Source organism: Populus trichocarpa, chromosome 3 (genome assembly GCF_000002775.5).
Source record: "Populus trichocarpa isolate Nisqually-1 chromosome 3, P.trichocarpa_v4.1, whole genome shotgun sequence".
Lineage (NCBI taxonomy): Eukaryota > Viridiplantae > Streptophyta > Magnoliopsida > Malpighiales > Salicaceae > Populus > Populus trichocarpa.
Genome location: NC_037287.2, coordinates 8,464,976 through 8,586,871, shown reverse-complemented (window position 1 = coordinate 8,586,871; position 121,896 = coordinate 8,464,976). Strand labels below are relative to the sequence as shown.

The window sequence follows — 121,896 nt, the reverse complement described above, 5'->3', positions numbered from 1 at the left end:
TGAATCGGAGTTCTATAACTCCAGATATAGTTAAAAATCTGAGGAGAGGTCAGACAGTAACAGTTCAAAAACGAGGCAGTAACAGTTGGACAATGATAGTCCAAATATAAAGAAAGGAATGATAACTAGGATTGGACAAAGAACGACAGTAATAATGAGTGAAATGAGAAAAACATAAAGTACTAAGAAATGACTGAAAGAAAGACTTATGGGTTGTTGATATGGTTATTATAAAACATTTCCTTGAGTGAGGAAAATTTATGAGATAAACCTGTGATTTGCAGGAGGGACCACAGGCGTGGTGCAACAGCAGTAGCAGGGGAGCACAAGTAGAGCTTCTATTGCAGGTAGGTGATTCACACCTATGCTTTCTAGTTAAATTCCATGATTTAATATATTATTGATGTGAAATGTGAATTACTGAATGTATGTGTATTCAAAGTGAAAAGTTGTTATGTGAATTGCCAAGTGATGAAATTATCACTGACAAAGAAAATATGAGAAGTGTGATTTGAGGCATAAACTAGCATACATTGAGTGTATGTTAGGATCCCGGGTAAGGGGATCACCCTGTATTATCTAGCATACATTGAGTGTATGTTAGGATCCCGGGTAAGGGAATCACCATGTATTGGCTAGCATACATTTAGTGTATGTTAGGATCCCGGGTAAGGGGATCACCACGTATTGGCTAACATACATTCAGTGTATGTTAAGATCCCGGGTAAGGGGATCACCATGTATTGGCCAGCATACATTTAGTGTATGTTAGGATCCCGGGTAAAGGGATCGCCTTACATCGACTCCTATGGGGTGGTGATGACGATACCAGTGAAATTGGTATCGGTAATGTGATAAGCAAAAGTAATCACGTTGATCTTATAAGGTCTGGAATGAAGGTTGATAGTGGCAGAGGGAACGGTTATTAATAGTTTGAATAAGGAAGAGATTTTAATAAAAAAAACTAGAAGGGAGAAGTAAATGAAATATGAATGCATGTTATCCTGTTGAAATTATTAGATATTCATATTGTTATATTTGTTGTGATATTCACCTTGCAATAATATGTATTTTGTTTCAGGATCATCGCATGCACGACAGGAGTAGATCCTAGCTTATGTTCCCTTCTTGAAATCTAGGTTTTAGGGAGTATACCCTTGTATTTTGTAAACATGAAAATGTTTGTATAACTTAATTTATATAATAAATGTTTAAACTTGATTGGATGAATTTAACGTTGTAGTTCATATAACCATATTTCATGTCTATGTATTTATATTTATTTAATTATCCATCCATAATGATATTTTGTTATATAATGCATATCATAAATATTATGGTTGATAGATGTGAGTATAATTGTGGAATTGAAACCCAGGATGATTGGGTCGGGAATTAAGTTATGAGATGCGAACTGTTAGAAGTGTAAATATGTTACATTTCGGTAACTTGGGACCTTCCAGTATAAGGGGGACTCCATCGAAATTCCGGTAGATGTTAATACGAAGACCATGAATATATATATATACAAAATAAAATAAAATTAACTACTATGTTTTTCTATTGACATAGGATTGTTGTTTTATCCCAGAAATGGAGGATGTTACATTTGGTATCAGAGCCGAGGACGGCTCATCTTAAGGTGGGGGGATTGTAAGATCTCACATCAGAAGCGAGCGTCCAGAGCCAGGGCCTTATAAGTGCATGCTCACCTTAACTAGTAAAACGCGTTTTGGGGTCATGCGTGGCTACTAAGAACAAACCCGTGAGGGGGACCTGGGTGGAAGCCCTGGACATGGGTGGATTAGGAGGCCCAAAGCGGACAATATCTTGCTAGTGAGATGGGGTGTTACATAGAACCTCCTCCACTTCACTGATCCCTTCTGTCATAACCCAATTTTGGGTCACTCCCAAATTTTGTTTTCCTTTTCAAAAAAAAAAAAAAAACCTGCACGGTGCCGTTTTGAACGGCACAGTGCAGCTTCTTCTCCCCTGCAAATGCAGAGACAGGGGAGAATGAGATTTTTGAAAACTTTTCCCGCTAACTTCTCCTTCTCTCTCCTCCCACTTGCCCACAAAACCTGGACACAAGCCACATCCCATACCCTGCCACCATTAATGCAAGCCATGACCGGCCACCTTACCCGGTGCCATGGCAGTGGTAAGGTGCCCCTCTCTTCCTGCGGCTATAAATACAGAGAAGGGAGAAGACAAAGGAGAGGGGGAGAAAAAAGGAAAAAAAGGAAACGAAGGGGGGGAGACGATTTTTTGAGAAAGAGAGGAACGAAGGGGGGCAAAATTTTGAAGAAGAAGAGAAGGGTAGACAAACAGAGAGGGGAAGACTTGAGCTGACGAGAGAATAGAAGGAAAGAACAGAAAAACAAAAGAATAGGGGAGAAGAACAGTAACTCATCTCTCTCTCTCTGGTTTCTCTCCCTCCACCATTGGAAGCTGCGCCACCGTCATTTTGCCTTGTCACCAGCAGCGTCGCCAACAGCAGCTGCCACCAGCAGCAACAGAGGAGAAACCGAAAGAGAAACAACAGTTTTTGGGGGAGACAAAGGAGAGAAAGCGAAAGCATACAGGGGGAAGAGAAGAACAGAGACTGGGCGTCACTGCACAGAGAAGAAGAAGGACCATTCCTCACCCCCGGGCTGGGCACCACCGCTGTGCTTTCTCTCCACCGTGACCTTCGGCCACCACCATCCAGCACCGCCATTCCGCCACCATCAGCGCTGCCAACGCCAGCAGAACCAGAGAGGGAGAAGAGGAACAGAACAGAACCGAGAGAAAGAAAACCAGGGGAGGAGAAGAACCACAGCGGGAAGAAGAAGAACCACCGCAGCAGCGTAGAACCCGCAGAGCCCTCCGCGAACCACCACCGGTCCTTTCTTCACCCCGACCTTGAGCCACCGTCAACGAAAAAGGAAGAAGAGACCTTGTTGACAGAGAGAACGAAAAACAGAGGAAGAAAACAGCACAGCGAAGCAGAGGAGAGAAGAAGAAAGACCGCCGCCTCAGCCACCGTGTACCACCACCGCTGCCCTTCACGGCGGCCAGATCACCGCCATCGCAGGTCAGCCTTCCTTCCCCCCTTCTTCTTCTTCTTCTTCTTCCCAGCTGTTCACTGCATGAACAGCGGGCGTGAATTAATTCACGCCTTCTGTTCATGCATGAACAGTGGGCGTGAATTATAATTCACGCCCACTGTTCATGCAGCCGTGGGCTTCGGCCCAGATATTGTTTTTTAGCCGGGTCTGGCCCAGTTCCAAAAACTTTCAAAAAATATATTTTCAGAAAAATTTGTGATTTCCCCGCGTATTTTTTACTAAATTTTTCTTAATACTGATTTGTATTTTTATATCGTAAAAATACAAATCCGGTATTAAAATACCCGGTTCTCGTCAAAACTTTAAAAAATATTTTGGTTTTTATGCATACGGCCAAATCTCTCAAAGCTCAAAAACTCATATTGTATTTTCATACAACAAATAAAACTTCAAAAAAAATTATGTTTTAGCATGCATTTTGGCTTTAATAACCAGTTTATTAAAGTCACGAGAATTTGGCCAATATTTCAAAAAAATCCAAAAAAATTATTTTGTTTTCTTTTAATATCCAGGATTACGAATTTATACGTAAAACGTACTCCTGATATTAAAAAGGTAGTTTTTACTTGACGATAGAATGGTTAGGTTTTACCCCATTAAGATAAGAACCTCCTTTTTTAGGAGGTCTTTTCTTGAATCTTAGACAACCAGGACCAACAATTAGAAAACGCGACCAAACCTTAGATTTTGATCAGACAAATAAAACAATGCAGCTTACCTTAGGTAGGGCGTATTTGGGGTGCTAATACCTTCCCTTTACGCAACCAGTCTCCGTACCCGATCTCTGAGACCAGTTAGGGTTCCTAGTGACCAAAATACTAGGTGGCGACTCCCATTCTCGTTTTTCACTGCTAAGAGACAAAGAATTCCTTGTCTCACCATATTTTCCAGATCCACACATCCATGGAGTGTGGAGGGCGATCGCCGCGACGCCGCACACGTGCGACAGAATGGCGACTCCGCTGGGGACCTTGTGGACTAAGCTTTGTTTTTGTCTGATCATCGTGTTTTATTGTTTGGTTTTGTGTTATTGGTAGTTTTCATTCTCATTTGCTCATACGCTTTAATTTTTGTACATATTTGTTCATGCATTGTATAAAATTATTTCATGCATCATTCACATTTGAGGGGAATTATACTGAAAAAACTTTAGGTTAAGTGGGGGACTAGCAGCTTACCTTACGACTTTTAGTCAAGGTTTAAGTTTGTGTAAACCCCAACTCTTCGCTGAGTGCTTAGACTGGTAATGATTGGTGCACATGCCATCCCATTACCTACTGAGCCCCTATATTGCCTTCATGAGGGTGATCACTGGGACAGCAAGAGACCCCGTTGAGACCAGGTAGAAAGCCACCCATCATGTAATGGCCCAAACCTATCCTTAGAGTATGAGCTCCCTAATACGCATCTACATACATCGTACATCGTAAATAACATACATACATGCATCAGGTTGAAATATAGGTCCCCAAAGAGTCTACAACACCCGACTTCGAGCGAGAAACATGGAAGATGAAGAGCGCGCTCACCATGACGCCCATTTTCAAGAAGAGTTGGAGTCTCTAAAGACAAGTGTGGCTCGCCTCACCAGCTTACTCGAGCAAATACTGAGAAATACCTCTGGTGAAGGTCCTTCTAACCGACCGGTCACCTTTAATCAGATTCCAATAATAGCTCAGCCCGAAGAAAGAATGAGTGAACATGGTCAAGAGCCTCCACACAATCCAACATTTGTGCAGTCAGCAACACCTGCACCAGCCCCTGTAGTCATGGATGCATTTGCTAACGAGTCCTGCAAGGCCAAGTCATCTGATAGCATTGATCAAGATAAGATGGAGGCGCTGGAAGCTAGACTCAGAGTAATTGAAGGGGTAGACTTATATGATCCGGTAAGGGCAGCGGAGATGTGTCTAGTCCCAAATGTGGTTGTCCCGAAGAAGTTTCGTGTTCCTGAGTTCATCAAATATAGTGGAACACAATGCCCCATGACTCATCTCAAGTCCTATTGCAATAAAATGGCAGAAGTAGTACATGATGAAAAACTACTGATGCACTTTTTTCAAGATAGCTTAAGTGGGGCAACATTAAGCTGGTACATGAGATTGGACAACACAAAGATCCGGATATGGAAAGATCTTGTTGAGGCTTTTGTCAAGCAATACAAGTACAACATGGACATTGCTCCTGATAGAACTAGCTTGTCCAATCTAGGGAATATGCTCAAAGATGGCGAGAATCAGCTGCTCAAGTCCATCCTCCACTTCTGGACAAAGAGATGGTCACTTTATTTGCCGACACACTTAAAGCGCCATATTACGAGCATGTGATGGGTAGTTCGGCTCAACAATTCACTGATGTTGTGGTAGTGTGCGAACGCATAGAGCAAGGTGTCAAGAGTGGTAGAATTTCTGCACCCATCGAGAAAAGAGGCTTTGAAAGGAAAGAGGTCAACCATGTTGAAGACGACTATAAGGGTAGGAAAAACTCATCCCAAAACTACCACACTCTATCTCAAATTGCCAACACCAAAAAACCCGAGCCCCAAAACTTTCAAGCCAAAAGTCAAATTGGAAATTACCAAAGGGTCCAAGAACAACTACCTCCATTACCGCTGCCCCTGGATGAAATGTACTAGAAGTTATTAAGCATCGGGCAAGTAGCTCCCGAACCTCTGACGCCGGTGCAACCACCTTACCCTAGTTGGTACAAACCAGAGCTCACTTGCGAATACCATGCTGGTATTGCTGGACATAGTATCCATACTTGCAACGCCTTCAAGAGAAAACTTTTGCAATTAATCAAGGCAGGGTGGATAGAATTGGAAGACACTTCTAATGTGAACACGAACCCTCTACCTAATCATGCTTGAGCGGTGGATCAGTAAAGGCATTAGAAGCAGAATGCTCAGAAAGCACCGATGGTCAAGGCAGGGTGCGGAAAAAGACATCATAAATTTTGAAGGACTTGAATTTCGATCACAGTTCTTTTGTCCCTATCGTCAATGAGACATCTACTAGAGCCGTGGTGGGGAGGCAAGCCTAAGAGAAGATTTACCAAATTGGAAGAATGAAGCCGACCCTATTATTTCCTTTTGTTTGATCATGTCTGTTTTAACTTGTTTCAGTCTTGTTGGTAACTTGGCTCATAATGCAACAAGACTTTCTTTGTCAAAAGAGCCTTCTTGTTAATAAGATCAAGTGTTTTCCTGTATTCAAGACATGTCTTCCTTTTTGTTGTTGTTTCACGTAAATAACACTCTAAGCACAATATTTACTCATAAAACCACTGCACCAAGAATCCTTCGGTGTGTTTTCCTTTTCTTCCAAAGAATTTTCGGGAATTCAAAGTTTAGTACAAAAATAGAAATCATGTTGGTGTTTGTCCAAAACAAACGAGTTCTGAAAATTCAAGTGATTCCTTAGAAAGGTAACCATACTCCGAGAAAACCTGAAAAGAAAAAGGAAAAAAAAAAACACAAAAAACACCATGAAGTGACTCCAAAGTTGAGTTTTATTTGAATGAATAATGAGAAATCATTTTGCATACTCGCATGAAAGCAAGGCTTACCGATCCTAAATGCATGCATTTGAGATGAATAAAGGCCATCTTTGATAATCCTTTCACAAGGCTGAAATATATCCTTTGCAGTCCCCTTTTGAGCCTGATAATGTTTTTTGGAAATAACCTTGACTAGGATCACACCCCACACTGGGGGGCAAGTGCGAGAGCATAGAAAAACCTCAACGATTGAAAGTGCCCAAACAATACTGGGGGCATAAAAGAAATTTCTCAATCATCAAAGCTGCCCACGCAAAGCTGGGGCATGATAAAGAAAATCCAAAAGATCCAAAAGATTTGAGCTTCTCATAAAAACAACTGAGGTGATTATGCTCAACCAAACAAAATGAAGAAAACAAAGAGAAAGAGCCCAAACCCGACACTGGGGGGCATGATAGACCATTTTGGAAGAACAATTTAAAAGACAAAAGGTCAGGTAACAAGCACGAGTGATCCTTAGTCTTGAAATCCCTTAAACACCTTTTGAGCTTGCAAATATCCCATTCTTCATAACCAATAGCCCAAGCCTACATTATGTGCCTAATCAAGCCCTTTCTGATCAAAAGCAAGCAATCTGGATCGGTAGGCAGTGCTTTCTCATGCGAACCAAATCATTATTCATGCAAATAAAATAAATGCTTTGAAAATCGGTTCTCAATAACCCACAAATTGAAATTTAAACCTTTTTACCAAACATATGTCATTTCATTTTTTTTCACCAAAATCAAAACAAAAAGTTTTCATCACTTCTGAAAACCCCTCTATAGGAATCACTTGAATTTCTTCAGAATAAGTTTGCTTTGAATCGATGTCAAAATGATTTTTGTGTCTGGAATAACTTTGAAATTCTAAAATTTCTGCATGAAAACAACTCCTTGTCAAACCTTCCTTCACATAGCCTCATCCCCGAACCCGAATTAAATACTTGGGGGTATGATCAAGCTGGGGGGCAATAAAAAAAAACTCGTGGTAGGGCTGGCTTCATGATTCCCTTTCTAAGAAAAATGCCGGGCAAAATTGGCAACCCTTGAGATAAAGGGTGGAGGACAAAGAAGTATGATGATATCAAGCCCTTCCCAGAGGTCAAGATCACAAGAGATGACTCGAGTAAGCGAGAGCGAAAAAGCCATCGAAGTTCACTACCAACACTCCAACTTTTGAGAAAAGAAAGACACCATGAAGAAATGGGGACCTATATTTCTCAGGTAAGTATACATGCATATCAATCATAATGCATTGCTTTCATCATTAACAGATTGGTGTTACACCACATTTCGAGTGCGCCTTTGAGCCCTCACACCTTCTCTTTTGAGTAGGCCTTTGTGCCCTCACTTCCTTTTGAGTGCGCCTTTGTGCCCTCACTCCCTTAGGTAGTGCGTTTTCTAACCCTATCTCCTTCCGAGTGCGCCTTCGAGCCACCATCTTTTGGGTAGTGCGTTTTATAACCCTACCTCATTTCGAGTGCGTCTTTGTGCCCTCACTTTCTTTTGAGTGCGCCTTTGAGCCCTCATTTCTCAGGTAGTGCGTTTTCTAACCCTACCACATTTCGAGTGCGCCTTTGAGCCCTCACTTCTCCGGGTAGTGCATTTTCTAACCCTGCCTCCTTCCGAGTGCGCCTTTGAGCCACCATCTCTTAGGTAGTGCGTTTTCTAACCCTACCTCCTTTCGAGTGCGCCTTTGAGCCCTCACCAACTTTTTCTGGGTAGGTCACCCATTACAATTCTACCACTTCTTCATGTTTTTTTATCTGGGTAGGTCACCCATTACAACACGACCATCCCTCCACTTGGGTAGGTCACCCATTACAACACGACCACTCTTTCTTTTTCTATTTCTAGGTAGGTCACCCATTACAATGCGACCAATTCTTCATGTTTTTTTATCTGGGTAGGTCACTCATTACAATGAGGCCATTCTTCCACCTGGGTAGGTCACCCATTACAACACGACCACTCTTTCTTTTTTCCATTTTTGGGTAGGTCACCCATTACAACTCGACCATTCTCCATGTTTTTATCTGGGTAGGTCACCCATTACAATGAGACCATTCCTCCACTTGGGTAGGTCACCCATTACAACTCGATCACTCTACCTTTTTCCTATTTTGGGTAGGTCACCCATTACAACTCGACCATTCTCCATCTTTTTATCTGGGTAGGTCACCCATTACAATGAGGTCATTCTTCCACCTGGGTAGGTCACCCATTACAACACGACCACTCTTCCTTTTTTCCATTTTTGGGTAGGTCACCCATTACAATGAGACCATTCTTCCATCTGGGTAGGTCACCCATTACAACACGACCACTCTTCCTTTTTTCCATTTTTGGGTCGGTCACCCATTACAATTCGACCAATTCTCCATGTTTTTTTATTTGGGCAAGTCGCCCGTGAAAATAGACCAGTGTGAGTGTGAGCGTGTGTGGGCAGGTCACCCGTGAAAATAGACCAGTGTGAGTGTGTGGGCGGGTCGCCCCTGAAAATAGACCACTTTGAGTACTTGGGCAGGTCGCCCGTGAAAATAGACCAGTGTGAGTGTGTGTGGGCTGGTCGCCCTTGAAAATAGACTACTGTGAGCGTGTGTGAGCAGGTTGCCCAAGATAATCAGATCATTTTATTTCCTTTTGTTTTCTTTACAAGCTTACTATGCAAAGGCTTTGCTCCGTAAGCATTGTAAAGAGGGGGGCAACTGTCATAACCCAATTTTGGGTCACTCCCAAATTTTGTTTTCCTTTTCTAAAAAAAAAAAAAAAAAAACCTGCACGGTGCCGTTTTGAACGGCACTGTGCAGCTTCTTCTCCCCTGCAAATGCAGAGACAAGGGAGAATAAGATTTTTGAAAACTTTTCCCGCTAACTTCTCCTTCTCTCTCCTCCCACTTGCCCACAAAACCTGGACACAAGCCACATCCCATACCCTGCCACCATTAATGCAAGCCATGACCGGCCACCTTACCCGGTGCCATGGCAGTGGTAAGGTGCCCCTCTCTTCCTGCGGCTATAAATACAGAGAAGGGAGAAGACAAAGGAGAGGGGGAGAAAAAAGGAAAAAAAGGAAACGGAGGGGGGAGACGATTTTTTGAGAAAGAGAGGAACGAAGGGGGGCAAAATTTTGGAGAAGAAGAGAAGGGTAGACAAACAGGGAGGGGAAGACTTGAGCTGACGAGAGAATAGAAGGAAAGAACAGAAAAACAAAAGAATAGGGGAGAAGAACAGTAACTCATCTCTCTCTCTCTGGTTTCTCTCCCTCCACCGTTGGAAGCTGCGCCACCGTCATTTTGCCTTGTCACCAGCAGCGTCGCCAACAGCAGCTGCCACCAGCAGCAACAGAGGAGAAACCGAAAGAGAAACAACAGTTTTTGGGGGAGACAAAGGAGAGAAAGCGAAAGCATACAGGGGGAAGAGAAGAACAGAGACTGGGCGTCACTGCACAGAGAAGAAGAAGGACCATTCCTCACCCCCGGGCTGGGCACCACCGCTGTGCTTTCTCTCCACCGTGACCTTCGGCCACCACCATCCAGCACCGCCATTCCGCCACCATCAACGCTGCCAACGCCAGCAGAACCAGAGAGGGAGAAGAGGAACAGAACAGAACCGAGAGAAAGAAAACCAGGGGAAGAGAAGAACCACAGCGGGAAGAAGAAGAACCACCGCAGCAGCCTAGAACCCGCAGAGCCCTCCGCGAACCACCACCGGTCCTTTCTTCACCCCGACCTTGAGCCACCGTCAACGAAAAAGGAAGAAGAGACCTTGTTGACAGAGGGAACAAAAAACAGAGGAAGAAAACAGCACAGCGAAGCAGAGGAGAGAAGAAGAAAGACCGCCGCCTCAGCCACCGTGTGCCACCACCGCTGCCCTTCACGGCGGCCAGATCACCGCCATCGCAGGTCAGCCTTCCTCCCCCCCTTCTTCTTCTTCTTCTTCTTCCCCGCTGTTCACTGCATGAACAGCGGGCGTGAATTAATTCACGCCTTCTGTTCATGCATGAACAGTGGGCGTGAATTATAATTCACGCCCACTGTTCATGCAGCCGTGGGCTTCGGCCCAGATATTTTTTTTTTAGCCGGGTCTGGCCCAGTTCCAAAAACTTTCAAAAAATATATTTTCAGAAAAATTTGTGATTTCCCCGCGTATTTTTTACTAAATTTTTCTTAATACTGATTTGTATTTTTATATCGTAAAAATACAAATCCGGTATTAAAATACCCGGTTCTCGTCAAAAATTTAAAAAATGTTTTGGTTTTTATGCATACGGCCAAATCTCTCAAAGCTCAAAAACTCATATTGTATTTTCATACAACAAATAAAACTTCAAAAAAAATTATGTTTTAGCATGCATTTTGGCTTTAATAACCAGTTTATTAAAGTCACGAGAATTTGGCTAATATTTCAAAAAAATCCAAAAAAATTATTTTGTTTTCTTTTAATATCCAAGATTACGAATTTATACGTAAAACGTACTCCTGATATTAAAAAGGTAGTTTTTACTTGACGATAGAATGGTTAGGTTTTACCCCATTAAGATAAGAACCTCCTTTTTTAGGAGGTCTTTTCTTGAATCTTAGACAACCAGGACCAACAATTAGAAAACGCGACCAAACCTTAGATTTTGATCAGACAAATAAAACAATGCAGTTTACCTTAGGTAAGGCGTATTTGGGGTGCTAATACCTTCCATTTACGCAACCAGTCTCCGTACCCGATCTCTGAGACCAGTTAGGGTTCCTAGTGACCAAAATACTAGGTGGCGACTCCCATTCTCGTTTTTCACTGCTAAGAGACAAAGAATTCCTTGTCTCACCATATTTTCCAGATCCACACATCCATGGAGTGTGGAGGGCGATCGTCGCGACGCCGCACACGTGCGACACCTTCATACATGTAGGAATTGAAAATTATCAAAACAACTAAACTAAGTAAGGTTAGTTGATAAATTCATGTGTTAACTTGACGGTTCATGTGTGGTTGTGGTAACATAAGGTCATATGCTTAAGCATTAATAGCGGCTGTATTTTCTTTTATGATATAACATTTAATTAAATAATCATGTTAAAATTTTTCAAGTTTGAATTGTTATACCGAGTTTTATAACATTATAAAAAAAACTCGTTAATTAGATATTATTTTTCTAATTTTTTTTATCCTGTCCATGACAATAATGCGATCATTAAACTAGCATACACTACATGGAAACCATCCCGTTTTCCTTCATGTGAATGGCAGTGCCTTCATTTTTTAGATATGGCAAGTATTGTGGGCTTATATACAGTGGATGCCCAGGAGAGAAGTCTTGTGATGGCCTTGATGCTTGTTGTCTGAAGCATAGTTTTGAAACCCGGCCTGGCGGATCGATCTAGGACCCAGCTAACCCGGGACTGGAACTGGGTCGGGTTGAAGAAAAAATAGGATAATAAAAAACCCGGTGTGACCCGGTCAAAAACCCGGTTACAAACCGTTGACTTTTGTTTTTTTTATTAAAACGACATCGTTTTGAATTTTTTTTAAAAAAATTGATCCGGTCAAAACCCGGAATCTAGACCTTGAACCGGGCCAGCCACCATGCCAGATCTGAAAACTATGTTATGAAGCATGATTCTTGTATCCAGGCAAAGAACAGCAAGTACTCTTCCCCTTAAAACATCTACATTATTTCCACCTTCTGTTTCCTTGATTATGATTTGTCTTCAACAATTTCTTTTTTTTTCCCTTCATCTTATCATAACTCTCTTGGCTTGCATATTGCAACAATTGTTTGGATTGGTGATTAGATTTTAGAATTTTATGATATAAACTCTTAATTAATTATAAAAAAGTAGCCTAATTAAATATAAAATAATAATAATAATTTTATATTTTGTATTGCTGAAAGGCATTTAAATATAAGATAAAAATATTGTATCGTTCATTATTTTATGTTTCTTCATATCTAAAAAACTTGTGAATGGAAATTGTGGAGAATCTATAAAATATATTTTCTAAATTCAGTATAAATTTCAAAATAAAAAACAAATTTCAAAATTTCAAATAAAAATATTATATTTGACTATAAATCCTTAATTTTATTTTTTTAATTATTTATAAAACAAATTCAAAACTGAATCGCTCTCTGATTGCTTCTAAAAAAAAAAAAAAAGACTAGTATATTATTTCAAGAGACGTACCAACACGCAATCTTTTAACCACTGGAGAGATAATAGATAGATTAGAAAAAAAATAATAAAATAAAAGGGACGAGTAGCAACAAAAAATCGATTTGTCCGGTTCGCTTGCGTATTGGGAGTCGTGCACTTTTTTTATATTTATTTTTTGTTTGTCGAGGTCAGATTTTTATGATCTGATAAATGCAACTTACCATTTTGCCACGTGGAGAAACTCTCATCGCCAATTGCATCAGTCCAAGGTACAAGAGAATTATGTGGCTAGTCCCTCCCTGGCAATAATAGCAAAGATCCTTTTGGCCCCACCAAACAATAGTCTTTAGCGGTCTTAATCAATCATCAGGATTTTTAAAAATAGATATTCTATTAAAATTATTATATATAAATATTTGTATACGAAATAAAAAATATATTATTTTAATTTTTATAAAATTAAAATTTAAAATGCAATTATAAATAAAATTTGATAAAAAATTATAAGTTATTTAACTAATCAAAAAAAAAATTTCCTTATGATTGGACAAAAAAATTAAGTTATTGCAATAAAAAACGGTCTCTAATGTATTTTTGATATTGTGATAATTTTTATAATTATAATTTGAAAAGGTAAGTTTTAAAAAAATTATAAATTATAGTTTTTTTAATTAATGTTCCAATAAAAAGTTTTCAGTAGAATTAATATAAAATTATGATCTATTTTGATCAATTAAACACTTTTAAAACTGTAATTGAAGTAAAATATAATTTTAATCATACCGTAACACACTTCTGAACGAATAGTTAATGAAGTAGTATGATATTTTACAGTATTCTTGTAAATTACAAACGTGAGAAAATTACTTCTGCAAGTATGTTCCCTAAACATAATTTAAGAGGTTTTATTTGTTTTGCATAAAATATTTTACAAGAAAATAATTTTTAATATTTTTTATGTGTTGTTTCTTGTAAAATATTTTATATAAAAACTAGTCAATGTAAAATATTTTATAATCAACCTTTAAATTTAGTTTATTTATTAGAAAATATTTTTAGCACGTGAAGTTTCGTAAAATAGTTCACAAATCTATTTACAATATCATCAAACTATTTCAACCACCATCTCTATCACATTGAAGAGTGTGTTTGCTATTATAACCTCACCACCATCACCACCGTAACCACCTAATCCAACTATTTCAATCATCACCTTCATCTTATCATCGCCATCTTCATTTCACCATTATCACCTCTCTCACCACAACCATGTCACTACCACCTTGCTATTGTCATCTCACTACCCCTTCTCACAACCATCATCATTTAAATATATTTTTCAAGTCAAATATTGAAAAATATTTTACATGAAAAATTTCACACTAAAAAAATAGACAATGTCTAAATTTGTTTCAATCATGTATTAATGTACTTTGGTATATTAAAATTAAGAATTTAAATTTACAATTTTTTAGCAATAGTTTATCATACGAGGGAAAATAATATTTTTTTCGCTTCTTTTTACCATTATGCCATTAAATGTGATCAATTAAATAGTCGGGGGGGTAAATTCAAGCGTAGTTTAAATATCAATCAATTGATGCTTAAAATCAACAATACCATCTAACTATAATATGCATACTAATAGGCTTGTGATGATTCTCAAATGATACAAGTAGTTTAGGAGCAAATATTATATATTAGATAATTAATTAATCTCTTAGTTCTAATAATTTGATATTTTTTTTTTAATCAAGGTAGATTATAGCTTGTATTTGGTGCTTGATAGGCTAAGGTTGTTAATAATTTATATTTGGAAAAGATCTTTTTTGTAGAGTTGGGGGCTCTCAGATGCTTAAATAGTTTTTTAGAGGAAGAAAATACAATGATATTTTAGAGAGATAAACTTTGAAAATATATATACTAAAAATATCAAAAATGAAGAGATTGTAAACCCTTTACTTTGATGGTTCATGGGATATTTATAGCCCTTAAACCTTATCTTTTTGTTGGAGTGAAAAGTCTAAAGAGTCATTCCATTCTTATTAATTATATATTGTGAGTTGTGTTCCACATATTTTATCGAGTTAAGAGATAAAAACATGGTGGGGCATGAGGGATTTCAATATACTTAATGATGTTGATGGAGTGCAAATTTTTTTAATTAAGTTTATTTGTTAAGTAATAATTCCTTTAAGATTTATGTAAAATATGTGGAGGTGTGACATTAAATAGGTGGATTTGGAGCGCTTGACCACGCCTGGGGTGTGATGAAAAAAAGTCTCGAGCTTGACTCTCGCGGGAGATGCATGTCAGCCCCCCTCATTGGCCCAACATCACTTACCACACCCAATAGCGCCTGAGTTGTTGAGTCTGACAGGCACCAAACCCAACAATATCTAGGTCAGACAATGTGTCTGGCCCAATACGCTAAATTTTTTAAAAAACTATACCTGTTTGTTTTTCTTGATTCGACATATTTTGAGAAAAAATATATATAAAAATCTTATGGATGAAACCTTGGTTTAATTTGAAAAAAAAAATCAAATTCATGATTGCGAATTGAAACAACATAGAAAAATTCAAAACAATTGAAATTGAAATTGAAATTGAAATGGACACGTAGTATGCTAATATTTATATTGGTCAGAGTAGCACAATATATAGATAATTACCACACGCCCTATTTTTCAATTTAAATACTTCTACGGCTCTAATTGAGGGAATGATTTTGCTATATTTAACTCCGAAGGATTAATTGTGATTTAACTTAAAAACAAATATGATAATTATGAGAAAAACTGATAAGTAATGTTATTTAAATTATGGAGAACTTCTGATACATTGTTATATATGACGCTTGTATAAATAATACTTTTATTTAAATTATGGAGTAACTTATAGTCTCTTCGCATACATTTTATTTATGGCATTTTCCTTATTACTTTTGGTTTTCACCAAAGATATCACTTCGTTTCGAGCAGAATAATTTTTTGTTAAAAAAACATAGGTCTTTTTAACTCTATTTTTAAAATATTTGGTGAAAGTATACTTGTGTTTACTTTTCAAAGTGTTTCTTACTTGGAAATACTTTAAAATAATATATAATTTTTATTTTAAAAAAATTATTTTTGATATCAGTGCATCAAAATAATCTGAAAATACCAAAAATATATTAATTTAAAGGAAAAAAATAAAAAAATTCTTATTTTTTTTTAAAAATACTTTTAAAACACAAAAAACAAACTGGGTTTTATGAAATTCAATTAAAAAAATATGTAAAAACTACTTTATAAAAACTACATGTTAAACTTTATTTTTAATAAACCCCATAATATAAAACAAAATTTAATTTATTACCAAATACGCAAAAAAAAATATAAGTTTCATAAAATTCAATTAAAAAAATATATAAAAACTGCTTTATAAAAACTACATTACAAACTTTATTTTTAATAATCCTCATAATATAAAACAAAATTTAATTTATTACCAAATATTACCACAAACATAAAAATTGATGAAAAACAACCCAGACTTTGTTTAGCCATCGATGAATGGACCGTGTACACTACTCATTCACGTGCAACCGCACTCATTGGCGCGTGCATACACACGCTATCATTTACGACTAATTTATCAACAACTCGCAAGGTGGGCTTCCTCATATATATATATATATATATCCTTGGGTCATGGGGGTATGATTCCATCAAGAACTTTTTGAGGTGAAATAAGGGTGGTGTCCAAATCCTCACGATGGGCTTAGGAGGATGAAATTGTTGATTGGATCATCTGAGGTGTGACGACTAGACTTGATGTGATTTTATTATGAATATATGTGTTTTGTTTTGCTTGTGTGATGATAGCTTGACACCAAAATTATGGGTATGATTCAAACCTTTTGACGTGCTCATTATTGCTCAATTTTGATTATTTTTTTAATGTAAAACCATATTTTTATTTACTCTTGATTATAAATTATTATATGTGTTGCGGTGTGTGTTTTTTTATTCATCGTAAGTTTAAAATTGTGCTAGTTTTGGTTTTCATGAAAAAAAAAATATTCCTTATTTTAAATTTGATTTCAAAGATACGCTTGTGTAAAGTGGTGTTAATTTTAGTTTTTTTTTTTAATAAAAAAAATCATGGATTTATGTAAAAAAAAACAATTAAATTCAAATTATCAATTTGTTAGGGTTTTATTCCTGAAATTCATGAAAATTGATTTTTACGGACAAGTTGTGATCTCAAAACTATATTTTTTGACTGCTTTGATGTTGGACATGATTTATTTGCATAAAAACTATTCAAAAACTAATCTTTCCAATGTTGTTATTTTGGTTTGAAACTAAAAAGGGCTTCGTGCACAATTTTGATTTTGATTTATTGTTTTATCAATTAATTTTTCTTATCAATGCAAAAGATCTTTTTGGACTTCTCTAGTGTTATCTCAAAAAGGGCTTCGTACAGTGTTTAGCACTGCAGTCGAAAAATACTTTTAAAAAAATTTGAATTTTTTTTTAAAATTAATATGTTTTTGATATTTTCAGATAATTTTAATATGCTGATGTCAAAAATAATTTATAAAAAAATAAACAAATATTATTATTTTAATTTGTTTTGGAATGAAAGACACTTTCAAAAGCAACCGATACCACACTTTCAAACACCCTCGTAACGACATGCATTTTTTTTATTTTTTAAATCCAAAAACTACTTTATTTTTATTTTTAGGATTGATTAGTTTTTGACCTAATAATAAACACATATAACTAGGTAAGGAAATCCCATGCATTGAGATAGCAGGTTGGATCATCAGCAAACACAGGAATGGGCGCTGAATCAATGGAATGTTTGCTTTCATCTGTCTTCCAGTCCATTGCTTATCAAATCTCAATCTCAGGTTGAGGTCGAAACAAGGGAGCAGATCAACCTGTGGACAATGGTGCCCTGAACCTCTCTTCCAACCATAAGAGGTGCAGCGTATGGGTACTTTGGCTTTTGGATAGCTTTGCATGAAAGTGTAACTAACAATTAGCAACTTATACTTCAAGTTGAATTTTATTCTCCTTTTGGTATAACCAACTTTAGGACTAGTTTAGGTATCCTAATTATCTTTGAATCTAGATGGTTACTTCTTTATCTCTTATTTACTTTTTTAATTTGCCTAAAGCGTATTGTGTGTGTAATTTTATGTGCATTTACAAATAAAATCTTTAATAAATTAACCTATCATCTAAATTAACAAGAACTAATTGAGGAGGGAAAATCACAAAGTACTGTTTATTGGAGTATTACTTTGTTTTTATTTTATTTTAATTTCATCATTTAATATTAAATTTATTGCGGACTGAGTTTTATAGTTTATTTTTGTTTACTTTCTATAAGGTTATCCTAGTCTCATGACCCGAGTCAAGAGTTCTACAGGTTAACTTTACCGAGTTGAGTTTTTTTTTGTTATTTTTTATGATTAAACTTTTTTCTCAATTTCATCATTCACCATTTAGGTTGACTGAGAGTTAAATTTTATAATTTGTTTCAGTTTACTTTATATGAGGTTATCATAGTATTATGACTCAAGTTAAGAGTTTGACGAGTTAAACCGGGTTGACTCAAGTTTTTTTTTTAATTTCATTATTTAATGTTGGATTGATTGAGAATTGATTTTTATAATTTTTTTTTGATTTGCTTTATATTGAGTTATCCTAATCTCATGATCTAGGTTTGACAGGTTAACTCTGGTTGATTCAGTTTTCTTGGCCTTTTTTTAATAGATTTTTTTTTCAATTTTATTATTAAATATTAGGTTGATTGAGAATTGAGCTTCCCCATATTTTTTTATTTTCTTTCTATGAGGTTATCTCGTTCTTATAACTTGACTTGCAAATTTTACATGTTAACTTGGATTGATCCTAGTCGATCCAATATGTTATTGATAATAGAATATATTGCACACATATCTAGCCTGCAATATCAGGAAAGAAAATAAAGTCAGAATTTCTGATAGAGATGGAAAGCAATTTTCTTTTCTTTGTAGGATAAAGCCAAACTATAAAAACCCCTCTAAGTAGCAACCAACACATGTTTTTTGATACCCTAAACACACCACAAGAGAGAGGAGGCAAAATCTAGAAGCAGAAGCAATCAGAACTGAAAGAAAAGAAGCTAAGGGCAATGACCCCTTCAAGATGTCCAGCTCTCTGATACTCTTGAGTGATGTTCATTGTATCAATTTTGTCTTTTTTTTAATTTAGTTATGAAGTAGTTCTTTATTCTAGGACCTTTTGATGTAGACTAACTATGATTATACGAATATTTCTTTGATTGAAGTAATTCAGTATTTGTTGAGTATTTCATTCTAAACTTAATGCTTGTGCACGTTTAATCACCATTTGCATGATCTGAGATTCAATTTGAAATTGAGAAGTGATAAATGTTTCAATCATTGTTTGAAATACAATGAAGAATCTATATGATAGAGATATGTATGGAACTTGTGTAATCATTTAAGGGTTTTATTTTTACTAATGAATTTTGACAAGTTTATAATTTTCACAGAGATGTAGGAAGTTTACTTGTTAAAATAATTCATTGATACTCAAGAAAAATTAGTGATTAAATTAGTAAAATCTGATTATCAACAATATAAAAAAATTTAGATATGATTAATTCAATTGAGAAATTCGCATAGGATTAGTCACGGTGAGGTCGGAAATCCTAGGATCCGTGAAACTTGATTTCAACACCATTTAATTATTTGTTTTAATTTTTTAAGTTCTGTAAACTCTTATTATCAAATCATCAAATAAATAGGGATTTAATAATTTTGATATTTATCGATAATTTTTGTAAATCTTCATGGGATAATACTCAACTCATTTACTTTATTACTTATTATGATTTATACACCTGCGATTTTGGCCTCAATCTTTTTTAAAAGGTTGTCTTATATTTTTTAGTCAAATTAAATTTTTTTCCCTAATTACCCAAGTTATATTTCGATTGAAGAAGTTATCTGGGTTGCATTAAATTAATTTATATATATATATTTTTTTTGAAAACTCATTAATAATATCTCAATTTTTTTTTTTTTAAATTAATCCCACCATAATATTGTCTGCTCCTACCTAAATCTATATACACGTAACTAAGTTATAGCGTGGGAAGCCACCTGGTTTGACTTCGAAGATTAGAGTGCAAAGAATCTTAAATTCTGAACAGGGAACTATAAGAACCTTGCAAGAAACAAGCACCCATGCCTAATCACGCCGTTCATGAAGAGAGAATTAATCCCTAGATTAATTAACTTTTCTAGAAAGGACACAAAGGTCATTCGGCAATCTACAGGTGATCCACGGATGAGACCCATAACAAGACATTGTAAGAATAACAACCATCTAACCATCTAGGTGGTGGCCCAGTGGTAAGAGCTTGGAACTAAGGGATTTGTTTCCTCTTAAGTCTCAGGTTCGAACCCTGTGGTCGCTCATATAATGGCCACTGGAGGCTTACATGGTCGTTAACTTCAGGGCCCGTGGGATTAGTCGAGGTGCGCGCAAGCTGGCCCGGACACCCACGATAATCAAAAAAAAAAAAAAAAAACAACCATCTAGGTGGTAGCCCAGTGGTAAGAGCTTGGGACCAAGAGGTTTGCTCATTCTGTGGTTTCAGGTTTAAGCCCTGTGGTTGCTCATATGATGGCCACTGGAGGCTTACATAGTCGTTAACTTCATGGCCCGTGGGATTAGTCGAGGTGCGCGCAAGCTGGCCCAAACACGGGCCCTGAAGTTATATATACATGTAACTAGCGTTCGATGAACAAAGAAGTTATAGCGGGGGAAGCCACCTGGTTTGACTTTGAAGATTAGAGTGCAAAGAATCTTAAATTCTGAACAGGGAACTATAAGAACCTTGCAAGAAACAAGCACCCATGCCTCATCACGCCGTTGATGAAGAGAAAAAAAAGAAATCATTTGGTGAAGACGATGTTCATCCTTAGATTAATTAACTTATTTAGAAAAAAAAAGAAAAGATTTGAAAACTCTGTTGCATAACGACACAAAGGTCACTCGCCAATCTACAGGTGATGCACGGATGACCCATAACAAGACATGCATGGTAAGAATAATATGGTTCCACCCATCATTATACATTGGGTATCATTTTCACAAAGCTTTTTTCTTTCTTGATCTTTCCTTTTATCACTTTTATAATGGTCTTGAAAGTATAAATATCAAATTAAGTATCAAAAACCTAGAAAAAAAAATCAAATGTTAAAAATATAAATCAAATATGTAAAAGAATGTAATCAAATTAGAAGATAAATAGGAGAAAATAAAATTTCAGTAGAAAATATTACAACCATGCAACCCATAGAAGATTGGAGGGGATGAATCTCTAATTAATGAAAATAACAACGAATATTCACGGATTAAATTCTACTATATTTATATTTTATTTATTACTTATTGCATAAACAACTTAAGTATTCATATCATATTCATCCGATTTTAAAAAACAATTACCATGATACCATTTATCATTCAATAAAAAATAAAAAATAATGTTGCGGGTGTACACGCATGTGTATTATATTATAAAATTATACACATTATCTATATATGTGTGTATGTGAATGCGATGTTAATATTGGAAGATACATATTATATTTAAAAATTATAAAGATTCTATATATACATAAAATATACACTTATATAATGCTAATGTATATATCTCAAATCTAGTTTAATGATATTTATATTATATTTATTATTTATAAGATAAAATAAATATAAAAAAATAAATGTATACGTTTAAATTGATTTGGGTAAATAAGTATCATCCTGAGGTTAACTTGACATCCATGGTAATAAAAGATAATGGAAATGTAGAGCTTGACATCTCTCTCACGGATCGCTTTCATGCCCCCCCATGTATCCCGTTTGATTTAAAAAAGTGAAAAATATCTCGAGGGCAGACTAGCCATATACAAAAGCACTCAAGAGTCAGGGCTCCCACTTCCTTCTTTTATGGTCCCTTGCACCTGCCCGTGAGGCCTTGACCGCACCACAACTTCCTTCTTTTTTCTCCTCTTCAGCTCCCACTTGGTGAGCCCATTCTCTGATTTCTGAACCATTTTTTTTTTTTGTCTTCTTTCTTACCCAACAGATTGAAAACCTTCCCTAGTTTATATGACCAACTGTTAAAAAGAAAAATCTGTCGGTAATAAATTTTTTTCTGTTTGTTTTCGAAAGTTTTTTTATATAGTAATTTTCTTTTTTTTAAAAGACAACGAGGGTTTGGTTTGTTAGGTTGTTGATATAAAATGATATTTATATCAATTCTCTACTCTTCTATCTGAGCAAATACAATTTCCTTCGGCCACCGTATCTCTCTATCTCTGTCTCTCTCTTATGCTTTCGTATTGAAAAACCAAAGATTTGGGTTTTGTAAGGGACCTAAAGAGAGGTAGAGAGAGGGAAACAAAGAGGGAGAGACATGGAAGCGGTGTTACAAACCAGAGGGCTTCTTTCACTACCACCAAACCCCAAAGGCAGAGTTTTGTATCCTTCACAGGGCTTAAAGCAGAGGCTTTTTGCTACAAAACCTAAAACCTTTTCTGGGTTTTCTTTGTCTTCAAATGGGGTTCCAAAATTTCCTACCTCTGTATCAAAACCAAATGGTTTCTTCCCAAAAGATAGAAACTTGCATATTTGCAGGGCTGAGGCTGCAGCTGCAGCTGATGGACAGCCTTTGTTTGGTGAAGAAACTGATAAACCAAAGTTTTTGGGTATTGAGCTTGCGACTTTCAAAAAAATTATCCCACTTGGGTTAATGTTCTTTTGTATTCTTTTTAACTACACAATCCTTAGAGACACTAAGGACGTGTTGGTTGTGACGGCCAAAGGTAGCAGTGCAGAAATCATACCATTTTTGAAAACTTGGGTGAATTTGCCTATGGCTATTGGGTTCATGTTATTGTATACAAAATTGGCTAATGTCTTGTCTAAGCAGGCTCTCTTTTATACTGTAATTCTTCCTTTTATTGCCTTTTTTGGGGCTTTTGGGTTTGTTTTGTATCCACTCAGTAGTTATATCCACCCAGAAGCATTTGCTGATAAACTTCTCAATGTACTTGGCCCAAGGTTTCTTGGTCCTCTTGCAATTATGAGGATTTGGACTTTTTGTTTGTTCTATGTCATGGCTGAATTGTGGGGGAGTGTGGTGGTATCAGTGCTGTTCTGGGGATTTGCTAATCAGGTAATCATCCTTCTTTTTGAAGTTTGTTTTGGATTCAAAGTTGTCTGCTTGATTGTTTGTAGCTGTGGTTATTTTTTTTGCTATATAAATTGTCTTAATGTTTCATTTCTTTTTTTTCCTCTAAAAACAAGAAAGGAAAAATCTACGTGTGACAGGTCACTAATATGTTACTTATGCTTTTTTTATAATAAATAGTTCTTTGGATTGTTATAAAGCTGCTCTGAAACGGAACAAAGTTGTTTAGTTTTGTTCTGAGTTTGAGTTGTAGTTTGCTTAAGGGCTTACATGTTTCACTCAATGATTTTTCCAATCGATTCATAAGTTCCCACTTCATTTCTGCTGCTTTGGTTTTTTCATCCAGAGCAAATATATGCCAAGTTTTTGCTTGGATAGTATTGCCTCAGCATCCGTGCCATGCTTAAAAGGAGATTCATGGGCTATGAAATTGAGATATCAAGGGCTGTGAGTGTAGTAGTTAGAGTGAAGTAAAATTGGTTTGGTTAATAAATTTTGTCGTTAAGAGTGAATAATCTATGCACTTTAAGTTCAGTCCTGGTTTCACAAAAAATTATAAGGCATCGAAAATTGTAAATGTGATTGTCTTGTTCTCAAAGTTTCCTTTCCTTTTCCCTATCTGAATGGCGTGTATATATTGATCAAAGCTTCCACTTAATGATGTTGTGTGTATTGTGCAGATCACTACTGTAGATGAAGCAAAACGGTTTTACCCTCTTTTTGGACTCGGGGCGAATGTTGCTCTGATTTTCTCAGGCCGAACAGTGAAGTACTTTTCAAATTTGAGGAAAAACTTGGGTCCTGGTGTTGATGGCTGGGCCGTCTCCCTCAAAGGAATGATGAGCATTGTGGTGCTGATGGGGCTTGCAATATGTTTGTGTTACTGGTGGGTGAATACTTTTGTTCCTCTACCAACCCGCAGTTTGAAGAAGAAGGTAATCTTCTGCAAGGACTCCATGAACCCTCAAAGCAATATGTTTGTACTGGTGGCTCGCAATATCTAAATTTTTATTATGAAATTGAACTATAGCATACCTGAAATAATTACTAGATTCTTTAATTTGGTACTGGATATTTTTTTCACCAGCTACTCTGCAATTCTTTTTAATATGGCACTCTTTAATTAAGGAACAGGTACTGAAATGTGATGAGACATCATATTACCAGCTACATACTTATCTAGATGGGCTTACATCTGTAATTTTGTTAGCAAGGACTCTTTTTCTTAAAAAATATTTATTCGAGGTGTTGGAAAGCTGTATTTTGTAGCTCTTATAAAACAAACAAAAAGGTCTCAGAACTTGAAGGTGCCTTGTATATAGAAATTGAAGGGTGTCATAACATCATTACAAATTATCTAAAGCCATCGTGCTGAAGAAAGAATACCTGTTTTGCGATTTTTTTCTCTATATCAATGAATGTACAACCACATCAAATTTATTACTTGGAGAGGGTCATTTTCATGTTCTGGTATAATATATATTCACTTGTTAACAAACGAGATTCAATTCATAGAGCATATACTTTGAAGACTCAGCGTAGTAATTTAATGGTATAACAAGGTTCCCTTTTTGAAAATCCATGTGCAGGAAAAGCCGAAGATGAGCACAATGGAGAGCTTGAAGTTCCTTGTGTCTTCTAGATATATTAGAGATCTTGCAACTTTGGTGGTTGCATATGGTATTAGCATCAACCTTGTTGAGGTTACCTGGAAATCAAAGCTAAAGGCGCAGGTAAACTTTATCTGATCCTGTCCTTGTCCTCTTCTCTCTGAGCTTATCGATTACTGATTCTCTTTCCCTCCCCTCTCTGCCATTCATTTTCGCAGTTTCCCAGCCCGAATGAGTACTCTGCCTTTATGGGTGACTTTTCAACAGCAACGGGAATAGCAACTTTCTCGATGATGCTTCTAAGTCAATTTATATTTGACAAATATGGATGGGGAGTTGCAGCCAAAATCACACCCACAGTCCTGCTTCTAACAGGAGTCGGTTTCTTCTCTCTGATCTTGTTTGGCGGTCCTCTTGCACCCACCCTCACACAGTTTGGGATGACTCCTCTTCTTGCTGCTGTATACGTGGGTGCTATGCAAAACATTTTCAGCAAGAGTGCAAAATACAGTTTGTTTGATCCATGCAAAGAAATGGCCTATATTCCGTTGGATGAGGACACCAAGGTTTGGATCTTTTGCTTGTTATAGATGCTTTTGTAGTTTAAACTGGCAATCTATTTCAATCATTCTGAGACAGTTTTGATGCAGGATATGGAATACTGAATTTAAAAATGGCTAGATGTTCAGTGCTAATTTTGCTTCTCCAATCTGTGCTGTAGGTTAAAGGGAAGGCAGCCATTGATGTTGTCTGCAATCCTTTGGGGAAGTCTGGAGGAGCTCTCATTCAACAGTTTATGATCTTAACCTTTGGGTCGCTTGCCAATTCAACTCCTTACCTCGGAGGAATACTTCTGGTAATCGTGTTTGCATGGTTAGGTGCAGCCAAGTCTCTTGATACCCAGTTTACTGCTCTGCGCCAGGAAGAAGAGCTCGAGAAGGAGATGGAAAGGGCGGCAGTGAAGATCCCTGTAGTGTCTCAAGAAGGTGGGAACGGCGCTCTTTCAAGTGGCACTGCACTCAATCCAACAACAGGTGACCCATCCAGCAGTTCATCTGAACCCTCATCTCCCCGTAACATCTAGTATATGTCTTCCATTCTCTGCCGAGGCATTCTGGAAGAATAAGGCGAACTCAATGAGAAAGCGCTTGTAGGTGAATTGATTTGTTGTAGGAATTTATTTTTAGAAGAAGAACAATCGATAAAGGGTAGCATGCATCTTGCTGTTCTTTAAGTCAACTTTCTCCTTGACAACAGTGTCCGTCCAGTTTTTTAGTCTCTGTTGCAGAATTGAAAATGAATAAATATTTATAGAAATCTGTTTTTTCACAATAATTTCACTTTGGGAATGAATCGATCATGGGGGCTTCATAATCACAATAATTTTGTGGTGCATGTCTAATAACAATCTGGATAATATCCAGAGGAGTTTTAATGGTGGACATGGCTGGTAGCCAAGTTCCAGTAATGGGTTTTAAAGTTAAAGTGAGTGAGATGTTAGCGAAAAAAGAGAAGAGAGGTTATGTGTGGGCTATTGAGTAGTTGATTTGAAAGGAACTACAGAAAAAAAAAAGTGGGCAAATAATTTGTTTGCTTTTTTATAAGAGATGAGATGAATTAAAGAATTGATTGGAATTGAAATTTTGGTTCAAAATTAGAGGCAAAAAAAAGAAAAGAAAGGCAAAGGTTAGAGAGATGGGTGCATGGAGAGGAGAAATGTGTTGGAGAAGTAAAGAAAGTGACAATAAAGAAAATCAAGCAAGACAAAGGCAAAAACTTAAACTAGGTATTGTTTTCTTTTTGTTAGTGAACTAGGAACTTAAATAATTTCCGAGTTTCTCATCTAAATCAAGAGTACTCACTTGGAAAAACATTGACTTTGTTGCAAAAGAAAAAATAATTATTAGAGTATAAATTGCGCACACTAGAGATGCCAAGGTTGCCAAGAAAAATGGGGAGAAGAACATGGAAAAAGGAGTTTGAATTCACATAATTTACTTTTACAAATTTAAAAAAAGAAAGACCTTTTGGTTTTTCCACCACAATGCTTGATGTTTTCTAAGATTTTCAAACAAATAAAAAAGATGCTTCTCCTAACCTTTTCTTATTAATGAATTATTTTTGGATAAAAATACTCTTAAATATTCAATTAATTACAAATATATCCAAAACACACACTTATATCTTAACCTTAATTTTTCACTCTCACTTCTCTTCTTGTTGTCATCTCACTGTGCTTCTATCATCCATAAAAAAAAAAGAAAATTTGGAGAAGCTATCATTGTTCACAAATGAAAAAGAACGAATTGAAGGTATGTTGAGCTTTTGCTTATCTTTTACTTGCTTGATGTGTTGCATTGTCTATTTTGTTAAGTAATTTTTTCTTGGATTCTAGGGTTGTAATTGTTTTTAGAGGAGATTGATTTTCAAGTATATGAACTTCATGATTTAGAATTTAAGGCATTCTAGTTGAGAATGATGTACATGATAAATGTTGATTTGTCATTGTCATTGTCATTGCAGATGTTAGAGGTTTTTAAGAAGGGAACAAAAAAAAAGTTATAGACCTGAAATTATTAGTGAAAAAAGTGTTAGAGAAATTTGGTTCATGAGGTTTGACTTACCAATTAATTTAAGACCCTTAAATAAATCAACTTGAGTATATGGACACTAACTTCTCTTTAGCTAGAACATGTATTTGTTGCTCAGCTAAAATGAGACTTTATTATATCTACCACTATAAGCTTTATAACACACTTTAAAGCTATTGATTCAGCAAAAACAAACAAGTATTGTCATATTTCAACCTGGCATCTAATTAATATCTCTGTCTTTTCTGATCCCATCCTCAGTTTCTTTTTCAATTATCGTAAAGTTCACGATACGATACTATGAATGAATAATTTATAGACCACACATCTTAAATATAATTTTTTTAATAATACATGCAGATAATTCCCAAATTAAGGTAAGAGTTGAATTTTTTCCTAAAATTTATTTTGGAAAGAACATAGTTCTAAAATTTAGATAGGAGTTGAGTGTGTGTATGTCTATTCTTATATCTAAACCCTAATTTTTGATTTCACTTGTCTTCTTTTTGTATTGTCACAACGCTTTTACAGTCCATAGAAGAAAAGAAATTGAAGAAACTGTTGTTGTTATTCTTCATAATTGAAAGAGAATAAATTGAAGGTACGCCCAGCTTCTTCTTATCTTTTACTTTTTAGGTATGTTGCATTCTCTATTTTGTTAAATTTCCTTTCCTTGGATTCTTGGGTTCTAATTATTTTTTTACGGGGATTGGCTTTCAAGTTTATTACCTTTAAAATTTAGAATTAGGGGCATTCGAGCTAAAGAATGATGTACTTGAAAAATACTGATTTGTCATTTTCATTGCAGTTATCACAGGTTTTTAAAAATAGAACAACCAAAAAGTTAAAGACCTGGAATTATTAATGAAAAAGGTGTCAGAGAAATGTGTTTTATGCGGTTTGACTTACCAGTTGATTTAAGATCCTAAAATGAGTCAACTTGAGTATATGAACACTAATTCCTCTTTAGTTAGAAAATGCATTTTTTCCTTCATCCACCATAAGACTTTATTATATCTACCACTCTAAGCTCTAAGACACGCTATAAAACCATTGATTCAACAAAACCAATCAAGGGTTGCTATATTTCAACTTGGCCTCTAACTAATATCCCTGCCTCTTCTGATCCCATCCTCAGTTTCTTTTCCAGTAATCATAAAGCTCACTTTTTAAAAGTTTATAATGCAATACTATAAATGAATAGTTTATAGACCATGCATCTTAAATACAATTCAATATAATATTTAAAGATAATTCCCAAATTCAGGTAGGAGCTGATTTTTTTCTAAAATTTATTTTAGAATGAAGATAGTTTTAAAATTTAGGTAAGAGTATATATATATATTAACCCTAAATTTTCAGTATATATATATATATATTAACCCTAAATTTTCTTTCTCTTTTTACTGTATTATCATTATGATTCAACCGTCAATACAAAAAAAGAAATTAAAGTTGTTGTTGCTATTCTTCATAATTAAAAGATAACAAAACGAAGGCATGTCTAAAATTTTCTTGTCTTTTACTTATTTTGTGTGTTGCATTTTCTATTTCGTTAAGTTGCCTTTTTTTGGATTCTAGGGTTTTAATTTGTTTTCATGGGGATTCACTTTCAAGTGTATTAAGTTTAAGATTTGGAATTAGGGGCATTCGAGTTGAGAATTATGTACTTGACTAATGCTAAATTTTCATTGTTATCGCAGTTATCATAAGTTTTTAAGAAGGGAACAACCATAAAGTTTTAGACCTAGAATTATTATTAAAAAAGGCATTGAAAAAATTTGATTCATAAGGTTTGACTCACCAATTGATTTAAGATCATAAATTGAGCCAACTTGATTATATAAACACTCATTTCTCTTTAATCAGAATATGTATTTATCGTTTGCTACCATGAGACTTTATTATATGTAGCATTCTAATCTCTATGACACACTTTAAAGCCATTGATTTAGCAAAACAAAACAAGGGTTGTTGTATTTGAACTTGACCTCTGACTAATATTTTTGCTTTTTCTCATCCCATCCCCAGTTTCTTTTCCAATTATCCTAAAGTTTAACCTTTAAAAGTTGATGATGTGATACTATAGATGAATAATTTGGAGACCATATATCTTAAATACAATTTAATATAATATGTGAAGATAATACTCAAATTCAAGTAGGAGTTGGATTTTTTCTTAAAATCTATTTTGGCAAGAAGTTAGTTTCAAATTTATGTAGGAGTTGAGTATGTGTTTATTATTATATCTTACCATATTCTCACTATGCTTCAGCATCAATAAAAGAAAATAAATTAAAGAAGCTGTTGTTGCTATTCTTCACAAATGAAAGAGAATGAATCGAAGATATGTCCAACTTGTTCTTATCTTTTACTTACTTTGTGTGTTGCATTATCTATTTTGCCAAGTTTTTTTTTCCTTGGATTCTAGGCTTTTAATTTGTTTTGTTAAGGATTTGCTTTTAGGTATATTAACTTTAAGATTTGGAATTAGGGGCATTCTAACCAAGAATGATGTACTTGAGGAATGTTGATTTGTCACTATCATAGTAGTTGTCATAGGTTTTTAAGAAGGGAAAAACCAAAAGTTATATACTTGGAATTATTACTGAAAAAGGCATTGGAGAAGTTTGATTTGTGAGGTTTGATTTACTCATTGATTCAAGACCCTAAAATGAGCTAACATGAGTATATGGACACTAATTCCTCTTTAATCAGAACATGTATTTGTCACTCGATCGCCATGAGACTTTATTATATCTACCACACCAAGCTCCATGACACATTTTAAAGCTATTGATTTAGCAAAACCAAACAAGTGTTGCTGTAAATAAACTTGGCCTCTAAAACTAATATCTCTATCTTTTCTTATCCCATCCTTAATTTCTTTTCCAATTATTCTAAAGTTCACCTTTTAAAAGTTTGATGAAATACAATGGATGGATAATTTATAGACCATACATCTTAAATACAACTTAATATAATATTTTAAGATAATTCCATAATCTGGGTAGAAGTTGAGTTTTTTCTAAAATTTATTTTGGTAAAAGATAGTTCTAAAATTTAGGTGGGAGTTGATTTATTCCTAAAGTCTATTGAAACAAAGATAATTCATAAATATAAATTTATGTTGGAGTTGAGTTGTACTAACCTAGAAGTTGTGGGCAAGAAGATAATGTGTTGCCTAACTAGATCAATTTATTAAATTATAATATTAAAAAGTGAAGAATATTTTTTATTTAGAAATCTATTGCGATCTTTGTAAAATATTTTAGGCATTTTCTTGTAATGATAATATCAATGGTTTCACATTGGGCTGAGCATTTTTGGTCGGTCCGGTTTTGGACCAAAATAAACAATCAAACCGAATTTTTTTAAAAGTTTTTGAACCGAACCGAAAACCGGTTCAAACTGATTAATTTCGGTTCGGTTCGGTTTTTCCCCTTCCAAACCAGTTCAAACCAAAATTATTCCAGTTGCAAACAAAATTTGTTCATAGTCCCAAAAAAATCCCTACGGTTTTTCTCATCATCTCCATTTTTTTTCTGCTATTGTGTAGCCACAAGTAGTGGGGAGCACAACCTAGAGGAGCCAAGCCCATGACCACCACTTTTCTAACATCAGCATTGTACAAGCATGATTACAGATCTCACTGTGTTGTCAAACCAGAGGCCGTGGACTTCTCTTTGTCCAATCATTCCTTTTGATAAAGTCCCCGAGCTTATTCTTACAAACAACCTTTTGTCCTAACTGCGCATTTGAAGCTTTTTCTATCAAAGAGCTTGGGCATCTTTCGATGAGTAGGTCCCGGAAAGAGAGTTAATGTGATACATCCCCATCACTCCGATGAGGGTACAATAGAGAAAAGAATGAGCTTTTGTTCAAAGCTGGAATCAGAATATCCTTCAGTAACTTTATGCATGCATCCCCATAAAACCTGTAACTTTAGGTTTACAGAGAGTAAAGGGAGGGGAGAAAAATCAAAGTGGAGAGATGCAGAAAGTAAAGGGAGGGGAGAGATATGCAGAGAGCAAAGGGAGGGGGGGTGGGGGGCGGCGACTGAATGTTACTTTAGAGTTAGAAAACATCCTATTTATACTTGCTTTTTTTTTTAAGTGCTAGCTGGTTGAACCGGTTCGGTTCGGTTCAATCGATTTCAGACTTCAGAAACCGAAACCGAACCGAACCGAACCAGAATTTTTTTTGTGAATTTTTAATCGGTTAATTCGGTTTTTTTTCGGTTTGGTTTTTTCGGTTATTTTTTTTTCCGGTTTTCTTGGTTTAATCGGTTTATCGGTTTTTTTGCTCACCCCTAGTTTCACACAAATTACAAAATAATTATATGAAATAGAATTTCTCAAAATCTAGAGAATTTTATAATTTTGTAAGCATGAAACTCTCTTTTATGGGTAAACAATATACAAAATAAAGGGAAAGTTATTCACGAGCAACTATAATTACCTCTTTTTTTAGAAAATAGCCTAATTAGTGTTGTTGGACTGCGCATCAGGTCTTCAATGATATATGTTTATTTGTCATTGCATGAATTTTTGAAGCTTGATGTCTCTATATGATCTTTTTGCAAGGCTAAATAATATTTTTTTGGAAATCATATCTCATGGATTGACTAATATAATTGCAAATTATATCCTTATAAAGCATATATTAAATCATGATTGATTATATATGTTTGTACACACATAATACAATCAGCATTTAATGCATGACATATTAACTATTTCTTGGGTTCAATAATATATATATATGTTGTACATAAATTGTTTGATTAAATATGATAGCTTGATCTTCTTCATTTTTTTTTTAATAATGTATGATGTTTAGATGGGGGACATAATAATGATCAAACAAGAGAAGATATGAAATGGTTTGAAAAGAATGAGGATGCCTTCTTAGACGAGGAGGAATTTCTTAAGCCAAGGGCTTTATGTCAGTACTGGAGGGGAAAAGTCTCTGGAAGTTCTAAAGAAAAATGTCAGAAATATGACTATGTTCATATCTACAAACGTGTTAAGAAGGAAAATAAGCTTGAAAAGTTTGATACTTCTTTGAAAATGTTGACATCTTCTTTAAGTGTTAGAGCTGAAAGAAATTTAGCTGAAGCAAAAAAATACAAAGAAAAGATAAATCAGGCTACGTACAAGCCCTTTGTTTGATCCATATTCAACTGCCGAGTGTATGAATGTATTGAAGAGTCTTGATGATGTATCTAATACTTACATCGAAGCTCTTGAAAAATTCAAAGATATGGATTTGAGAAGAATGTTTGTGAAAACATCTTTTATTAGATCCTTGGCTTAAGAGCTTGGAATAAGCTTATTAATTAGAGGTGAGTAAAAAAACTGAAAAACCGATTAAACTGAGAAAATAAAAAAAAAAATAACTTAAAAAACCGAACTGTGAAAAAAAACCGATTAAAATTTTGAAAAAACCGACCAGTTCGGTTTCGATTTTATAAGCATGAAACCGAAAAAACCGAACCGAACCGAACCCAAACTGCAAAAAACAAAAAAAAACCGAGCCAAACCGGAAAAACCGAGCCAAACCAGTTTGAACCGGTTTTTGTCCAAAAAAACCGAACCGAACCGAAACCAGTCGGTTTGAACCGGTTTTGGTTTTTTTTTTTAAATTCGGTTTGATTACTTTCTTTTGATAAAAATCGAATCGAACTGAAAATGATCACCCCTATTATTAATTATTAATGTTTAAGTTAGTTGTTTAGAATGTTTATAATACAATTGTAATGAGAATATTTTAGTTTTATGTTTAATTATGTGTTTGGTACATAAATTTGGATTTTGACCTATCATGTGTTTAATTTACTTGTTTAGAATGTTTATATTAAGTTTGTATTTGAAATATCTTAGTTTTATGTTTAATTATGTGCTTGTTATATAAGTTTGATTTTTAACTTGTGGTTATTTTATGTGTGTGTGATATTTTTAGGTCCTATAAGTAACCACTTGAGAGTTATTGAATTTCTTTATTTAACAAAGCAGGAGAAATGAGCTGAACATTTTCAACATTCACTTGGGACAATGCCTAATTATATTAAAAAGTGATAAGACCACTGGAGGTTTACATGGTCGTTATCTTCAGGGTCCGTCAGATTCGTCGAGGTGCGCGCAAGCTGGCCTGAACATCCACGTTAATAAAAATAAAAGTGATAAGAGCTTTGACTTCGATCTCTAAAATTAAAAAAATATCATGAAAAATAGATTTAACTTGAACATGATTTCTATTTTTTCCAAATTAAAAACAATATAATATAAACATATTTTCTAGTTTTTTAAGTTAGAAAAATGTTTTGAAACTTCAAGAAATTAACATGTTTTCTAATTTTCCATTGGAAAAAAAACTAGAAAATTAGAAGAAAACAGAAAAAAGAAAAAGGAAAATTATTTTTTGTTGTTCATAAAATAAAAATAGTGGTAGAAGGAAGAAAAAGCAAAAATTATAAAAGCATTTGGAATATTAAATTAATTATAATTACAATCCTTTAATTTTAGAATTGTTTTTCTGTTGACTAAATTTGTAACTTAATATGAAAAGTATTATTATCTATATAAATAATAGAATATAGAATGTAATAAAAAAACCAAAACAAAGTATTAACACATTTAGATATATATTTTTTCACTACAAATGATGTGTCTAGGATGGCAGTTCCACCATTATTTTATAAAGTTTTAATTTTTTTTGCTTTAAATTATTTTGATATAAAAAATAAATTTAAAAAAATAAAAAATATTTTTTAATATATTTCTTGAAATTACTATTAGTTACATTATCATCTTTAACATCTATATATGGTGCTGTTGGAGAACCTGAGCTTCCGTCATAGGCCATCAATATCGACCTTAACTATAATATGTCCTTTAAGTTTAGATATTGCTAATCAAATTAACAGAAATAAAGTGATAACTCTTTTCTGTGCTTTCTCGTGATCCGTATAGGATTCAACCCCTTATTTGGATGCTTCCGAGTATATGCATGAAGCTTCGAGTTGCTCACCTGCTCGGCAGCACTCGCTCTGATTACTTGGGAATTGAAGTCTTTTCGTAGATGACAACACACTACAGGCATCAACAGGATGCTCTTTCTGCAATTTGTTTCTCTCTCTCTCTCTCTCTCTCTCTCTCTATATATATATATATATATATATATAGAGAGAGAGAGAGAGAGGGGGGGGGGGGGGGGGGGGGGGGGGGGGGGGGGAGCAGTTTCAAGTATCTTTCAGCCTAGCCCATACATGTATGATATGGTGTTATTATAATTAATTTTATTCTCCGTAGAAGAGAATAAGCCAGGATGCGTCATAGGAAGGAATATTAGCATTGATGAGAATTTGTCTTCTCCTCTCCTTCTGTACTCTCTTCTTATCCTTCTTGCCCTTCATCCATCCATCCAAGCTCATAGCCTCCATAGAAAGAGAAACATCTTCATCTCTAAGTCTAGACCCTCGATTTATATCATCCCTATATATGTACGTACATTTATCCTCATTCACAGCAAAGATCAAGGGCCTTTCGTCCCTCTGCTTAATGTTTGCCCAGATTTTACGAGGGTAACATCAATTATTGCATCGGATATTTTTTCCACTTGCAGTATTACAAGAGATTATACTTTAGCATGAAAACCTCTTGTATAAACTAAGAGCTACCAACAGTATATATTAGTCCTTCTCAAAAATGCTTGACTACTCTTCCACCAAAATGAAGAAGGCCTCTTTCCCAGAATTTGTCCTTTTCTCAGGATCAAAGACATCCCATTTAGCCGCCGAACGCTGGTTCGACGATGCATGCATCCTTGATATGGACTATTTTGTTAAGACCCTAGCCGGAATTAAGGCTAAGGGTGTCCGTCCAGACCTTATTGGTTCAATCATAGCTCATTATGCATCAAAGTGGCTACCAGACCTCTCTGATGGTCACCATCCTAGTACAGACAAGGGAATTGCAAACTTTGCAGAATCCCCAGAGAGTGTCACAACTTCGTGGATGAAAAAGAGATTTTTCGTCGAAACCCTGGTAGGAATCCTGCCTCCGGAGAAGGATTCCATCCCATGTAACTTCCTCTTACGCCTTCTCCGGATTGCAAACATGGTCGGTGTGGAGCCTACATATAGAGCTGAGCTTGAAAAGATGATTTCATGGCAACTTGACCAAGCTTCACTGAAAGAGCTAATGATACCGTCGTTCAGTCACACTTGCGGGACATTGCTAGACGTCGAGCTAATAATTCGTCTAGTGGGGAGGTTTGTTAATTTAGATGAGGTTGCTAAAAGTGATGCTGCCTTAATTAAGGTAGCTAAGCTTGTTGATTCTTACTTAGCAGAAGCTGCTGTGGATTCTAATTTGAATTTAGCCGAGTTTGTTGCTCTTGCTGGTGCTCTCCCAAGTCATTCCCGCGCCACAGATGATGGTTTATACCGTGCCATTGATACTTATCTTAAAGTAAGTAGTCAGTAATGTTAATTAATTATTTTGTGTGTAATTTTCTTTTTTTTTCCTCCAGTTAATTAGTGCAAACGTACACTTGCTTGTACCTTTACCTAAGTCAGTGCCTCTGGACCAAGAAAGGCAAGCCTGTTTCACACGAGCCGATTAGTACATGGTTAGTCTCAGTTGGTAAGCAGGTTGTGGTCTAGGCAGAGTTTCTTGGTTCAATTAAGCTACATGAACAAAAAATATAAAAATGACTGCTGCTGTGTGGGGTTTCTGTCAGCAGCAGAAGATTCTTCATCAGAACAATTCAGTGGTGGGGTGGGGTGGGGTGGCGTTGTTGCAGAGCAGGAGCAACTTGACATGAAGGGTGGTGTCAGTGTTGAATTATATTGGCATTTGACATCTTTCTTTATGCATCATGAGATCAATATTAACAGCATCAATCAGAGTGTATAAGCATTCAATTCACTATTATGTTTTTTTCACATTGCCTGCATCTGAAATCTCCCTCGTTAATGGAGGGGGACTCGGTACTTGCTACAAGCTTGAGCCCTGCATGCCTATCCAAATAAAAGATGTATATTCTCTATACATTTTAGTCTAGAGAAATTATTTAGTTTCTAGTATTCTGTGACTGGAATATTTATGGATTGGTAATTTTGAAGTACCTTGAGGATGATAAATTAATGCTCTCTTCTGATCTCAGGCACATCCTGGAGTGTCAAAGCATGAAAGAAAGGTTCTTTTTAGATTAATTGATAGCCGGAAACTCTCCCAGGAAGCATCACTCCATGCTGCCCAGAATGAACGATTGCCCGTTCGTGCTGTGATCCAAGTCCTCTTCTCCGAGCATACCAAACTTAATCGACAAATGGATTGGAGCGGGTCATTTAGTGGAACTAGAAGCCCCTACATAGGGCTTGAGGCCCCGGCTAGGTGCCTTTCGAAACGTGAAATGAGCGTGCAACAAACAGAGGTAAGGAAGCTCAGAGAAGATGTGCATAGGCTACAAAGCCAATGCTATGCCATGCAAGCGCAAATGGAAAGGTCGTGGGAGAAAAAGAAAGGGTTTTTCAGGTGGAAGAAGCTTGGGAATGTCATGCCTTCAATGAAAAGTAATAATTTTAGTGTTGTTGAAAAGATTGAAGAGAGTAATGAAGGAGAAGGAGAGGTGGGTTGTGGGATACAAACTCCCGTGGACTTGAAGACAAAGCTAGTGAGAGGCAAAAATAAAGCTCCTCTCATGTGGAGAAAATCAACTTCTTGAAGGTGAAGGGATATGATCGATCGGCGTGCCCAGTCGGCCGGTTTCTATGTTAAGCCGAGTCTAAATCCAATTAATTAGCACTAATAGATTTTGGTTTTCAGGCGTTGTACAATATGCTCCTTGTTATTATAATTATGACTCCAGGAATAATAAAGTATGTATGGAATAAGATATCTCTTGCATTTTCATGTATAATCTCCCTGGTCTCAAGCTAAGAGATGGCTGTCCATTCCTTCCTTCTCAGGCCACTGGCCCTTTTTCTTTTTTGATTAAAAAACAAAGTTCTTCGACCACCGAGAGTTGTTAGCAATAATGTTAAATAACAAAAATCTTAATGCTATTGCACGAGAATTTGTAGTTAGAGATACCTTTGCTTGATGTTTTTTCGAATTCTATATAAAAAAATTATTTTATCTACCAATAGAAAGAAATATATTGTGACCTGCGATTTGCAGAGGTTAAATATTTTTATTTTTTATAAAAAAATTATACATGCAGGATTTTTTAACGTATTTTTATAATTTAAAAAATTTAAATGCAAATTAAAAAATTTATGCATGCATATAATCAAATAAACTGGAAACTATATATATGTACGCTAATAAATAAATTAATAAAACTTCATTAACGACACCTACAAATAAAATTTAAAAAATCGAGAGATAGATGTAGATTAAGATATTTAATCACACAAGACGAGATAATTACCCGATCATGTTTGCTAATTTTTGTTTATTAAAGCATTTTTTAATTTAATCAAATGATAATAGAAATAGATAAACATATTCGATTGATTGAATAAAAAAGAGAAAAAAAGAAATAATATGCAAGGTTACACATATTAGAAATATCACCTGAAAATGAATGTTTTTTTTTTTTTAAATATAGTTCATCTATACAAAAGATAAAAAAAAATCATATATAAATCAGAAAAATCTTTTCGAAAATTAAACGCGTATAAAAAAATCATTATTATTTAAAAGAGGCTCTCTAAACAAAATAAAAGAGAGAGATGTATTAATATAAATATAATTAACTTTTTAAAAAAATAAAAAAGAAGCATTAATTGAAATAAAAAAAATTAAAAAAAAAGGTCATACACTACTGGGCCTGGCCAGCCAGCCCATTTGGCCCATTTCATCAGGGCTTGCGCGACTGAGCTCTTTTTTTTAGAAACACCTGAGGCAGATGACATTTTGTTCGCCTAATTTTTTCTGAAAAAAAATCAGACGACTCATCGTTTGTTTTATCCAGATTCTAGCCACTGTGGTAGCTGAAAAATTATGCTCAAGGTTTTTTGACCTAAAAACTCGTTTATTGACCTGTTTTGACCAAAAAACACTTTAGAAATCATGATAAACTTATCAATGGCCTAAAAAACCCAAAAAATACCCAAAAAGCCAAACTCAACCTGAAACAAAAAATTAACCCGATCTCATAGATGTTTTTTCATGAACTTTCAAGGAAAAAAACACATAATATGAACTCTCCTGATTAAATTGAACAATTTGACACATATATCATCTATTTTGGTGGCCTAAATCGGTATTAATGATATGTTCTTTCTCTATTGCCGGAATCTAGCAATCTCTCTCCCTCTCAACCAGGAACAAAAAATAACAAAAATAATTTTTTTTACCAAAATAGAATTGAAAAAATGTTGAGAGACTAAAATTATATAATTTGTGTGATTGTTTAAGTTAGAGGACCAAAACATATCTTTTTTAAAATTTATGATACACAACTCATGTTTGTTGTGTTTTTTTATTTCAACCTTTTTTTTTTAATTCTATTTTTTTATAAGAATTTGAATTTGAATTTGAATTTGAAATTAATTGCTCTTTAATTAGGATTAAATTGACTAAATAAAAAATTTAAGAATTAAATTAAAATTTTGCACATAAAAGGATGAAAGGCATGGTGAAAACAACACACACTATAGGTAATCTTCGTGTCAGGAAATTTGATGATTCAATGGATTAGGCAGCCATAGACTTTAAAATGAGCCTCAGAAGTTATAATTGAAGTCAGTACTTTCTTCAACGGAAGGAGAATAATCCAAACAAAATATACTATCAGATTCAACAATAAAAAAATTGGAATACAAATAAGTAGGAGCTAACTGTAAAATCACTGGGGTTATTACAGTTTATCGTGAAGCTGCTAAACCTCAGCCAAAACCTTTTTCTTTCTTTCTTGCTTGCAAACAATGCTCTTTTGCAAAAATGGCTCTCTCTGCTAAAACCCCACGATTTCCTCTCCACCAACACCTTCAAAACCTTAACTCACACTTCCCCGGAACCCACAACTCCAACAAAACTTTTACCCTCTCTTTCAAACCCCAAAAGCCACACCTTTTCTCTTCTACACTAAACCGCCCTCAAAACTCACTCAACACCACAGCCACTACTTCAATTACCCCTCAAAACCCAACAAACTCACGCTTGCTTCAACTATGTCTTAGCGGGAACCTTGAACAAGCTCTGAAACACCTTGCTTCAATGCAAGAAGTTAAAATTCCCGTAGAAGAGGACTGCTTTGTTGCTTTGATAAGGTTATGTGAGAATAAGAGAGGATACAGTGAGGGTGAGTATGTGTGGAAAGCTGTGTTGAGTTCATTGGTGACCCTGTTGAGTGTTAGGCTTGGAAATGCGTTGTTGAGTATGTTTGTGAGGTTTGGTGATGTGGGTAATGCTTGGAATGTCTTTGGGAGGATGGGAGAGAGAGATTTGTTTTCATGGAATGTTTTGGTTGGTGGGTATACAAAAGCAGGGTTTTTTGATGAGGCTTTGTGTTTGTATCATAGGATCTTGTGGGCTGGAATTAGGCCTGATGTCTATACTTTCCCTTCTGTTTTGAGGAGTTGTGCTGGGGCAATGGATTTAGTGAGAGGGAGAGAGGTTCATGCTCATGTGGTTAGATTTGATTTTGACATGGATGTTGATGTTGTCAATGCTTTGATTACTATGTATGTAAAATGCGGGGATGTTGTTTCAGCGCGGATGTTGTTTGACAAAATGCCCACTAGGGATAGGATTTCTTGGAATGCAATGATTTCAGGGTATTTTGAGAACGATGAGTGTTTGGAAGGGTTGGAATTGTTTTTCAGGATGCGTGAGCTTTCAATTGATCCTGATTTGATGACCATGACGAGCGTGATATCTGCCTGTGAGCTTCTTGGCGATGAAAGATTAGGGACACAACTTCACAGTTATGTCGTGAGAACAGCCTATGATGGTAATATTTCAGTGTATAACTCTTTGATTCAAATGTACTTGAGTGTTGGGCATTGGAAAGAAGCAGAAAGCGTTTTTTCAGGAATGGAATGCAGAGATGTCGTGTCATGGACAACAATAATTTCTGGTTGTGTGGATAATTTGCTACCTGACAAGGCCTTGGAGACTTATAAAACCATGGAGATAACGGGCACCATGCCTGATGAGGTAACAATAGCCAGTGTTTTATCTGCTTGTGCTTCATTAGGGCAATTAGATATGGGCATGAAGCTTCATGAGCTTGCTGAGAGGACTGGGCACATATTGTATGTAGTTGTTGCGAACTCACTCATCGATATGTATTCAAAGTGCAAACGCATTGAAAAGGCTTTGGAAATCTTCCATCAAATTCCTGACAAGGATGTGATATCCTGGACTTCAGTAATTAATGGGCTTCGGATTAACAATCGGTGTTTTGAGGCTTTGATATTCTTTCGGAAAATGATATTGAAGTCAAAACCAAATTCTGTAACATTGATTTCTGCCCTCTCTGCATGTGCTAGAGTAGGAGCTTTGATGTGCGGAAAAGAGATTCATGCCCATGCATTAAAGGCTGGAATGGGTTTCGATGGATTTCTACCCAATGCAATTTTGGACTTGTATGTCAGATGTGGAAGGATGAGAACTGCATTAAACCAGTTTAACTTGAATGAAAAAGATGTCGGGGCTTGGAATATTTTGCTCACAGGATATGCTCAGAAAGGGAAAGGGGCTATGGTCATGGAGTTATTCAAAAGGATGGTGGAATCTGAAATAAATCCTGATGATGTTACATTCATTTCTCTACTATGTGCTTGCAGTAGATCTGGAATGGTAACTGAAGGTTTGGAGTACTTCCAGAGAATGAAAGTCAATTATCATATCACCCCGAATTTGAAACACTATGCCTGTGTGGTTGATTTACTTGGCCGTGCAGGGAAATTGAACGAAGCTCATGAATTTATAGAGAGAATGCCTATAAAGCCAGACCCAGCAATTTGGGGAGCCTTATTAAATGCCTGTAGGATCCACCGGCATGTTCTGCTAGGGGAGCTTGCTGCTCAGCACATTTTCAAGCAGGATGCTGAAAGTATTGGGTATTATATTCTCTTGTGTAATCTCTATGCTGACAGTGGTAAATGGGATGAAGTTGCAAAAGTTAGAAGGACAATGAAAGAGGAAGGGCTAATCGTTGATCCTGGGTGTAGTTGGGTGGAAGTAAAGGGAAAAGTTCACGCTTTCCTTAGTGGTGATAATTTCCACCCTCAAATGCAGGAAATAAATGTTGTTTTGGAGGGATTTTATGAGAAAATGAAGACATCTGGTTTCAATGGTCAAGAATGCAGTTCAATGGATGGAATTCAAACTTCAAAAGCTGACATATTTTGTGGGCACAGTGAGAGACAGGCCATTGCTTACAGCCTAATCAACTCTGCTCCTGGGATGCCTATATGGGTAACAAAGAATCTATATATGTGCCAAAGCTGTCATAGTACTGTCAAATTCATCTCCAAGATAGTTCGCAGAGAGATTTCTGTTAGGGATACTGAGCAGTTTCATCATTTCAAGGATGGTTTGTGCTCTTGTGGCGATGAAGGTTACAGGTAAAGAAATGACAAGAAAGCTTAAGAAACTTGGATGAGTTGTCCATTTCATCTTCAAGATAGTTTACAGAGAGATTTCCATCAGGGATACAGAGCTGTTCAAATTGTAGTCAGATACTGGAAAGGCAACCTCAATGTCGTGCAGGACGACTTATAATTTGGCTATGGAACATTATTGAGATCCATATAACCAAAGTGTATATGTGCTTAGAAGATAGCTAGACCGTGATAATTTTCACACACAAGTGCTAAACACAGATTGTATCATGTATGTGAGGTATGATCTCATTTGTCTGCTTATAATGTATGAAAATGGCATTGATGCCCTATAATTTTGATACTTCTAAGTTCCACCTTCCGCTCAAACTTCGTTCTCTTACAATTGAATCCGTAGTGTTCAAATGAAATTGCGAGATCTGGTGAATGCAAGAAATGTCCTTTTGCTTTACTTCATCCTGCAACATGAATAGGATGCACTATCGTTACTACTGAATCCAGAATTTGGTGACTTGATGTTTATTTCTGGTATTATTTTTGTTCTTGAATTATTCATTCAAGATGCCCCACGACACACACATTTTGATTGAAAAAAGTATCCATGTATAACGTATCTGCAATTCCCCAAACTGGGAAAGACCTCATGATTGAATTTATGACCAACTTGGCTATTCGGCTCGATTGGGAGTAAAATCCGTGATTTGTTGAGGCTACTAAAGAATCAAGCCACTTGCCTCCAATGCATCCCCAACTAGAATTTCCTAGTTTGCTTGACTTTTCACTTATCGCATGCGTCACACTGCCTGGGTACTGACTCCAGTAAATCTTTGCCATTTTGTTGAGGATCGAGGAAGCTGCCTCTATCGCATTCCCAGAAGCTGGGATTTATTATTTGGATTCATTTTTAGTTAGTCCACACTCAACAGCAGAAAAAAGAGGATCTTTTATCTCAGTTTCATGTATAAAGATGTCGGAGTTGATGAACTTTAATTCGAGAGAGTACATTTTTACTGGGAAAATGAATTTAGCTGAATCACATTTATTTGCAAAAACAACTAGCTGTTATTACATATATCTCACAACCAATCTCATACAAAAATCAAAGACACTTTAGGATATACAATACAAATTTCCACACAATTATTCATCTGATGCTGCCATTGCTAGCAGCACTCTATAAAGTTTGAAAAAATAGAAAAGAAAAATTTAAGGTACAATACAAATGGATTTGAACAAGTGGAATTGCAGTTTCAGAATTTTACTGCTTTCTTGATAGTCTTGATGGATGACTTGATGAAGCTGTTCCCTGCAGCACGATCCCCGTCATAGTCATCATCTCCAGTTACCATGGGCTTTTTCCTCATGCATTCAACCCCCTTTCTCATACCCAAGATCAAAGATGGAGAGGATGGGATACGCCGCAATGTCCTGGCACTCTCAGACCTTGTAAGCACTCTTTCTTTTTTGCTCTCTATTCTTTCCTTCCCTTCAAAACTGTTGCTACTTCCAATTGCTTCACCACCACCAACACTGCCATTTCCTTTTTCTTTCGGTGTTTTGTTTGGTTCTATCTCAACAATCTCTTGTACCCTCGTTCCTTTATCATTTCCTTGTAAAATTAGTTGCGGCTTCTCCCCCTGGACCTGTGTTGAGCTCTTGGCCTCTTTCTGTGGGAACTTTTGGTTCAGCTTTGTAATGATGTCATCAGATGTGTTTGCTCCAGAGCCGTTTGAGTTTTGAGGTTCAATCTCTTCTCCAGAATTCTCTAACAACAATTGCAGCCACCTCTCTACATTTCCCTTTCCACGTTGCTTTCTGCTCTCTTCATCCTCCTCTATTTCTTGGTCTTGGATAACTGGGAATTGAATTTTGTCTCTCTTTCCCTCTCCTATTTCCAGTGCCCGAAGCTTATATTCAATTGGAATTTCATTTTCGAATGGGGTAATTGATTTATTATGCTCTTCCTTCATGATAGTCATTTCAGGTTGTTTGAGTTCCTCTTCAATTTCGCCATGTTTTGATTCTTCGTTAGCAGACAAGCCAGCCTCAGATGCTTTCTGCTCCTCCTCTAGAAACACTCTGAGCTCCTTGTGTAAAGGTGTCCTTGGCCTGATTCCTGGTAAATAAAATGTAGCTTTATGGTCTCCATCTTCAGGTAAGATATCATCCATTCTTGATCTCTTCCTTCCTTGTTCCCATTCAGGCCTAATTTGTTTCTCAAGCTCGTCCCTTTGTTTGTATTTCTTGTGGAGTTCTTTCTCTGAAGCATCGCATATTGCCTTCTGCGCTTGAAGCCTTGCCATGAGTGCATTGGATGCAGCCTGATTCAGTCTCACTTGTTCCTTGTAAACAACACTCCTGCAATAATAATTCAGAAATGAAATATTTCAAATATATGGCAAAAATGAAGAGAGAAAATCCTGTGTTGAGTAGCAAATCTTACTGGTGCATAGCATCACGAATCATCTTCTCTAGCATAGTTCTGTATGAAGATTGTGCCTCTGCTAGCCGCCTGCACTTCTCTGCCCTCCTCCTACGCTTTATCAGTGTCAATTCCAAGTCCTGAATAGTAAGCTTTTCCTCATCAGTCTTTCTCTTTATTTCATTAACTTCGTCGTCCAAACCCAGTATTTCAGCCTGCATCTTGTGAGCTTCTTCTTTTTGCTTAAGAGAATCTCTGGCCAAGACAATTGCTTGATATGGATTTGTGACAAAGTCGGGGTCCTCATTTTCTTTCAGAAAACTTGGCTTCACTTTTCTTGAAGCTAAAGTAAGATAGACAACCAAAGAACACACTATATTACCTCATGAAATTCAATTTTATAACTATGCGTACATGAAAAAGAAAAGGAGAGGAAAAATGAAAAAAAAGTTGGTAAAAGAAAAGGAACATAAAAAAAAACAAACAGTTATGTATTTGAGATTCATCAACTAACCAATTGCAGGAGAATGCGACCTCATCTGCCTGTTGTAATCCAATGATTTCAAAGCCAAAGAAGAATCATATGATTCTCTTCGAGATACAACAACAGCAGCTGGAGCAAGGCCTAGTTTCTCTCTCGATTCAATGAAATGTTGTGGAAAAGAATGTGACTCTACACTCTGGGAAGCATTTAGTTCCTCACTTTCTCCTTCTGAGAACAAAAACGAAAACGCCCTGTGCCTGCCATAATTTTGGAACGAAGTGCATTATATAACTTCTCTTTCATCGTTCAATTTGATTGCTGCAAAAGGTAGATATCGATATAGACCCACCTGAAATCTGAGTTGGAAGACGCAAAGATGGATAAGAACTGGTTCACAGAGATTCCCAGCTGAAGATCCCACCACGGAACAAGAAACTCTAACTTGTTATGCTTTCTCTTGCACACTTGCCATTGTAGTATCCTCAAATTGCTTGGAACTGTCAATCCCCCCCCTACAATTTCAACGAGCAAAACCAAACATTACAGATGTTATGTATGATTTTATACACACAGACATGGAGAGAGAGATTAGTGATTAATTATGTACTTGGGCAAGGGAACCAGTGATCAATTTCCCAAGCAAGAGGTGAGGCTTTATCAGCATGAAAATATAGAACATTGCCATATGGGTCCACTCGGATTACTGCAGGATCAAATCCAGCATTCCTAAAATCCAACAAAGTAACAAATAAATCAGAGATCGTATATCATAAAAATTTGAGTAGCTTTTTTATGGTTCAGAGCAGAGAGATGAAGAGGTAAGTTACCCTAGATGATTGAGCTGCTTCCACAAGAGGCTGATAAAAATCTTGGGCTTGGCAGTTTGTTTTGCTTTTTGTTCAATAATTGGAAACATCTGTTCTAATTCGCTTGCTCTCGAGATCTGCAGTGAAAATTATGATCAAAGACAGCATCGGAGTAGATGGAAAAAGAATTATCGTTGGCTGAATTACTGACAGTATTAACTCTTTAAAACCACATTTCATGCAAAAATTCTTGGTCCATTTTGGTTGTTTAACCTTTTGTTTGATTTAGCTGCAACTTTAACATTTCAATTTCGTCCTAAAACCATATGATCCAAGTAGAGTTTCTCACGAGAAACTTAGTTAACCAAGAGAAGAAAGAAGAAGCTAAAAGAATTAAATTATCAAGAAAACAAAATCAAATAACAGAAGCCTATCTGTGTACTTTGGAGTAAATCCTGTAAAATTTAACCCCCTGAGCTAATTTTCTCCTTCACTAAAAACTAAATCAGAAAAAAAGATTAGTCAAAAGGGCCCTTTTTTTTCCTTTTAAATTACCTCATGTTGCTGCATTGCATATGGAATGAAAGCGAAAGGAGGGCCATGGCTATAAGTCCCAACAACACCACGATCTCTACAAAGCTTTGCATAGGCTCTTGGGAACCCAAGCCCCTCATCAATCTCCACATCTCCCTCCCTGAATGCATAATCGGCAGCCATTGTTGTCTTCTTGATTTCTCTTCTAGCTTTTAGAGAGATGTTTTGTGAAAGAAAAGAAAATAGTGTGTCGTGGTTTTGTTGAATAGAAAGGAAGATAACGGTCGAATTCTTTGTTTAATACGTGAAAAAGATTTGGTGGGGTTTTGAATTACGGAAGTGCCGCGTCGACAGAATAGACGGTACGTGTAACGGCTAGATAGGGTTGGTCCTACGTGCATGATAAATTTTTTGTCACGAGCATCATGACCAAAATGCCCTTGTACGTCTGAATAACCCTAACAATTTTTTTTTTAAATCATCCCCAAAATGCCAAAAAAAAGTAATTTCATCGTTATGATTTTTTGAAATGAAGAAAACAATCATAAAATTTATTTTTAACACCATTCTAATAAAACAATAAAAAATAAAAAAATAAAAATTTAAAATAAAAAAATCATATTTTAACAAAAAAAAAAAACAAACTTTAAAAAATTTGTGTTATTTAGCTGGTAACCTTGTAAATTGGGTAGAAGATTTGCTTTTACTGTTAAACAGTTGACAAGTAGACATGTCTTGGCACATAGTTTTTAGATCCAGCTTGGTGGTTGGCCCGATTCAAAGCCCGGGTTTTGGGTTTTGACCGAGTCATCAGGTCGCTCAGGTAATTCAACGGATCGATATGGCTCGGCTTGAGACTCAATTTCTTCTTCAACGACTGACTGACTGACTGACTGACTAGTGAGGAGAATCAGCAGCACGTATTCAAATCTTGAGAATTGAATTTAGATTTCCCCTTCCACAAAAGTTCGATGCTGCAAACTCCTAGTGGGGTTTCGCTGTGGTGCAAAACAGTTGATTTTGCGTTTCTGTCAGCTCTTTTTGTAATTTAAACTTGAGGAGGTACTAAAGAAGCAATGATTTCCTTAATCATTGTGGTTTGAACAAGAACAAAATCCACACCTTAAAGCTACCGTAAAAGGAACCTTTATGAACTCGCAGATTCGATTGCCGTGGGTCCACCGTTAGATCAGCTTAGATCACAGATGATCCCTGGGCTTGATTGGGGTCAGCTGATCATTTGGATTTGGTGGGAACTTAACATGAATTAGGCTCGGGGAATAGGGCTCTGACAAATCTAGAAGTTAATTCTTTAAGGAGGTGGCTTGTTTTTCTACTTACCTTTTTTTTTGTTTTTATATTGTTTTAATGTTGTTGATGTTAAAAATAAAATTTTAAAAAAATATTATTTTCATATAATTTTAAATAAAAAATATTTTAAAAACAGTCGTTACCATAATACTTGGCTTAAAGTATTTTAACTTCTAAATAATTTATTTATTTATTTATTTTATATCTATATTCAATTCCTTATATTTATCATTATCCCATCTTAAAAGCTTTATTTTTCCTTGTTAACCAAATGGGTACTTGAACTATAATGCTGTGCTATAAAAAATTTCATATTATATTTATATAACCAGCCTTTGTACCCCCCATGTTGCCGGGGGCTTCTTGTGCAAATGAAGGGTTTTTTTTAAAATATATATATATATTTACAATTTTTATTTATTCTTGGCTTTAAAAAAATTATTTTTTTCAATTTTTTAATGTTTGATGACTTTAGTATTAATCATGTAAATGCATTATATTTTTGTTGTTAACATAAGTTTTGATGGAAATATAAAATGCGATTCCATCGTAATATTCGGCTCCTTCATTTTTTATCAGATCATTTTAACAAACACAATTGTTGTAGAATATTCATTGTGTTATTTGTTCATGTTATCATCTTAAAGTTGCAGGGCTAACATTTTATCTTATTATTTGTTCATGGATTTTGCATAGTTTTGAAACCTGACCCGGCGGGTCGATCCGGGGCTGAAACCGGGCCAGGTTGAAGAAAAATTAGGAGAAAGAAAAACCCGGTGTGACCCAGTAAAAAAACTCTGTTGCAACCCGTTGACTTTTTTTTTAACTAAAACGACGTCGTTTTGATTTTAAAAAAAAAATTAACCCGATGGCCCGGTCAAAACCAGGAATCCTGGCCTTGGAGCGGGCCGGCCAACAGGCCAGGTCTGAAAACTATGGGATTTTGAAGGAGCTCAAGACCCATTAGTTAAGATTTTTAATTTATTTTCGTGCTCTATATTTAGAGGCCAATGTTTTTTTCCATTCATATTTCCATTTTGAAGGAGTTCAATGCCCATTATTTTTTATTTATTTATATTGTCTTATGATTTAGCAACTGAAACTCATATTTAATTTATCTTCCTAAGATATTATCTTACTCAGCCTCCATCTATTATTAATAAATAAACTAAAAGATTTGGGATGGTTGTTATTCATACAATATAGCCAACCTTATATTTCACGTCATTATTTAAAGCCATTTTTTTATCATGACATTTTCAATACTTTTTGTTTCCTCTTTTTTATGGCTGCAATTTTTGCCATAAGAGGAGTGTTAAACTCTGCAAACCACGTAAATGCTTTTCAAATTCAGAGATTTTTCACAACTAAGCTCTAGGAGTTTTTAAGATTTTAGAGGAATGTCATGAACCTGTAAAATCTTTCATTCCATCTTGTAATGACACAACTTTAGCTGCATTATTTGTATAAAAAACCATGCCCAAAGAATGTTGTATCCCAAATTATTCAAATTTTGTTACCATAATATAGAGTTGTTTATTGCCACTCCACTAGGTTTTTGATGGATTCTGATGAGTTAACTTTTGGTAAAGATTTTTTATAAATAAATTTTAAAAAAATTAAAATAGATCCGGTAAAACATGTCAAACCCGAAATACTTGGACTTCGTAGTCAACCAAGCTTAAGATAACATGAGTCTGGTGAACATGTCAGACCCATAAAACTTGGACATGGCAGACAGCCAAACTCAAACTAACATGGGTATGACGAACATGCTATATCCAAAGAACTTAAACTTGACAACTAGCCAAACCCAAGATAACATGGATCTGATGAACATATCAGACCCAAAGAGCTTGGACTTGAAAGTTAGCTAAGCCCAAGGAAATATAGGTCTGACGAACATGCTATATCTAAAGAACTTGGACTTGACGGTCAGCCAAATCTAAGATAGCGCAGGTCTAGCGAATATTTCAGACCTAAAGTATTTGAACTTGGTAGTCACTCAAGCCTCAGATAATATGGGTCTAGTGAGCATGTCAAACCCAAAGAACTTAGACTTAGCAAGGTTAGCTAAGTCCAAGATAACGTGGATTTGACAAACATGTCAAACTTAAAAAACTTAGACTTAAAAATTAGCCAAGTCCAAGGTAATGTGGGTCTGGCGAACATGCCAGACTCAAAGAACTTAGACTTGGTAGTCAGCTAAGTCTAAGAACATATGGATCTGACAAACATGTCAGACCCAAAAACCTTGGACATTATCAAGTTCTAAGGTTATATGCATGATACTAAACAATCCTCTATAATAGAAGTATTAAAGACATGATAAACCATCATGCCTCTCCATCTAGAATAATCGTTCATAATAAGATAATAATCTCCCTATACTTTTATAGGTGTATACAAGGTCTCTTAAAGGACCTACCATACTTACTATCTCATTAATGATATGTAAGAGATATATGTCTCCCATTAATGTTGCTGAAAGCAGAGGACTTTCCAATCCTTTTCTTCTCTGAAAATGATAAGGTTTAAGGGGTATAGATACCCCTTGAACCATCTAGATAAATGGTTCATAACTTTTTATCTTTTAAGATAAAGATACATAGATTTCAAAGTATTAACCAACTTAATAATCAAGAACAAACATCTTTGTTTCTTGAATTTAAGGCTCTTTTAAATCATTTATTGCCTTAAGTCATTTAATACATTTCCCATAAATATACTGACTTTATCATCGGATGGTTTTTGAGCCTCTCCGATTGGGATGATTTTTACAGTTATTCAAGCTTTTACTATAAACCTAGAGTTCCTTAGATTAAGAAGAAAAAAATCCAAACACTTGAATATATTGATTAATCACTATCTCAAACACTAAATAACATTTTAGATAAATATCTTGAATTTTGAGACATCATCAAATTGTACTAGATTTTTTCAAAAGAACTATAAATTTTATGATCATTTTCTTCAAATACATGCATCACCTTCACAACCTTTTATGAAAACTCATATCAATGTCATTACATGTATTTTTTTTGTTGACTAACAATACAAAATATTAAATGTTTAATGAAAAATAAATGTCTCAAACTTTTGTTTATCTTGTAATTGATAATTCTTATTTTGGTAAAAAAAAATATTCACGTTCATTCATGCCACTCTTCAAACATGACCTACCAACCAAAAGTACGACCCATATTTTTATATTGTTCCAAGAAGAGCACTTTAGAGGGTGCTTGACATTGTAACCAAAATCTTGTTTGCTTAATATTTAATTTTTTTGTTTAAAATTATTTTTTTTGTAGTGTTTTTTTTATAATTTTGATGTACTGATGTCAAAAATAATTTTTTAAAAATAATAATAAAATATTATTTTGATGCATTTCCAAGCGAAAAACAATTTGAAAAGCAACTGCTACCACAATGCCAAACAAGCCATTAATCTATGTCAATAAACTAATCCATAGACAACCTACTTTGACTAAAACCTTATATCTTTTTATATATATACCTGGACATTGTTTTGGTAGGTATATTTGTGATCAATGTTAATTCAGAGCTTAAATCAGTACATTAAGACCTACATATAAATGTTATTCTTACATCTTAAGAATCCACTTTTGATCCATTAATGACACTACAATTTACACATTCACATATCTTTCCTCTTTTTAATCATTTTCAATAACTTTTTAATTTACATATTTGTATTCTCTTTGAATTAGGGCTTGTGAGATAAAAGATACCGACTATGACACATTTCAAAGTTTTGAAGCGAATTCTTTGATGTATCAAAAGTACTATTGATTTTGGCTTGTTTTATAAATATTCTAATAACTTTGACCTTGTGAATTATAGTGATAGTGATTAGGCTAGAGATATGGATGATAGAAAAAACATTATTAGTTGTGTTCTCTACATGAGAGACACAACATTCACATGGAACTTAAAAAAGCAATCTAAAATTACTTTATCAACACGTGAAGCTGAATATGTAGTTACTATATCATATGTTTGTCATTCCATATGACTAAAATGATTATTGAAAGAATTGTGAATATCACAAGAGAAGTCTATATAGAATTATGTGGATAACTCATTAGCCATTGTCTTAGCTAAAAATCCACTTTTTCATGATAGAAGTAAGCACATTGACACAAGATTTCATTACTTAAGAGATTGCATTACAAACAAAAAAAGTTGAAATTAAGTATGTAAAACACAAAATCAAGTTGCAGATATTTTCACAAAACCCTTCAAATATGATGTTCTTACCAAGATAAGAGATTTATTGGGAGTTATGAAGAAATCAAGTTTAAGAGGGAGTGTTGAAAATTAACTTGATTTCTAGTTTTTCTGAAGAATAGATGAACCGGTCCACTGGTTGGATTAAATGAATCAGTCGACCGGTTCAGTCAGCATAATACAATTCCTATTTAGATTATAATTTTCTTGTATTAGTTTAATTTTTTAATTGTCTAAGATTTTATGTCTATAAAAAACTTATAATTCAACATTATTACATGACACAAAAGAAAAAAAATAACTAAAAGAACTTCGAAAAAAATACTTAATAATTACTGTTTTAATTTTATATCACGCCCATCTTCCTTCCAACAGAGACTCCGACAAGGTCTCCGTCAAGTACCATCCGCGTTAATCCAGGAGGGGAAACTTCCTTTAAGGATCCCAACTTGGCTAAAAAAAACTCAGTAACCAAGTTTCCTTCTCTTAAAGTGTGACTAAATATGACTTCCTGGTCTCGATTACGTAGGGAAATAATGTCAAGAGTTACAAGCCACATGTAATGAGCCCAAGAAGAAGTGTGATATAAAAGCTTATGGTAACCATTGTTTGACTCAAGTGCTCCTTGGGCATTGGTGCCCTTGTCTTGTGCTTTTGGTTCAAAAAGACTAGGAGGCATGGTCTTCTGAGTTGAGACTCGACCCCAAGCTAACTGGGATTGGCAACATCACAGCTTCATTTTTAGTGCTATTCACCATCTCAGCTCCCACTTGAGCTCCAATAATCTCGAAATTCTCTCTCTTTGTAACGTTCGTTTCCATATTAGCTTCATGCATCACGTTAAACGTGATCCCCCCTCTAGATCTTCTGCGTTAATTCCTCCTGGAGAATTTATGCCCTTGTTTTTAGGCTGTAATCCCCTTCCCTAATTCTTTTGCATAACATTCTCCTACAATTTCACTCGCTTTCCAAATTTTCTCGTCGTCTTCCTCACGGCCATCCACTGCCCATACTGCTCTTTAACGTCTGATCTGATCGCCTACTCCATATCTTGATTCCCCACCAATTGACTTGCATCTGCCTTGCCATGCACTTGATCAGACTCGGTGCTGCCATTCCTCAAGTCTTCATGTTGCTCACCACAAGGACAAGTTTCTTTTTTATGGCCATATTGTCCACATTGGAAGCATATCAGATGCAACCCCTCATAAGTTATCCGCCGAATTCGACGTCTGAGTTTAAACTTCGATAACAACAGCTTCGTAAGGTCAACTTTCCACACATATGCGAGCATAGTTACCCCTGGTGCCAAGAGAAGTAGTTCTACTTCTATCTATCTTCAAGGTTCTACCTGTATGATTCCCAATTTTCCAGAGCACCCCTCTCACCCACACTGCAACTCTGTCAATCGTTGCTTCAAACAGATCAAAATTTGGATGTCAAGGTCTCATCGTGAGATAATGATCAGCAATCATCTATGATCCTCCAAACAGAGCAAAATCTCTATCATCCGGATTCGAAAATTTTGCCAGGAAAAAATCATTTCCCAAATCCAGTAGTCGTCGCAGAAGATATGTGTAACCTACCCTTCTACCATAACTTTTACGATAATAGCTTGGCGTCAGGGTTCCCTTATCCTTTTCTTATCCTCTGCTAAGTTTTATTACTAGTTCCTCACCAATTTCCTCTTCCTCCGAAGCATAATTCTGATGTTGGAGATCTTCCATAAATTTTTGTTCCAAATATGCAGACCCCATTAATGATTCCTTATAACTGAAGCCTCCTTTGGCTATGTTTCCTTCCATCTCCTCAACCGTCGACTTTTCCTCCATGGGGCGTTTTCCTCTACCCACCTTAATTTTCTTACTTGATCGGGCTAATAAATCAGCCTCCTCCATCGTGATCCCCTCTCGTTCACTAGACATGCCAGAGAGAAAAGACTAAACTACAAAGGCACAGTTATACGAAAGACAGATGCTGACTAAACTGCCAAATACTTAATGACTAGGCAATTTCATGGGAACGAAGCGCTCAGTGTAAGACAGATGCTGCAAAAGAAATATGACCGGCACGGCACACTTCATGTATCGGATCATGTGTCGGATGTATCATGTAGCAATAAAAAATCAAGAACCGTATTCGTAAGAAAGCTATCGGATGCATCAGCTTTTAACACCTTCCTAAAGGAAAAATAATTTCTTGCTGCCTTGGACAAGTTGGAATTCCATTCAATTGAGCAACCGTGTTATTTTGCATAATACTTTTTAGTACATTTGCATTTACATCTGACTGTTCTCCTTAATGATACAGACAAAGGCCAGCCCATGCAAAAAGTTGCATCACACCATTTGAAGAAATCAAAATTGGCCATTCAGAGCAATCTTCACCCTGAAATTGTCAAGTCACCTAATTACCTAGGATAGGATTTCTTCCTTCATCAATTTCAATGACAAGGAGATTCTCCGGATCTGAACCATTGGGTCCTTCAGCATAGAGGGTGGGAAGGTAAGCCTTGTATGCTGGTAGGTAACGCGAAACAAAATCTTTAACCTGCACATAAATACCACAAAAAGCTTCAGCCTATAACATGAACTTTGCTTTCAATTCTCCCAAAATGGTTATGTTGATGAAATGAAAGCACACCTCCTCATCAGTCATCCCAGGGTTTCCATCCTCCCTCATGGCAATCTCTGCCTGCAAAACCCCACAGCAATCGGTTAAAGAAAATAGCATATGAAAAGAGTTCTTTGACAGCAGTGTGTATTCATGTTAAAGGGACCTGCAAACGCCATTGGTAGACACAACTAGGGTCCTGAATCTTGATGACCACCCATGCCTTAATAAACTTGTCCCACGCATCATAATAGGCTTCAAGATTCTTATTTATGATCTGTAGCTGTAAGGAAAAAAAGAAGAAGAAGCATGCTTAAGCTACAATTGATGGTCAACTACCATAAGAAGAAAATGACCTGTATGAGGTGTATTGAGGTGCTTATAATAAACTTCCACTGGTCTAACCTGAGGATCAACTGCTTGGACGACTTCCACTGGAAGTGGTTTAAAACCAAGCATCCAACCTTCAAATAGCACAACCTACAGAATCATCCAAAGCACATGAAAAAAGGATAATTTATAGATCCCCCCCCCCCCCCCCCCACCCCCAAACAACTCAGTTTCTCTTCTTCTTTTTTTCTCACTTCTGGTATTATCTTGGAGTTCAAAAATCCTAACATAAGGATGACAATATTACCACCAATTTGAAATGATCACCTATTATTCCAGCTGTAAATTCAAGATTTTCTTACTGTTAATGGTCCTTCAACCTCTGGCCATGTTGAAGGATCAGCTCTGTCACCTCTTCCACTGTATGCAGACTACAAAGAAGAAGAACCTATCATTAACAACTCCAGGCTCAATTAAATGAGAACAGAGGAAAAATAACATTATAGTATACTTACCTTATCATATCGAGGCAGCCTCATCTTCATGCCTGAAAACTTAATAGGACTATCATCAAACTAAGAAAGCAAAGTGGAAAGAAGATAACTGAATCAAACTCTTACCTTCTTTTGTCAGTTTGTTTAGAGCAGACAGAGTTTCAATAGAGAATGGAAGATCATGACTCCCAGCATTTCCTCGGAACTGGAAATAAACGAAAGAGGAAAAGAAAAAACACAAAGAAAAACAAATATTTATTTAGTTTTTCTGATGATTAAAAACATCTCACTGCCTTCTTTTATTTGACAATTTGTTTAAAGAACACGGTCTTTGCTACCTCTAGAAGTGCATTTCCTGGACTGGCTTCTCTCAGTTTGGCCTAGAATTCATGAAAATTTGCATCAGCAACTAAAAAATGAAGATAAAGTAAGCAAATGTAAGGAAGTCCTTGAACTATTACCTGACCCTCTGCTGTTAAATAGAAATCATCTATGGATAACATTGCGGACTTCCTGATAGGGGTAAGGCAGCAAGTTTAGTTCTATAACTGACAAGTGACAAATAATTTGCAGTTACTACACACAATCATATTGGTAGCATGTACCTGCCAGTTACTTTGAAGAGATAATCAAGAGCAAAGACAAGTGTGGTCTTTCCACAACCTTGTGGAGCACTAAAACCAATCTACACCATACCAGATGCCAGGATCATGAGATGAAAAGAACTGCATAGCAACTAGCATTGTTTGCAGCAAGACTGCATAACTTAACAAATACCCAGAGGCCTTCTTTTGGGAAATATGCTAATGGAATGAGAATTAATGCAGGCACTCGCATCAGAATTGAAAACAGTTGCAAGGAAATTACATGCGTACCACTAAAGGAGGTATATCTTCAGAGTCTTTGAACTGGGTTACGTGCTTAGAAATCTTATCTTCACACCAAACGAAGACCGGTATATAATAGTGATAAAACCTTGCTTTCTGAGGAACTGTAAGATATAATTCATTAAGCTGAAATAATCGGCACAACTGCAAGCCATATGATATCCATTTGTCTATTGACTCAGCAATCATTTCGGAGGTCAAACCCAACTTGCTTATAAGAGGGCCTGAGCAAATAAATTCGAAAAGGTCCTCCACGGAAGAGACTAGTGCAGGTGTTGAGGGAAACACCGAATGCAATGGACCTTGCATCCCTTTGTTGCTGGAAGTGGAGTTCCGATTCATGGAGCCGTCTTGAATCCACGAATGTTCACTGCCTGCACACGGCATTAGAAAGATCACATTTTTATGATATTCTTCGAGCAAAATGTCGACACCCAAGAAAGAAAGCACTTTTGTCCAAACAGCACTATAATCTGACCATTCAAATGCATAGATAATTAGCAAGCCAACAGCATCGTATACTATAAGCAATAATTTCATGTTCTATTTCCTTTCCTTTTTCATTTTCTTTTTCATTTTTGAGAATGCTACTGGGAATATAAATCGTTGCGAATCTTAAAAAAGACCCAAGACCAGAAAATGCAGTGACACTATCTATTTGCGACCTTTACCTTCTGACACGCAAACTAGATTGGATCAAAAATAGTAAAATTCTGCAAATATTGAGGTAAACCAGGCAAAACCAGTCACTTCTTTAGACACCGATATATTCCTCTCCTCAATCAGTGAATAATAATAATAAATAATAAATTATCAACCGAGCTGGCTTATTTAAACAAATAATAATATTATGGAAAGCAAATACCAACGGAACCCAAAGTAAGAATGTTGGTCATTTGAAAAGTAATTGTCGCACAATTCTCTGAAACGCCATTAACACAGTGGCTACAAGATCATTTTCTTTACATGTATAATTCTTCAGTTTCCCAGCTTAAACCAAAAATAAAAATAAAAAACAAAAACGGAAGCCCTGTATTTCTTAGCATGGTAATGTACAGTATTAAATGCAGAAATGAAAAATGAAAGGAAGCCAGGAAATGAACCTGATTTAGAGAAATGGGTAGGCATTTTAGAGAGTTCTCTCTTAGTCTTAGAAGATGATGATGATGATGGATTAGTCTGGGAAGAGAATAGAGAGAAGTGAAAACCACGAGAGAACTTTTTATTATTATTGTAATCATTGTTGAAATAATTAGTTCTAATAATATTGGAGTGACAGTAAGAAGAAGGAAGAGACGAGAAGGTGGTTGTGGTGGTGGACGGTGGTGGAATATTGAAAGCCGCCATTTTCTCTGCTTCTCTCTTTCTTTTCTCTCCTCTCCTCTAAAAAGCTGCAACTAAGATAACGTGTCAACAGTTTAGGGGCACCAATTTTTCTATTTTATCTGTTTATACAACTAACAACAACTTAGACTTGCGTCTGTTTTCAACGACATGTCATCCATTCCCTTCTCTCTTTCGAATCCTATGTAACATTTTTTTTTTTTTTGTTATTTTGGTATCTTCTGTTTTCCATTTAATTATATAGAAAAGAATTAATTGGTTAATTAAATATTTTATTTTTTTTTATTTTATATGTAAAACTTAATCTCAGCGGTTATATTTTTTATAATTATTTTTTAAAAAACCATAACTAAAATATTTTTATTTAACTTAATTTTCTTAAAATCTCAAACACAAAAATTCCCATAATTCCAAACACACTTAAGAATCTCATCATTCTATTTGATTCTTTTTATTCGGCTGGAAATCCATAAAATCAAATCATTCTGAAGAGGGTGTGAGGTTTACAATAGATAGTTAAAGGAACGTCTATTTCTAAAAATTTTAAATTTTTTTAGTATATTTAAGAATGTGATTGAATATTTTTTTTAATTTTTAATTTTTTTTATATTTTCAGATTGTTTTGAAGTGTTTATGTCAAAAATAATTTTTTAAAAATAAAAATTTTATTTTGATGCAATTACATTTTAAACCGTTACCATCACTGTAATCTCAAACATGCAAACACTATTTTTTTCTTTTTAAAATTAATATTTTTTAATATTTTTATATTGTTTTGATTGAATGATATTAAAAATAATTTTTAAAAAATAAAAAAAATATTATTTTAATATATTTTTAAATAAAAAATAATTACAACCACACATCACACTCCAAAACACATCATGATAAAAAATAATTACAACCACACATCACACTCCAAAACACATCATGAATCTCTTACACTCTTACAGCATAGAGGGCAGGTTCATCTTGCAAATGCTGGGGAAACCTTTTATTCGACCAAAATGTTTGATTGTGGAGCTCCAATGTATTTTTTAAAATTTTTAATTTTTTTTGGTTTTAAATTTATTTATTTACTGTATATTTTTTGATATTTTAATGTATTGATGTAAAAGATAATAATAATAATAATAATAATATGAGGTTTTTCATTTATAGAGCTACTGGTGCTGGTTCATCAAATAATTTCAATCACAAAATAGGATTCCATCGCCTCCTCATGTCCTACCCCACATAAGCAACACCTCATCACAGTTGTACATCAAAGTAAACACACCCTAACTTAGAGAAACAAACAATTAGATTGATAACTTGGTCAGCTCAACTCAGTAGCCAAAAATGACTGCTTTACACACCATTTCTCCTCTTTCATCGAAAAAATTAGAAACATTATTTCATATATTTTAAATAAATAACACATCAACATTTAGAAATATTATTTCAATGTACCAAACAGACTCGAATCCTCCAACCAAACTATAACGAAGGCTGCTAGATTAAGCAATTAAGCATGGGATGATATGGCGATAACTAAAGCAATTAAGCATGGGATGATATGGCGATAACTAAAGCAATTGGCATTGTTATGACAACTGAAATCAAATTTGGCATAGAACCAATAACTAGGTATAGATTGGCAACAAGTTCATCACCCGAAAGATTGCATTAGATTATTTTTTTTTTTCCTTTCCTCTTCTTTGAACAGGCAAGCTAGAAGGTTAGGACGACACATGGGTTTAACATTGCTAGTTTAGATTGGTGCCCCACACTCTCAAAGCCAAACAACCTTGAAACATGGAAGCTTATCTAAAAAAATTTTGCTACAAAGTCATGGTATTGCTTGGCTGACAAAAACTATTACGTCCAATCTGGGATGATCCGATAGTTCAATGCAGCACCCAACAAACCAACCAACTATTCTTTTTTGTTATTCCATTACGGAAACCATAAAAGGGGGCACATCAAAAGAGTAATATCAGCAGCATTATAAGAAAATATAGAAAAGGGGCAACATCAAGTATTAGGAAACACTGTTTTCTATACTGGCTGGCGGAGCCTATCTAGCTTATGGTCCCTAGGCTACAATTGTCTGAAGAGGCAATGTCCTCACAATGAGATCTGCACACCTATGAGAATGCACCAGACGCAAATAGCATCAATTAGAAGTGTATATGACTAACTGAAGCCAACCAGAAAACAAAGCTCCACAGGTGGAAGATGCCAACAGAAACAGAGCGTGCCAATCACTACTTAACCCACAGAAGGTGAATCACATCAAATTGAACTCAAGAGAAAACCAGTCCTTTTCAGATGAATTTTGATGTCTTTTCAAGATAGCTTATGTTTAACAAAATTAAGTTACAAAACTATTCTGTATTGATCACCACCACTTTAACTCACAATTCAAGAAAGGCATTGCAATGTAGAGTGGCCTTGCTGATTTCTTCTCATGGCCTGTATCAAAAAAAAGAAAATTCCATGGAAACCACAGGATAACTATTCAGAAAAACAATTGGAAGAGAATTAAAACTAGATAACTGGTGCATCAAATTGTATTGGTTCTATCAAAAACAATAATGAAATTCATTAGTGGGATTCTAGTTTCAATTCAATCAAAGAAACCCATATTTCCCATGTCTGGTTTGCACAAAATGGCAGTAGAAAGGAAATATGAGTGAGGTCCAAAATGCCGGCATCGATAAAATGTTGATGCAGGTTAAACCATTGAATTTGAGTAAAACAAATGAAAAATATCCATCTAAAATCAAATATGATGGTTTAATTGGCATCCACAATTTTTACCGATGCTGACATTGTAGTAATCCCTAGGAAATATTATTCTGATTCCAATTCCAAAAGGATTTAAATTTCAATTTTGTTTCAAATTAAATCTATTTTTAATAAACACGAGAATTATCGACAACAATGTTATACTAAAGGAAATAGATTCTCATTCCATTCACAATTCTTTAACAAACCAAATGCATCCATGAGGCTTCCGTCTCCCCATAGACCAGTGAAACACACTTCTAAATTTCATTATGCTAGAAAATCACTACAATCGATAATTGTAAATTTCAAGCGGAAGATGTACAAAGCTACTTGAACTCTGTATGCCATAAATTGTTGAGGCAAAACATACCAGCTTGATTCAGACTAATGATTGGCTTCAGGGGCTGCGGCATTCACATTGAAGCTGTCAAAGCCTCCACTGGTTGTTGCTGCTTGATTTGCTTGGTAAGTAACAGGTGGACCCATAGACGGGGGACCGCTAGGAGTAGGTGCTGCAGTACTCCCAGGAACATTTGGTTGTGCAATCATTGTAGGAGGCCTTGGAATGCCATTCATTTGACCAGGTAAGGAAGGAGCACCAGGGGGTGCCATCATTGGGGGCATCATAGGAGGGTTCATATAACCTGGCAAATAGCATATAAAAGATTCAATATCCCACACAATCAGTGCTGTAAAATCAATCACCCTAAAATGACCATGGAGAAAGCAACCCATAAATTAGAAGATGCAGCCATTTCTAAATCTACAAAAATAGTTTTGCAAAAGCCAACATCCCAACCTCTAAGATGTTGGAAGCTAATTAATTGAATCAAGAATGGCAAAAAGTAGTGTTTCCATGCAACACAAGGGTATGCACACAGGGAGATAGTTGCATGTATCAAACGGGGCAGCTTTTGGATGCAGTTTACCTGGAGCACCAGGCATTGGTCTAGGCAAAACAGGAGGCCTCATCCCAGGGAATAATGGGGCGTTATTTCCTCCAATTGGCATCACAGGAGTTGGAAGAACAGGAAGCCGGGGTCTCTGGACCATTAGATGCTGATTGTATGCGGCACCAACCTGTTGAAAAGCTGCAGTTTGGCCAAGATGTTCCTTTATTCTTTGGTCAATTATACTTTGGGTTTGCTGCTCCTCAAACTGCTGATAATAGATCCTCACATTTGCCTAAAGAAGTTAAGAACAAAATTAAAAAAAAAAGACATGTAGAGAAACATCAATTAATAAAACATAAACAAATCAAAAGTACCTTGTGTTTATAACCGGCATTGTGCTGTTTTCTAACAGATGGCTGAAATATGCAAAAGCAGAGCAAGTAAAACAGGATTTACAGACAATTGAAAACATCACAAACCAAACAGATGAATGAAACAAATATTAATTGTTTGCCATGAAAAAACCGTGCCCAAAAAAGAGATGATGATGTTAAAAATGGTATGAAAAAAAAAGAATTGGGTTTATCCACTGAAACTGTGAAAGCATCCAAAAAGTGCTTGCTTGTTTAGGGTTTATGATGAAAAACAGAAATTAGAACAAAAAAACAGAGACAGAACTTACAGAATCATGAGTCAAGTAAGTGTCACAATAATCACAGTAATACCTGCAAATTCAACAACTCTTCTGTTAGACAACAAGATACAAACTAAAGGATGAAAGAAGAGGAAGAGGAAGAGGAAGAGGAAGAGGAAGGTTGTACCGGGGCATGGCTGGATGTTTGTCTGTCTGTGTTCAGCTCGGATTGTTGAAAGGAGTGTGCAGATCCAAAAACCCTAGAAAACAAGAGAAATCCCTCCTAAATCTCTAGCTCGAGAGAGAGAGAGATGACTGGGAGACGGTATTTGTTATTGTGACCACCGTAAAACATATAATATTGCACCTGCTTTTGCTTATGCTTTGAGCATCCGTTGGATTTCTAATGAAGTATCTCCACCGTTCATTTTATCAAAAGGATACCTGTTAACCGGTTCTACTTGTTTCCTCTAGACAGTAGAAACTAATAAATAAATATTATTTTCGTTTTTTTTTTTCAAAACTCATACTATTTGGATTTATTTTTATTTTTTAAAATATCACCAATTAAATTTATACAGTTTTAAATAAAGAAAACTAACAATAATTTTGTATTTATAAATATGTGCTTCAAGTTTGACTCTTCACTACTAACATTTTTCTTATATCAATACTTACCAAATAAATATTTTGTATTTGAAACAAATTTTTAAATGACAAGTGGAAAAATATTAAACATTTAAGAAAAATAAGAAGAAGAAAAATAAAGTGTGAGTAGATATGTCAAAGCCCACGTGTGGTGTAAATAACAAGGCTATCTTTACATTTTTCTCATTTTAATTTTTCATTAATAAAAAATAAAAATTTATTTTCTCCATATATTTGCTAGATAAATACAATACAAGAGTGGATACATTTTGCCACGACACCGCACACATGCAATAAAATAGCGACTCCACTAGGGACCTTGTGAACTAAGTTTTGTTTTTGTCTAATCATTGTGTTTTATTGTTTGGTTTGTGTGTTACTGTTAATATGAATTTCCTTTATTTATTTTCTTATGCGTTTTAAATTCTGTATATATTTGTTCATGCATTATATAGAATTGCCTCATGCATCACATAAAAATAATATTTTTTAAATGTTGTTGTTTTTTAAAGTATTTTTTATTTAAAAATACATTAAAATAATATTTTTTATTTTAAAAAAATTATTTTTAACACTAACACATCAAAAAAATTTAAAAATATAAAAAAATTAAAATTTTAAAAAAATACAGTTTCAATCATGTTATGGGGTTAAGCATTATATCATCATTCAAAGAAAGGGCTGATTCGATACTCAATCAATAATTAAATTGGTAGAAGGACCTGATTAACCAATTTCTTAGAATACAGGGACAGCAGTGATCTTTACCCCTCATACAATATGATAAAATGATAAGCTCAAAACAAGAGGCCACACAAAAAAGGGTATCACTCCAGTGAGTGAGTCTGTACACTACCCTACCTGCTGCGTCTTCTAATAAGGTGTAAACAAGACAAGGGTTTTACTGGATATACAACGCTTGACTGAGATAAAACCGAAGAAGATGGCGTCTTCCATGGCAATCCGTCTTTCACAGCCTCCACAAAAGCTTCATCCACTCTTCTCCAAGGTACGCTCTCTTCGACACTTTTCTTTCAGTAACAAAACCCTAATCCTCGCTAAACCCCTCACTACTTCAGCATTACCAAATGACCATCAAAGATTTTATCCCAATGATGCTTCCCAATGGAACTCGAGAACCCTGACACACCCTCCTTCTCCTCCTCCTCCTCATCACCAGTCCTCCCCACAACCTGCTCACTACAATCACAATCAACCCATCCAAAATCAGCAATACCCTCCTCCAAACCAACAAAATTATCCTAATCAGGGTTATGCCTATCCTGACCAAGGAGGATATCCTCAACAACAACACCAGTATCCAAACCCTAATCAACGGGATCAAAATTATCCCCAGTACCAAAACCCTGGTCAGTTTAGCCCTGATGTCCGCGGGGATTATGGGCAACCCGGAAGCCCAAATCGATGGGACAACCGAAATCAGGGATACCCGCAACAGAAAAAAACTGATCAGTGGGCCTCACGTGTGGTTCCGGAGAGTCGAAGACAGGATTTGAATGTTAATTTTAGTGCCAGTGCTAATGCTAATGCTCCAGCTACTGCTCCCCAGTATCCAAACCCTAATCAACGGTATCAAAATTACCCCCAGTATCCAAACCCTAATCAACGGGATCAAAATCATCCCCAGTACCAAAACCCTGGTCAGTTTAGCCCTGATGTCCGGGGGGATTATGGGCAACCCGGAAGCCCAAATCGATTGGACAACCGAAATCAGGGATATCCGCAACAGAGAAACACTGATCAGTGGGCCTCACGTGTGGGCTCGGAGAGTCGAAGACAGGATTTGAATGTTAATTTTAGTGCCAATGCTAATGATCCAGCTCCAGCTACTGCTCCGCCTCCTTCGGTTTATGACTTGGAGCGTTTGTGTCAGGAGGGTAAGGTTAAGCAAGCTATCGAGTTGATGGATAATGGGGTTAAAGGCGATGCTAATTGTTTTTATAGTTTGTTTGAGATGTGCTCAAAACATGAGGATGCCAAGAAGGTCCATGATTATTTTTTGCAGTCGACCTTTAGGGGCGATGTTAAGTTGAACAATAATGTGATTAAGATGTATGGGAAATGTGGAAGTATGGCAGATGCGAGGAGAGTTTTTGATCATATGCCTGAGAGGAATATGGATTCATGGCATTTGATGATAAATGAGTATGCCAATAATGACCTGGGAGATGAGGGGTTGGAGCTGTTTGAGCAGATGAAGAAGTTGGGCTTGGAACCCACTGGGGAAACATTTCATGCTGTTTTGTCTGCCTGTGCAAGTGCCGAGGCAGTGGAGGAAGGGTTTTTATATTTTGAGGAAATGAGCAGGGAGTTTGGCATAAGTCCAACCCTTGAGCATTATTTGAGCATTATAGATGTTCTTGGAAAGTCTGCATATCTTAATGAAGCTGTGGAGTATATTGAGAAACTTCCATTTGAACCCACAGTGGAAATTTGGGAGGCATTGAGGAAGTATGCTAGAAGTCATGGAGACATTGATCTTGAAGACCACGCTGAGGAATTGATCGTTTCTCTTGATTCATCAAAGGCTGTTGCTAATAAAATCCCAACTCCACCACCGAAGAAGTATAATCTGATTAGCATGCTTGAAGGAAAGAATAGAGTAGCTGAGTTTAGGAATCCTACATTTTACAAGGATGATGAGAAATTAAAGGAATTGCGTGAGATGAAAACAGGTGGCTATGTTCCTGATACTAGATATGTTCTTCATGACATTGATCAGGAGGCCAAAGAGCAAGCCTTGCTGTATCACAGTGAGCGGTTGGCAATTGCATATGGTCTTATTAGCACCCCAGCAAGGATGCCCTTGAGGATAATCAAGAATCTCCGTGTGTGTGGGGACTGTCACAATGCCATCAAGATCATGTCAAAGATTGTTGGGAGGGAGTTAATAGTTAGGGACAACAAAAGGTTTCATCATTTCAAGGATGGCAAGTGTTCTTGTGGAGATTATTGGTGAAGTCGTCTCAGCCTTGGAACTTTTATATTATGCATTTGTTAACTTTCTTTTTTTAAAATTTTGTGTATAAATTGTTGAATCTGCTAAAACATGTGAGCTGCTGCTTACAGGAAAACGAGTATTTCTAGAGGTAGGAAATGGACTATCCATTGCTTCACAGTATACGGTCTACTTGTTTGTCAGGAGATTTTCCATTACCCATTACTGTTGGCTTATGCTTTTCCATGTTATTTTTTCTTTTTAAGTTGACAGTTTCCTTTCTTAATCCTTCGTATCTGGGTTGGGCTGTTCTTTATGTACAAGTGTGATGTCCCATTACATTTTGGTATTGAGAACTTGGAATCATAATCAATGTTTGAGTTTGAATCCCCATATAGAGAACAGTGCTCACCTGATTGCAGTACCTTGGCAACCTGGCAGATGGAATCTGTTGCGCGTAAGTTCTCTTCATGCAAAGCAGCATTTGCATTAAGCATGGAAATATATCATCTAAAGAGTTTAAGTGTAACTTTAGGAGAGCTGTGGTGCATCTTCTTCGCAGTTTTCTCTTTTTAGAAAAAGATTGTGGCAGTTCTGTGGTCACTTAACCTAATGCTCATCTGTTCAGGTGTTGGAAATTAATGTGTTGTTTTTGGCTTAATCCTTTACGTTGAAATAGTATAGACCTGGAATGGTTTATTCAATACTCTTTTGATATCCATTATGCATATGAGCTTGGTAGTTTCTTTAGATTTGTGATTTTGTTGGTTTCAAACCCTGTTTCCATCCCCTTCCCCAAACTTAACGTGGGGCAAGGCTGCCAAAGTCTCATTCCACCAGTCACATCCCGTCTTCCCCAAACTTAACGATCTAACAAATAAATTCTCCATAGCTAAGATGCAAAAGAAAGATATATTGATGGTTATTCTGAAATCTGTAGTAGCATGACATAGCCCTATTTGTAGACAAGATATTTCCTTCAAATTACCAGAGTTGGAAGTACCAAAACCTGATAGATGTCATGAAAATCTATACACAGATTTAGGGGACAAAAAAAAGATATTAGAAATGTATATAACGAGTAAAAACGTTCCGGGTACAATCTCGTGAAGGAAATGATAAATCCCAGGAGGAATTTCGCTTTAGATGTGTTTATGTTAGCAACCACTTTCAAAAACGTGGAACCACTGTGTTTATCTTCAGAATAGAGTTTCAAGCAGTTTCGGAGAAGACAAGGCCGCCACAGATTTAAACTGCTATGAGAACAACCTTATTAGCAAACCGAATGAGACCAAACAACAATACATGTGCATTTACCATGGAACCAGACATCTTATAGATTTTGATAGAGTAGGAAAATTGAAGCTCAAGGATGCAAAAAGCAAATAGATAGATAAAGAAATTAAAACAGAACCGCAGATAAAAGCAATCTTAAGTCCCTTGAGCAGTATTCTTAGTTTATACCTTTGGTTGCCTATACTTCATGCGTATCGCATTCAGAGGACACCCTTTGGTGTTCAATTGTAAACCTTGCAGTGCAAGAACTGTAGTTTTAAGATCCGACGCCTTGTAAGAAGAATAGTGTTCTAGAGTTGGACTCTGTCAAACAAATATATAAAGTCAGGCTCCAAATGCTTAATCTACAAGAACATGGAAAATCAGATGATAGGAAGGAGAATTTAGACCCATGGATGGCTTGTCTGATCCAACGTCCATCTGGCAAGAAATACAGATGATGCAGCAATGACAGAAGGAAGAAAATTCAAGAAACTGTAGTCAACTAACGTCAGTTCTGCTAGGTAATCAGCCAGGAACTCCAGTTCATAACTAGGGTTCTGCATATGTGCAATTACATATGTAAATGTCACTTTTTAATTAACAGAGGCTGGTATCTTCTAAAACAAGCATAGAAAATGAATTGAACCAACCACATTACCTTGTATGATGCCTGTGCTGCACGTAAAAATCTCCTGAGAACAAAAATTTGCAGAAGCAACTGTATTATTAAAACTGAAATAATTTTTTGAAACAATAAAAATAAAAAAAAGGTGAAAGTTGAAGAAGCTGTAGCAGCACCTCAGAAAAGTTTTTGCAGTAGGAGCAATTATCTGAAAGCCAAAAAAAATTAACACTTGAGTCTCCATCTTTAACACCTGCGCCAGACTTTGGTCAGGACCAAAACCAAAAATATTCCAACAGGGAGGCAAACAAAATGAAAATGACTGCTCGTATTATAAATAGATTCTGCATCACAGTTTTTCATTTTAGAAACCAGTCTCAAATTTCACATATCATTTTTCTTCCGGACCACCAGATTAGCGAACAAATAAAGGAGAATGTGACAAATACAAGTTAAAAATGATAGTTCATATCAATTTTTCCCAGAGCTTGAGAAGGTAGGCAAAATAATAAAGCACTGACATGTGATAGATTTGAATAGATATATGATATAAGCTAAAGGGAAGATAATATTTGCTTCAAAGCTTAAATAATTTGACACGCGCTCATATGGCGAGTGAACCATGTGACATACCTCTATGCTTGTGTATGTGTTGTCAGTGATGAAGCAAAACTCTTCCACATGTGGCGGACAAATCTCTTCATATTTGCTTTAGGACACGCATAAATACATTTAAAGCAAATTAAACAAACAAATACCAAATAATTGACGGCTCTGAATAATAAAATATTCTCCCCTGTAGAATTGTTATTTCAATTAGATCCCAAAATTCAGAAGAAACTTGCAATGTTGCACCCAACCTTTCATTAAAACTTCATCATTGTCATTCTGAGTGGAATGAACATTGCAAAAGATATGAGAACTTACGAAGCAATTAGCATGCAAGTGATACCGAGTAGTTGAAGCCTGTGTCTCTCAATGTAATTTTGAGAGAGAAACCAATCTATGAGATATACTGTAAGGTAAAGTGTGTCTGGCACCAGCTTATATTCCTCAGATACCTGGAAGCAAGTTTAAACAGATCCAAGAATTATTTGTTTGGAATTCATACTTGATATAAAAACTATAAGAGTTTAATACTGCAATAATAGGCATTCAAATTCTTCCAGTACATTGAGAAACTTTATAAGGTGAAAATTAACATAATATAATGCAAGAGAACCTCCATCAATTTATTTAAAAAAAAAACACTTCATTTTGTTCCACAGAGTGCATTTAACACAGCAATAAACTATGAGTGATAGTTACAGCTCAAATGAAAGAAAAAAAAAATTAACACAAACCATACATGGATGGTATTTGGTTTCAAATCCCTCCAAGGTTAGCTCCAATTAATCTGGAGCTTTAATCGGATATGGTATTTCACAAAACAAATTACTTTTAAAAAAAACGATAACTTATCAAAAAAAATTCACATGATCTTATTATGAGAACTACCTTTGTATTTCATTGACATTCAGAGCACAGGCCTTAGGCGTGCAATATGCCTCAACTAGAATTGACTAGGTAAGCTGACACTTTAGCTTGAGTTTAAGGGTGTTGGACTCAAAAATTGCAGCTGTTGATGAATCTAAACTATATGTGTGTGTGTGTTCCTAAAGTGTCATGTTGAGGACTTCCCTGCTCCATGCACAAGATAAATGATCTAAAACAAAACACTGGCACTTGAAAAATGTTATGTAATTTGGAATCATGGTTGAAGGATCTATATGACATCATGAAATATAAAATGAAGGGAAAGAATAAAACTACTAGAAACATGAGCTACTGCATCTAAAAAAAAGACATGAGGCTGGAAAAATACAAAATCAAGCAAATATGAGAAACCAAAACTGGAACGTGATAAATATTAGTTTTCTAGAAAAAATAAAAACACAATTGAAAACAATTGATGGGAAGATTTTTTTATATGAGATGCGAGCAGTTGCCTACTGGTTCAGCTAGTGCAGTCTCTAGTCATGGCATTGACATGGAATAGAAGTCCAACTACCAAGGAGGAAAAGATTTATCTGAGAAGAGGACTAGCCACTTTGAAAAGTCCAAAAACTGGGACAAGGACAAACTTAAAGATTAGATGAATCATCATCAAGAATCGCACAGCCCTGTGTTAGAATGAACAGGCAAGGACTACAATAACCAAACCATTGATTGAGAAGAATAATATGTCTTCTTCATTTTGAACTTTCAATCAACAAACAGAGAACTCTCCAGATCATGAGATGGCACTTCATGCTTGGGAATTATAAAGACAAATAGGAATTAAAGTCAACAGAAGGATAGAGTAGAACTTAAAAGGACAAGCGTTCTCCTCATGACAGGACAATGTATTCCTGTACAAGTATCTTGGAAGTTCCTTTCTAATTAAATGAGCACTCTCTTTGTTATCTAAACCATCTAATGAATGAGAATTAATCCATTGACTATGATTGATTTAAAAAACCATGCTTAGCAAGTTGGACAAAGTAAGACTTAAACTACAAACACTAAACATGAAACAAATATGCTTTACTTAATCTTGAGCAAGCTTTTGATTAATCCAAACATCCATATCTATGGAGAGGACAAGGCATGTTATTTATCCATAATGTAGAGCTTAAAACTTTTTAGTTGAAAATACAGTATGATAGTTTTAGCAAGAAAGATGTGCTTCTCTACATGACATGAACACAAGTATATCATGATCCATAGTATACAAACAACCTTTCCTTATCTAAATAATAAACAAACAGCATAAATTGCAAAGTCAAGGCAAAACATATAAGAGCATAACAAGAATAATCTCACGCAATGAATCTACACTGACCTCAACAAGCCAATCAACTAAAATCCCTCTCATTATTTGAGTAATGTCTTGTTGTACTGTTTCCATAAAAGTAGGAAGAGACCTTCGGACAAGCTGCAGGAACAAAGTAATATACCATAAGCAAGCATCAGCATCTTGCCAAGAGAGACAAAAAAAAAAAGGGAAGCTAGTGAATTTTTCCACTAATGTCCCCATAGATGGCATTAAAACCATGACATGCTGCTAAACTGGGGCAAACATGCATAGCCCCATGGTTAAAAGCTCTAAAAACCTTTTGTTGTATGAGGATATTTCTTTCCATTCACAAAGTGCAAAAATATGAGGAAAAAAAAAACACCAAGAGAAGGGTAGATAAAGAAAGAAAAACACTATTTTTGTGCATAAAAACAAACCTCAGCAACACGTAAATTGTTATAGATATCAGCAGCATAGAGGCTGCAAAGTTGAGGATCCTTGTGATCACTGTCAATGTCTATAAATTCTGGATCACTTGATGCCTTCCAATTCTCAGAAACGTTGCATTTCTCAGCTATAACAATTTGAGAGAAAAAATCAGTACCTACTGCATGCAGTATACACAACAAAAGAAAATGTGGAGAATATTACTTTAAACTAGTAGTTTCTCACCATATGTTAGTGCAACTCATGACATTCCATTTTAGTCACTTAAATAGAATAGCACAAACAATGAAGCCCTAACTAGCGCACCCAGTGACCCAAAATGGATTTGACCTCATAAATTCAGTAGATGCATGTCACGGCTGAAGAAGAGGGTTATGAATAAAATCACTATGTAGCTTTAAGAGGGTAACAATCAAATTCCTCAGTATCCATTTTGTTCAAGAAAGCTTTGCATTTAAACTTTGTGGGTCAGCTGTTCTAAACATGTCTAGGGTAACCCAATGGTAGATAGTTCTACTAAAGTTCGAGTCAAAAAAATTTAAAAATGGTAATTTGCATACGAGGTTCTGATGTAATTCTGCTTCTTATTCTTAGCAAGGTTAACTTTTAATAGATAACCAAATTAGTTTCTTACTTTGAGACCTTGAACTTCATGCATCATCTACTACTATGATGAACTTATGCTTTTTCAATTGGGATTTAAATCGTATCTATAATAGCATGTCTTAAAATGCATGTTCTACAATGGATTGACACCATTAGATAAGCACACATTACTGTGAAGGAGGAAAAGACCAAACTTGGATTACAAGACTTCCTCCGTCAGAGCTAAGAATTGGTTCAACAAACCACCTTTTCCTCTAAGCTCTGCATTGACAAAAACTAATGAACAACAGTACCACATAACAGCCCTTTTCACTACTATAATGAATTTCACTCATTCCGTTTTTATACAACTATCTAGCTACTTGGTCCTATGATCTCTCTATTTGACAAAAACTTGGGAATGATAGTACCACATAACAGCCTTTTCACTACTATAACTAACTTCATTGACTCCGTTGTTATGCAAGTATCTCATTTGTATTGAAGTAGGTTCAAAGAAATAAACAAGCACAATGTTACGTATCTTCAAAACTGCATCGATGGATGTTGAAACATGATGACAAGATCGCAAACCTTCAACCAAGATGCACCTTTTTTTCTCTGTTCTCACCAAGTTTTAAATGCAGGTACTGATCAAGTTTACTGTTTTTTGAAGAAAAAAAAATTAAAGAGAAAAGCTGACCTTTTTTTGGAGAATGATGGGGATGGGAAGGCACTATTGAACACAGATTAGGAAGCTGAGGATCATCTGTGCCAAACTCCCCTGTGCCACTGGGCTGAGAAGGTACGTCTTTTTCCGAAGTAGTTGAGGATGCAACTTCAGAATAAGGTTCTATTTTTACTTCTCGACAAACAATCTTTTTCTTTGAACTAGCTTTAAGACGTGGGTGTTCTGAGGCACTTGAAGGGGCAACTTTTGATACATCAAGCTGAACCTTTTTAGCCTGCTTGGCTACCTTAGCCTGGCAATCAGCAGAGTTAAAAGGAGAGAAGTCAAGATTATTGAATTAGGAAAAACAAAAAAAGATTTCGTAACAGAGGGGGGATAGTATCCAGGAAATATTGCAATGTAGTTGATATTTCCAAGCGAATGATAAACCATAGCCTGTTCATTTAGTCCTTTATAGTATAATCATGAAAAGAAGTAGAAACGTAGGTCTAATTTCTCACTTGCACAGTCACTTTTTCCTTGACATGTTTTTTTTTTTTTTTTTTTTTGGCCTTAACAGCATACAAGATTGATTTAGTACACCAGAAGGTCCAGAAAAGGCATCATCAATGCATGAAAGGACAGCACAACCACCTGAATTTTAGTTGCACTGAAGCAACTCGTATACGAATTCTCACAGCAAACATTTGTGACATCCTGAAGCACTGCTCTCCTCTTACATTGATTATCTGCATTATCAGGTCTGCTAGTACTGTTCTCATCTAAGGCTGCTCTTTTTCTGTTTGTTCGCAAATTCCTTTTCCAATCTTGTTTTGTTGGTGCCTTTAAAGGTGGCATCGTCCCAGAAGCACGCAAGGCAGCTGCTCGTGTTATGGGACCATTACCATGCCTAAAATTAGAAGGAAGTACATTTTCCCTTTTCATATTTACTTGCCTTGGCCTTAAATAAGAGCAACACGAAGCATTAAACAGAAACTAGGCAGGTAACCTGCAATAAAATTGATCAAAACAATACAATCAATAGGGGAATATACCAAGCCAAGAAACTCCACATATTTAGGGATCACTTGAATAATCTCGCAATTATGAACCATATCTTGTAAGCAATGCTAATTTACTTCAGAAGAGAGTATCAGGGATATTTGTTGCTAATGAGACATGAAAGAATAAACAAACTCATACTTTATGCTCATTACAGAAATTTGCATCAAAATGATTTATAAACCAGGAAATTTCCCTTCAAATAGATACCATCATAAAAAAACAAACAGAAACAAAATCTGCTATTTTGTGCGCAATTGTGAATAAAAACACAACAGTATTACTTGCCAGAAGGAATATACAATATGACATAATTTTACAGTGAGAAAATATGTTATTACAATGTGCACCTGAGCACTTTATCAAACATTAACCAAAGTGCCAAATAACACACAAAGATGATAAAACCTTTGGATCTTCACGGATCAAGTAAAACAAAAATATTAGACTCAAGTTGCATGAAGATCTTGTGTGAAAAGATAATTAAATAATTCAAATGACATGGATATGTATCCAAAGTTCAAGTTGAAAATCCTCACTGGACCCAAAAGTTCTATCCTCTTGAGAAAACTTTCTCTATAAAAGATCGAGACTGCAAGCACAAAGACAGAATCAACAAAATTCAAGTACATTACTTTAAAATGGGATATAAATCTTAGTGGCAACCATGAAAGTAAAGATAAAGCAAACCACTTTCCTTGAAAAAAATGAATCTCGAGACCCTATTAAGCACGCTCATATCTGAATCCAATTCCAAGATTCCAACTTGTGGCGCAAACAAGAAAAAAAACTGAACTTTACATTTCTAAAAATTCTGGGTCTCGTTGTCTTCTCTTTCCTTTTCTTTTCTTTTTTTTTTTTAATTTATTTTTGCATCTTGGTTGTTTCCAAAAATAAATATAATTTAAACAAAAGATGGTATTAACTTCATCTATAAATTTACATTACATTTACCTACTAAAAACACTCAAATTTCCTAAGAGAAGAAACAGAAAATATTGGTCAATAAACAAGCTAGTGATGCCCAAGAAACCAAAAAAAAAATACTTTCACTAAAAACCATGTCCAAAAACCTTCAAAATTCCAGAAAGTGCAAAGAACTCATTAAACCCATATCCATCTAGCAAACCAAAAACCAAAGCACCAAAACCCAAAAACAAACTACTCACACCCACAAATGTTATAAGCATGGTGGTGACATCAACACACAAATGTGAACGCATAGATTAAGAAAAAGAAGGGACCTGAACTTGAGCCCTGTATCTTCACAAAGCAAAGGATGTAAGAAAGAATTGAAAAAGAACTCTGTGAAAGAGTAGGCGGGATAGTATTGGGTTTAAAATACACAGAGAAACAAAAATGCCATTGCAAGTTTCTTTCCTCTGATATATTCCTAATATTTTAACGTTGTTGTCGTGGTTAGTTTATTCTAACAAAAAAATGTCGTTTGACTGTTTGACTGAAAGAGTAAGGTTTGACTGGATCAAAACTGATTTTGTAATTACTTAATGACCCTGGAGGAGGCGGGGTTTTTCTTAGCTAGCCTCTTGAGCTTCCCTGTTTATTGCTTGATTGTCATTTAGGATTAGTGGGTTCTTTCCGTCATTTAGTCTGAGAATTCAGGTTGTATTTGTTGTTTAGCGGGGAGAAGGAAAAAATATGTAAAAGTTCCAACGGGCTTTTTCTTAGAAGAATGTATTTTTTTATATGCTAATGTTAAAAATATAAAAATAAATAATTTAAAACAAAATAAAATTTTTAAGAACATGGTTGGATCATAAAAATAATTATATTGACATTATTTATGGTTGATGCTTTCTGGTTTTTCTAGGTCTATTTGGCTTAAAAAATGATAAATATAGTGATGGTATGAATTTTTGAAGTGGTTAAAAAAAAATTAATAAATCTTTTATAGTTGTTAGAAAAAGTTGGGATTGTTTACATTCAAATTATATTATATATGTGATCTAGATAAAGATTGATTTTTTTAGTATTTTATAGATATTTTTCATGCAAAATAATATTTATGAATTATAAGGTTTTTATAAGAAAAATTAGGGCAAAATGCATTTGAGTGTGACAACTATTTGGAACCTCTAGATGGGTTTTTCTTATACCAAAAAAAATCAATGAATAACCGATCAATAGATTTTAGCTTTTAGATGAAAGAAAAATCCATATGCTATCTAGCAAGTCAAGATTGAAATTGTTTGGAAATTAATGCTAACATTTTGATTGAATCTAAAGAGACCCACATATATATATTTTATCTTTATTTAGATTAATATTGATTTGTTTTGTTTTTTTAGATTAATATTGATTTTTTATTTTATTTTAAGAATTATATTTATTTCATCTTTATTTAGAAATCCATATTCCATTGTTTTGTTTCTTTTTTTTTAGATTAATATTGATTTTTTTTATTTTAAGAATTATATTTATTTCATCTTTATTTAGGTAGAAGTTAAGATTAACTTTTAAATTATGTTATTTTCCATTACATCATAATATGTGTTAAAATAAAAATATCTTTGAAACACTTATCATGATATGATTTTATATAACTTGATAATTTAGGAGTAACTAAGTTTTCTAATAAATAGAAATTAAACAAAATTGATTTTCAAAATATAAGGTTGATATTATCAGAATGTTATTAGAATTCATTTTAAATTCAAACTTCCTTGTATTCAACAATTGGTTGAGTCTTCCTTAACACTAAGATTCTTTATTGTATCTAAAAGTGAATTAGACATTGTTTAACCTAGCTTCGATACATTGCTTCCTTTAAAAAATATTTCCGAATGTATTTTTGTTAAAGTTTATAGAGTTCCTACGAACTTCATTGAGACCATGCATTACATTATTTATGTTCTTGTTCCATGTTGTACTAACCACATCTTTGTATTCATTATGAGTAGTCCAGGTTGCCTCGAATCTGAAAGGCCTCTCCTCTACCCTGTACGACAATCGTCCACATCTCAAAAGAATTAGATTATGGTTAGAATGAAGTCGACACAAGTGCTTCACATGAGCATCAAAAAAATCATTTTTTCATTTAACAGAAGTTATAACCCTATTCAATCTCTTGGCCAAATAACGAAAACCATGAATGTGGTAGTGCCAAGTAAAGTGTTGACCTTGATACCCTAGGTCCATAAGGCTGCAATCTGCCATTATCTGTAAGAACCGACAAGCCCTAGACCAAGAGAACAATCTGCCACAACTCTTTGCCAGTGAACAAATCTCATTAAAATTCTCGATCAGAGCCCACGTCCTTTGCACAGTATCTGTAAGAGTTGGCAAATAATACTAGAATTGTTGTCTTAGGTGAGGAATTGATGATGCATAAACCGCTGATACAAACCAATGATGGCCTCCTGAAGAAACTTTAATAGTAGCACATTGACTAGTAGTATCCATGATATCGGTAGTAAAGAAACTTTTTGTTGACAAAATCCAGATACCCCTTACATGACCGTGGGATTCAACTATAACTGCTGAAAAATAACCCAAGCTGGCCTAAAATTCCTCCATCCTAGCAAACAGAGTGTGAGTTTCCAATATCACAAAGAGTGAGGGTTGATATTTATACACTAAATCTCTACAGTGTCTTTTACCCTGGCTGTTAATAGCTCCCCTAATATTCCAAGATAGGATTGAAAATTCATTGAATAACTACATCATAAAAAATAATACAAATAGAAGGGAGGATAACAAGAATCACTAGTTTATAGCCCACCATCCATAACCATGCCTTTTCCTATTTCTAATACCCCTTTAATACTATTTACGACGTTAATAGTATCCTCCTCACTAGTGGCATGATCTGAACATTCAACACCAAAAGGATAAGCTATGTCAGGGTCATGTGTACTGTTATTTTCTTTCGTTATCGTTGTGGTAACTCCAGCATAGGATCCTATCTTCCCCAACCCGTTAGCATTCTGCTCTGAATCTTCTTTCTCCCTTGTCATGTCGGGACCTTATGATGAGAAAACTAGAGGCGTAAAGATATTTAGGTTATTATAATCATGTTTCGCTGTAGATGTATGCACCAACAATAGCAGGCTTCACAATAGGCTCAGTTATTATGGGTTCATCTCGTCTTACACATTTCTTATATTGATTCATAAATTCCAGGTCTGCAATAGGAATAGTCCGACACACGTCTTTTTTTACTTGTAGCTCATGTTGTTGTGATGCAACAGAAATATCCTCATCAACCCTCTTTAATACCGTAAATTTATTAAATTTATTACCATGATACAACTGCTTTAATTTCGCTTTCTTACCGTTTTTTGGTTTCCTAACTTTGGTAACTGTTAGCCAGTCATTATGAGTTTTGGTTTCGATACCTGGATTCACGACCTGAACTGTGAAGTCGTTACCATTGTTCCTATCTCCTCTTGTCGTTATTGCCTTAGGCTCATCAGCCACCATCCCCTCAACTGACACACCGTGTGATGACAAAACTTTGCAATCCCTTCCTAAATGCTTATGGCAGCTACAATTGCTGCAAATTAAATGTAAAACCTCATACTTCACCTTATTCCAATTATCTTTGATCCACAGTCTTCCCACTAAGGGTTGATCAAGATCAATTTCAACGCAAATACGAGCTAAATGCCCCCGTTCAACATTCAGCGCATGCATGTTAGCCTTAATAGGTTTACCTATTGCTGAAGCCATGGCCACGAGGAAGCTCTCATCATAAGGAATCCATACCCATACCATTGCTCTATTGATTTTTGTTGTGGAAGATACGAACTCTGGTGACCAATTACGCACTGCAAGGTAATGGTCAAAAAGCATCGAAGGCCCTCTATTAATTACTTTCGCTCTATCATCTACAAGATCAAATTTGACCATGAAAAAACCATTGTCAATGTCCATAAGCTCAAAACCTTCGTTTAATTTCTAGACCCTTTCAATCTCATTCTTAACTGATAGTATAATTCTTAAAAGACTGAATCATCAATATAGACATTTGGTAATAAACGATTCTCATTATCATGCTCAATGTTGTTACTCATTTTTGGATTCCCACAAAAAAAATGAGAAAATACAATATATATATCAAAAAACTAAAAAAATAAACAACAACAACAACAACAACAACAACAACAACAACAACAAAAGCGAGAAAAGGATGTTGGAATGCCTACAAAATGGCTAGAAATTGGTTAAGGAGGTTCAAAAATACAAGAATTGAAAATTGACAGTATATTTTTAACTGAAGAGAGCCCTGTTGACAAAGAAAATTCAAGTTGAGGAAGAAAAGTTCAAAATCAGAAGTTTATGGACTCAATTAAATTTTATCAAGGGTTTAATTGAGTTTATGGAGGGTTTGATTGAAAAAAAAATTGATTTTAAAGTCAATTTAGGCTTTTATTGGAAGAAATTAAAGTTCTAGGGTCAAATTATAATTTTGAAGAGTTGATTTGGTCAAATCAGGGGCTCAATTGCATAATTGTTGAAGTTTAATGGTCAATTAGGGACTTGATTGAAAAAATCCGAAACCAAGGACCAAACCGGAAAAGGCACATAAATAAAGGGGTTGAAATTGACCAAGTCAGGGGCTAAATTGAATAAATTAAAAGTGTATTGATCAATTAAGGGTTAAATCGCATGAATTCAAAACCAAAGACTGTCTTATAAATGGCGCTAAAATCAAGGGATCCAATTACAATTTACCCGGGGGCTTGATTATAAAAGTACAAATAATTCATTGACCAAATCAAAAATATTCATTTGAATTTTGAAACGGCATCGTTTCCTTAAGCACTATTCATTGTCTCCTTCAGAAGCCGTTTTCAGCAGTAAAAGCCAAGATATGTTTTGCAGCGAAAACGCCAAATTGCTCCAATTATAGGGCACATTTTATGGCTGTTATCCCTCTACTCCCAGATTACAAGATGACCGTTACCACTGCAGGGCTTTCTCTGGCCTATAAAAGCGAGAGAAAGACAATGAACAAGAGAGGGGATGGAACATAGAGAGGAGAGCGTAAGAGAGGAAGAAAAGGAGAGAGAGGGAGAGCGTGAGGAAGCAGAGGATAAGAAAAGAAAAACAGAGGGGGGATGAGATAGCACAAAGGAGGCAGAAAGAAAAAGGAGAAAAACAGAGAGAGGAACGAGAGAGAAAAAAGGTGAGAACAGGTAGAATAAAAAGAAACAGAGGGAGACGGAGGAGAACTGGGCCGCATAGGGAGACGATAACTGAGGAACAAAGGAACAGAAGCAAGAGAAACCCAACAACAATTAACATCCGTCGCTGCTGTCCCTTGACCTGTGGAACCAGAAACAAGGAAAAAAAAAAAGAAACAGAAGCAAATGAAGAAACACAGAGAGAAAGTCTAGAAGAACAAAGGGAACGCAAGAAACTAAGACCAGAATTGTCATCATCTTCAATTTCCTAGAAACCAGCCAGCCGAAACACAAGCAGAAGAGAGGAGGAAGAAGAAGAAAGTACAAAGAAACCAAAGCAGCGTCCTCCGCGTACGACAACCAGTTTTCCTCTTCGCCGCCAGTAGCAGCCCTGTTAGCACAAACAACACCTCCACTAAGCCATTGAAACTGAGGCAAGAACACTGCTAACAAAAAAAAAACAGAGGAAAAAGACAGCACAACGAAGCAGAGGAGAGAAGAAGGAGAACCAACGTCTGCCACCATAGCCGGCTGCCGCGACACCAACGCCACCGTGAGCCACCAGCACCGTGAATGACAGTGCCTCCATTCCAGGTAATTCTCTTCCCCTTGTCTTTGTTTCCCATTTCCTTTCCTTGCATGCAGAATGTGCACTGTGCACGTTTCTACAAGCAAGGAAATATAATTACCTTGTTACTATGAGCACAGTAATCGGGTAATTATATTTAGGCTGGATCATCAGCTCGGTCCATACGGCTGGGCTGAGTCCAACCCAATGTGAGATTGTGTGTATTTTTATTGGGCTGATCCCGACCCAATTTCTTTTTGGGCCGGGTCTGGCCCATTCAAAAAAAAATTATAAAAAAAATCATTTAAAAAAATCTATGATTTTCTCGCATATTTTTCTACTGAATTTTGCTTAGTATTGGTTTGTATTTTTATACCGTAAAGATACAAATTCGGTATTAAAATACCCAGTTTTCGTCAAAACGTTGAAAAATAAAAAAAAAATAAAAAACATGTTTTAATTTTCATGCATACGGCCAAGTACCTCAAAAAAAAAATGGTATCATATTTTCATACAACAAAAATATGTATTAACAAGCATTTTGACTTTAATAATCAGTTTATTAAAGTCACGAAAACTAGGCCAATATTTCAAAATTTTCAAAAAAATTATTTTTTTTTCTTTTAGTATTTGGGGTTACGACCTTATACGTAAGACGTATTATCGATAAAAAAATAGTTTTCTTTTATTGATGTTAGAACGGTTAGGTTTTGCCCGATAAGATAAGGATCTCCTTACCGAGGAAGACTTTTCTTAAACCATTAGACTGACCAACAATTAGAAACCACAACAAGATCTTAGATTTTTTTTTTCAGATAATAAAACAATACAGCTTACCTTAGGTAAGATGTATTTGGGGTGCTAATACCTTTTTTTTACGCAATCAGTTCTCGTACTCGATTTCTGAGACTAGTTAGGTTCCTAGTAACCAAAATACTAGGTAGCGACTCCCATTCTATTTTTTCACTAATAAAAGACAAGAATTCCTCGTCTCCCCATATTTGCCAGATAGATAGATAGATAATACATTTTGAGAGTGGATGTTTTTGTCGCGACGCCGCACACGTGCGACACTCAATACGAACAAGATTGTTGTCAATCAAATTTACCCTTTCTCTCATAGACGGAGGAGTTTGAATACTTAGCACCTTATCTTTGAAGGAGACTCTCTCTTGTCCTGATGAAGATTCAAATCCATTAACTATATCAGGTGGTTTCGTGGGAATCGATCCCACCTCAGCCAAAGTATTTGCAAACTCCACGTTCGTTCTCTCTTTGATTAACAGGTATTACACACTATACAAAAATGATAAAATGAGAGTATATAGTCTCAATTTTTCAAAGTTGTAGCTAGCTCTCGTACTAATTTCGATGACTTGAATCGGTGATTCATGAATTTTTAGGCACCTTATACTTTTTCCAAATAATTTTGCACCAAAAAGCATGATCATCAAACCTAATTCTTTATAACCACTTAAATAGCCAGGTCTCATTCATGTCAGCAATGCTACAAATACCTATGCTCCCTCATTTTTTTATCCGATTAGCTTTTATTTCGAAGTACGATAAAGATTATTTTTCAAAATATTTATTGCTCAAAAATATATAAAACGTTAACTTACATATATACATATTGTCCATGTCAACGCAAAACAAGTCTCAAACTTGTTACCAGCAGCTTTCAGCATGTGGAGAATGGATTGAAAATGTTGAGGAAGGAGGCAACAACTCCTCCATATAACCTTTCCTTTTCCTTTCAAAACTTAAACCCTAAACAATCCTTCCAAACTTTATATCAATCATAAGCACTTCTTTGATTTCTTCCCCTCCTTCCAACCCAAACCCTTTTCCCCAAAACTTCAAGACTTTCCTTCTCCAAAACCTCCTTCTATGTTAGGACTCCATTGGTCTTAACCTAGTTGTTAGACTAGATGTGACGGAAATACAAGTAACAAAAATGTGTTTGTTTGTGGAGATAAAGATAAAATTGGGTTTTTGTCTTTATTTTAGGAACATTTATAAAAATATAACCAAGTTAAAAAAAAATTCCACAAATATCTCTTTAAATATTTTATAATTTTAATCTTTATCCTTACAATATTTAAATATTGACCATTAGTTTTAATTATCCTTGTTTCCACCATTAGATATGAAAACTAAAAAATATAAAGTAAAAATCATAAAAAATAAATGTTAGATCTTAACAAAACTGATAAAGAGAGGGAGATTAAATGATAGTAAAAAATATGTTTTTATGATAAAATTATTATTTTGTATTTTAAATTATATTAGATTTTAATTTTGTGTTCGTGCAAACATTTTATTTGATATATGATAGGTTTAATTATTTATTTTATTATTAAAGATATGTGGAGAAATGATTTAATGACTAGGAAATTATAATTTAATTATATTATCTTCTTAGAAATGAATTATCCTTTTTATGATGATTACTAATATTTTTTAAAATGATTTATTAATACTATAAAAATACAAATTACTAAAAAATCCCTAAAGGCATATGAATATTAAAAAAAAAAAACAATGATACAAGTATAAAAATACCCTCCCAAGACAGCCTTAGATTTTTCAAAGTCAAAAGATAAACATGAAAAACTGATAAAGAGATGGAGATTAAATGATGGTAAAAAATATGTTTTTATGATAAAATTATTATTTTTTATTTTAAATTATATTAGATTTTAATTTTGTGTTCGTGCAAACATTTTATTTGATATATGATAGGTTTAATTATTTATTTTATTATTAAAGATATGTGGAGAAATGATTTAATGACTAGGAAATTATAATTTAATTATATTATCTTCTTAGAAATGAATTATCCTTTTTATGATGATTACTAATATTTTTTAAAATGATTTATTAATATTATAAAAATACAAATTACTAAAAAATCCCTAAAGGCATATGAATATTAAAAAAAAAAAAATGATACAAGTATAAAAATACCCTCCCAAGATAGTCTTAGATTTTTCAAAGTCAAAGGATAAACATGAAATTTTATTGTACATAAAATATGCAAAGACAAAGGCTAATATTTTTTAGACTCGAAAGGTACAAACATTATTTAATTGTACATAAAAAAACACATAATAACTACTTTGTTCCCAATTAACTTTCAAACGATATTTGGATCCCATGGAGAATACGATTTTACCATTCTGCCAAGGCAAATAATAAATGCAATAAAAGACAAAACGATAAATACATTGTCTGAATCCATTGTCTGAATCCATAGTGTTTTTACTCACAAAGCACAATAAATAATTGATCTCATTTAGTTGTTTTTTTTAATTATATAAATGGAGGTATTGAGAATAGGGAGCACTGCACATTCTTCTTCAAGAATAAGGGTTTGTTTGGTGCAGATTTTAAGGGATTTTATGTAGTTTAGAAATTTGTTTGACAATGCATCTAGGAAATCTTTTTGACTATTTACTTTAGGACAGGAACAGGTTTCCTTTTAAAACTTGTTTTCTGCATTTTCTTTCTTGATTGACCTCAAATGGAAGATCGAAGAAAATGATACTTTCAAGAATTTCCTTTGGCCACTCTTGGAATTTTGAAAATTAAACTCTAGGAAAAAAATTAAAAATCCAATCCCATACTATGAAGTGAAATCATGACTATTGGAATGCCACTATGTCAAGATTCTCAAATACATGTAGCATTATCTGAAAGTCAAACTCAAAGCCTTTTGATGCATTACGTGCTCTGTATTTTTCATCTTCTTGGCATAGATTGGCAATTGATTGATTTGTTTCATGTGGTAAAGGGGGTAGTTTATTGGCAACCACCCAGACAGGCGTTGAATAAGGTGAAAGAACTGGTATGGGAGCCTTCAATTAGCCGTTATGGAGCTGATGAAGGCATTCCTGAACTCAGGGAGGCATTAATGCAGAAGGTATGTGATTCAGAACATTCATGTTTCCAACTGGATGATTTATGCTATGGTTCTGGTCATTGGCATATGAAAGGCAGGCAGAGGTCATTTGATTCTCTGCTCGCTGCTGCATTTCAATTGTTTGATGCTCATGTTGTGATTATTTGAGATGTAATTGTTTCTGTCGTTTGGTCACTGTTATCTGTTAATACCCTCTCTATTATTTTAGTAACTTTACCTCCTTTACTTCTTAGTGGAGCTGTTCACTTGGTTAGAAATTGGAATTCCTGGAGCCTTAACAATCTTACCAAAAGCTACATGCCCTTGGTATTGAAAATTTGTTAACACATTATCTAATACCTTCTTTCTCTTTGTTTAGCAGTTGTGAAAGGAAATAAGATGGTGAACTCTTCAGTTATGGTTACTGCAGGTGCAAATCAGGTGTTTCCGGGATTCTTAAACATATGTTACTCATTCCCAGAAGCATTTAGGTTTACGAGAAGAGTAAAAAGTCAAGAATCATGTCTGTAAAACTTTATTTTCCAGTATATTATTTCGTTGAGTTGGTAGAAATAGTTGTTCTTTCTGTTCTATAACCAGCTCAATCCACATATGTTCTAGAATATGAATTATTGTTATGTTCTCAATTACAGGCATTCGTAAATCTTGTTCTAACGTTATGTGATGCTGGGGATTCGTAAATCTTTTTGTAACTAAGAAGTAATGTTGATTGCCTTGGAGCTGGGCTTCAGGGAGGTCTGACTTTTTTGCAACCAGGGGTACTAGTAACCCCGTTTGGTAGTGTGGTGCACCACATTACCAAACACACTATAATTGATGTCTGCTCTTGAAGTCAATACCAGCTAAATGTGTAATGCCTGCAGGTAGCATATCCATCAGGAGTGGAAGGTTTCCAAACTCAACTTCTCAAGACAACAGACCAATATGTGCTTCAATACTGTCACAGCACATAGCCCTCTATTCTTTAGAAATGGGACCTGAGTGGGTGACCAAGCAGGTGAAAGACCACGTCAAGAACAGAGATATAATTCTGGAAGCACTTTCCCCGTTGGGCGAAGGAGCTGTGAAAGGTGGAGAAGGTGTAATTTACCTATGGGCAAAGCTTCCAGAACAGGATGTGGATGATGATAAGGTTGTTCGCTGGCTTGCAACGAGGCACGGGGTGCTTGTGATTCCAGGAGGTGCATGTGGATGTCCTGGGCATCTTAGCATCTCTTTGGGATGCCTGACAGAGAATAATTGTAAGGCTGCTGCAGAGAGACTGAGGAGAGGATTGGAAGATTTGCTAAGCAATGGAATTGTGGAGTGACACTAATCATTTTTACAGTGAATAACTTCAAGATTGAAAGCCAGAAAGGCCGGTTTGGCGTGACCGGCGCCGTGGCGTGCATTTGAATAAGAAGAGGGTGTCTGGCTGTACATGAAGAATTAAATTATCTGATGTTCTTACGTTGATAGTCATGTTGTTATCAAATGAAGGTACTTCAAAATTGGCAGAGACACATTGATCATTGATATCAAAAGAAACCGATGCAAAGTGAGTGGTTCTGATGAAAATAGTTCAAATGACAGCAGTGAAAGACAATACATAATATTCTATAATGAGGACAACGTAAATATGCTCTGTCTGTTCTTTCCATGCGTGCCGTGGTATTCAGCTTCAAATGAAAGAAGAAGAAGAAAAGGGGAAGAAAGACACTTTGAATTATGGCAAAAACCTGAAAGTAATGTTCCATGCCATGATGATATCTATTTTCTAACAGAAATGGCGAAAGAAGAAAGCATGCAATGATGAGCCCTCGCATTTGTGGTTAAAAACAAAGAAAAAGTTGAAAGTGAAACGTTTCGAAACAACGGTTGGTCATTCTTTCTTCTTCCTTTTCATTTTAAATCCTCGAGGCGAGGAAGAAAAGGGGAAAAAGGGGAGGAGTGGTGGCGGTGGGTGAAACGAAAACGTAAGATTTGGAATTTTGAAAAATGTTGGATATATAGATGATGGGTTGGATCTAACTATAAATAATGGGCCCCACGTAAACCCTAACGGCCAGCAATCCCTTCCTTACACCATCAAAACGCTGGATTGCGAACAGTATGATCATAATTTACTGTAAAATAATTATTTTACCTTTTATAAACTAAAGGATTGAACACACACTCGGGATAAAGTAGTGTTTTCATATTTTATTGTATAATATAATTATGCCAATACCCTTGGATAAAAACACAACTAATTTCTTAGGGGTATTTTGAAATTTTCACATTTTTTATACAGTTTTATTACTGAATAGCCCTTGGATCAACTTTTATTTTTCCCCAAGGTTAAGGGACATTTTTGGTTTTTTGGCCTCAATTTGTTTTTTGCAATTATTGTGTGAGGTCAAAGGTGTGCTGGTATTTTGATTAAAAAAAAAAAAATTGAAGGCGTTGGTGCCTTTTAGGAGGTGCATGTAATGTCTCCCAATGGTCGCAAGTCGCCTTCCAGAATGGTGTATGAAGCCTTGCACCACCCTTTACACGGTGGGCCGGAGCCTGTCATCCCCCGGGTCACGGCGAAGCTCCAACGATAATTTTTCTCCTCTCCTCTCTTTTCTCTCTCTTCTACCTCCGATTTATTTGTTTTTCAATTTTAACCTTGACATTTGAAATTTTATGTTTTTATTTTATCAAATTTGATCCTTATTCTTTTAATTTATATTTATTTTGCTTTTGATATTTTTTCTGATTGGATTTTATTTTTCGATTTAATCCCTAATCGTTTGATTTTAATTTATTTTTTGTTGAATTTGATCTTCATTCTTATGATTGCAATTTCTTTATTTTGAGTTATCTTCTTGATTAATTGTTTTTTTTTGTTGAAAATTTCATTATTCATTATTTAATTTTCATATAATATTTGGTGTTTATGTTTTTATCATGCTTTTAAAACCCAACCCGGGATTTGACCTCCATCATGTCTCGGGTCACAAGTTGGGTCCAATGACCAAGGTTACTGGGGTCAATCATATTTTTTATTGTGCATGAAGTAAAAATGATATTATTTTGATAAAAAAAAGTAATGAAGCAAAAATTCAATTATTATCCTTTTTGTTTTTATTGGTTTTTCTTTGTTTTGAATTTTTTTTAGATTTTTTTTCAGCTTCATCCCTTTCCATTTGATTTTATTTTGTTTTTATATCAGATAAGGTACTCATTCACTTGATTTTTTTATCCCTTTCCTGTTTTTTTCTTCCAAATCTATCTCTCAACATTTTTTTTTTCAGATTTTGTCCTTATTTTTTAATTGTTTTTTTATCCTTTTCTTTTTTGTTTCTTTCAATTTTATTCTTCGGCATTTTATTTCATTTGTTTTTTTATCTAATTTTGGTTGTTATTCTTTTAATTGTTCTTTTTTTATCCTTTATCCTTTTTTCTTTTAATTTTCAATTTGATCCCTCGTCATTTTATTTCATTAGTATCAGATTTTGTCCTTATTATTTTGATTAATATTTGTTTTTTTTATTTTATTTTATGATGGTTAAGAATTTTGTTTAAGATTTGTTTTTTTGTTTTTTGTATGGTCATTTCAGTTTAATGAACAAAATTGTTGGTTTTGAAGATTAGCTTAATTTAAATTTAGTCTTTTTTTAAAAAAAATTTAGCATTTGACATTAAGCTATTGGGATGTAAGCTTTCTATTTTTTTCTCTTTCCTTTCTCTGGGCGCGGGTTAGTCAAGTTAACCCTCATTCCCTAAAGTTATTACCATTTAAATATCTTTTTTTAAGTTAAAAAAAAATTGACCTGCCTCGCGGTGTAGTGCGAGCAATAAAATTTAGTATATATTATATAGGTGGCCCGCGCTACACTGCTGGTCGAGTTAAATTTTTCTAATGCAAAAAAAGGATATCCAGTCGATGATAACCCGATTCAACCTTAATTAATTTAATTAACCCACTATTCACAATAAGAGACAAGGATAAAGAAATTAAACTAAAAAAAAAAGATTTAGAAAAAAATGCCAAAGTTAAATTAAGAAAACATAAAAAAAAAAGTTGAGTTAACCCAGGTTATTTCGACTAACATGTGATCCGGGATGACCCCAAAGAAAGAAAAGCAAAAAAAAAATCACAAAGTTCAAGACTTAATAACCTAATGTAAAATGATAAAATTTAAAAAAAATTTAAAAAAACACAAAAAAAAACCGAGTTAACCCGACTAACCCGTGATATGAGATCATGTTAAAAAATAAAATTTTAAAAAAAGCCTAGAAAAAAAGACCAAAGCTAAATAAAAAAAACATTGAAAAAAAACTGAGTTAACCCGAGTTAACTTAACTATCTTGCGACCTGTGATAGACCTATAGAAAGAAAGGCAGAAAAAATCACAAAGTTCAAGGTCCAATAACCAAATGTCAAAAGATGAAAAAAAAAATTAATTTTAAAAAAAAATGTTAGAAAAATAAACCCAAGTCAATCTAGATTACATCGACTAACCAACAACATACGATACGAGATTGTGATAAAAGAAAGTTAAAAAAGAATCTAGAAAAAAAAACCAAAGTTAAATCAATAAAAAAATATCGAAAAAAACTAGAGTTAACTCAGGTTAACTTAACTAACTCGTGACTCGAGATAACCTTATTGAAAGGAAAGCAAAAAAAAAAAAAAAATACAAAACTAAAGGCCCAATAATCTAATATCAAATGATAAAATTAAAAAAATCACTATAAAAAAAAACATCGAAAAAACCCCGATTTAACATGAGTTAACTTGGCTCACAATTCGGGATATGAGGATCAAATTTGTTATAAAAATAACAAAACAAAATTCTTAATCATCAAAAAATAAAAAATAAAATAAATAGCAATCAAATAATGAGGATCAAATTTGGTATGAAAATTAAATGAAAGAAAATAATCAAGGATTAAATTGAAAAGTAAAAAATTAAGAAAGTGATAAAAAAATAGCAATAAAACGAATGAAGATCAAAATTGAATACAAAAAATAAATGAAATAAAATATTAAGGAATAAAATTAAAAAACATAAATGAAGAAAGAAAGGGATAAAAAAATATCAATAAAAAGAATGAGGACCAAAATTGAATACAAAAATTAAATCAAATAAAATGTTGAGAGAAAAAATTGAAAAACATAAATAAATCAAGAAAGGAATTAAAAAAATTGCAATCAAAAGCAAAACAAATAACAATAAAAATAATAAGGATCAAATTAAAAAATCAATAAAAAGAGAACTTTCGTATTTTTTCAAGGAGAAGAGAGAGAAATGAGGGACGAAAAGAAAAAAGTCCACCAAAACCATGCCAGTGGTCGAACATTGGTACACGCCACTCACTAGAAAGACCTTGGTGAGCTGTTCCAAATGCCACCATAAAAGATGGTGTTGAGCTGTTGGAGGAGCCCGCACTTGTTGCTAGAAAAGTTGGGCTCCTTCCACTCAAATATGCTAACAACTTTTTATTTTTTATTTTTTTTACATGTACTAAAAGACCAAACTGACCTTTACTCAACTTGAAATTAAAAAAAATCCTAGACAACAACTTCGTAATTTTGCCTTGAAGGGTAATTTAGATATTTTAATGTGTTATTTAAATTAAAAATTAAAAATTAAAAATTAAAAAAATATCCCTACACAACAGTTATTTTAAATTTTATTTTTAAGTATATTTGAGTGCCAAAAGAAAATACTAATTTACTTCTATTCAATTTTATAATAATAAATATATATAATAGAAAAACTATATTGCCCCCAAACTAAGTTATTTGAATTTGTCAATAAAAGGCAAATTTATTAATTCACTGTGCAAGTCCGTGAGGGTGTCCGTAGTGAAACATGACATCATAACCATCTTCAATACAAAAGAGAGAGAGGCCCGGACTCTACCGTCCCATTTTATTTGTAATAAACAAACCTACACTTAATTTATAAGAAACGTCACCGTTTCTTGTATCCATAATAATAGAAAAAAATCTTTTAGCAGTCCACATATCCCAGGATCCTCCTCCTCCTCCTCCGCCGTAAACCACACACGACACAAAGTTATTACTTCACCAGGACTAGAAAGACTCAACACACCAAACACACACATTAGAACTACAAGAAGAAGAGGGAAGCAAGCAAGCAAGGTCAATCCTGTAATTTTCATTGAGATCAACCCCCCAAACTAGCCGGAGCCTGGAGTCGAGAGGTAATGAAAGGCTAGAAATTAGGGATTCTATTGTGAGAAAGCAAACATGGTAGGGAGTGGGAGTTCACCAGCAACGGCGGCGCTAAGTGGCTTACAAGATCACTTGAAATTGGCAAGAGAATATGCTCTTGAAGGCCTCTATGACACTTCCATTATCTTCTTCGATGGTGCCATTGCTCAGATCAACAAGTATCTAAACCCACACAAACATGCTCTATCTCTTTCTGCTTCTGCTTATAAATAGTTGTTTGGATCTAAATTAATAATGTTTATTTTCTCAGGCATCTAACGACGCTTGACGACCCTTTAATTCGTACAAAATGGATGAATCTGAAGAAATCCCTTTCCGAGGAGACTGAAATTGTAAAACAATTGGATGCTGATAGAAGGGCTTTTAAGGAAGCTCCTGCTGCCAGGCGCGTTGCTTCTCCCCCCATTCATGCTAAATCCTCCTTTGTTTTCCAGCCATTAGATGAGTACCCTACTTCCTCTGCCGCTCCCATCGATGATCCTGATGTTTGGAGGCCGCCCAGTCGGGACACTACCAGCAGGAGACCCACTAGAGCTTCCCAAGTAGGTTTAAGGAAGTCGCCACAAGATGGGGCCTGGGCTCGTGGTGCTTCCACTAGGACGGGTACCACTGGACGTGGTGCCAAGACCGCTGCTTCAAGTAGGGTGAATTCGGGAGTCAGAGCGTCGACAACTGGAAAGAAAGGCACGGGCACTGGAAAATCTGGAAGAGGAGACTCAGCTGTAAGTTGTCTCCTGTCCATGGTGGTACAAGTATTTGCAGCATTCTTCACTATTTATTCTAAAAAAAAAGTGAAATAGTGTTTGCCTTTGCTGGCATATTCTGCTTTGGAGTTTGCGAATTCTTTTGCCCCAGCTTAAATTTATGTTAATTGGATGTCAAAATTTATGGCTCTAGCATCTGGAAATGCATTTTGTCGTGTAGAAACTCAATATATATATATATATATATATATATATATATATATATATATATATATTAGATTGGAATTTCTATGGTGCTAATATACACGATGCAAATGACAAATATTGGCAAGCAGGAAACAATACCTGTGGTAGAATAGAATTGGCTGAATTCTTTTGTTGTCCTTTTGTTTTGCTTCTGTTTGGATAGTCTTTAGATCTTTCTCTTAAGTAAGATTTTGAATTTAGTAATGAATCTTGGATTTTTTCGAGGGGAGTGGAAGAGGTTTTATTTTGTGGGTTTTGGAAGGCAGAAAGATCATGACATTTTATAGCGATGTGCTGTCAGTGCTATCATTTGGCGCATTTGGATGGAGAGGAATGAGAGGATTTTTAATTACCATCTCTTGTTAAAGAAGCTGTTGTGCGATAGGATATGCTTCTTGGCTTCATTGTAGTGTCATGATTTTGAAGGCACTTCTTTAGCAGATATACAAATGGATTGGAGTGCTTTATTATTTTGAACTAGATTACTGTTTCTTTTTGTTATTTGGGAGGTTGTCTGATTCTCTTTTTGTAAATTATTCTCTTCCATCACTGTAATAAATTTTATTTTATTTATCTAAAATGAAAACGAAAAAGAAAAGTACATGTGGCTGTATTCTGTTTAGTTTTATCCTAACAGGAGTTTGTCTTTCAAATGTTTCTCAGATATTAGCATTGCAGATGTCCACAAATTCTCCCTTTTCAACTTTATATTTTGTCAAACAAGTTTAGTTTTGATTTCAATGTATTTACCCTTGTTATGACTCTTTAATAGAATGATTAGGTGATAGAGGAGGGAAGAAAAACCATATTTGCTTGGGGATGGAAATGTAACAAGGAAGTGGGGTTAATAGAAACCTGTTTTCCACTCAAACCTCTCCTTTTCAACCTTCTCAATTGAGTTCCAGTGGGGGATATGTAAATTTGAATGAAAACAGTCTCATGACCCTGTTTTTTGATATAATTATCGCCTTTTTTTTCTCCTAGGACCTGTTTTCCACTCAAACCTCTCCTTTTCAACCTTCTCAATTGAGTTCCAGTGGGGGATATGTAAATTTGAATGAAAACAGTCTCATGACCCTGTTTTTTGATATAATTATCGCCTTTTTTTTCTCCTAGGACCCAGGAGTCGAAGCATATTCTTTTAGTTCTTCTGTACTTGTTATGTGTATTCAATTCTTATTAGTCATGTCATGTGCATATCATGGCACTATTAGGTTGTTTGCTGGATATTGATAAGAAAGGAGGGGGTTGTCGTGTTTTTTTATAGGATTTAACTGCTAGATAGTTGGAATAATCATGGCAACATTGTTCAGATGGTAAATGAAGACCTGTTTGATGACATCACAAACAGAATGCATGTGGTTACGGAGAACAACATAGTAATGTTGGAATTACGAAGAAAGTTATAGGCCCAATATTTGCTAATTTGTAGAGTATTCCTATTTTATATAATCAGATGGATTGCACCGACACCTTTTCATGGGGTTCTTTTCTTTTTTGCTTTTCAATTTTTTTAAACTATTTGTGGAATGTTTAGTCTATATTACTCTTGTCATTTGGTGTCACACATAGTGATTTAACATAAGATTCCTAGTAATAAATATGATGTGAATTATACTTTATTATATTTGTTTCATGTCTAGATTTGTGTTCATCATGTGAACTTATTTGCAAGTGCAATTGCTAGAATGGTGATGCTGAAGATGGAAAGAGGAGGCCACAATATGAGGGACCAGATCCTGACTTGGCTGAGATGCTTGAAAGGGATGTCTTGGAAACTACTCCTGGTGTAAGATGGGATGATGTTGCAGGACTCAGTGAAGCAAAAAGACTTCTGGAGGAAGCTGTTGTCCTTCCTTTGTGGATGCCTGAATATTTCCAGGTATTCTTACATGGTTGAAGCTGAATTATAATTGTAGTTTGCTTTCTCATCATGTGGTGTTTCTAGGTTCTTTATGTTATAAATTCTGCACATCATGTTTTTTTTTGGAATTGAGATGATATCTTACCATATGCTGAAATATGTTTTTATCAACATAGATCCTTGGTCTTGCTAATGTTACAGGCCTTTTCATTTCTTGTCTTAATTATATTTTTTGTGGGTAGGGAATCAGGAGACCTTGGAAAGGCGTTCTTATGTTTGGCCCTCCTGGTACTGGGAAGACGCTACTTGCTAAAGCTGTTGCTACTGAGTGTGGTACAACATTTTTCAATGTTTCATCTGCTACATTAGCTTCAAAATGGCGTGGGGAGAGTGAACGGATGGTTCGGTGCTTGTTTGATCTAGCACGAGCTTATGCACCAAGTACAATTTTCATTGATGAGATTGATTCTCTATGCAATGCTAGGGGGTGAGTTTATCATCCATTCTCATGAAGGTCAAAGTTTCAGTACACTATGATTGCATGCTATATCCCTAAATCTTTTATCATGATAGGCATTTTAATCTGCATTAAAATTTGATGTGCTCTGTATATGTCGCAAGTATGGGAAGTTGATGTATAAATTCTAATTTGAATCGTTAATACACCTATAGTCTCTCTCTTTCTCTCTCTCTCTCTCCCACACGCACACGCTCACGTGCGCCCACACACACAGATCTCTTCCTGCTCATGAATTCAGATTCTTGAAGTTGTTTGCTCTGCTGTGTATGAACTGATTGTTGAACTCATTTTTTTTCCATCATTAAGATTGAATCTGGTTTTGTATGACTTCAATTCTTCAGGGCTTCAGGGGAACATGAATCATCTCGAAGGGTCAAATCTGAACTTCTGGTTCAGGTAGATGGTGTAAACAATAGTTCCACTGGCGAAGATGGCAGTCGGAAAATAGTGATGGTTTTAGCTGCTACTAACTTTCCTTGGGACATAGATGAAGCACTGAGGTTTGTTCATTGTCTTCTCGTAAATATTTTTGAGATTTTCTTGCATTCTGGAATTCTAAGATCTATCCTAAATGGCAATCTGTCCAAGATGTTATACAGCATCCTCATTACTCTGGTTTTCTCTTATGTGATGTAAATGCAATGCAGGAGGAGGTTGGAAAAGCGTATATATATTCCACTTCCAAGTTTTGAGAGTCGTAAGGAGCTTATTAGGATCAATTTGAAAACTGTCGAGGTAAATTGATTGTGCCAATTGATATTGTATTTTGCAGTGTTATTAGATTAAGGTCTTTATCCACTTCGATTCATGGTATATAATACAGAGCCTGGATCAAGGTAAATCATTCTTTGTGCTGTTATTGTTAGGCCGCACTTCACTTTGTCACCTGCTGCTATTGATCTATGATACCTTTAGCCCTTTCCTTTGTTTTGTTCCCCTTTCCTTTTAAGAATAATGACAATTGTGTAAATAATTCTTTCGAACAACATTACTTTTTGCGAGAGTAGGCAAATATCTCTCTAAAAGTAGGAATAAACTGTAACATGGAATTTGCTCATTTCATTTTATGTAGTAAACAACTGTATGATTGTTTGAAGGAAATTCCTTCACTTGATAATACACCATGTAATTGAGCATGTAATCAAAATCTATATGATGGTTTGATGGAAATTCCTTCACTTAATAATAAACTATGTAATTGAGCGAACGTTGAGGTTAAACTGCCATGCTAAGCGGCATAAGGTGGCAAATGGAAACTGGAAGTGGACAATAGCTGAGTAGGGTTCTGCATGATTCCAATTTGAATTATTCACAAGTGACAGTTTTTAGTTTCTAGTTTGGTTTTTTATTTTTGAATGAAGGAGTAAAGAGAATATAAGAAAAATCCGAATCATACAAATAGTTAGCCTGATTCACTTGTCTATGGTACCAAATCCAGTCAATTGTTGTGGATAACAAAGAGTTGAATGAAAGGGCTGCATTATCTGTCATTTGTAAATTTTGTGAGGCCGTTGTTAGGTAACCTCGATTAGCCAGACATTGGGATGTTTGGAAAGAGAGCACTGTGCCAGAAGGTGCAGATTGATTAGCCATTGTAGATTTATTGCAAGAACTTCCGATCAATGTCTGTAGGCTACTCATTTGGATGCTCTTGACTTTGGGTCATAACTCATAACACATACAGTACCTAAACATGGATTTAACTTTGGGTCATAACTCATGACACATGTTACTTAAACATGGATTTAGCATTTAGAACATAGAGCTACACATTCAATAGACCATATTTGATATATCTTCATAATTTCATGCAACAGCATTGATACTATGAAGCCATTGTGATGATTTTCAATAATTCCGCGGTTATAAAATGGCTTAATATATCATTTCTTGATCATATGATCTGCACTCTTATACTTGTTTGGTTGCATGACAAACTCATTCTGTCTGTGTGACCTACTGTCATTTCATTCAAAATATCTTTCCAGGAATAAGATCCTTGATTTATGTAGAGCTCAAGTTGGTTCTTGGGTTTGTTTCTATTCCCTTATTTTGCTGTTCAGTGTTGTTACCAAGGTTCCCTGTAAATGACAATCTCAACCATGCTAGTCCATTTGATGCCTTCAATGTGAAGCGTGGAGCAACCATAAAGAGTACACATCGATTAACATTGTTAATGTACAGGTGTCCACTGATGTCAATATTGATGAGGTTGCTCGCAGGACAGATGGATACAGTGGAGATGATCTAACTAATGTTTGCAGAGATGCTTCTTTAAATGGGATGAGGCGAAAGATAGCGGGCAAGACACGAGATGAAATTAAGAACATGCCTAAGGACGAGATTTCAAACGATCCTGTTGCAATGTGTGATTTTGAAGAAGCCTTGCGGAAGGTTCAGCGCAGTGTTTCCCCATCAGATATCGAGAAGCATGAGAAGTGGTTCTCGGAATTTGGATCAGCCTGAGGGAGATGAGACCCATCTTGAGATGAAGACTCCTGCTGATTGGTATTTTCTTTACACTTGTTTCACTGGGAATGATATTTGTATTTTGGCATTGATTTGATTGATTGTAACCCATTTGTTGGAAAGGGCTAATATTATTGTGTTGTTACTGTAACCTCCTGTAATGTAATGGAATTCCTTTTGACAACCTTTTGCCCGCTTGGCTGGATAAATACAGTGCTGATTTAACCAATTACACTGGAAAAGAATAATCTATGGCATAACTAGTAGTGATTGACAAATGCCCCTTGTTGCAGGTTGTATAGAATTTTCCCCTGAGCTAATTAACGATGTGTTTGGGAGAGCAAAAAATGTCGGGGAAGAAAAGGAAAGGAAATAAAATTTTGGGGAATGTGATTTTTTATTGTTCGGAAGGTGAGGGAGGCATGAAAATGGAGAGGAAATTGGGGAGAAAATTTTGTTGTTGGTCCACAACACCCTCTCCAAGCGGACATAAATCAATCATAAGAATATTGCTTTAAGCTGTGATTGGGATTGACAAGTGTTTTTGAAAAAAATTATTTTTATTTTATTTTAAATTAATATATTTTTAATGTTTTTATATCGTTTTAATATATTGATATTAAAAATAAATTTTTTAAAATAAAAAAATATTATTTTAATGTTTTGAAATGAAAAACATTTTAAAAAGCAAACATTACTATACTTTCAAACACTCTTTAAATTAACAGTGTTCATTAATTAATTAATTTATTTTTTACCAAGTTTTAAGTATGCTAAATGTACTCACTAAAAGTTTTAATACTGAATCTAATAATAAAACCTATTTTTTAGTAATTTTATTTTTTGAAATTTGATCAAATATATTCTTTTTTAAATAATTTGATGAGATGAAATTTTTTATTTTCAATTAAAAGATTTATGTACAAATAAAAGAATCATGAAATAAATAACTATATGTAAAGGGAAATTTTAAATTCCAAAGCTTATAAATAAATAAATAAATAATTTTATTTTTTCTGTTGCATCAAGTCTGATGATTATACTCACCCTTGAAATAAGCATAAACGTTTAAAAATTGTTTTCCTTTAGGAACTATGTTTTTTAGTTTTAAGATTATAATCTTTTATGGTCCTTCTAATTTAATATATTTTTTCTATGTTTTCAATGTAAACTGTGTTAAAGAAAAAAATAATTTTGTATCTTATATTTTTAAATTTAAATAATTTTTATTTGAAACTTTTAATTGGAACAGAAGTTTGATATTTTATTTGATCTAATTTCAAGAGTTTAGGGATTAAAAAATCTTTTTTTCTATTTGTTTAGGTAACTTTAATAGGAAATTGATATGTAATTAAAACTCCAAGGAGGACATTGACACAATTGAAACTTAAGAAGAGAAACTAGTTTCTTCCAAAATCTAAGGAGGGGTGAATTGAAATTAACCATTCTTTAATTTATTTTCACATATTTGCCCCTAATCCTTAGAGGTGATAAAAAAAACCGATAAACCGATTAAACCGAAAAAATTAAAAAAAATTAACTGAAAAAATCGAACAAAAAAAAACCGAATAGAATATTTTTTAAAAAATCCGGTTCGGTTCGGTTTCGGTTTTGTAAGGCAGAAACCGGTTAACCCAAACCGAACCGAACCGGTTCAAAAAAAGATACTATAAATAGAAAAAATAATTTGCCCTCCCAGTAACCCTAGCTACCAGCAACCCTCTCTTGCCTCTCTGCCTCTTCCTCTCTCTTTTTCTCTCCCTCTCCCTAGACTTAGAAACACAGAGTGACAGAGATCCAAAACAACCATAAGAGATTCAAAACAACCAGCCAATCACATATGCATCTTCAATCTTGTCAACATTTTCTTAAATGCAGTGAAGATAAAATGTTCAGCTTATCTTGTCAACATTCTTTTTGATATTTTTTATATAATAAAAACATGGGTTTTGTTTTTCAGCTTCTGGGCTTCTGGGTATTCTTTTACATGCAGAGAAGATAAGATTTATCTGTATAAAAAGATTTGGGGTTTTGATTTTAAAAAATCGAGTTTGGATTTTTGGCATTTGGATATTTGAAAAATATAGGAAAAACCATGTTTATTTTGCAAGAAATTTAGGGTTTTGATTTATAGCAGAGTTTTGGATTTGGGATGTTGATTTTATTTTTATTTTTTAATTGAAATCAGTGGTGTTGATTTTTGGCTTTTGGTTGTTTGCACAATGCAGGGGAAACAACATTTGTGAAAAGGCATCTTACTGGCGAGTTCGAGAAGAAATATGAGTGTATAGGTTTTCTCGGTTTTTTGAAATCAAGAACCGAATCGAACCGGACCGAAACCGGTCGGTTTGACTCGGTTTCGGTTTTTTTTTAAAAAACCGGTTTGGTTGTTTTTTAAGGTAAAAACAGAATCGAACCGAAAATGATTACCCCTACTAATCCTCCATGTCCAATATACATTGCGCACGAGATAAAGACATATCTATAATGAAAATCCACAGAAATTTTCATGACCAAGTAGATTATAGTGAACAATGTTTGAAGGGACATGGTCTCATGGTTTTAAATAGGGCCACCATCCTAATGACCAAACCAATAAAGATTGAACTAAAGTTTGAGTCATCTCAGATCACTGAAGACTTATATGGTTGTTAATTTTAGGACTCGTGAGATTAATCGAAATATGCGCAAGCTGACCTGATACCCACATTAATTCAAAAAAAAAAAAAGATTGAACTCTTCGAGTCAATGTTGAGGAGCGAAACCCGTCACCTGTTTATAATTTGAACTAGTAATTGTCATTGCTGGGTAACATCTACAATATAGTTCTGGAAAACTTGACACTTCTTTTTTTGATATCATTGGAAATTTTGAGCTCATTACATACTGTAATTAGAAGAGATGTCAGAAGATGGATATCATGAAAAAGTGATTTCAACAAATTTGATCTGAAATTAGCTATAGAGCAACAAATTTAACTTTATGCATGGCCCATTTTGTCGTGTCATTGAATTTGGATTAATTGTTTGCATCAGTTCTTGTTTATATCATAAGAGCAATGTAAAGGGAAAATGTGCTTAATAATCATCTACATGTCTGTGGAGCTATCTAATTTGTTCATCCAAAACACTCCTTTTCCTCCTAATCTCAATTTGATGTTTGGACTTGAGAGATCTTACAGCAATATTCTTATGATTGATTTCTTGCTCCAATAGCAAGGAGTTACAAGCAAAACAAGCAAATTGTACAAACTTATGAAGGCTGAAGCAGGAACTATATTCTTAATTTTATTTCTTTTAGCTTTATAATTAACACAATTTGTCTCTGCTGTGTGGTTAAAATTGACGTTCAAAGACAATAATTCCCCTCTTTGCATCGCTTGTCTCGCCCGAAGGGGGCTTAAATTGCTCCTCCCTGCCACCATTCTGCAACACTTGTCCCGAGTGCATCGGAATTAGGAAGAGGACAACTGCTACAGTAATGAACTTTGGGCAGTCACAATGCAAGAATAACACGTATTTAGGATAATATTGTTCTTTCAGTCGAATTCATGATTAGTTATTGTTACAAGTTTCATTTTTTTTTAATATTCATAAGATTAAGATTAAGAATAAGAAAAACAACTAATTGAACCAAGTGTTTTACTGCTTCTGTTATTGTTCATTCAATATTTGATCCTTTATTATTCTTTTGTTTTTTTTCCTTTCGTCACCAATGAATGTTTCTTGTTCTTTAGTTCAGTCTTTTTATATTAAGTTCAACTGAGAATGAACTTTATAGTTTGATTCCATTAGCTTAATTTGGGGTTCTCGTGATTTTATAAAAAAATAGCTTGGGTTTTGTTTTACAAATGAGTACAAATAAGAGGAGCTAGCATTGTGGTTGAGGAAAAAAGTTCAACACTTTTATTTGATAGAGGATAGACATAAAAATTGAGGAGGAAAAAAAAAAAAAATTTAATTGTCGGAGACACATCGAAAGTGCATCAATGACATGCACTGCCTTAAAAAAAAGCTCATTTTAAGACAATTCTAATGACATCAAGAAGGCTTCCATTGGAGATCCAAGGAAGCTACATGCACCACTCTAATGTGTCAGCTTTCATCATATACTGGCACTGTGTATTACATGCATCATATTTTTTTTTGTTTTTTTCTTTCAAATTAATCCTTAAATCTATTATAACTCTTCAATTTAATCTTAAATTTCATCCCATTTGAGCCCAATGAAGATCCAACCGGGAAGAGAAGGGAAGGGTGAAAAAAAAGACAAATTGCCAGTTGGGTTAACTTATTGTGGTCATGTAAATGACCATGAATTATGGATTTGATAGGTTAGCCGGGATTGATCGAGGTTAATCCAATATGTCGTTGTTTTAATATTAAAAAAAAAGATATTATCTTTGAATTTTTAAAGTCAAACTGTATTTTTACTAACCAATAGATTTCTTTTTGATCTGTCAAATTAATTAGGTCACATCGTGGTAACTCTCACACGACTCAATTTAAATATTAGATTAGACAGGAGTTAAGTCAGTTGATTTCAAAATTGATTCATTAGATCAAGTTTAGTGATAGTCTCAAAAATTCTTTGTCCTAACTTTTTTTACATTAAAATAAAACATTATTTAAAATCTAGTTTGTCATGAGTTTACATATGTTATTTTAAAAATTAATGTTCACAAGAATGTTATTTACAACTCAAATTCATATATACAACTCAAATTCATATATGCATTGGAGGAGCGCGGAGAATGAAAACAGTATATGAAAAATATTTATTCAAGCTGTGTTCGAGAATGGAATTGAAACTATGTTTTTTAAAAATTTAATTTTTTTGTTTAAAATTAATTTTTTTTATATTTTCAGATTATTTTGATATGTTGATATCAAAAATAATTTTTAAATGTAAAAAAAATATTATTTTAATATATTTATAAATATTTTTTTTTGGAATCATAATCACTATCAATCGCCTTCCACGTACCAAAGAAACGAGAGACTAAACAACAAATTGGGAAGAGCGGAAAAAAACGAGTCAAATTCTGAACAGGACAATAGTATAGGCAGGCAGGTGTCCCTGGAGGTGAGTCTATCAATGTTTTTTTATTGGAAAACCTGCTTTCATAAATGCTCTATAAATTCTTATGACCACCAAGCTTAAGCTTGCTGTGTTCCAAAACCATGAACACATTCAAATTGAACTTCACTCCATTTTCTTTCCATCTTCTTCTCTTCAGTCTCTTGGCATTGACAGTAAATGGCACATTACAAGGTAATCCATGCACCAGTACATTAAACCTTTTCTTTCCCGAGACATCCAGTTAATCATGCAGTTTTGTGAGGCTTTCTTAATCGAAACTTTTCTTGATTTTGGTTATGGGATTTGTGTTTCAAGCTTTTTGATTATGGCTGGTACTGATGGTGTTCTTTTATTCTCTTAATTGATGTGTACAGATGATGTTTGTGCAATGAAAAATTGTGGGGAAGGAGCGTGTAAGGCTTCTAATGCTTCAGTGCTTGGTTTTGACTGCGAGTGTTATTCTGGTTGGAAGAAGATACAGATTGGTCCTTTGACCTTCCCCTATTGTGGTCTTCCCAACTGTGAGTGCCTCTCTCCCTGTCTCTCTCAGGGCGTGCATGTACTGATTAGAATGTGAAGTGCTGATGATCTTTTTCGTTTCTGTGCTAAAATTGATAACGATAATGTCTATGCCAGCAAGTAGAATTTATGTGTTTTGTACACAGCAGAACAGATATATATATATATATATATATATATATATATATATATATATATATATATATATATATATATATATATATATATATATATATATATATATCAGTTCCACTGGATCTCTTCTGCTTGTCCTTGGTTTTGGAAGTGACATACTACCATTTGACAGACGAGTTTTCTAATGCACTATTGTTTTTTTATCTTGTTTCGTACGCCTGATACTTCTTTTTTCCTTTGGGATGCTTGCTTAATTTTAGGCAAGCATTGAAGTATTCCTATAATTTCTACAACACCTTCCTTCTTTGCTGCGATACAGATCCAATTTCAGATGTCTTGATATGTAGTGAAGTGAGATAAGCTAGCTAGAATCAGCAAAACATAATTACCTTCTTTTTTTCCTTATGAATCAAAAACTAGAGAGTGAAGCATTAATGTGAGACGATCGACAATGGCTTCTTGTCCTGGTTGTGACCACGAGCTTTTTTAGCCTGTTATACTTCACCACCATGGCAGAGTACATGGAAATGGAAGTTGACCCATGATTTGTTTTTCAGAAGATTGACACCCATGATCGGTTTCCCATGGGAATGCGAACAATTTCTTGGACGCTAGCCTTTGGGCCAAGTCTTACCAAGTATACATGTGAACAGAGTGGTATGAATGTTTTATTGGATTGGGCCATGAATACATCTAATCAGAAAGGAAAGAACCTCCATTATCTCAAGCTCCCGGCTACTTCTCAAGATGGGAAGGGACGAGCTAGCAATTTTTTTATTGGTTTCTCATTGCAAATGCTGAATCGTTAAATTTTTTATTCTGTTCATGCTGTATCCTGCTTGGTTATTTATTTAATTTTGTGTGCATTTCTCAATCTACAAGAGACTAAATCCAAATCCCATGTCGATTTTTCAATTTAATATGACGTGATAAAGCAACAACCAGATGACAATGTATGCATATGCAGGCACTGTTGACTTTGGATGTGGCAATGGAGCTCCACCACCACCTCCACCTCCACCTCCACCTCCACCGTTCGATCTCTTAAACCGTAAATACTAATGAACATTAGCATATTTGTCACTGAAATTTGAGAAAATTATGCATCTTAAACCTAGACATTCGATCTGTTTTGCAGCCTGTAACCTTGTTTGGTGTGGTGATGGAACGTGCGTGGCTAATGGAACTGGACACATATGCCGATGCAACGAAGATTCTGCAAATTTGTTTAACATGACAGGCTTTGCTTGTTTCAAAAAATGTATGGGTGTGTTGGGGAAATGTGGTGTAAATTATGTTTTTTTAAATTTTAAATGTTTTGTTTAAAATAATTTTTTTATGATTTTAGATTGTTTTGATATGTTGATGTTAAAAATAATTTTTTAAAATAAAATAATTTTATTTTAATATATTGTTAAATAAAAAACACTTTGAACCACCCCAATTATCATAATCCCAAACACACCATAGGAGACTTCCCTTCCCATCATAATTGTTTGTTCATCCAGCTCTAATTGTCTAGATTGTTTCCGTAATCATTTTTATTTTATAAAATTTATTTTAAATTAAATTTTAGGTGTTTTTGAATTTTTTTAATGTCAAAACTAAATTTTTTCTCGGGTATTTTTGGATTTTTAAAATTTCTTATTTGGGTGTCAAAAATAAGTTTTTGTTTTTTAATTTCTGAATGTTTTTGGATTTTTTAATGACAAACCATATATATGTTGGCTTAACAGTTAAATTTCTTTCTATTAAGGTTATTTGGGAGCAGATTGCAGTGATGTTGGATTAGGCAGGTCACCGCCTTCTCCTGCTAGTTCGGCCACTTCAATACTTAATGGTACCACTCTCATCAATATGTAAAATATTTCAATATTTTTGTAGGCTACAGTGAATGATCATGAGTTCTAATTCTTTTTTATTTTTTTTACCCGTTTCATCTATTCGCTGCAAGATAATGCGAGTGGACGAGCTTCTATGAATTAAGTTATATAAAAATTTGAAATTTTCTGCTAATTAAATCAAACAATCTGTGTGACAGGCTTGTTCGAGGCATCAAATCCCTTTAAGCATCTCTGTGCATTATCGACGATATTGTTAGCTCCAGCTTTCCTAACATGGCTTTAGAGACTTCCTGAGCACAGGTGCTCACTGCTCATGATTCTGTTATTGATATGATGTTATTTTTGTGCTGAAAACATTGTATATGGAAATAAAGATTGATCGCCAGGCAGCTTGTTAAGCCATTATCCACTGATATCGATCTAAACTGTTGCGAGAAACCAATGTGCTTGCCCTGCTCTTGCTGTTACTTGTGTTTAAAACCTCTTTAGTCGCTCAGGTGCTCCGCGCGCTAACATTATGAATTATATTTTATTAAGAAATCTGAGTTTGAAGAAAAAAATAATGAAATGGGCTCTCGTTAAATCACTAAAAGTTTTGTTAGAAAATTACAGTGCGTATTTGTTTTTGGTTTTACTAGGTATAAACTTGAGAAAAAACACTGGATGTGAAGTTGGCAAATCATGTTACGGAATTTTGTAGCTAGAGTTCGTTTGTTTTTACATTTCAAAAAAATATTTGAAAAAATTTGAATTTTTTTATGTTTTTTATTTACTTCAAATTAATTTTTAAAACCTTGCGGTTTCTCAACATATATTTCTTCCATCATAAAATCATTTAAAAATACATTTTTAACATCAATTTGAAAAAGTGTAAAGTTGGCATAACAAGCATACTAAAAACATCCTTATTGATTCTAGTCTAGCTACTTGTGCAAAGATTTTTTCATAATCAATATCTTTATCTTGAATATAACTTTTGTCAACTAATCTAGCTTTGTTTCTAACAATTATCCCATGCTTGTCAACATTGCCAGGTCTAGGGACTAGTTCCCACACATAATTTCTTTCAAATTGGTTTAGCTCATCTTGCATAACTAAGATTCAATCATCATGCTTTTTAGCTTCAAGAAATGATTTAGGCTCTATATGCAAAAAAAAAAAAAAAAAAAGCAAATACAAAATGAACATTTATATTTATAAGAGATGCTTTAGTATTAATGCATTCAAAATGATTGCCAAAAACCAACTCGGGATGGTGAGAGCTTACATACCATAACTCTTTTGGTGGTATAAAAAAGTTACCATCTCTGGTTTATTGCTTATGCTTGGTTGGTCTTTGTTCATTCTTTCATTTTTGTCCTCCATTAAAACTCAAATGTTGAACATTTTCATTAATATCATCTAGAATCTTAACAATTTTGTCATTTTAAGTTTCATTAAATGTGACATGCATGAACTCTTCAAGACAAAGTGTTCTATTATTATGAACTCTATATGCTTTGCTTGAGGATGAATAACCAAGAAAAATTTCATCATTGGATTTTGAATCAAATTTATCTAAATTTTGGTCATGCTTGAAAACAAGTCATCTCCGGTCATGAGCTTTGAGTAAGCACCATCCAAAAACCACTCTCCATACTCCTTTGATTCCTCATAATCACTTTCAATTATCATGAAACACATGTTTGTAACATGCTCCTTTTCATCATTTGAACTAGAGTCCGAATCATTACTCCATGTTGGTTTCATTGCTTGTTTATAATGATGATTCTTCTTCTTGTTTTGAAGAAGTGGAAAATCAACCTTGATATGTCCTATTTTGTTGCATTTGTATCATCTAAGTACTTCCTTGCTAGATTCTTATTTCCATCCTTTTTGAAGTTTGAGAATCTTCTATTCCCTTGCTTCTTCCATATAAAATCTTGGAATTGCTTTGTAATTAGTGCAAAGTCCTCTTCAATTTCATCATCATCATCATCATCATCATCATCATCATCATCATCATTATGTTCTTTAACATGATGAACTACTTTGAATGCTAATTTTTTTTTTGGCTTCTCTCCTTGTTCTTGTCTTTTCATGGTAATCTCATATGTCATTAAAGAACCAATGAGCTCATCCAATCAAAGTTTGGTGAGGTCTTCGGCTTCTTGGATGACTGTTACCTTTGCTTCCCAAATCTTTGGCAAGGACCTAAGAATTTCATTCTTGATATCGACATTAATATAAGTCCTACCAAGAGCATCTAAATATTGGTTATAGTAGTCATTCTAGTAAACATGCTAGTTATATATTCATTTGAAATCATTTTGAATAATTCATATTGATGAACTAATGTGTCTATTTTGGATTCTTTAACTTGGTTAGTTTCTTCAAGTGTTATATCTAAAGTATGCCATATGTCTCTAACATTTTTACAATATGTGATTCTATTAAATTTGTTTATACTTAATGCAAAACAGAGAGTATTTATAGCTTTAGCATCAATAAAAAAAATATTTTTTTTTATCACCATTAGTATATTCACTTCTAGCTATTGGAATCATAATACCATCTTCAATTTTGGTAGGTTTATGAGGTCCATTCTCTATGAATAGTCACAAACCATAATCAATATATTAAAGATATATAATTATCTTAGCTTTCCAAAAGACATAATCATTACCATCACAGAAATGTGACCTAGAGGTAGATGATCTTTTATTTTAGAGATTATAGATAGTGGTTCTCATTCTACTTAAAGTCTAAGCAAACTTTATAAATGAGAACTAAGCTCTGATACTAATTGTTGTTCTAAGATTAGGCAATTATAACACCTAAGAAGGGTGAATTAGGCATTTCATTAATATTAACAAACAATGCAAATTAATTCAAATAAACATAATAACCAATAATATAATTAAAGTGCTTAAAATAAAAAGATAACAGAGAGAATTTGCAAACTCAATTTTAACATGATTCAGCAAGCTTACATTCACACCTCAAGTACCAAACCGATCTTGAGTATTGTATTCCTTCACTAGTACAAGTTTAAGAGTATAATAGCCACTTGATGAATCCACCACAAGATTTTTCACCCCTTGAAGATATTTCCTCTTCAAGATTTTTCACCACTTGATGAATCCACATCAAGATTTTTACACCACTTGAAGATATGTCATCTTTAATATTTTTTCTTGGTGAATTTACGTCGTCAATATCAAGAGTTTATACCTAACTCTCAAAGGTTTGAAGTGTGATTGTTGTTATCACAAATAACTCTCTCAATATAGTGGATAATACAATTCAAAGTTCTAATATCTCTGTATCTCACAAGATAATAATTAAAAGATTTAAAGGTGTTTAAGTGTAGTGAGAATGATATTAAGTACTCTTCTGCTACAATATGAAAGTTTAATAACAACAATTAGAGTATAATTAAGGATTGACGATTTTGTAGTGCTTTTGCACTTAGAATTGCTTGTATATCATATAGGTTCAGATTCTCTTGTTGATTTTATAATTAGAGAAGTTATTTATATGTTTTTAGTAAAAACTATCCATTTATAACCGTTATAGTCCTACTGACGACTGAAACAATTGACCGGTTCAAATTGGTCAAGCCAATCGGTTGACTAGTTCCTGCAGAATTTTCAAGTTTTTATCACAGATGAAAAAATGATCGACCGGTTCATTTGGTTAAGCTAAACAGTCTACTAGTTCAAGTAAAATTTTAGATTTATCAGTTTTAACCTTAGTGAGTTTTTAGAATCATCTATCATGTGTTTTTAATCAACCTTTTTAAATATATGCACAGTGAATGTGTATGCATTCATTTTAATTTGTGCTATGAGATATATAGATTTATATAAAGCACTAAAATGAACACGTAATTCTAAGTCTTCAATATGTTCATTCTTTGGACTTCTTCTTTATTTTTGCATGAAATCCTTCATGCTTGTTGATATGATGTTTTTATAAATCTGTTTAAAACTTATTCTCAACCAAACATATTACTAGTTCAATTTTCATATATATATAAACATAAACATAAACATAAACATGTGACCTAAAGGTCAACAAATGTATCTCCTCAATGTAAACTATATTTCTGTATTAATGAATTTCTTCTTCTTCTTCTTCTTTTAACATAAACTTGTTTTTTTAGCATATACGTTCTTTTTTAAATAAAAAAGTTATCATGATCTAAAAATCAAGTTTTAATAAAAAAAATTGAAAATCATGTCTCGATATTTTGTATGTAATTGAAAGGAAAAAACATAATAAATCTAAGAAACTTTTGTAATCTTTAGAATACAAAAATAACAAAATATTAATTTAGTTTTATTGAATATTCATGATCACAAATTTAAGATAATTCTACATATTAAGTTCATATATAATAATTAACTTTAACTGAATGATTGTTAATATTATAAAAGACGCTATAATCTTATTTGAGAACAAATGCAAAATCGAATGATATTTAATGAACTAATATTTTAAATATAATTTTAATTATTTTATTTATGATGACTTTTAATTAAGATTGAAGAAAAAGATTTTTAAAAAACTAAAGGGATATGTCAAAAGAGGCCAAGTACATGAACCTTGAAGGTTAAGCCCATACGCTTGACCTAATACAAAGAAGCCTAGGTGCACATGGGTCTGCAAGACAAGGTTTGCGTGACTGGTCTTCTTACTCTTTTGTTCTTGTTTAATAGGGAGGAAGATACATCGTTAACCCTATTTTTTTTTAATAAAAAGTAGTCATCATATCATCTATAACAGAAGACGACACATCATTTGTAGTGGTAGACAATTTATTACCTATTAATGAAGATTCTTGCCACCAAAGATAGCTGCAAAGTTGAGGTCTAATGTTTTAGCTCTCAAAAATTTATTTTTAACTATCAGTTTACCTGGAAACACCCAAGAAACCTTAAGCACACAAATCAATTTTCAACCTTAAAAAACCCTTAAATTGTTAAAAAATATAAAATTAAATCGAATAAAAATAAATTTCTTTATCCCTAATCTTCTTTGTCTAATGAGATGAAAGTTCAAAAAAACTTTAGTTACCGGAATAAAAAAAATAAAATACAACATTGTTTATTGAAGAGTGTTATCCGAAATGATCACCAAGTAGACACACAACAACCAACATAAAACAATATACTCTTTTAGTTAGTTTGTATTAATTTAATGTGAGGAGGCTACATTAGACCATTACACTACAATCTATCACTTTCATGCGACTTCCAAATTAAAGTCTACTTTTGTGATCCAAAATAAAGATAAGGAAAAAATTGAATCTGTTGATGGTGGTCCAGACCCGGCTCTGATGAACTAGCTGGACAAAAGCAATCAATATAGAGTGGGAGAGAAAGTACAGCAAGAAGTAACCAAACATGATTACAAGTGTTGCCTTAGCTACTGCTAGTGGACAGGACATGTGCACGAGGAAGATCCTTCTCTTGTCATTGAATCAATATACATTGTTTAAAAAGCTATATAGTGTGGAAGAAGATTTTTGAAATGTTCTCCTTGTTCTTGTTTGATACATTGTTTTGTCTAGACCTTGATGCCGCGGAGATCTCAAAGTTATTAAGCTTTCCTTTGTATTATTTAATAAATAACGCATACATATAATAAATTAAAAATATCTAAATGTCACAAGTGTGTTTACTGTAACAAATTTGCCATTCTCACCAAAACTTACAAATCCTGCATTTGGGGTAAAATCTTTTTTTTTTTTTTTGCTAATGTGTGGATCCATTGAGCACTACAAGATTGATTATAGATAAATTCGCCAGTATAGTTTTTTTAGCACATTTAAATTACTTTGTTGCTCTTAAAAGCAAAAATAAATGTATGGCTTTCGGCCAGAGGGTTTTTTTATCTTTTCAAAATTATTTGCACAATATATTTACTCTAATACCCTTGAAGGAGAAAAAGACTTGCATAGAGGGGCTTGTTCGTCTTTTTCTTTTTTAAACGCTGAAGTTACATGATTGCCCATCAAATATAAAAAAACAAAGGCTTTAGTGTTTTCCTTTTGATTTATTTTGTTATTCTTTGATTTACTTTGGGTCCTTTTATAATTTCAATAAATTAAATAATATTAGAAAAGTAGTTCCTACGTGATAGCCTCCACGCCCTTCAGACGGTGCGTGCGGGGTCATCCGGTTTCCAAATTCTACCATTTAAGGTGGCGTTACGAGTGATGTGTTATCCTTTTTCCAAGGTGTGGCTCGCGCTTGCAGCGGAGGTGTGATTGACCTCTAATAGATTATTGTTTCCTTTCTCTTTTCGCTCTCATTGCCTAAAAATTCACACTAGACATTCCAAAAAATGATTGTGTCCTCTAGTTTTTAATTCTATTAATTTTAACCATCATTTTTTAGATTACTATTTGTTTTGGTTTTAAAGTTTTTTTTATTTTAGTTTTTTTTTTAATTTTCATCCTTGGAAATTTTATTTAAATTTTTGTATCCAATTTAGTTCTCATTTTTTTGATTGCTTTTTTTTTTGTTTTACCCTTTTTGTGATTTATTTATTTTTCAATTTCATCACCAATCATCTTATTTTATTTAGTTCTTTTCAATTCCTCATTCTTTTGATTACTATTTTTTTATTGTATTTGTTTTTCAATTTATTCCCTAATTATTTTCTCTCATTTAGTTTTTATACAAGATTTGATCTATAATTTGTGGATTTTAAATTGTTTTGTTATTGAAAATTTTACTTTGTTATTTTTTGTTACTCTTTTTGCACGGTAATCATAGTTTCATGACCCAAGTCTGATTTAAGTTTTTTTTTTTCCTTTTATTAAAAGCTTTTTTTTCAAATTCATAATTTGATATGTTGGTTATTAGGCCTTGAACTTTTTTATTTGTTCCATTTTTTTTGTTGGGTTATCCCGAGTAACGGGTTAGTCGAGTTAACATGGGTTGACTCAGTTTTTTTTCTTTGATGTTTTTTTTTAAATTGATTTTTTTGCAATTTAATCCTTTGGCATTAAATTATTAGCTTTTGAGCTTTGTGGTTTTCTTTTTGTGGGGTTATCCCAGGTGTGAGTTTGTTAAGTTAACCTAGGCCCCGTTTGTTTGCTGGAAAATAGTTTTCTTTTGAAAAGTGAATTCCGGGAAAGTATTTTTCGATGTTTTGGTAGTGTAATGGAAAATAAGCTGGAAAACACTTTCCAGTGCTTGGTTATGTCATGGAAAATGAGCTGAAAAATAACTTATTAATGTTTTATTTTTCTCAAGTTTATTAAAATAATGAGGAACAAATCTTACAAATTAAAAAGTTGAATGAGAATGAAATTGAAAAAAAATATAATTTCATAATTATCTCAAATAAAATAAATAATAATCAAAATAATAGAGATCAAATCTAAAAAATTTAAAAAAATGAAAGATGAAGAAATTAAAATAATAATAATTAACATTTCATAAATTATTTCAAATAAAATAAGTAATAATCAAAAGAATGAGGACCAAATTTGATAGATAAAAAATTTCAATAAAAAAATAATAAGGAAAAAGCAAATAGCAATTATAAAAATAATGACCAAAATTACTATAAAAATTAAATTTTAAGAGATGAAATTGAAAAATAAATATTGAAAACAAATTATATATAGCAATCAAAAGTTTGAGTATCAAATTTGATATAATCAGCAAATAATGACATTTCTAAATTTTTCACAACTTCCAGAAAGTGTTTTCCACCCAAATTTTCCAGGAAAACACTTTCCTGAAAACCAAGCTAAATTTTCCTTTGAATGGAAAGTGTTTTCCGTTGACCAACTTTTTTAATGGCAAACAAACACAGGTAAGTTTAGAAAGTAGTTTTCGGGAAACCACTTTCCGGAAAACAAACACAGCCAAAAGGGAAAACACTTTCCTGGAAACCAAACCAAATTTTTCTTTGACTGGAAAGTGTTTTCTGCTGACCGGAAAGTGCTTTCTGTTGACCAACTTTTCTAATGGCAAACAAGCACAGAAAAGTTTGGAAAGTGGTTTCCCAGAAACTACTTTTCGGGAAACAAACATGGCCCTAGGTTAGCTTGGTTTTATTTTTTTGTTTTTTTATTTAACTTTGATATTTTTGCTAGGTTCTTATTTCGAAAGTCTAATTTTTTCTATCCCAATATCATATTGTGGGTAATGGGTTAGTCGAATTAACCCGGGTCAATTTAGTTTTTTTCCTAATCTTTCTTTTATGATATTGAATTTTTTTTTTCAGTTTTATCATTTAACATTAGATTATTGACCCTTGAGCTTTGTCATTTTTTTTTGTGAGGTTATTTCGAGTGTAAGTGTAACATCATAACCAATTTTCTTCAATGTTTCAATGTATTTCATGTACAAATTTTTAGGAATTTTATTTTTTGAAATTTCAGTAGAGTTTCCCCATAAATAGGTCGGTACCAAGTTATCGATAACATATTCATTATGCTTTTCAAGCCAACACATACACAGTTCAATATTTCCTAAACTAAAATCATAAATACAGATCACAATAGGTTCGTTTAATCGTTATTTACAGCACATTGTATAATACAACCTAAAAATATGTAAACATGAAAATCTATACGATTACATTCACAAATAATTATTAGAGAATAATATGACTTAAAATTTAAATGCAAGAGCATAGTTGAGTTACATTAACATTTATTGCATGTCATCCTAATCCATAGCCTAAAGAAGGCATAAGTTATAAAATGAAATGACATGTTTAGAGTTACTAGCATCCTAATACAGCACATAACAATAAGTTAGATTTACTGATATCCTAATACAATATTGGGATACATAAACTCAAGGGTTCCTATAGCTAGAATAATTGAACTTCTAATCGACTCGATCCCACAACAATCTCTTGCCATCTGAATGCCGAGATCTGAGGCCTGAGAGTAGAAGGATTTCTCTTTCTTCTCTGCAACAGCAGTGTGAGATTCTCTGGGCAAGTCAAAGTCATTATTTTGATCAGTTCCTGTCTCTCCAACAACTTTAAGCTCCACTTCAGCACTTTCAATATCATTGTTCACAAGCACATCCTGAATCTTTACCTCTGTGACATTCAGGCCCTGAGTGGTTTGGGAATTTTCAGAAGAAACGGCCCTGGATAATATCTCCGATGGAGTTATAAGATGGGTTGGTTGTTTAAACATTATTGGAGTTTCAGAAACCATTGCAATATCAGTTTGTTTGACATTCTTCTCACCCTTACTCAAATTATCACCAGAGGATGTATCACTTGCATTTTCCTTCACAGTTTCAATTCTGCGGTCCACCAAATAATATGGAACAGACTGGTCACCAGCATGATCACTGAACTGCAAACTAGTATCTGTGCTATTTGACAGACTCTGGAGACCTGACAACTTTCGAGGCAACCTTGGACTCATCGGTAGAAGGGGTGGCACAATGTTGGTATTGTCAGCATTATTATGTGATGCAGTAGCCTTGGTTTGCCCCCCAGAAGAAGCTATATCTAGTGAGCTATTAACATCAGAAGTATTAAGGAAGATGCTGAAAATCTGCAGATGCATGAAATCTGCAAGTGATTGCAGCATCACTATGAAGGAAATCCGCTGCTGACTTACAGCACCAAGTCTACAATCATGCTTGTGAATTAATACAAATATTCTGTCCATAAATAGCTTTTGATTGCTGTAATCTTTCCTTAATAGAATATGTAATCGTTGTAATCCTCTGTATATAATTATAGGCTGAGCATCAATAATATTATGTTGAGAATTACACTGTAAACTTCTAAGTATTTTTAATACTCTTTATGGTATCAGAGCCGCGTCTCTCTAACGAGAATTTCATCCCCATGTCTTCCACAAATCTGCCTACCTCCTCCCCTGAACTTTCCCTTGTTGTTTTCAACATCACCACTCAAATCAATGAGAAACTCACACCCTCATCCTTTCCTCAATGACGAGCACAATTTGAGGCTCTTCTCATTGGCTATGATCTCCTGAACTATGTTAATGGAGAATCTTAGTGCCCTCCCTCAGATGGTACTCCACAGTCTGTAGCAAAAAAAAATAGGTGGGTAAGGCAAGACAAGCTTATTCTCAGCGCCATTCTTGCATCCACTTCACCCTCCATCACGCCTCTCATTGCCACAACCAAAACCTCACACGAGGCATGGAAAAAATTATCAACACTGTATGCAAGTAAATCGCGTACAAGGGCAATGCAACTCAAGGAAGAACTAACCTTGATCCAGCGTGGAAATCAACCGATTTCAGAGTATCTTCATACGGTCAAAAGCTTGGCTGATGAAATTGCACTTATTGATCACCCCATCTCTGATGATGACTTAACCCTCTATGTCCTTCATGGGTTAGGTCCAGAATTTCGTGAGATTGCTGCTCCTATTCGAGCACGAGAAAAATCTCTTGCCTTTGAAGAACTCCATGATATGCTTGTTGGGCATGAGAGTTACTTAAGGAGGCTGGAGGCTGCTGCAAACTTTACCAGTCACCGCTTTGCCAACAAGGAAACCGTCTCCTCTGCATCTCAGCAAAACAGGGGAAGCAACAGAGGAAATGTTTTTTTTCGCCAACCAGGACAAAACCGCTCCTCAAATAGCTCATTTAGAGACCGCCAGCGCAACAATAATAATTCAGGCCGTCCCAATCCAAACCGGCGTTTTCAGCAAAAATGTCAATATTGTGACCAATTGGGTCACACAGCCAAGATCTGCCCGAAACTTCAATCCTCTACAATGTCTGTTAATTGTGCTGCATCCTCGGATACTCAAGATAATAAGTGGTTAATTGATTCTGCAGCCTCTCATAACATCACGGGTGATCTCCAAAACCTATATGTTCACTCTGAATATGACGGCACTGATGAGGTTCTTCTTGGTGATGGTACAGGTTTGGCAGTTACACATATTGGTTCCTTAGCTTTACCCACACCTACCAAAACGTTTCATTTACATGATACCTTATGTGTTCCTCATATTCATAAGAATCTCATTTCAGTTCATCACTTCACTAAACATAATAATGTTTTTCTTGAACTTCACCCATTTTTTTTTCTTGTGAAGGACAAAACCACGGGGGCAATACTTCTAAGAGGTGCGTGTGAGAATGACGTATACATGTTTCCAGACTCCTTGGTGGCTTCTCCCACTCCAAAAAAAGTTGCTTATATGCATGAACGAACTTCACTTGATGGGTGGCACAAACGACTTGGACACCCTTCCATTAAAATTGTTCAACATCTTGTCAATCAATTATCCCTTCCTGTTTCAACAAAAAAAATTTCATCTTTATGTACTTCCTGTTCCACAAATAAAGCGCATAAACAACCTTTTGGATCAACAAGTTTTCAAAGTCACTCTCCACTTGACATTGTATACACTGATGTTTGGGGTCCTGCTCACATTACTGGGGTTTGTGGTGCACGGTATTATCTTTTTTTCGTGGACCATTATACCAAATATATGTGGTTCTATCCAATGTCTGCAAAATCACAGGTGTCTAGTATCTTTCCCCAATTCAAAATGCTGGTGGAAAAAAGATTTCAATCCACCATCAAAGCTTTGTACTCAGATAATGGTGGTGAATTTCTAAAGTTAAAACCTTACTTGTCCAATCATGGTATAAGTCATTACACTACTGCTCCCCACACTCCCCAACAAAATGGTGTTACTGAAAGACGTCATCGTCATCTTGTTGAAACAGGTCTCACCTTGCTTCATGATGCCTTCTTATCTCTCTCTTATTGGCCTCATGCTTTTCAAACTGCCGCTTATCTCATAAATCGTCAACCCACTCCTCTTCTTCAAAATAAATCCCCATTTGAAGTTCTTTTTCATCAACAACCAAATTATCTCAAATTACAGAAATTTGGATGTTTATGCTATCCTCTCACCAAGCCATATAACACCCATAAGTTACAGCCTAAGTCCACTCCCTGTGTTTTTATAGGATACTCACCAACCCAAAATGCTTACAAATGCATTGATCCCTTAACTGCTCGAATTTATGTGTCCAAACACGTACTGTTCGATGAATCTCAAAGTCTAGTATCAAAAAATCACCCACCCGGCCACTTATCATCCACCCGCCCGCCCAACCATACCCATCAGTTTCTCAAACCCATTACATGCCCTGTAATCGCTCCTGCTCCTCTCGTTCCTACGATATCTTCGCCGATCTCCACTCCACCATTGGAATCATCAACGAGTTTGGACGCTGTTACTGCCTCCTCCGCGTCATCTCCAGGTATTTCTCCATCTCACTCGCCTTCTATTTCTGAGTCAATTGATAATCTGCATCATGAGCATCTCCCCTCTACTTCACATGTTTTCCCTGCATCTACTGTCCCCTTGCCATGTTCAGCATCAATTGACAGTATTCCACCCCATAATCACTCCATGACCACTCGATCGATGAACAATATTTTCAAACCTAAACAATTGAACACTGTGTCCAAGCATTCCCTTCCCCCTTCCCTGGAACCAACTTGTGTGAGCCAAGCCGTATCTCATCCTGAATGGCGTGCAGCCATGTCTAGTGAGTTAACAGCCCTTATGAGTCATGGTACATGGGATTTAATTCCTCCTCCCAAAGACTGTAAGCCCGTAGGTTGTAAGTGGGTTTTTCGAATCAAACGCAAGGCAGATGGCTCGGTTGAAAAATTCAAAGCCCGACTTGTTGCAATGGGTTACAATCAGCGTCCTGGAGTTGATTATAAAGAAACCTTTAGCCCGGTTGTTAAACCAGCAACCATTAGAACTGTGTTGAACATTGCTGTTATGAATGGGTGGTGCTTGAGACAAATGGATGTCAATAATGCTTTCTTACATGGCATGTTGTCTGAAACTGTTTATATGTTGCAGCCTCCGGGTTTTAAAGATCTATCCAAACCTGATTATGTATGCAGATTAAAGAAAGCCATCTATGGTCTCAAACAGGCTCCTAGGGCGTGGTATTCGGCCTTGCGATCTTCACTTTTGCAACTTGGTTTTCAGAATTCTACAGCTGATTCCTCACTGTTTATCTATCGTCATAACTCAGTTACTTGTTATGTGCTTGTTTATGTTGACGATTTGGTGATTACAGGCAGTGATTCTCAGTTTGTAGGACATGTTGTTACTGCTCTCGGTACTCGGTTTTCCTTGAAGGATATGGGCTCACTTCACTACTTCTTGGGAGTTGAAGTCATTCCTACACATGCAGGTTTATTTCTCTCCCAGCACCAGTACATCAGGGACATCTTGGAGACTCAAAACATGGCTGGTGCCAAGGACATCTCCACCCCTTTGTCCACTACTCAATCTCTTCATCTCCTGGATGGAACAGCATCAGTGGATAGCACCGAGTATAGGCGTATTATTGGCAGCCTGCAATACCTCTCCTTAACTCGTCCGGACATCTGTTTTGCAGTCAATAAACTGTCTCAATTTATGCACAAGCCCACGGTCACTCATTGGGCTGCCACCAAGAGGCTTCTTCGCTATCTCAAGCGAACAATTTTTCATGGCATTCATATCCGGAAAGCTGCTGCACCGAGTTTAACAACTTATAGTGATGCTGACTGGGCTGGTAACATTAATGATCGCACGTCTACATCGGCTTACATTACGTTTCTTGGCTGCAACCCTATCTCCTGGAGTTCGAAAAAACAGAGGGCTGTTGCTCGATCCTCTACGGAAGCTGAATATCGCGCACTTGCTAATGGCGCTTCAGAAACACTATGGCTTCTTGCCCTTTTTCATGAACTTGGATTTCCATTGACAGTGCCACCTTCTCTATTGTGTGACAATCTTGGTGCAACTCACCTTAGTTTCAATCCGGTTCAGCACTCACGAATGAAGCATATCCAAATTGATCTTCATTTTGTGCGTGATCAAGTTCAGAAGGGTATTCTTCATGTGCGCCACGTCCACACTCAAGACCAACTTGCAGATCTATTAACAAAGCCACTGTCTCGGACACGAACTGAATTATTACGAGCCAAAATTGGACTTGCTGATGGAAGTTCAATTTTGCGGGGGCATATTAAGGAAGATGCTGAAAATCTGCAGATGCATGAAATCTGCAAGTGATTGCAGCATCACTATGAAGGAAATCCGCTGCTGACTTACAGCACCAAGTCTACAATCATGCTTGTGAATTAATACAAATATTCTGTCCATAAATAGCTTTTGATTGCTGTAATCTTTCCTTAATAGAATATGTAATCGTTGTAATCCTCTGTATATAATTAGAGGCTGAGCATCAATAATATTATGTTGAGAATTACACTGTAAACTTCTAAGTATTTTTAATACTCTTTAAGAAGAACATAAGCTTTCTGGATGATTGGTGGTATGGAAGCGATGTTACCTGCAGACATATAAGTGGGTTTACTTCTATGAGAAGATTCCATAATAGTGGAACCATCAGAATTAGAAGCATCGAAAGCATGAGAAACATTAGATTCTGTTCTCTCCAACTCCATGTTCTCCAGAGGTGGTGGAAGGCATTGAGACAAGTTCAACGCATATTGTTGAATAGCTTGTGTTTGCACACAGTAAACCTGAACAATATGTTCTCCATTTGGTAAACTATCACTAGTTCCAGTAAGACTCAAAATAGGCATTGTAACTGTAAACTCAGCTATGTAATCCATGCGGGTTGCAGCAGGATAAGGCCCATATTCCAAGTGTACAACATATATGGCATTCTTCTTGGCATTTGCCAGCAGAAATAAGCCTGCACAGGGCAGCGCTACCACTTGATCAAAGAATGCATCCTCAACGTTCGATTCAACCGAACTCTTCAACGTCAAAGTCTGATTGCACTGCCATGATTCAGATGCACACACACACCACCACCAAATTAAAATTTACATAACCTCTTACATTTTATACACTTTAAGATGTCATAATATGCTCTTGTAATATGACAAAACACAGGTCAAATTCTTATAGACTTGAATCATTTTCAAACCCACGACATCCATTTGTGGTGAAGACATATACAATCGTCCTCATTTATCTATGAACAATAACATTATAACTCCTTATCCATTTGAAGCAATAGCCGAATAGGTTCCAACACTTGGAATTGACAACACAATGATTTTCATCCTTTTGAAAACAACAACACAATGGGTTCCACCACTTGGAACCAACCATAGCGGTTTCCATAATTTATGAAACAACATGACAATGAGTCCCAACACTTGGAACCAATAACATAATGTTTCCATCCTTTTGGAAACAACAACATATTGGATTCCACCACTTGGAACGAACAACACAATGATTTTTCTCTTTTAAGAAATAACAACACGTTGTGTTCTACCACTTGGAACCAACAACACAACAATTTTTCTCTTCTTGAAAACAACAACACAATGAGTTCCCCCACTTGGAACCAACAACACACTAGTCTTTTATTTTTTTTCATCGAGTTCTATGAAATTAAAATAATATCCATAAAAAATTTATAATAATCATGATCTAAATTAAAAGACTTTGTCAAATTAAAGTAAAAGCATAGGAAAAGAAAGCCTAACTGCTCTTCTAATGGTGTGATCTCCTTCAATCGACGATCTAGTCCCTGGTGTTCCCCTTGATTCATAAAGAGTGTTTAAGTCAATATACCATTTAAAACCATTTTTACCATAATATTTAGTTTATACCAATGTACATAACTATGTGTTTTTACAACTCATTCATTTCCGTTGCTTTGTAATGTTCTTCTTGTACTTTTAGTTTATGTTTCATACAATATCTCTTCAATTTCTCACCTTGTTTGAGGGATTTTATTCTTTTTATTTCCAATCTTTTTTACCCCCCACCAACTTTGTACTTTTTGGAACATTTTCTCCCTAAAAATTTCATTTGGCTGAAACCTATACAAGCATACACACGCATATAAACTTCTTTCTAGGTACTTTCTAGAAACTATTTCGTGCATTTATATTATTATATCACCCACCATAACACCTTATTTATTGTATCACTTTTCCAACTCTCTTTACGTTCACCATTTCCTACATGAACTTAATTCACTCATTTAATTTCAAGTTTTCCTCCCATGCCTAACATTAATTACACCATGAAAAAGTTCATTTTCTTCCCTATTTCTTGGGTGGTCGAATTTTAGGCCATTCTCTCTTAGTGTCCATTTCATCATTTTTCATTAAGCATACACCATTCTACATTTTTATTCCATTTCAAGGTTTCTCTAAATATTAATTTACTTGATTTTCTATAACTTGACTTATACAAGTAATGATTTTTAGGATAAACACTCATATTCATGAATAATAAGTTAAATTACACACATGTATTCTAGTTTTATCCTGGTGGAAAGTATCACATTCATTTCTTCTCACATGGCTAAAATCTCATCTCCTATTTTTCTAGATATTTTCTTTCAAATTTCTCACTAAATCTAACATGCTTCTCATATTTACATATCGTAGTAAAATTTACTCTACATTCAATAATAATCATCATAAATCACTATCAAATTTAACAGTTTGACCAATGGAAATTCCTGTTGGTATTTACACTAGCAGTCCGTTCATATGTTACCGATGAACTTATGGACAGAAACAATCCGTCGAAAAAATTCTTGTTGGTAATTTATGGACTATCGGTTAGTCTGTCGATAATAAATAAACCGATGGATTTAAAGACTGACAAAGGCGCAAAAAACAATTACCCTTTTTATTTCATTGGTATATCCATCGGCAAATATAACATATCACTGACTAAATACCATATGTAATTTTGTCGGTGCATTAATAGTAACAATGACATTTGCAGTAATTCTTTTCTAACTTTTTGCAATTTACCAACGGTCTAATTCTGTCAGTAACCCCCATCAATAATAGTGACATTTGCAATAATTTTTTTCCAAGTCAGAAATTCGACATAAGTTTCATCGATTTACATACATATATAACTTTACAAAAACTAAAACAAACTCTAAGATGTACAAATCGCAAATCCATTCAACAAACTTATATGAGAAAATACTATAAAACAAGTAAACACCTAAATAAAATAAATATACTAAAAATATATATAAAAAATAAATATTTTAAATTTGAGTTAAGAAATTCGACATAAGTTTCATCAATTTACATACATATATAATTTTATAAAATCTAAAACAAACTCTAAGATGTACAAATCGCAAATCCATACAACAAACTTATATGAGAAAATACTATAAAACAAGTAAACACCCAAATAAAATAAATATACTAAAAAATATGAAAAAAATCAACATTTTAAAATTGAGTTAAGAAAAGGGTAGATTTACGTACTTAAAGTGGAGAATGCTCAATAAAATTTGAATCAGAATACAGATGCTGACAAATTGAGTGTTCTGGTGGTTGGATTTGTTGTGGGAGGTTGAATTGTGTTGAGAATGGGCGAGGGGTGACTGTTTGTTGCAGAAAAAATGCATAAGGAAGAAGGAGAAATGGGGGAGGGGGAGATGGGGAGAGGAGGGTCAATTACCAGGTCATAAATTAAATATCATTGACGGTATTACCAACAAAATTATACTGTTAGTAAATCCATCGATCATTCTATTGGTAAAAATATCACATCACCGTACGATTTGCCTTTTTGAATCCCATTGTAATTCCGTTGTCATTCCCTCAGTATATACCGATGGAATTTTCTATCAGTATTTACCAATGGATACAGGGATGAAAAATTATGTCGGTAAAGGTCATCGCGACATACCAATGGAATTTTTTGTCAGTGTTTCCGTTTGTATTTGACAATTTTCTGGTAGTGATCAATCCAAAAATTCAAACCTACCATGTCTCTAGATTGCCCATTTCATCAAGGAATCACCACAACTATGTTAAAAGGTCTATCTCCTCAACATACATGAAAAAAAAAATTGAATTTTGAAGATTTTCCTTTAGGACTTGCTTACTTGGTCAAAACGTTATAGTCCTTAAACTCCATTTTTTTTCTTCATAAAATTCCTTCTCTACTTGCATATAAGCAAGCTCACATAACATGGTATAGTTTGTTCTATGTAATTCTACTCATCCTTTCAAGCATGTCCATATAAAAAATTAAATTTAAGGAAATCTTTAAACATTCATTTTAACAAAAGAAATCATTAGACTTTTGTATAATAACACCAATTATAACCATATAAGTACACAATTCATTTTAAAAAAACTTTCCCCTAATTTTCCCTTTTTGGTCGAACCCTAAGGTTTCTAAAATGTCCATTTTTATTCATCATTTTCAGCACTTGTTTCACATTTCTTATATATTTCATCTCTACTCTACTTATTTGGTCTTAATTTCTCAATCTCTTCAAGGTTGTTCAAGTACCCCTACTTGAGAATTTGGGGCTTTACTTGAATACTTACTAAGAATGTCTTTAAATCTCTTGTATATGTTCAAGACTCTTTTCCTCTTTGATTTTCCAACTCCAAACTTCTTCCTCTCTCATGGCTTTTTCTTCTTTCTTCCTCCCTACGGTGGTTTTTTCTTCTCCTATTTTAGGCCTACAAGTCTAACTCTCTTGTTTATCTCTCCTTCCCTCCCCCTCTCTCTCTCTATATTTTTTAAGTACAAAAGGTGCATGCAAGGTTTTGGTAATGAGGGTTTTAAAGAGAAGATGAAGGAAAAGGTGTTTTCCTCCTTCCTAACCATCAGCCTTCCTTTGAAAAATAAGGGGGCTGACTTGTTTTATTTGAATATTATTTGCCACTTTGGTCCCTCCTCTTGTGTGATCTTTATCCTTGTACCTCTTTTTGTCATACCTTTATATATCACTCCTTGTTCTCTTAAGTCTCATTTAATGTATTTTAGCTTAGCCATTCCCTTTATTATCACTTTCTCTTTTTAATTGAACTTATTTTCAAATTTCTAAATGACCATATATTTGCTAACAAAATTTCTAAGCATTTACGGGTCTATTTA

The 121,896-nt window shown here is 34.7% G+C and overlaps 11 protein-coding genes and 1 long non-coding RNA gene across 16 annotated transcripts; 7 read left to right on the top strand and 5 right to left on the bottom strand.

Moving 5' to 3' along the window:
• The first annotated feature begins 283 nt into the window (after positions 1–283).
• Positions 284–1,287, top strand: LOC127905139 (uncharacterized). The gene is made up of 2 exons (XR_008058872.1): positions 284–347; positions 1,082–1,287. It is a non-coding gene; the product is annotated as an uncharacterized LOC127905139 (long non-coding RNA).
• Positions 1,288–9,605: 8,318 nt separating this feature from the next.
• LOC7478375 (plastidic ATP/ADP-transporter) lies at positions 9,606–26,020 on the top strand. 2 transcript variants are annotated; one of them, XM_024597710.2, is made up of 11 exons: positions 9,606–9,639; positions 9,929–10,553; positions 11,232–11,311; positions 20,818–20,918; positions 21,898–21,907; positions 22,498–22,707; positions 22,906–23,060; positions 23,756–24,010; positions 24,665–24,808; positions 24,904–25,251; positions 25,407–26,020. In XM_024597710.2, the coding sequence occupies exons 1-11, from the start codon at positions 9,606–9,608 to the stop codon at positions 25,767–25,769; spliced, it is 2,325 nt and encodes a 774-aa protein (XP_024453478.1). In that variant the 3' UTR covers positions 25,770–26,020. The 2 variants fall into 2 exon arrangements, with proteins under 2 accessions (XP_024453478.1, XP_002303268.1); XM_002303232.4 differs by lacking the exons at positions 9,606–9,639; positions 9,929–10,553; positions 11,232–11,311; positions 20,818–20,918; positions 21,898–21,907 and having other exon boundaries at positions 22,095–23,060.
• Positions 26,021–34,558: 8,538 nt separating this feature from the next.
• LOC7478376 (root phototropism protein 3) lies at positions 34,559–37,203 on the top strand. The gene is made up of 2 exons (XM_002303233.4): positions 34,559–35,750; positions 36,448–37,203. The coding sequence occupies exons 1-2, from the start codon at positions 34,986–34,988 to the stop codon at positions 37,006–37,008; spliced, it is 1,326 nt and encodes a 441-aa protein (XP_002303269.2). The 5' UTR covers positions 34,559–34,985; the 3' UTR covers positions 37,009–37,203.
• Positions 37,204–39,076: 1,873 nt separating this feature from the next.
• LOC7478377 (pentatricopeptide repeat-containing protein At1g15510, chloroplastic) lies at positions 39,077–42,232 on the top strand. The gene has a single exon (XM_002303234.4). It carries the CDS (start codon positions 39,234–39,236, stop codon positions 41,868–41,870), a length of 2,637 nt encoding a protein of 878 aa, XP_002303270.3. The 5' UTR covers positions 39,077–39,233; the 3' UTR covers positions 41,871–42,232.
• Positions 42,233–42,867: 635 nt separating this feature from the next.
• On the bottom strand, positions 42,868–46,382 carry LOC7478378 (uncharacterized). Its single transcript, XM_002304131.4, has 7 exons — positions 46,131–46,382; positions 45,597–45,712; positions 45,377–45,495; positions 45,119–45,281; positions 44,800–45,026; positions 44,307–44,628; positions 42,868–44,221 (listed from the first exon to the last, which is right to left on the bottom strand). The coding sequence occupies exons 1-7, from the start codon at positions 46,290–46,292 to the stop codon at positions 43,114–43,116; spliced, it is 2,217 nt and encodes a 738-aa protein (XP_002304167.2). The 5' UTR covers positions 46,293–46,382; the 3' UTR covers positions 42,868–43,113.
• Positions 46,383–53,893: 7,511 nt separating this feature from the next.
• LOC18096853 (D-glycerate 3-kinase, chloroplastic) lies at positions 53,894–57,432 on the bottom strand. The gene is made up of 12 exons (XM_052451797.1): positions 57,099–57,432; positions 55,984–56,369; positions 55,714–55,793; positions 55,570–55,621; positions 55,447–55,488; positions 55,235–55,313; positions 55,130–55,161; positions 54,977–55,045; positions 54,690–54,764; positions 54,451–54,567; positions 54,315–54,365; positions 53,894–54,221 (listed from the first exon to the last, which is right to left on the bottom strand). The coding sequence occupies exons 1-12, from the start codon at positions 57,340–57,342 to the stop codon at positions 54,078–54,080; spliced, it is 1,371 nt and encodes a 456-aa protein (XP_052307757.1). The 5' UTR covers positions 57,343–57,432; the 3' UTR covers positions 53,894–54,077.
• A 1,814-nt stretch (positions 57,433–59,246) lies between these two features.
• Positions 59,247–61,996, bottom strand: LOC7475730 (U1 small nuclear ribonucleoprotein C). Of its 2 annotated transcripts, XR_002980714.2 has the most exons (7): positions 61,829–61,996; positions 61,690–61,732; positions 61,382–61,423; positions 61,044–61,299; positions 60,485–60,758; positions 59,743–59,796; positions 59,247–59,468 (listed from the first exon to the last, which is right to left on the bottom strand). XR_002980714.2 is itself a non-coding variant. In XM_002304134.4 (6 exons), exons 1-5 carry the CDS (start codon positions 61,834–61,836, stop codon positions 60,499–60,501), a joined length of 609 nt encoding a protein of 202 aa, XP_002304170.1. In that variant the 5' UTR covers positions 61,837–61,996; the 3' UTR covers positions 59,622–59,796; positions 60,485–60,498. The 2 variants fall into 2 exon arrangements, 1 of the variants encoding a protein (XP_002304170.1); XM_002304134.4 differs by lacking the exon at positions 59,247–59,468 and having other exon boundaries at positions 59,622–59,796.
• A 1,099-nt stretch (positions 61,997–63,095) lies between these two features.
• On the top strand, positions 63,096–65,534 carry LOC112326961 (pentatricopeptide repeat-containing protein At2g15690, mitochondrial). Its single transcript, XM_024597716.2, has one exon. It carries the CDS (start codon positions 63,233–63,235, stop codon positions 65,267–65,269), a length of 2,037 nt encoding a protein of 678 aa, XP_024453484.1. The 5' UTR covers positions 63,096–63,232; the 3' UTR covers positions 65,270–65,534.
• A 612-nt stretch (positions 65,535–66,146) lies between these two features.
• LOC7478379 (cyclin-A2-4) lies at positions 66,147–74,150 on the bottom strand. 3 transcript variants are annotated; one of them, XM_024597179.2, is made up of 13 exons: positions 73,975–74,147; positions 73,270–73,322; positions 72,323–72,677; positions 71,702–71,981; positions 70,404–70,540; positions 70,012–70,104; positions 68,076–68,209; positions 67,782–67,857; positions 67,325–67,401; positions 67,185–67,218; positions 66,934–67,083; positions 66,713–66,847; positions 66,147–66,501 (listed from the first exon to the last, which is right to left on the bottom strand). In XM_024597179.2, the coding sequence occupies exons 3-13, from the start codon at positions 72,611–72,613 to the stop codon at positions 66,448–66,450; spliced, it is 1,461 nt and encodes a 486-aa protein (XP_024452947.2). In that variant the 5' UTR covers positions 72,614–72,677; positions 73,270–73,322; positions 73,975–74,147; the 3' UTR covers positions 66,147–66,447. The 3 variants fall into 3 exon arrangements, with proteins under 3 accessions (XP_024452947.2, XP_024452946.2, XP_024452948.2); XM_024597178.2 differs by lacking the exon at positions 73,270–73,322 and having other exon boundaries at positions 73,975–74,146; XM_024597180.2 differs by lacking the exons at positions 66,934–67,083; positions 73,270–73,322 and having other exon boundaries at positions 73,975–74,150.
• Positions 74,151–84,022: 9,872 nt separating this feature from the next.
• LOC7478380 (aromatic aminotransferase ISS1) lies at positions 84,023–85,227 on the top strand. The gene has a single exon (XM_024596404.2). The coding sequence runs from the start codon at positions 84,226–84,228 to the stop codon at positions 84,679–84,681; it is 456 nt and encodes a 151-aa protein (XP_024452172.2). The 5' UTR covers positions 84,023–84,225; the 3' UTR covers positions 84,682–85,227.
• A 4,014-nt stretch (positions 85,228–89,241) lies between these two features.
• LOC7478381 (katanin p60 ATPase-containing subunit A1) lies at positions 89,242–95,573 on the top strand. Its single transcript, XM_002303238.4, has 7 exons — positions 89,242–89,744; positions 89,837–90,308; positions 92,224–92,418; positions 92,643–92,887; positions 93,262–93,420; positions 93,568–93,655; positions 95,105–95,573. Exons 1-7 carry the CDS (start codon positions 89,602–89,604, stop codon positions 95,384–95,386), a joined length of 1,584 nt encoding a protein of 527 aa, XP_002303274.2. The 5' UTR covers positions 89,242–89,601; the 3' UTR covers positions 95,387–95,573.
• Positions 95,574–111,742: 16,169 nt separating this feature from the next.
• LOC127905136 (enhancer of mRNA-decapping protein 4-like) lies at positions 111,743–112,537 on the bottom strand. The gene has a single exon (XM_052451707.1). It carries the CDS (start codon positions 112,535–112,537, stop codon positions 111,743–111,745), a length of 795 nt encoding a protein of 264 aa, XP_052307667.1.
• Positions 112,538–121,896: the final 9,359 nt, after the last annotated feature.

Bases quoted from the DNA above. Each gene is read 5' to 3' on its own strand.
- LOC7478375 (XM_024597710.2), top strand. From the start codon at position 9,606: ATGACCGGCCACCTTACCCGGTGCCATGGCAGTG. The intron at 10,554-11,231 runs GTCAGCCTTCCT...CTTGAATCTTAG, and splicing joins CCAGATCACCGCCATCGCAG to ACAACCAGGACCAACAATTA. The intron at 23,061-23,755 runs GTAATCATCCTT...TGTATTGTGCAG, and splicing joins TCTGGGGATTTGCTAATCAG to ATCACTACTGTAGATGAAGC.
- LOC112326961 (XM_024597716.2), top strand. From the start codon at position 63,233: ATGGCGTCTTCCATGGCAATCCGTCTTTCACAGCCTCCACAAAAGCTT.
- LOC7478378 (XM_002304131.4), bottom strand. From the start codon at position 46,292: ATGGCTGCCGATTATGCATTCAGGGAGGGAGATGTGGAGATTGATGAG. The intron at 45,027-45,118 runs GTGGGTCTATAT...AAATTATGGCAG, and splicing joins TCTTCCAACTCAGATTTCAG to GCACAGGGCGTTTTCGTTTT. The intron at 44,222-44,306 runs GTAAGATTTGCT...TTATTATTGCAG, and splicing joins ATTCGTGATGCTATGCACCA to GAGTGTTGTTTACAAGGAAC.
- LOC7478376 (XM_002303233.4), top strand. From the start codon at position 34,986: ATGCTTGACTACTCTTCCACCAAAATGAAGAAGGCCTCTTTCCCAGAA. The intron at 35,751-36,447 runs GTAAGTAGTCAG...TTCTGATCTCAG, and splicing joins CCATTGATACTTATCTTAAA to GCACATCCTGGAGTGTCAAA.
- LOC127905136 (XM_052451707.1), bottom strand. From the start codon at position 112,537: ATGCTGCAATCACTTGCAGATTTCATGCATCTGCAGATTTTCAGCATC.
- LOC7478380 (XM_024596404.2), top strand. From the start codon at position 84,226: ATGCCTGCAGGTAGCATATCCATCAGGAGTGGAAGGTTTCCAAACTCA.
- LOC7478377 (XM_002303234.4), top strand. From the start codon at position 39,234: ATGGCTCTCTCTGCTAAAACCCCACGATTTCCTCTCCACCAACACCTT.
- LOC18096853 (XM_052451797.1), bottom strand. From the start codon at position 57,342: ATGGCGGCTTTCAATATTCCACCACCGTCCACCACCACAACCACCTTC. The intron at 55,794-55,983 runs GTACGCATGTAA...GGTATGGTGTAG, and splicing joins AAGATATACCTCCTTTAGTG to ATTGGTTTTAGTGCTCCACA. The intron at 55,622-55,713 runs GTACATGCTACC...TACCCCTATCAG, and splicing joins CTCTTCAAAGTAACTGGCAG to GAAGTCCGCAATGTTATCCA.
- LOC7475730 (XM_002304134.4), bottom strand. The intron at 61,424-61,689 runs GTAAGTTCTGTC...TGCATATTTCAG, and splicing joins CTTACTTGACTCATGATTCT to CCATCTGTTAGAAAACAGCA. The intron at 60,759-61,043 runs GTAAACTGCATC...GCTATTTGCCAG, and splicing joins ACCAATGCCTGGTGCTCCAG to GTTATATGAACCCTCCTATG.
- LOC7478381 (XM_002303238.4), top strand. From the start codon at position 89,602: ATGGTAGGGAGTGGGAGTTCACCAGCAACGGCGGCGCTAAGTGGCTTA. The intron at 90,309-92,223 runs GTAAGTTGTCTC...TGCAATTGCTAG, and splicing joins CTGGAAGAGGAGACTCAGCT to AATGGTGATGCTGAAGATGG. The intron at 93,656-95,104 runs GTAAATTGATTG...GTTAATGTACAG, and splicing joins TCAATTTGAAAACTGTCGAG to GTGTCCACTGATGTCAATAT.
- LOC7478379 (XM_024597179.2), bottom strand. From the start codon at position 72,613: ATGAAAAGGGAAAATGTACTTCCTTCTAATTTTAGGCATGGTAATGGT. The intron at 67,084-67,184 runs GTAATGTGGTTG...GCACATATGCAG, and splicing joins CAGCACAGGCATCATACAAG to AACCCTAGTTATGAACTGGA. The intron at 66,848-66,933 runs GTCTAAATTCTC...TTTGTTTGACAG, and splicing joins ATCAGACAAGCCATCCATGG to AGTCCAACTCTAGAACACTA.